This window comes from Budorcas taxicolor, chromosome 12 (genome assembly GCF_023091745.1).
Source record: "Budorcas taxicolor isolate Tak-1 chromosome 12, Takin1.1, whole genome shotgun sequence".
Lineage (NCBI taxonomy): Eukaryota > Metazoa > Chordata > Mammalia > Artiodactyla > Bovidae > Budorcas > Budorcas taxicolor.
In genome coordinates this window covers 86,528,286-86,639,548 of record NC_068921.1, presented here as the reverse complement: position 1 = coordinate 86,639,548, position 111,263 = coordinate 86,528,286, and the positions used below count along the sequence as shown (strand labels likewise).

Sequence of the window (111,263 nt, the reverse complement as noted above, 5' to 3'; positions counted from 1 at the left end):
ACCCGTGGGTCCCACACCTCAGCCTTCCCCCCACGGCCATGGAGCTCTGGTCCCTGTGATTCGAGCCTCAGGCCACCTGCCCCCACCCCAGGACGCACCCCAGGGCCGAGCTCCGCTCCCCAGGCTCAGCTGTGCCCCAGCGGGAGTGCCCAGCGCGAACACACACGGTGGGATGGGAGAGGACGGAGGAGAGGCGCCCCCTACCCTCGCCCCACTCTGTCCCGCTAAAGCCCGTCCGCGTGGCTCTCCTCAGCCTCAGAGCCCTGCATCAGCTCCTGAGCGGCCCCCCGTGCCCCGTGACCACAGCCCCCACCACTGAGTGGGGCTGCCGCCTCCCCCGGAAGCCTGCCAGGCTTTCCTGCTCACAGTGCGGATGGATCTAAGGCCACGGGTCCGGTCCCTGCTTTTCACGACGGCCCAATGCTGTGCTCTCGAGAGGGGGCTGAGCTTGGCATGGGAGGGCGCGCAGGCCAGCTGGGGGCCAAGGGCACACACACTTCCTGCGGCCCCTGGGGACGGCTCAGTAGCTAGCACCCTGCAGACCCTCGAGGATGGGCCTGGGCCGGGGCTGACATGCCACACGGGCACAGCTGAGCGGGAGCCCGGAGCGGCAGCCAGACACCCTGACGCGCGGCTCCAGGCTCTCGAGCTCACCCAGGACCCGGCACGGGGCACCAGGGGAGAGTGTGTCTAAGGCGCGAAGGTTCTCCAAGGTGGGAGGGGGCCGGTGATTTTCCAATCACTCACAATTTTCCGACTGATAAAGAGGGCAGTTTTTTATGGCGCTCTGCCCAGCAGGCCATCAGTACAAGAAGGACAAGAACCACCAGCAGAAGAGGCTGTGGAGGGTTGGGGACAAGGCCAGATGGTGGGAGAGGAGCTGGAGGCTGACCGCAGGCCTAGGGGCTGAGCAGGGGGCAGGGGGCCGGGGTGGGGGGCGCGGGGAGGGCGGCAGCAGGGCGGAACCTCTGTTCCTGAGGGAAAGGGCACCCAGCACCCCGACTGCCCTGCAGGAGCTCCCTTAGCTGGAAGGCGTTGTGGGCAGGGACCTGACTGTGAACAGGGTGTTGTTTGAGAAAACAGCATCTGCGTCAACAGTGCGTGTTCAGCACACGGTGTAGACGAGCCACGCTCTGAGCACGCGGTGTAGACGAGCCACGCTCTGAGCACGCGGTGTAGACGAGCCACGCTCTGAGCACAGTGTAGACGAGCCACCCTCTGAGCACAGTGTAGACGAGCCACGCTCTGAGCACGCGGTGTAGACGAGCCACGCTCTGAGCAGTGTTCGGGCCGCCCTGGTGCACCCACCTCCCGCCGTGGTGCTCCGCATGCAGTCACAGACACTCGGTGTTAATCCTTCCCTGTCCAGGGGCGCAAGACGAACAAAGCAAGGATGGTCTCCCGTGGGCGAGATGGCCCTCCTGGAACCCCACGAGAACACCCGGAGGTGTGACTTTATAGCAGGATCCAGGCCCTGGAGGGTGCGGGGCCCCGAGCGGCCTCAGGCCGCCACCCTCTGCAGCCGCACCCGCTGGTGGCAGATAGGGAGGGGCCATCGCTGACTCACAGCCTCCTGTTTGCTGAGGCCTTGCTACCTGGCCCTGGAGCATCGTCATGGCGACCTGTGCGGCAGGTGTCCCCGCTCTGCAGAGCCTCCCGAGGGCTCCTCATCCTCGCCCAGCCGGGCGGGCCCCTCCCCTCCACATCCACGTCCCCTCCTTCCCCCCGGGCCCTGCTCCTGGCTCCTCCCCCTGGCTCCTCCCCGTCCCTCTGGGGCTCTGTGGTCCTCAAGCCCAGGCTGCCCCCTCTTAGGGGAAGGTCCCCAGCTCTGCTCCGCTTGGCTCAGAGCCAAATGCATGCTCCCAGCCCCAAGCTCATCCACGGCCACAGGATGAGAAGCAGGCTTCCTGGCGTGACGGCAGGCCCTGAGGGGCCAGCCCGAGCGGTGGTCCTCTCCGCTGGCCGTCACAGCCCCTCGCCCCCAGGCTTCCCCGCAAGCTCCCGCCGTGAACTCAGCAGTGAGACCCTGGGGCATGTGCCACCACTGCTCAGGGGACCCGAGCAAGCTCTCAGCTCACACAGGCGCCGCAGTCCGCACACGCACTCAGGAGCCCGGGCCGACACCGTGGGTCGAGGCCAGCGCTCTCGGGGGACACCCCCACCGCCCTTCCCTCGTCTTGGCTCACGGTCTGTCGGGGTCCAGCCTGGCCCCGGCTCCTCGTGGTCCTTCCCCAGGGCTTTCCGATGACTCTGGTTTCGTCTGGAGCCTGGATTCCAGTCTGCCGCCCACCCACCCTCCAGACTCTCTGAAGGGCAGACCCCTCCTCACCCTCCACCCGAGGCAGCTTAGCCCCCTGGCCCCGAGTCCACAGGGAGCCCGAGATGACGGCACGTGGTCCGTGGCTGAGTCACAGGTGGCCACCACGGGGCCGCGCTCCAGGACCCAGGGCCCTTTCGGGGAGCGGGCTCGCTGCTGTTGTGGCCGGAGCCGCCCGGCCAATGGCCACCTCTCCGTGCCGAGTCCCCCCGCTGCCTGCCTCGCCTGCAGCTAGAACGGCCACACCAGATCCCTCGACGGTGATGAGCACACACACCCCAGACACCCGCCTGCTGTGCTGCGGGGATCATGGCCGGAGGGGATGCGCCTGGGGGTGCGGGCTCGGCACATCCGACCTCGGCCTGTGGGGGTCAAGTGCGAGGGTGCGGGGAGGCCTGACTGCCTCGTGGGCAGTGAAGACAGGCCCGTGAAGTCGGAGCGAAGCACATCCCCCCGGCATCCGTGACCAGCTTCGCTCAGAGCCTGCCAGGACGAGCCCCCACGAGCCCCAGGGCAGGCGCTTCTCCCCGCCCTCTGGCACCCCTTACTCTGACTACAGCCTGATTCTGGCGTTCGGTCACCTGCCCGTCCAGCACACACCCAGCCCCGGCGCCCCCAGGGCCTGGACCCCACCAGCCCCGGCACCGTGCTGCCTGTCCTCTGAACGCCGCTGGGTTCTGCAGCTGACTGCCCCTCTGCGTCCTGCGTCCACGCATCTTCCACAAGGACGCCCTCCCTTCCGGACCACAGCCAGGACGGCCAAGCTCGCCCACCGAGGGGCCAGACACGGCCGCGGGAACTGCTCGGCCCTCACTGCCACCCTGGCCTGTGTTTCTCGCGTGCGTGGAGTCACACGGGGGGCGCCTGGCTGCTTGGATGGGAGGCGGAAACAGGCAGCTCGCCCTCCCGAGGGCTGCAGGGCAGACGTGCTGCCCGCGGGGCTGTGGCCAGGGCCAGGCTCCCCCACCCACCTCCCCAAGCTAAGCAGGAAGCCTCTCCCAGCAGATTGGAAAAACAGACACGGAGCGCAGATAGCATCGCGGCCTCGCGGGCGGGGCGGGACAGTGTTTATCTGGCTCCCACCCTCGCGGCTCGGGAACAACGCTCGGCTTGTTCCGCACAAGCTGCGGCCTGGACAGAGCGCAGGGAGGGCCGCCTCCCAGAAGATCAACGCCCTGGCGTCTCACGCACCGCAATTCTGGGCGGCGCAGGGGCAGACGCGGGGCAGACGCAGGGCACAGCAAACACGGCTGGGCCTGGGGTCCGTCAAGCACCGCCCAGTGAGGACACCCGTGGGCCCTGGACACCCCAGGGGCTCAGCCTGTGGGCAGCAGGTGTGGGGACTCAGAGGGCCGCCTGAGCCCCGAAGGAAAGGCTCCCCCCCCACACACACACCTGGAAACACTAAGGGGCTTCTGTTGTGGGATCTGGGGTGGTGCAGAGGCGACTGGACCGTGGCGGCCTTGGGAATTCTGGGCACTAAAGGTGGTCACCGAGCTGGCTTGTTCCCTTAAAGCACAGCAGGACCCCGGGCACGGGCCGGGAGGAAGGCAGCCAGCACCAGGATCCGGGGGTGGGGGGGACACGAAGCCAGGGCTGGGTGTGCCTGCGGGGCTGGCGCAGTTTCGAGGGGGCGGCGGCTCAGAGGCGCGGCAGAAGGTGCTGAGCTGTGGGGACACGCACTCCTGGGCCCCCGGGCAGGGTGCTCCGGAGAACCAGGGGGGGTGGCACCAGGGGAGGGCGCCCGGGGCCCCTCAGACCCGCATGGGGGAGGAGACGACCCTTGAGGAGAAGTCCCTGGAGGGCGGCCTGCACACCATTTGCTTAAAGCTATCCGGCCTTCCCGCCACGGCCTCGGGCAGTCCACAGCTCCCAGCTTCCCCGGGGAGGGGAGGGCTCAGTCCTGGTGGGCGGCCAGAGCCGCTGTTTTTTTTCACTTTCTGGCCGCGTGTGAGGCAGGCAGGATCTTAGTTGGTCAGCCAGAGGTCAACCCCCAGCCCCTGAAGTGGAAGCACAGACTCTTAACCACGGGACCGCCGGGGAAGCCCCCTGGGAACAGCTCTTACCTCTGTGCTAAAAATGTAACTACGGCTGTAACTAAAAATCACTTAGCGGCTTGGGCCAAACCGCTCTGGGCTCAGAAGGGACGCCTGATTCTTTTCGAGGGGGAGGAGGGGGCGAGGTCCTGGATGTGACGTCTCGGTGGGAGGAGACGGGGTCCAGACTCCAGAGAGGATGACCGGGATGTGCTGGACGCTGCCTGGGCACTGGGCCCGGGGGCACCTGGGGCCGGGGGGCTTCCCAGTCCACCTCGGGCCCGAGGGGGATCCCCGCCATCTGCTGCCCCCAACTCACTGGTCCTGCACGCCCCCCCCAGCCCCTGGGGGCCCTCTGCTCTGTCCCCCCAGCTTGGGTGCCCCCAAGCCAGCGGGCAGGACGCGGAGGGCCCCTGCCTGCCCCTGAGCCGCGGAGGCCTAAGCGGAGGTGCCCACGCTGGGCCGGGGGCGCGGACCCTCTTCCCTCCTGGGGCCCCGGGCAGAGACGCGCCTGAGCAGGCGGTCTCACCACTGCTTTTCCCTCTGCCCTGCTGTGCGTGGAGACGCAGGTTTTTAAATCGCAGAACTGCAGGTTCTTAACCTCTTCTGCTCCCGCATCACGCTGTCCATCCGAAAACATGGCAGGTGACGCACAGAAGCAGCCGCGTCCAGCCAGAGGCAGCCACGTCCACGGCAAGCGGCTACGTGTGGCCAAGCGCCCCCACGCCCCGCGGAGCTACACCAAACACAGCAGCGCCTCCGGGGAAGCGTCCCACCGACTCACCCCCTGCGCCCCCGCCCCAGACACAGACCATTCACAGCCTGTCGTCTGCCTGCCGCCCACGGCCCTCAGGCGGGCTGGGGCCGGGCGGGTCCCCCTGACAGCAGTCGCTCCCCCGCCAGGCTGGCCCTGACGTGCCCACGTTTGCTGAGCGACGCCTGCAGCCAGGGTGTGGCCCCAACCCCCGCTCCGGGCCGCCTGCTCTTTGGGGCTGAGGCTGAGCTCTGAGACCCAGGAGGCAAAGCCCATGGCCCCAGGAGGCCGGGTCTCACTTCCCCGTGGCTGCTCTGACTCAGTTTTAACCCACCAGTCGGGTATTTTTGGCCGAACGTGAGACGGGCACCCGTTCCGATGACACTACTGTCATGGGACAGCGGTTCCGACGGGGCCAGAAGGGGAAGCTGGACATTAAACGAAAGAGGAAGGGGAAGGAGAATCGAAACAGAAACCGCACGGCCCAGATTAACCTCGTGCCCGGCGGGCTCGGGGGGCCTGGGCAGTGCCTACCCGCCCGGGGCTGCAGTGTCCGCCCTTCGGTGCCAACAGGACCAGCGTGTCCCCAGGAAGTGCTGGACGGGTGGGTGGAGACTGCATGGCCCCCGCGTGAGACCCGGGCCCCTGGCGCAGGCAGCCCCTGCCGGCCTCGGGGCGACGGCGGGGGGCTGGCGCCCAGAGGGCACCCGGCAAAAGTGACCCACTGAGGTTGGGTCACTCGGGGACCGGACCTGAGCGTCGTGACAAGGACGGTTCTCAGTGCTGGGGCCTCAGGTGTCTCGAGCTCAGGGCCCAGGGGGCCGCTGACCCGAGAAGCTGATCGCACTGTCAATCCTGACAACCGCCCAGGACAGGCAAGGCCGCTTCCAGCGACTGACGCCTGGCCCTCCCCATCTGTGAAATGGGCGAGGTTCCCGCGAGGCAGGGATGCCACGGGTCACACACGCAGAGTTCTGGACCCGCTGGGAGTCAGAGCCACACCTGCCCGAGGCCACGGAAGCACCAGCCTGGGCCTTCACTGCGGACCAGGCCCAGATCACGGCGGCGCCCCCAGTCCCTCACAGCGGTGCCGCGGCCCTCACCGCCTCCCACAGAGGGCACGGTCAGCGCCTGGCCCGGGGGGACTGCCAGCCCCTAGCGGCCACGGGGCAGCTCCGAGACTTTACCGCACTGAGGCGCGAGGCTGCCGCCTTCACCGGCTCGACGGCACCGCGCGGCCGACGGCTTTGCTGCGCCCTGCGCCTGAAGTGCACCTTCCCCACCGGGCGCCCTGGAGGCAGTCCAGCCACTCAGACGGCGGGGCTCAGACGGCGGGGCTCAGACGGCGGGGCTCTGACGGCGGGGCTCTGACGGCGGGGCTCAGACGGTGAGGCATGGGCTTCTGGCCAAAGGGAGGGTCATCTGAGGATGAGTGGACAAAGCGCCCGCACGCCCGCAGCCCCGTCCGCGAGCTGCCCTCCCTCGCCACCACGAGGAGCCCGGGCACCGGGGCTCACCTGCACTCACCCTCGGCCGTGGACTCACCCTCGGCCGTGCGCTCACCCTCGGCCGTGGGCTCACCCTCGGCCGTGCGCTCACCCTCGGCCGTGGGCTCACCCTCGGCCGTGGGCTCACCCTCGGCCGTGGGCTCACCCTCGGCGGTGCGCTCACCCTCGGCGGTGCGCTCACCCTCGGCCGTGCGCTCACCCTCGGCCGTGCGCTCACCCTCGGCCGTGGGCTCACCCTCGGCCGTGCGCTCACCCTCGGCCGTGGGCTCACCCTCGGCCGTGCGCTCACCCTCGGCCGTGCGCTCACCCTCGGCCGTGGACTCACCCTCGGCTGTGGACTCACCCTCGGCCGTGGAGAGCAGCCAGAAGCACCACTCGCAGAAATAGTAGTAGCTCTTCACCTCCCCCACGGAGATCCGGGCAGCCGCGCCGTCCCCCATGCCCAGGGCCTGCTGCGCCCGAGATCCGTCCGCCTCCTCCCGCTAGACTTTGCTCCCAACTGCCTGCCCGGGGCCAGCTGGCTTTTCACTTTCACTTCACCCTGCAACCACGGGGTGACCCAGCAGCGGCCGGCACCTCCTCACCCCGCCCGCAGACTCACACACAGGCCGGCCCGGCAGCCCCACCTGGCCGCGGGGCAAGGCCCGGGCCACCTCCGCGCTTCAGCCGGTGCCTTGAGGTCAGCACAGCACCCAGGGCAAACGGGGGCCGTGCTTGTCCGAGGAGGCGCATCCAAGGCCCCTTGACCCTCCAGACATCGGCCAAGGCCGGCTCCTCTGGCCCCGTGTGGGAGCAGGAGCTGCCCCACCAGAGGCCCCTCAGATCCCCAAGGACACCTGCCCCGCCGCAGAAGGCAGACACTGCGGCCCTGCCCTGCCCAGCATGGGGACCAGGGGACGGCCCCTCACCCGCGGCCCAGGGACCAGGAGGCAGGGCCCCTAGACCCAAGCAGCAGGCGCCCAGTGAGGCTCGGTTACTCACTGGAGCCCAGGCCAAGCCCCCAGGCCATGGGGCCTGTGGGGGCCGCAAGCTCACACAAACCCAGACACCTGACCCCCCAAATACAGACGAAGACACCTGACGCCCCCCCCAGACCCACATACCTGACCCCATACAGACCCACACGCCTGACCCCACACAGACCCACACACCTGACCTCATAGAGACCCACACGCCTGACCCCCCCTAGACCCACACACCTGACCCCACACAGATCCACACACCTGACCCCACACAGACCCATACACCTGACCCCACACAGACCCACACGCCTGACCCCACACACAGAACCACACGCCTGACCCCACACATACCCACACGCCTGACCCCACACAGAACCCACGCCTAACCCCCCCACCACGTCCGCCTCGAGTCTGGGGAAATCGGGGAGTTTAGCTCAGAGGCCAGAGCAGGGACTTCAACCAAGTTGCTTAAAATTCAAAATAACAGAAACAGTAAGGATCACCAGGTTTCCTCCGACTGTGGAGTGTCTCCTCTCTCACAGGTTTGAGTACAGCCCGTACGGAGATCCCTCGAGGTGAGGGTGTCCTTTGAAAAAGTACTTTGACTAAAGCGTGGCCTGTCTGTCTATGGAGCTCCCACAAGCTCCCAGCCTGTTCTCCAAGAGCCAAACCAGCCGTGGCCACCCTCGCGGCCCACTCCGGCCCCCGCCTCCCAGACCCACGCACGGCGGCCCCGTGGCCCTGACCTGGCGCCCGGAGCACGACGACCCTGAGCCTGTCTGGGCCGGGGTCAGACCCCGCGTAACAGGGCTCTCCCGAACAGGCAGAGGGCCCAGGCCGACGCTAGAACCCCGGCCGCGTCTGAAAGGGCCTTCCCCGCAGCCAGTGCCGTATTCAACAACTTCGGGTGCAACGATTTCCCAGAAGAAAGGAAACATCCCAGAGACACCTCCTTGAGGGTTTCGGCGCACCCACCGGTCATCTGCGCTCCTCTAGAATTCCTTCCGGAAGAACCTGTCGTTTTCCTGTGCATGTGACCTTGTGTCCAATCATCTCCCCTTTTCGCATAAACTGCTGGGAAGCTCATAAGGGAAATTCTGGGCTCACTCAGCTCACTCACGTGCCTCACACGTATGTGTGTATGTGGCCAGTCGTGTCCAACTCTGTGTGACCCCATGGACTGTAGCTCACCAGGCTCCTCTGTCTACGGGATTCTCCAGGCGAGAACACTGCCTGGAGGGTTGCCATTCCCTTCTCCAGGGGATCTTCCTGACCCAGGCATGGAACCCATGTCCCTTGCATCTCTTGCACTGGCAGGCAGGTTCTATACCACCTGGAAAACCCCAGACGTGTTCATTGCTTTTTCAGTTCTGGTTCTGTGTAGACAACCTGGAACATCCCTGTGGCGAACTGGCAACTTTGCAGGACACAGCTGGTTTCCCTGCTTATTGGGACTCAGTCCCACCCAAGTGTCCCAGGTGAGTGTCCTGCTCAGCGGTGTCCTGCTTCTGAAAGGTGGTGGCTCCTTGGAGGAACAGAGCAGACACAGCAATCTGTCCCTGACCTCCTCTTTGCGAGCTGCTCGTGTCCACTCTGGCGATCACAGCACACCTCGCCTGTCTCCAGCCACCGTCTCCTGAGCCCTCACTTGCAGCAGGAAGCTGACTTCGACCATCCCCCAACCTGAAGGGGCTTCTTTCCACCACACGCAGAGGAGAGCCCACCAGACACAAGCGTGTAGGGAGCCTGGGCAGACTCACAGGTGGGAGGAAAGCCGAGGGCAGAGCAGGAAAAAGGAGGTCGTGGGCACCCAGGCTCAGCACTATCCCTGCAGGTGGAGGACACTTATTCCAAAGATGCCAGGCTGAGCAGTGCGGGCAGGGGGTAGACAGGGAGGCGAGGAGTGGCAGTGGGGGAAGGGAGGGTGGACAGTGGGGGAGGGTGGACAGTGGGGGAGGGATGGGCAGTGGGGGAGGGATGGGCAGTGGGGGAGGGGTGGGCAGTGGGGGAGGGGTGGGCAGTGGGGGAAGGGGTGGGCATTGGGGGGAGGGGTGGACAGGGGAGGGGGAGGGGTGGACAGTGGGGGAGGGGTGGACAGTAAGGCAGGGATGGGCAGTGGGGATGGCTGGGCAGTGGGGGAGGGGAGGGGTGGGCAGTGGGGAGGGGAGGGGTGGGCAGTGGGTGGGCATGGACAGTGGGGGAGGGGAAGGGGTGGATAGTTGGGGAGGGGAGGGCTGGCCAGTGGGGAGGGGGAGGGGTGGGCATTGGGGGAGGGGTGGCCATTGCTGGAGGCGGGGCTGCATGGAACCACACCGCCTGGGGCCGCACGTGTCAGAGCCCGAAACTGCACGCCTTCCACCCTGGTCCGAGCACCGGCGGGCAGGGCACAGCAGAGGCGTCTCCGGTTGACCAGGAACTGAGCAGCTGCTCCGCCAGCGCCCCCGCCCCGCCCCCGCCCCGCCCCGCCCCGCCCCCGCCCCCGCCCCCGCCCCTGGGCAGCCCTCCACAGCTCACAGCCACCCCTGCTCCGCCCAGACGGGACCCTGGGGCCCCCACTTCTGAGAGAGGTGCCCCGGGGCCTCGCTCCCCCGAAGGGCCCCTAGAGCACCAGGTTGCCTGTCCTGCCCCGCGCCTGGGGGGGTGCAGACTCAGCCGCCAGCCTCCCTTCCCCGCACAAGGGCTCCAAGCATCAAGGCAGTTCAGTCCTTCCAGGACTAGGGGGTCCTGGACACCCCCAGCAGCCGGGGTGCAGATACGCTCAGGCGACTCGGGGCCCCCCCACCGTGAGGTGTGCCTGGCGCACAGCAGACTTGGGAGGAGGACGGAAGAGGCTCGCCACACACACAGAGCCCTGGGGCCAGGCGGGCACACAGGCCCCTGGTGACGACCCCCAGCCCTGAGTCAGCTCAGGAGTCAGCAGACCCCTGGCGAGAAGCCCTGAGTCGTGCGCTCGGATGGAGCCAAGCGCAGAACCACGGCCACGAGCCGTCAGCAAGGAGCTGAGTCCACGGGGTCAGCCCCGCCTGGGCTCCCGGTGTCCTCCCCAGACGTTCCCCACCCGCGCCAGGTGAGGACGGGCCTGCCAGATCGGGAGAGGACGCAGCCCGAGGGGTGGCTCGGACCTTCGCTCTGAAGTCCTGCACACGGCAGACACATGGGCGTCTGGGCACAGACTCCCCCTGATGCCCCGTGGGGCCCTGAGCGCCCCCACGGTCAGCACCACGCTCTGGCTCTCAGCCCCCGGAGGACGCGGGGGCTCCAGGCCGAGGGGCAGGACAGAGGGATTAGCCCTGGGGGCGCCCTGCCCCTGCCGCGGCCAGCGTGAGCCCCGAGACCTCCCCCACACTGTCCGCTCAGCCTTCTTCCCGTGTCCTCCCCAGCGTGCTCCTGGCCAGGGTCCAGGGCCCTGGGACCACAGGGCAGAGTGAACCGAGGCGACCACGCTCCAGCCTCAGTTGGGGCGACCGAAACGGCGTCTCTAGCCTACCTTTCTTAACAGGCTTGTGAGTTGCATACGAGTTTTGGTAAAAGAAACATCCAGAGAGTTGCCACCCACCGAGGGCCCCCCGCATGCCCGTGGATAGGGCCACCGCGTCCCGCCTCACCAGGCTGCGGGCGCCTCGAGGCCGCCCGGCGACGCCTCCAGCGCTGCAGCAGGGGCAGCGGGCGGGGCCAGCGCCGGGGGGGCCCCCGGGCTCCGCGGGACGCTCCCCTCTTGACCATGGTCCCGAAGTCTCCCCACCGAGGAGGAGGCGGCGGTGGCTCCCAGTCTTCAGCCCCAGCTCCCCCGAGGGCCGCCCTGTAGGGCTCCACGGGGGACGCTCGAGGGCCGGGCTGACCCCAGGACACGCTGAGCCGGGCACACGGCGCTGGGGGACCTCGGGGCGACGTGCGCATCCAGGCTGCGGCCCCCAGAACGCCGGTGTCCAAGGGGCAGCGGAGGAACGCGGGGGACACGCCTGTGCTCAGAGAGGGGCTCCCGAGGCGGGCGAGGCTGTCTACGTGCAAGTCCTGGGCGTTTCCTTCCTCCTGCCTCGGGGGTGGGCTTGTGCGCGGAGCTCCCAGCCTCGGGTCCAAGCTCAGGAAGCCTTGCGTCCAAGCAGCAGGAGCAGGAGGGCCTCAGGGGACGTGGCCGGGCTCTGGAAATAAACCGGCAGTTCCGCCGCCCGGCACTACAGCTCGCGGAGAGGAAACCGATCGAGGCTTTGTTTGGCCGAAGACACTTTCCACAGAGAGGCTCCGAGCCTGCCCCTCGACAAGGCCTTGGGGCATCCCCGAACTGTGCCAGGGCGCGTGTGGCATCAGGCACCGTGGGAGCAGCTGGGCCTCCCTTTCTGGGGCTGTGGTTCACCTCCTCGCACGGGCGTTCCCAACAGGACCGACCCCGAGCTGGAGCAGACGCCACCCACGCTTGCATCTTCTCACTGGCTTCCCGAGAGGCCGGCCTGGCTCTCGATCCGAGAAAACAGATGGTGCGTTTGATGAGGCAGGTCCGGGATGCAGGCTACCCCAAGACCAGGGTGCGGGGCCTCGGGGAAATGGTTCCTGCGGTCCACAGGAGCAGCCCCCACAGGCTCTGGGGCCCACAGTGAGCACGACCCTGAGCCATGTCCCTCCCCGTGTGCGTGCTGTTGCCCCCAAAGAACCCTGAATCCCGGGGGTCAGGCCGGTGAGTCAGAATGCGCACCCACCCAGACAGTTCATGACCAGACACAGGGGCCTCCTGCCAAGCCGCTGGGGTTAACCTGCTGTCTCCTAAATACCTGATTATGTTTTAAAAGTGTTGCTAACCAAACTCTAGGACTTCCCTGGAGGCTCAGAGGGTAAAGCGCCTTGCTTACAAGGTGGGAGACCTGGGCTCGATCCAGGAAAGATCCTCTGGAGAAGGAAATGGCAACTCACTCCAGTACTCTTGCCTGGAAAATCCCATGGACAGAGGAGCATGGTGGGCTACAGTCCACTGGGTCGCAAAGAGTTGGACACGACTGAGTGATTCCCCAGAAGTCAGCTCTGCGTGGGATCTCGGTCACAACCGGAGGGTTTCTGTCCTGCACATTCACAGCCTCGAATTCCCGAGCATCTGAGATTTCGCAGGACTTTCCCGGCAGTCGGTGGGCACTTCCTCCCCAAGACCCCGTGAAACATCACAGGCGCCTGGGAGCCAGGGCTTCGCGCAGGACGCTGGCCACCCTCCCGTGTGAGCAGCCAGGGATGCTGCAGGCCGCCTGAGAACCGGCCTCTTGCTGCTGGGCCCAGGGGTGTACGTCACACAACATGGCCTCAAATTAGCAGGAAATGCCTATCAATAAGTGGGAGCAACCTAAGGCTTTTGGCAGTGAAACAGCCAAGCTGCTCCTGCCAGGGGAGCAGAGGGTCACTCGGAGCCGGTCTGATGCCAAGTGAGATGCTGGGGGACTGAAGAGTCAGTCCTTCCAGGGTGCACGCGGGCTGGGAGCAGTGCCATCCGAGTCTTCTCCGGACACGTGTACCCAGCAGGCTCCCCCACGGGGCCGGCGGGTTCCCGGGGGGTCAGAACACAGGGGAGGTGCCCCAGCCCCCCAGCCTGGCAAGGCATGGGCAAGCACCCCTCCCGGGCCTTCCCTCGGGCGGGGGCCCGGCCACACAGGCAGAAGGCCCGCTGTCCTGGCCGCCCGGTCGGCGCTGAGGTCTGCAGGGGCCATCCCGACGGCCGTCCTCTCCTCACACCTCCACCCGCTCGTCCCTGGCTCCACTCTCAGCCACAGCCCGGGCCCCACCCGGTGACGGTTCCCAGGGCCGCCGGGCAGCCAGCCTCCGTATCTAGTAGGGCATCGAGGGGTGATGCTTCCTGTCACTTCCAAGGACATGTCTTCCTTCTGACAAAGGAAGCTCTGGGGCTGGGCGATGGGAGTAACCTCGCTACGGCCCCAACACTCGGAGGCTTCTGTGACCTGGAATAAAGCTGTCCGTGGAGAAACAGGCCTGTAGAGTCTGGAACTGGTTGCCCTTAACAACGAGCTTTTTAAATGATATGCTTACGTTCTTACATAACGGTCACAGCACAACTGACGGACATCTGGAGATGATGCCCAGGTCAGATGACTGCGTGTGTGTGAGGCGCTGTCGTGTCCCACTCTGTGCGACCCCATAGACCGCAGCCCTCCAGGCTCCTCTGTCCATGGGATTCTCCAGGCAAGAACACTGGAGCGGGCTGCCATTCCCTTCTCCAAGGCAGCTTCCCGACCCAGGGATCGAAGCTGGGTCTCTGACATCTCCTGCCTTGGCAGGTGGTCCTTTACCAGCAGTGCCGCCTGGGTCTTAAAACACTGGCAACGATGACAAGGTGATTCAGCTCCTCCCTAAGCATGCTTGCAAAATTCTTTCCAAGACACAGACTGGGACGCGGCCGGGCCAAATTTTACATAAAGGTTTTCCTTTGTTTCCTTGGGAGCAAGCATGAAGCCCGTGAACCGCTCAGTTCTGACGCCAATCACAGTGAGTGAGGTCACGTCCCGAGGACTGCGCCCAGTGAAGCTTCCGGGTCCAGACAGAACCTCGCTGCCCACTCTGCGAGGTGCTGGCCCAGCTTTGGTTCTGCTCCCTAAGCGTCCAGAAGTGACTGAATGAGAGTCCGTAGGAACAAGTGATCCTGTCAACATTAAGGGAGGGTTTCAGATGGGAAGACAGTGAGAACTCCACTCCTCTCAGAACTGATGGAGGCGGACAGTCGTACGACCGATAAAGCAAGGAGCCCCACCGTCTCTGCACATTCAACAGCCTTCACTCAAATAGCAGGGCTTCCCTGTGGCTCAGCTGGTAAAGAATCCGCCTGCAACGCAGGAGACCTAGGTTCAATCCCTGGGTTGGGAAGATCCCTTGGAGAAGGGACAGGCTACCCACCCCAGTATTCTTGGGCTTCCCTGGGGGCTCAGCTGTTAAAGAATCCGCCTGCAACGCAGGAGACCTAGGTTCGATCCCTGGGTTGGGAAGATCCCTTGGAGAAGGGACAGGCTACCCACCCCAGTATTCTTGGGCTTCCCTGGGGGCTCAGCTGTTAAAGAATCCGCCTGCAACGCAGGAGACCTAGGTTCGATCCCTGGGTTGGGAAGATCCCTTGGAGAAGGGAAAGGCTACCCACTCCAGTATTTCGGCCTGGAGAGTTCCATGGCTTGTATAGTCTATGGGGTCCCAAACAATCGGACATGACTGAGTGACTTTCACTTTTCAAATATCAAACAACATGTTACCCTTAAGAAGGATTCAGGAATCAAGAGGCTAAACAATTCTGTTTTTAAAGACAAAGCATTCTCACAAAAGTAAGGTCATATGAAGGGCTCCAGTTCACCACACCTAGTATCTTTCCCCGGAAGTCATCATTTGGTGACATGTTGGTTCCAGGTCGCCCCTTTGGTGAAGGAGTGCCAGGGCCACGCAGGGCGAGGTCGAGGACGAGGAGCCGGCCCTGCTTTGGGGACTGGACTTGCTCCTGTCACACAGTTAATGACGGAATAAAGAAGAAGCCCAGAACGTTCGCTGACTCCATCTAGAGACACAGAAGGCACCTGCTCTCTGGAGCAGAGAAAGAACGGTCGGCCCTTTTTCCAGCTTTACGCTTGCGTGGAGCCTCCTACCCACAGGTGGACTTCCTCGCACACGGGTGCGTCTGCGGGTCTGGGCCGAGCAAAGGCTCCAGGCCGCAGGCTCCTTCCCCAGGCGCGGGGTCTGGACGTGCCGCTGGGCGCCCTCCTTGCACCGGCCCCGCTGCCTGGATTGTGGGTGTGGTCCTGGCTCCCTGAGCGCCTCCCCTTACTTCTCACTCGCTGGGAGAACCCCCGCCTCGCACCCCTGGGAGGTCAGTCGAACAACATTCAATAGCGTGTAATCGCGGCAAGGACTGTGACCCGGGCGCCTGCCCACATGAGCTTCTGTGACGTCAGCCCTGGAGGCAGGGGCTCTCATGACCCACTTCACAGATGGGGAGACTGAGGCCCCACTCCTGTGGGGGGAGGATGCCCACCCTCTCCCCTCCCTTTCTGCCTTTAAATCAGTCACCTGGACGACTTTGCTTCAGCTGAGCTTTTCACAAGCTCAGGGCAACTGCGGTCTTGGTGACAGGATGGGAAGACTGTGGGATTCGGGCAGGATGGGAACATCGTAAACACCAGCTCGGCCGCAGAGCAGCCTGCAACTGAAAGCCTGAATACAGCTTCCGGGGGACATTGCTGTGGGATGCCCGGGTCCTTAAAAGGAATGCGGCAGACGCGTGACTACCACGGACCCAGATGCTGCTGGACGAAGGTCCCAGGACAGCAGCCCAGCCCAAGAGGCCGGCTGAGCAGCTGGGATGGCAGCTGGAATTGGTTTCTTGGATTGTGGTGAAGTTGGTGTAAGAGATGGGAAGACAGACGGTGCCAGACTAGAGGGCAAGTGTCCCTGCTGCACTCGAGCCTGGGGGGTGAGGCGGCCTCGTCACTCATGCCCAGTGACGCATCCCTCCAACACGCAAAGGTCCAGGAGCTGCGAGTCCTCACTGGGGACACGAACACTTGTATTTTCACCCAGAGAAGGAAATGGCAACCCACTCCGGATTCCTGCCTGAGAAACCCCATGGAGAGAGGAGCCTACATTCCATAGGGTCGCAAGAGTCACACATGACTGAGCGACTCTTTTCACCCCTCCATGCCTCCATCCACCCTCATCCATCCATCTGGACACTGAAGCATGTATGTTACCACATGTAAAGTGGACGGCCAGTGCAAGCTCCATGCTTGAAGCATGCATCCATGCACATTGGGAGCTAGTACTGACTGCTCACGGTCTACCCCGGGGAGGGAACACTAGGGACCCTGCCGCTCAGTGGTTCAAGTCAGGTTCCTGGCCCGGCACGGTGAGTATCACCTGTGACCTTAAAAAGGCAGAGCTCATGCCCCTGACTTCCTGGATCAGAGGCTCCAGGGACGCCCGGGGTCCGGGATGACTACCTCCAGAAGGTTCCGACGCTCTGGCCTGAACCACTCTTCCATGTCAGGGAGAGGCGTAATGGGCTCCATCCATCAGCCTTTCTCCCTCAAACGTTCTCACTCTGCCACCACCTACTGCTAACCTAGGGAGAAAACCACAGCAATGGTAACGCTGGGAAAGCAGCCCGACTACCCAGAAGGGGAGCCTCGGCCGCGGGAAGGGCACCTGGCCTCGAGATTCAAGACTGAGAGCGAGCGAGCTCAGAGAATGCAAATTCCCAAGGTCAGCAGCCTCACAGACCACACAGGCAGCAAGCTTCATCCCCCGCTCAGGTGGACTCACCCGATGACGTCCTGAAGTGGGGGGGACAGTAACCCGGGGGCTGAGGTCAGAGAGCAGAGGGGCCCCGTGGCGGATGGAGGGCAAGTCCCGCCGGCCCAGGGAGGGCCACACAGTCCAGCCCCGTGCAGCCCTGGAGGCCCCAGCACCCAAGCCCATCCCCACCCACCCCTGCCCCGAATCTCAACAGCAGCATCCAGGTGACCTCTGGGACCTCCAGTCAGAGCCGTTCTGCTACACAGGGGGGCTTCCTCAGTGCTGGGGACGCAGATCTGAGCTGCTGGGGGGCTCACAGTGGCCCCAGGGGGGCTCGGCGGGTGGCCCCGTCAACACCACAGGACACACAAGTCTCAGCCCTAGCTGGTGGCACCTCCCCCGTCGCGGGAGTGGAAAGTGGGTTTGTGCCAAGGGAGGAGGCAGGTCCTCCTCCAGCCAAGCAGACGGGTGCTCACCAGACCGCGTTTACCTGGGTTTCAGAGTCTTGGCGGGAGGGGAGCCGTCGGCGCACCGGTGTGTCCAAGGACACACAGCAGAGAGCCAGGGGGCAGTCTGCACAGGTCAGGGGGTGCCCAGCACCGCCCTGCTCCTGGAAGGCAGTCTCCTCGCCAGCAGAGTGCACACGCGTCTCCCCGGCTCACCAGGAAGCCTCCGGCCCTGAGACCGAAGGATGACATCACCCCTTGGACCAGTTCCCGCTGCTCCGTGATCCTGACTGCAGCCCAGCGCGGGGGCGCGAGGATGCCTCCCTCCAGGGCGACGGGCACCCGGCCCGCGCCCCTCACCTCAGCCACGCGCCGCACGCCGCACAGCAGGACTCACACGTCAGACCCGGGAGCCACCCTCCTGAGGACGAGGGGCAGACGGCAGAGGGGCTTCCTGTGCTTTGCCCATTTATCACAAGTCCAGTACTTTTAACATCAAAATCACCATTAAACACGGAGCAACCCCCAGGGTCTCAGACCGCCACCTACGGTGTGTCCACACGGACCTCGCCACCACTCTGCTCTCAAATCTGCTGCGTCTCCTGCTTACGATAGAGGGGTGGGAGAGGCGTGTGTGGGGGGAGGGGGGGTGCCACACCTGCACCAAGGGACTGATCCGACCTAACCTCTCGGGAAAGCGCCCCTTAGATGATGAGGCCATAGTCCGTGACGCAGCACAGCAACATCCGGAAAACCTGGCAGCTCACTTTTAACGGTGCACAACCGTCTCCTCCTCGTTTCAAGGAGGGCCAGCCCGGGCTGACGGGGCCCCGCACACGCGCAGGAAAGCTCAGAGGTGACCGAAGGCAGCGCCCAGCCCGGCCAGCACACGGCCCTCCCGAATCCAAGCAAACCGGCGGAACTTCTCAAAGCTAACTGTGAGTCGTCCTTGAGTCAGTGCAGAGAACAGCGCCCATCAGCCACCTCCCTCTGCACACCCAAGCCACGTTCCAGCATCTGCCTCAGGCTCACACCCTATCTAGTGGAGAAAGACCTCCCTGATGGATCGGACCCTCCCTCCTCAAAACGAGCTTTGACACCCTCCCTCTCCAGCCCCACACCAGCTCAGAAAGCCCCGGGCTCACGTTCTTTTCGAGCCACCAACACGTTTGCGGTCTCCACTGCGACTGCAGCACGCGCAGCCCAACGCAGGCTGAATGAGCAGATTTCAGATCACGGCTCCATGTACAAACCTGCGGTCGCCCAGAAAGCCCATCACCAATCTGCCATCCTGGCCACCTTCCTAGGCAGAATAAAGTCGGGCTGACCGGCCAAGGGGCCTGTCAGCTGCCAGATCAGAGCCATCATTCCACTGTCCTGTTACCTCTGCTTGGAAAAAGAGATGCAGCCTGCCACCCAGAAACCCGGCGCGTCTCCCGAGACTCAGCACATGATGTCAAGCTCAAGAACGGGCTTGGGGCCGGCGGCTCCTCCTACCCGTGCGCTTGGAAACCGCTTTCAGCCTCTGCACCATTTCCTCCAGGGCCATCTCTTCGTGTCTCAGCCAGAACCTCATTCTCCGCAGCGCAGAACAGTCCGGCAGCCCGGGCTTCCTCTGCACCAGAGGTGCTTCGGGGGAGGCGAGGCGCTGGGGAGGGGGCCGCCCGCGCCGCCTGCCCGGGATTGGTCCCGAGCCCGGCCGAGGGGGCGCGTGGGGGGGCTGCTCGGCGGAAGCGGAAGCGGTGCGCGCCCCGCGTCTCTCCGCAGCCACCTGGGCACCCAGCGAGTGCACCCCCGCGCGGCGAGCAAGGCGCTCCACGAGTGCACCCCAGCCCCCGCGCGCACCCGCGGATCCCTCGACAGTCCCGCGCGCGCTCCCTCGCGCCGACCTGGGCGCTCGACCAGTGCACCTCGCGGCCACCTGAGAGCCCCGCGGGCCGGCGCACCCCGCCGGGACCTCAGCCCGCAGCCCGGCCCACCCCTCCCGCCCCGGGTCTCTGCGCCCTCCCCGGAGCGGAGCGGGGAGCCGCCGGGCCGCGCGCACGGAGCCTGCCCGCCGTTACCTCCGGCGGCCCCCGGGCAGGTGCAGAGGCCGCAGCAGCCGGGCGCGCCCTCCCCGCGCCGCCGCATGCCGCCCGCGCCGCCCCCCCGCGAGCTGGTCGGTGGGTTCGCGGTGGTCCGGTGGTGGCCGCCGCCTGCCCAAGGACGCGAGGCGTAGGAGGGAAGCGCGCGCCCAGGCTCCGGCCCCGCGATCTCGCCGTGCTTGGCACGAAGCCACCCAGTTCATTCTACACCTGGCGCCCTGCAGAAGCCAGTCATGCGTGTGCCCGGGCCCAGCGCCACTTCCCAGGGAGGCGCGAACCCTGTGTGCGCCGCGGGCCCTGCCGGGCGTCTTCCCACCGAGGGGCCGACCTTACAGATGGAGTGTCTGAGGAGCAGGCGCCTGGGAAATTCACGTGGGCCCTCATGTCAACACACGGTGTGCCCACATCCCAGGTGGGGGGTGGTTTGGAGAGGAAGGTGGCCAGCCCCCAAGGGCTTGTTGACCCCCGACGCCCAGCTGCACTACCAGTGCCCCCCGTTCCCCATGCTTCTCCGGCTGACCACCGTTCCCTTCATCCGAGGTTCCCGCTCGCTCGCTCTCAGCCTCCTTCCTCTCTGTGTCCTGGAGCACCTTGCTCTGGGGCATTTCAGGGACCCAGCAGCCAACACCATGGCTTCACAGCTGAGTCTGCTGGCCCCCGTGCCCGGGTGTTTGCTCAGACGGTCCGGACGTCATTTTGAGGGTGTTCTGTAGCCGAGGCGAATGTGTAGACTAGCAGGCCACCCTCTCTGTTGCAGGTGGGCCCTGTTCAATCAGTTGAAGAGGGAAAGACTGATGTCCTCAAGGCAGAGGGAATTCTGCCTCCAGAAGGGCCAGACTCAGCCCTTCCCGGCTCCCACCCTGTGGCTGCGCTGGACACCTCAGACTTACAGCCTCCACGATCCCCTGACCGTCTCTCCCTCCCTCCTTCCCCCTCTCCCTGAGTCTGTATCAAACTTTTACTCTCTCTTTATATTATAGCATACTTGGCGCTATCTTGCTGCAGGTCATTTACTGTTGACTGAAGTGTAGCCGTGGTAACAATCCCATCAGACGCAATGGAGCACTTCTGTGTTCCATGGACCCTCCTAAGCAGCCCCTTCCTGGTGTGAACTGATTCAATCTTCAGAAGGATCTAGGAGGCAGGCGCTGTCTCTACCCTGTTTAAGAGAATACGGACTGCACAGAGACATCCAGTAACCTGCCCAGGACACACAGAGGTGCCGGAGGCAGGCTTCAAACTCAGAGGTGCATAAACACAAATCTAAAAAGCAGGCTTTGCTTCAGGGAAGCACTATCATGTACCAGTTGGAATGTCATTCCCCAAGTCTCTTGCAGTTCAATAAAGGGCCGTTAGGCAACGGCCCAGACCCCACCCCGCAGAGAGGAGCTTCACCCGAGTGTCCCAAGGGCGCGGCTCATCTGCGCCACGGCTGGGCCTCCCAGAGAGCAGAGGCGGCGTGGCGCCCAGGTGGCAAGGCAGAATGCAAGATGATCCCTGGCTACCAAACACATCCTCTTAGCAACCATTCCGGAAAGTCAGCCTGAAAGGGAGGCGAGAAATAGGAGAGCTGAAGGGTGCAGGCCGGGTCCGAGGTGGGGGCTCTGGGGGAGGCGGAGACACCTGCCAGGCCAGGCAGGGTGCAGCTGCGTCCTGCACCAGAGGCTCCCACGTGAGGCCGGGGCAGCAGGGGAAAGTGGACGCTCTGAAAGAACCCGCGGCCTTGGACAGGCAGCTTCACCTGTGACCGCACCCGTGAGCCAGGGCACGGAGCCGGCGTCCCTCTGAGGAGGGCATCCCGGGGATCTCAGGACACACCCGCCTCTCCCAGGCATCTCCCCCCAGGTCCTGATGAGCAGGCCGTGGTGGGTGGGTGGGGGTCCCTGCCCCCCAGGAGTCCCCAGGATAAGCCCCTGGCAGCTGCCTTTCCTGTAACTCAGGCCCAAAGATGGAGACGGAACACCCAGAAGACAAAAGGCAGGGTTCAGCTGGCCTGCTGGGGCAGAGAGTAGCTGTGGGGCGGCCAGGACAGAGTGTGAGGGCCGCTGGGCGGATGTCAGGGACCAGACCAGACCAGGGGAGGCACCACCTCACAGCTGCCAGAACAACCTCATCAGACAAGTGCTGTGCGGAGGCAGGAAGGGGAGCCCCGTGCCCTGTTGATGGGAGTGTAAATCCAGGCAGCCACCATGGAAACAGCAAGGCGACGCCTCAAAAGACTGCGAACTACCATATGATCCAGGAATGCCGTTTCTGGGCGTTTCCCCCCCTCCAAAAAAGAGCGAGAACGTTAATTCAGGAAAGAAAAAGCGCCCATGTCGCCTGCTGCACTGTATACGGCAGCCGAGGTGCGGGAGGGATCTAAATGTCCGGCCACGGGCGAATGGACACGTAGGGCGTGGTGCACACAGCGGAACCGGACTCAGCGGTCACAGAGTGGAGTGTGGACGGCAGTCCCATGCAGGGGCCCTGGGGGACGGCGCCGAGGTGCCGGGCTCCAGCGCGAGGCAGCAACACTGCCTCACGAGGTTCCACTTCGTCACGAGGCGGGTGGTACCGTTCTCTCCCCAGAAGGGAGACGGCGACTCACTCGCTGCGGTGCCCACTGACACACGTGTGTCTCGTCGTCACCTAAACTCACAGGATGCGGAAGCCGGTTAATTCCGTCTTGTACCTCTGTGGGGGGCCTGCTTATGAGAGAGGCCAGACGGGCTTCCACACGAAAGGGGCAGGGGGTCCCCCGGCCGAGCTGCGGTGCAGAGGCAGCCACCGTCGAATCGGCTCCGAGTGGGGTCACACGTCCCCAAGAGACAGCCCAGCAGGTCACCCACAGGAGCACGCGTGTGTGCCCAGTCCCTGCCCACGCCCTGCCCCAGGGAGATGCCAGAGAAGAGCACCCCGTTCACCGAGAGGGCGGGGGGCAGGTGCAGGGCGGGTGGAGACGGATGTCTCCGATCAGGGCCGAGCCCTGAGACAGGACTGAGGCTGATCTAATGGCAGACGCTAACAGGCAAGTGCTGGACTCAGCAGAGCGTCCCCAGGAGGACCCCCTCTGCAGGGACCGAAGGGCCCGGACCCAGTCCTCAGGCCCGCGGGGTCCCAGCGCAGTTCAGGGGGCCAGCAGACCGCGGCTTGTCTCACGAGGCCCAGACCAGCAGTCACCTCCGCGGGCCTGCGTCTCCAGCTTTGCCTTTCGGGGCTGAGACAGGCCCTACATTCCTGAGGGCAGCAAGGGACCCAGCGGGTGTGCGTTCTAACAGGGAACGCAAAACTCAGGGTGCTTCCCCACTGGTAATCTTCCCCTCTGCAATTTACAGGGCCTTCTAAGGGCAGTTTCACAAGAGCCTCTGGTCCGAGAGATGCTCTTGTCTGGGAGTGGGCAGGTGGGGATGCCCCCCCAGGAAGGGCTACACCCCAGCTCAGCCCTGCTCTGCAGGGCTGCAGGCGCCCCATGTAGGACAGGACCTGGGGGACCCCCAGCGCCTCCCACTCCTGCTCGCAGGGACCCGGAGCACCAGCCTCCTCGGGTTCTGCGTTTATTCTAAGGGTGTCAGCAGACTGGGGTCCAGCCCAGCTGCCTCCCTGCAGGCACCTTCGGTGGGTCTTCCAGGGCGTCAGGCTCTCACGTCTCCTGGGGCCGAACCAGCCGCCAGGTCAGGGAGGCTCCGCCCTTTCAGGCGCAAAGCGATCGGTACGTCTCCCAAGTTCCCCAGGCAGCTCGGAGGCCACAGAGACTTAGCTCCCGCGGTCCCGGAGGCCAGACGTCCAGGACCGAGGGGCCAGGATGGCAGGGTCTGGAGAGGAGCCCCCAGGACTCCTTGCTGCAGCCTCACACAGGAGACGGGGTTGGGGATGCTCTGGGGCCCTTCTCCAGGGCGCTGATCCCGTTCTCGGGGCTCCACCCTCACGACTCCAGAGGCCCCACCTCCTAAGCACCCCCACCACGATTTCAACGTATGAACTTCGGGGGACACAAGCAGTCTGACCCCAGCACACTCCCCCGGCCCCCAAGTCCTTGTCCTCCTCACACGCGCCCTCCCCTGCAGCCCCCCGGCCCCTGCAGGCCTGACTCGTAAACCCCACAAAGTGGGTCTCGCAGCCTTTGTCCCTGGCTATCTGCTTGCATCACTCAGCGTAACGTCCTCCAAGTCCATCCACGCTGTGACAAAAGACAGGATTCCCTATTTTTAAGGGCGGGCGACTTTGGCAGGCGTGGCCTGGGGACGTGGGGTGTCCCCTCTGCAAGGCGGCAGTGGTCTTGGCTGCCTTCCTGCCCCGGACGCAGGGGCTGGAGCAGAGGGTGGGAGACCCAGGGCCAGAGGCCAGGGGAGCCGGGGAGCAGGGGGCAGCGGGGGGGCATCTCCTTCTGTCGCTGAGTTGTGTCGCTGAGCTGTGTCTGAGGTCGAGGCAGTGAACTCTAAGCCCCCCACCAGTGCTCTGGGCACTGACAACCTCACCAGGTGATAAGACAAGCGTAGAAAAAGCTCCAGGGTGGAAGCAGCTCAGAACTTCCTGTCCACCGAGCAAGGCCAGGCGGGTGGCCGAAGGAGACTCAAATGGTCCTGTCGGGAGTGCACTGGGCACAGCCACAGTCCCCCGGGAGGGTGGGCGGCCTCCTCCCCAGCCCTGCCGGTGCCATCCAGGGCGCAGCCCCACTTCCGCCCGTGTCGGCCACTGAACCTTGTGTCTCTGCAGAGGTGAGCCCTCGAGACGAGCTTACAGCCCCCGTCTTAGACTCCCACAGCCCCCGTCTTAGACTCCCACAGCCCCCTGGACCGTCAGCCACTCCGTGCACGTCTGCTGGTGTTCACCTCCACCTGCCAGACCTGGAGGAGATGGACACCAAGGCCAGACCCCCTGAGGACGGGGGTCCAGTGGCCAGCCCTTCACCGCGGCACAGAGGTCAGGGCTGGAAGCGTCCCTTCCACCAAGACCACACGGAGGAAGTACAGATGCCAAGACAGGGCCCTGGCCAGGCGCCGCGCCCCCACCCCAGCAGGGAGCAGGGCCCGGAGAGGGGGCACCTGCTCTCCAGGCGGCCGCGGCAGCCGCCTGCCTCCTAGCCGCCCGTGCCCTGCGGTGGAGCTGAGATCCACAAGAGGAAGCCGCTCACAACATGGTCACGGGGGCAGCGATAAGGCAGGCTTCTGGGCCGGGCTGACGCACTCGATGCTGTTTACACCCCTGCCCCGGGGACTCTGGTCCAAAACAGTAAACCCGGGAGAACATGCCAAGCTGTGATCAGGAAGCCGCTTTATTACTCTGTTTAGAAGATTAGTAGCGACAGCTTTAACTGCATCACACACGTTCAGATTCTCCCCACCCAGCAAGCCACGGAATACGAAAGCCCCAGGCAAGGAGGTGCAGGCCCTGAGGCTCTGCAGGGGCTCGGGGGCCATGACGGGGGCCTCAGTGTCCCCCGAGGATGTGGTCACAGGGTCAGGAGAAAAGACGCAGGGAGCAGGCTCCTTGCTGAGGCTGCAGGGAGCAACCCGGAGACTGGCTGAATCACACGCAGCAACACCATGGCGCCCACTGGGCAGTGGGCGGGGGGGCAGTGGGGAGGGGAGGGGCAGTGGGGAGGGGGACAGTGGGGGAGGGTGGGGACAGTGGGGAGGGGAGGGGCAGTGGGGGAAGGGAGGGGCAGTGGGGAGGGAAGGGAAGAGTGGGGGAGGGGAGGGGCAGTGCGGGAGGGGCAGTGGGGAGGGGAGGGGCAGTGGGGAGGGGGACAGTGGGGAGGGGGACAGTGGGGGAGGGTGGGGACAGTGGGGAGGGGGACAGTGGGGGAGGGTGGGGACAGTGGGGAGGGGAGGGGAGGGGCAGTGGGGGAAGGGAGGGGCAGTGGGGAGGGAAGGGAAGAGTGGGGGAGGGGAGGGGCAGTGGGGAGGGAAGGGAAGAGTGGGGGAGGGGAGGGGCAGTGCGGGAGGGGCAGTGGGGAGGGGAGGGGCAGTGGGGAGGGGGACAGTGGGGAGGGGGACAGTGGGGGAGGGTGGGGACAGTGGGGAGGGGGGGCAGTGGGGGAAGGGAGGGGCAGTGGGGAGGGAAGGGAAGAGTGGGGGAGGGGAGGGGCAGTGGGGGAGGGGCAGTGGGGAGGGGGCAGTGGGGAGGGGCAGTGAGCACTGTGGCTCTCACACAGCCCATGGGGCTCCCGCACAGCAGGAAGCAATCACCTTGGAACTGGGCTGGTGATTTGCCTACACGGAATGTTTAAACACAGCTGATTTAATTTCAGAAATGTCATTTTTTCAAGCCTTAACTTAGAGGCAGTATTTTCCAAGGTTCAACAAACAGCAAGGTCACTGAGATTGAGTTAACCTACCTTGACATCTATTTACACGTGTGGATCTGAACCTATAACTCCGTAGCAAATATTAATGGAATCCAGTCAAGGTCACAGCCATCTAAAAGGAAATCTCTTCCCCGCCCCGATCCCCCCTTCCCACTTCAGGTAAGATTCTACGTCGGGCACAGCGCCTGAAACACGGCGCACACGAGTGGACTTGCTGGCAGTGAGGGGCTGGGCTGCAGGTTATCACCCTCCTTTTCAGAAGCCTACTGCAGATTCACGTGCAGCCGTAAGACACACCCCCAAGGGACCGTTCCCCGCGGTTACAGCCTGCGGAGCTGCACCCCAGCACAACCCAGGGCTCCCCATCCCACACCAGCCGCCTCCCACCCCCTCCTGAGCCCTGGCGAGCTCCGCTGCCCTCCATTTCCAAGGGGACTCAGCCCATAACCCAGTGGGACAAGCTCGCTTCACTCAGCCCAGCTCTCTGCAGCTTCATCTTCTCTGCAGGCCCGGTGCCCCTGTTTTGCCCCTGTTCTTGCTGAGTGCTTGGGCTCCACGGCGTGGAGGGACCACAGCTTTTTCTAGCTGTTTACCTGCTAAAGGGCATTAGTTTGGGGCTACTATGAACAGTAGCGACGGTATGATCACTCACCTAGAGCCAGACATCCTGGAATGTGAAGTCAAGTGGGCTTTAGAAAGCATCACTACGAACAAAGCTAGTGGGGGTGATGGAATTCCAGTTGAGCTATTTCAAATCCTGGAAGATGATGCTGTGAAAGTGCTGCACTCAACATGCCAGCAAATTTGAAAAACTCAGCAGTGGCCACAGGACTGGAAAAGGTCAGTTTTCATTCCAATCCCAAAGAAAGGCAATGCCAACGAATGCTCAAACTATCGCACAATTGAACTCATCTCACACGCTAGTAAAATAATGCTCAAAATTCTCCAAGCCAGGCTTCAGCAATACGTGAACCGTAAACTTCCAGATGTTCAAGCTGGTTTTACAAAAAGCGGAAGAACCAGAGATCAAATCGCCAACATCCGCCAGATCATCGAGAAAGCAAGAGAGTTCCAGAAAAACATCTATTTCTGCTTTATTGACTATGCCAAAGCCTTTGACTGTGTGGATCACAATAAACTGTGGAAAATTCTGAAAGAGATGGGAATACCAGACCACCTGACCTGCCTCTTGAGAAATCTGTATGCAGGTCAGGAAGCAACAGTTAGAACTGGACATGGAACACCAGACTGGTTCCAAATAGGAAAAGGAGTACGTCAAGGCTGTATATGGTCACCCTGCTTATTTAACTTATATGCAGAGTATATCATGAGAAATGCTGGGCTGGAAGAAACACAAGCTGGAATCAAGACTGCCGGGAGAAATATCAATAACCTCAGATATGCAGATGACACCACCCTTATGGCAGAAAGTGAAGAGGAGCTAAAAAGCCTCTTGATGAAAGTGAAAGAGGAGAGTGAAAAAGTTGGCTTAAAGCTCAACATTCAGAAAACTAAGATCATGGCATCTGGTCCCATCACTTCATGGGAAACAGATGGGGAAACAGTGGAAACAGTGTCAGACTTTATTTTTTGGGCTCCAAAATCACTGCAGATGGTGATTGCAGCCATGAAATTAAAAGACGCTTACTCCTTGGAAGGAAAGTTATGACCAACCTAGATAGCATATTCTAAAGCAGAGACATTACTTTGCCAACAAAGGTCCGTCCAGTCAAGGCTATGGTTTTTCCAGTGGTCATGTATGGATGTGAGAGTTGGACTGTGAAGAAGGCTGAGCGCTGCAGAATTGATGCTTTTGAACTGTGGTGTTGGAGAAGACTCTTGAGAGTCCCTTGGACTGCAAGGAGATCCAACCAGTCCATTCTGAAGGAGATCAGCCCTGGGTGTTCATTGGAAGGAATGATGCTAAAGCTGAAACTCCAGTACTTTGGCCACCTCATGTGAAGAGTTAACTCATTGGAAAAGACTCTGACGCTGGGAGGGATTGGGGACAGGAGGAGAAGGGGATGACAGAGGATGAGATGGCTGGATGGCATCGCTGACTTGATGGACATGAGTTTGAGTGAACTCCAGGAGTTGGTGATGGACGGGGAGGCCTGGCGTGCTGCAGTTCATGGGGTCACAAAGAGTTGGCCACGACTGAGCGACTGAACTGAACTGAACTATGAACAGAGCTAATACAAGCTTGCATGTGCGTGAGCCCGTGTGAACGTTTCCTTCCTCTGGGATAGCCGCCCAGGAGTGCACTTTGCTGGGCTGGGTGACAGCCGGGTGTGGTGGTTTCCTGGCAGGCAGTTTTCAGATGGCTGTGCCCCTGAACATTCATCGCCACCGACACAGAGGCCGACACCTGCACCCCAGCTTCCAGAGCCGTCCCTGCTCTTCAGGGCAGCCCGCGTGAGGGCGTGCGGGGTGGCTCGCAGAGGCTGTGCTTTCGTGACCGCCTTTCACCTGCAATCAGCACCTCTTCACTTCTGCTTCCCGCTTTCTGCCGGGACTGTCTGCTTTTATGCTGGTGCGCTTTGAGACTTTGTTTGTGGTCTGCAAGTATTTTCTCCTGCCTGTAGGTCATCCTAGCAGGGGCCTTTGGAGAGCATATGTGTTTCATCTTGACAAAGTCTAATTTACCCATTTCTCCTTTTACCCTGTTTTTGGCATCGGGTCTGGGCACTCTTTGTGTATCCCTAGGTCCTGAATATCTTCTACTATATTTTTCCTGCACTGTTACAGTTTTGTGCTTTGCGTTGGAGTCTGGGGCCCCGCTGACTCAATCTCTGTGTGACGTGTGAAACCGAAAGTCACCGTCTTCTGTTGGGTTGGTTTTCCCTCTGATGTCCGACGGCTCCGGGCCACTTGCTGAAAGGCTGTGTCTCCTCCACGGAGCTGGCTGCCCACCCCCGTTGGGAAGCAGTGGGCTTGCTGTCTGACCCTCAGTTCTCCACTGTCTTCTGTCCCTCGACCGACTCCTCCCGTCCTGATGGCTGTGGCAGAATAATCCCTGGTGTCACAACAGCTTCTCCTCCTTTCTTCTTACTCAAGATGTCTTAGGTATTCTAGCTCCGCTGACTTCCCACAAAAACTTTATGACAGTCTTGTCTATAATTTTTGTTGTTGTTGTTGAGATTTTGATAGGAATTCTGCTCATTGGTTTGGAGAGAATTGACGTCTTTACTATATTAAGATGTCTGATCCGCAAGCGAAATGTGTCTCTCCGTTTATTTAAATCTCTGAGTTCCCTTGTCAGCATTTTCTAGTTTCACGCTCTGTTCATGATGTTTGGAGCTGCATCCAAGCATTTCATTTCGGGAGCATGTGAATGGCATTGTATTTTTAACTTTGCTGTCCAGGTTCACTGCTATCCAGAGGAATACAATAGATTTTTCCAGTGTTTATCTTGCATCCTGCAGCCTTGCTAACCTCACTTATTAGCTCTAGTAGAGTTTCTGTAGAATCCTCGGGATTGCATAGTTAGATAATCGCGGCATCTGTAAACACGGACTGTTTAATTTTTCCTTGCCAATCTCCTTGGCCTTTATTTCCTCTTCCTGACTTGCTGCACCAGCTGAACTTCCAACCCGCTGCTGAGAACACGGCTCCCGACTGTGTGGCGAAGAACACAGCTCTGACCAGTGAGTGCAGCGTCAGCCGCAGGAGTTCTTGGTGAACATTTATTGACAACTTAAGGAAGCTCTTCTGTATTCCTGTTTTTCTAAAAGGGTATTGAATTTTGTCAAACACTTTTTCTACATTGATTGAAATAAGCATGTGATTTTTTCAGTTCATTAAAGGGTGGATTACACTGGTTAATTTTCAAATATTGATTTAGCCTTGCGTTCCTGGATTAAACCCAACTTGGCATGGTAAGTGATCCTTCCTATTCGCCGCTTAGTTCTGTTTGCTAATATTTTGTTATGGGTTCTTGTATATTCATGAGGGGTGTTGGCGCACAGTTCTCGCGTGGTTTTGTCAAGTTTGGGCGTTAATATAACACTTGCCTCATAAGATGACCAGGAAGGCAGTGTGAAGAACTGGCGTGCTTTAATGCCTGGTAGAGTTCCTGAGTGAAACCATCTTGATCTGCATATTCTTTTTTGAGAGTTTTAAAATTATGAATTCAATGGATGTAATAGGTTCAGACTATTCAAATTAACCTGTTTCCTACAGAGTGACTTGTGGCAGTCTGTGCTTTTTAAGAAATGTTTCTTTGCCTCTAGTTTTATGTCTTGGTGTGGCTTGGGGGAAGTTTATTCTAACTGGGGTTCTATCACCTTCTTAAGTATTTGGGTCTGTGTCTTCGGCAGCCTCCTGCCTTTATTTGAGTATTTCCAGCCCGGCCCCCTTCTCTCCTGCAACTCCAAGGACGAGAAGGTCAGGTCACGGAGATGCCCTCGGCTCCCCGGGCTCCTGGTTTTCCCTTCAGCCTCTGTCCTCCGTGGTGTTCAGGGGGTGGTTTATCTTCAGGTTCACAAACTCTTCCTGCTGTCCTCTCCCTTCCGTTCTTGAGCCCACCGACCGGGATTCTTTCTTTCAGTGCTGTATTTTCATTTCCGAAATTTCCATTTTCTTCCATCTTCTATTTCTTTGCTGAGATTTCTCAGTTTTCCCTTTTCCAGCGACGCGTTCTGTGCCGGCGCCTTCGACCTGCCTGTCGGGTGGCCCTGCCGTCTCTTGCGTCGGATGGCCCTGCCTCTGTTGACACCTCTCGCTTTTCTCTTTCCGTTTGAGATTTTCCTGGTTCCTGACGTGACAATCGGTTATTGGAGGAAATGTGGGGCTTTGGTGTACGTTATGAAACTCCTGAGTTTTAGAAAAATCTGTCGTGGCTGACTTCCTCTGGGTGCCGGCAGCCTCTCGTTACTGCTGCGGGTGGGGGGTCCTGGTTCCTGCTGAGGTGGCGGTCCGGGCTCCCCACGAGGCCTCCTCTGAGCCCCAGGGCGGGGGCTTGGGGCTCCGCGCTCTGCTCCCCACGTCCCACTGTCCTGGTGGGGGCGGCCTTGTCCCGGGGCGGCGGGCAAGTCCTGGGCCCACAAGGCCTCCTCTGAGCCCCAGGGCGGGGGCGCGTCCAGGCTCCCATGAGGCCTCCCTGCGTGGTCTGCACCCACCTCGTGTCGGCGTTGGGACGGGACCCGTCATCACTCGTGGGCGCAGGGGGGCCTCGTGCACCCCACCACGGTGCAGGCAGGAGGCTGGGGTCCTCCGCTCCCGGGGCCTGGCGGGCAGAGGGCAGTGTCCCCACGGGGTCTGGCAGGGCGGAGCAGGGCCGTCCAGAGGCTCAGCCCTTCCTGCCCGGGTCCTGGGGGAGACGGCAGGTCTGGCGGGGAGTTTCCAGCTGCAGGTCCCCCGGCGCCAGCCTGGACCACCGTGTCCTTCCCGGCTGGTCTCCTCCATCTCAGAGCCTCTCAACTCCCTCACAGGTGTGGCCCAGGGGTCTGTCCTTAGGGTGGGACCAGGGGGAGGTCCCCCTGGCCCATCTCCCCGCAGTGGGCTTTCGTGGGTTAAGTTTTACAGCGACCTCAGCGCACAGACATCTCTTCTGACCCAACAGCCCTGAACACACACCTCCTCCGGGCCTGGGTGAGTTCATTGAGAAAAACTCCAGACAGCAGAGAGGGCTGCCTCTCAATTCCCACATAAGAGGGGCCCTGCCCTGGGGGGGGGGGGGCTGACCTTGACCAGGGCCCTGACCTCTTGGACCTTAAGGAAGCCTCTGGCCCGCGTCACAGCAAAGTCCCAGGAGCTGGGACAGGCACAGCTCTCTTCCTCTGAGCGTCGGGAGTAAAGCCGTGACCTGCCTTTCTTGTCTGCTTCCGGCCTGTCTTCACAATGTTCCATTTGTTCCGGCAGAACATGGGCGCTCACACAGACTTACAGTCTGCCGACTCGTCTGCTGGCAGGGTCTCCAGCTAGTAATCAGGCTTCTGCGGGCCACAGCCATGACTAGTTTACTTACTTTGAGAGTAACGCTCCTGTCATTTTTATCGGAAGAAGAAGAAAAATGATTTTAGGGACATCTGTTGGAGGATGCTGGCCGGCGTTCATTAGAGACAGTTCACTGCAGAGCAAAATGTGCCTGCTTCCATCCTGACACTTCAGATGAAAAGGGATGAAATTGTGGTGTCAGTCACGAGAAGCTCGGGAATCTCAGCAAACACAGATGGGACGGTATTAACATTTCGAGGAGAAGTCCCCTCAGACCATGATGCCAGGAAGAGAGAAGGTGGCCCCCAGGTGAGCTCAGGTACTCTGCAGGGAACAACTGCAGGTGCCCACCTGGCTGGACCCACCTGGAGCCGCCGGAGGGGTCCTGGGTTTGAAGAATTAAAAACATGGCAGGTACCCGTGTCAGTGAGCCACGGTCCTGCCCACGCACACGCCTGGGCCTCGTCTTCGTACGCCTAAGAAGAAGGTTGGCACCGACCCAGTTACCTCTTTTAGCCACCTCACATACTGTGTGTATACACCTGCCACACGTCTTCCATCGCAGCCCGTGTGCAGGACCAGCCAGCATCACGCCTGCAGACGACCTGCCCACGCAGCGTGGCCCCGGTGGAGACGACAGTGCGGGGGGGAAGGCTGCGGTTCCCGCCTGCAGATGCGTCACCACAGCTTCCAACACACCTCGAAAGAAGAGCCCCCAAAGACAGAGGGCAGAATCACCGCCTCCCACAAGAAGCACTTAGAAGGAAGACTTCAACCTTCAGAGGTTTACAGGAGAGAGGCTACCGGCAGAGCATCCCCACTGCCCCCCACTGGCGTGGCACCCGCGCTGTGACGGACGGACCAATAACGTCGCTGTGTTACTGTCGACCAGGCCTTCAGTTTTCGCCACAGCTCACTCTCCGTGTCGGCAGTTGCTGAGTTTGAACAAACCACGAGGTCACGCACCCACCATTACAGGATCATGGAAGCCGGTTTCACTGGCCTGGAGCCCCGTGGCCCCCAGGCCGCTCTGATGCCACACCCCGTGATGCGGCCCCTCCCAGGGGACACAGCGGGAGGCAGTGACCCACCCTCACATCCCGCTTGCTCGTGCTCCATCCCCTCAGTTCCCTGGTCCTAACCCCATACCCCCGATGCCCACGGAGCCCGCTGCAGCCTGAAAGGAAACACAGCCTTAGAAGCACACCCATCAGGAAGGCACAGGTGCCCTCCAGCTTCCAGAGACAAGTTCTGTTCTGAGACGCTCCCTGGGGGGTGTCATCAGCCCCGGTCACCCAGGGACTGTGCCCACTTGCCCCACAAGCCAGCCCCGCCAGGGCCTCCAGTGTCCTCGGTGGGGTCAGCGACTTAGCGACTAAAAGCATCAGCAGCAACACCTCCTTTTACTGTGCTTTGCAGACACTGCATTTTTTACAAATTGAAGGTTTGTGGCAACCCTGGGTAGTCAGAGGATAATTGCCATTTTTTAGCAATAAAGTATTTTTAAAGTATACTTTTTTTCATTCAGACAGAATACTATCACACACTTAACAGACTGCAGTAGAGCATAAGCGGCATTTACAGACACTGGGAAACCAAAATACGTGACGCTCCTCACCGAGATATGCGCTTTACTGTGGTTGGTCTGGAGCTGAACCCACAATATCTCTGAGGTCTACGTGTATGCAAATTATGCCTAAATAAGCTGGTATGTGCCAAGCTACATTCGCACGCACACTGGCCCCTCCTGGAAGGTGTCCAGCTTGTCACGCGTCACTTTCTCCTACTTGGCCTGCAGCAACCCAGAAGCTGACGGAGAAACTCACAGAGTGCTGGGCTCACCCAGGAGCCACCCGGAGCGGAAGGGGGCTCGGCGTGCAAACTCTCCCGGGTGTGAGCTCGCCTGCGTGTGGACTCACTCGGCCACGTGTGAACTCACTTGCTCGCGGGTGGACTCGCCCGCGTGACTCTCGGGTCGGCGCACAAGCCCGTGTCTCAAGGCCTCCTGGGACCCTCCGTCCCCTTGAGAAGGAGACCCGACTCCCTGCTCGGCCAGACTGAGCGCTCAGGCGTCCGGGCCACCGACCCGCCGCCTCCTGCAGTTTCAGCCCCGCGAGGCGCGGCGGCCCGGCCTCGGCGGCCCGGCTGCGCCACCTGCGGGCCGCAGGGCGGCGGCAGCGGGGCTGGCGTCACGTGACCGCGCGGGCGGCGCCGTGCGGACCCGTCCCTCCCGCGTCCTCGGGACACTTGTCGACGAAGGTCGGGTCCGTGTGTCTGAGCCCAGGAACACGGCGCGGTAGACAGTGAGTGGGGGTGGGGAGCGACTGCCCGCAGGAGGGTCTGCTTGTCACGACGCGGGTGCCGCTGGGGCGAGGGTGCTGCCCGCGGGCCTGTCGCTGCCCCTCCCGCCTGGTTCCCGGGGGCAGCAGTCCTCAGAGCGGAAGACAAGCTCCCTTTCTGCCGTTCAGCGAGGTCCGCGGGCGCACGTGGAAATGCAGGCTCAAAGGTGATGCTTTTCTCCCACTTGCACAACGGGCCTGGGGCGGGCTCCCCGCCCCCGATTGGGGCTCCCACCTTCCGCTCCCGGGGCCGCCCAGGGAGGCCCGCCCCCTCCAGGAAGGCCCCCACAGCCCGCCACCCCTCCTTCTGCACTGCGCCGCGGAGAGAGCAGGTCCGTCTGCGGGACCAGCGGCCAGGCTGCCGCAAAAGCCACACAAAGGTGGACGATCCATACGAAGCAGGATACACCGCGATGACAGGGCTGAGGCCAGGGATGCGTCAAGTTTCAAAGGGGCTGTTTCTGTTTAAACAGAGGCCCTTTCCTCCGAGACACTGGTTTGGGTTCCGGGATCTGTGGCCTCAGCCCTGCCGTGGACCAAAGCTCCTAGATCTACAGAAGCAGTCACACCCGCCACCTCCCGGAGATTTTCCAAAAGGGCGTCTGGAAGACACTTCACTCCTCCCAAAGACGATCCCGACCCGCCCGCAGCTTCCCTTCTGTGTTCCCTCCTCTTGACTCCTCTAGAGCCCTTTAAACAGGAGTTTGAAAGAATTAACTTCAGAGAAACATGACCTCGAACAGTAACCGTTGTCCTGCATGTGGGCTAAGAATTAAATATTTACAGCCTGCATTTTGCAGAAAAACGTGTAAGAAGTGGCCTCCTAGGGCAGCTGAATCACAAACATTTTCTAGCAAAACATTTCAGATTATTTTCAGATTAGGGGAAAGCTTTTTATCAATTTGAGGAAAATGACAAAACGCCCACAAGTTTCCTGCCACCAGGGAATAAACCACATGCCATCCCGTTGCTTTCTTTCCTCTCCCCAAAACACCTTCCAAACAACCAGCATTAAATCGCAGGCTTTCCCCAGCGCCTAGCTGCACTACATGGCGATGACCAGCAGGAAGACCACGGGAGTCCTGGGGCCCGCCTAACAGAGTCCCACGGGCCCAGCAGCTTTGACAACAGCGTCTGTTCTCGCGGAGCCGCCAGCCGGAAATCCGAGATCAAGGAGCCGACAGGCAGCTCGTCTGAGGCCCCAAGAGGGCTGGCTACCTCTCGTCCAGCTCTGGGGAGATGGGGCACGGGGCAGGGGAGGAGCCCACTTACGTCACTGTCTTTGTGACTCCCGTTCACAAACCCCGGGGTCTCCTGGCCCTTGGCTAACAGACGCCCTGCTCCCCAAGTGGCTCGACTCGGCCAGTCCTTCGCCCTCTCACTGACCACACGTTTGTAGTGAGTGAGCGTCTGCATTCTTATGAGGTCCCTGCCCCTCAAGCGTCTTTGTCATCTGCACCCACTGAGGTCCGCACGCTCGTGCTGTGAAGGTCCCTGGGTTTGACAGACATACAGCGTCCCGAGCCCACCGCACAGCCGTGCAGACCGGCTCCGCTGCCCTGGGGTCCTCTCTGCTTGCTTCCTTTCCATTCTGAACAGCATCACCACCCGGACAGACCACGGTTGTTTATCCATCACCTGCGGCAGGGTGGCACCGAGTCTGGCCGCTCAGCATAAAGCTGGCCTAGGCCCCCGGGTGCGGGTTCCGTGCAGCCATGAGTTTTCGGCGCGTCCTGGTGAATACATAGGCTGTGGGTCGTGTGGTGTTTCGTGTTGGAAGAAGCGGCTTTGAAGTGGCCGCAGGGTCTTGCACCCCCAGCTCACTCACCCTGACAGGCTCCCGCAGCTCGGCATCTCGAGGCGGCGTCCAGCGGAGAGGACGTCAGGAAACTGGGCTCCCGAGGAAAGGCAAGCCTGGCAGGAGGAAGCCAGGCAGGCACGGAGGCCGCGTCCCTGCCCTGCTTTCCGGGGGGCGGTGGACACGTCCCCCACAAATCCTGACCGGTGCGTGGCTGAGGCCCTACCTGCTTCCCAGGCTCCCGGGGGTTGAAGAGTTAAGCCGGGCAGGAGCTCTGGCTCGGCCCCCCGCTGTTTCCTGCAGAGATTTTGCTAATGCGCCCAAGAGCAGGCGCACGGTGACTGGCAGGTCCGTGTCCCACTTCCCGGCCTCTGGGTAGGCCTGCAGCACGGCCGGCGGCCTGCTGACGCACGTCAGCCAGGAAGGCGAGCGGCCCAAGGTCGAGGCCAGCACAGCCCCCAGCGGCCCCTGCGTCCAGGAGCCGAGTGCCTCCAGGTGCCGGCAGCCCAGAGTCGCTGCTGCAAGGCCGCTTAGATGGCGCCCTGGAGCTGGAGCGTGGCGGAGAGCGGGGAGCCCAAGCACACTGGCCGGGGGCCGCTCAGGCCAGCAACCCCCTTCCTGAGGCCAACTCGCACCCACCCCCGCCGTGCGGAGGGTCACACCCCTGCCAGGCTCTTTCTAACACCCATCGGCTCCTGGTGCCAAGCGCAAGCCCCGAGGCCTGCGGGTCCTCGTCCCACACAAGCGTCAGGAAAGGCAGGCGGCGCCGCCCCACCTGCCTGCCGCAGCGGCTGAGAGCGGCTGAAGACGCACTCGGAGCACAGTCGCTACAGCTTTTCTGTTAAGAAGGGAAAAAGCCCCAGAGTTCCTGGAAAGGTGAAAACTGTTCCGTTACTTTCGCGTCTGGTAACTGCTGGCCTGGTTGGACGGGAGAACCCTGGTCTCCAAGAGGCCCCAGGGATACGACTGCACCCAGAACTGGCCCCGACTGAGCTGACCAACCGCTGATGACAAGGGTCGGGGTCCCCGCCACGCAAGTGACGTTCCAGGGGGATCTTCCATTCACAGCAGAGGCTTCAGACACAGGAGCGGCGGAACAGTGCAAGGCCTCCATGCGCACCCCGCCCTGCATCTCTCCCCCAATGTGTGGTCTCAGGTGAACCCAGACACCCTGCGTTCATCTAAATGCAAGCACGGGACAGCCAGCAGCTCTGGCTGCGACGCGGCTCACAGCCCTGCATTCAGAGGCCAACTCTGATTCGCGCCGGATCGGCTGGGTGTCCGGATGCTCCCCCGGCCTGGGGACCTCTCTTCTCCACAGAGTCTCTGCGGGTCACGAGCAGCCCCTCGCAGCCTGCAGTGCGCCCCTCTCACACCCCAGGGCCCTGTCCCGCTGCTCCTCGAGGCTATGCCGGGTCTCGGACCCTCAGGCCCCAGGGAAGCCCCCTCTGGGCCTGCTTCACCTCGAGGGCCCTGCTTCCCGGTGAGCCCCTCCGCCCCAGCTCCCAGGTGAGTGCCCAGAGACCCCTGCTCCTGCCCACTGACCTGTTGGAGCTCCCAAGCCAGCACCTGGTGCCACGCCCCCAGCCTGCAGGCGACCCCTCAAAGGCTCAGGCGAGCCCGGCCCTGCCCACACCAGCACGGGGCTGCCCTCGGTTCAGATCTGTGTGCGCTCAGGACGCCCAGTGGACCCCGCCTGCCCGACACCTCAGTCTGTGGACAGCGGGCCCGGCCACCCTCCATGCGGGCTGCAGGGCCCCGCTGTCCTGTCAGCCACTCCCCACAGGTCCCGCTCAGCCCGCGACACACATGCCCATGAGTGCCCGTGACTGACCACACATACGTGCAGGTGCCCCCTCCCCACGAGCGGCTTGTGCAGCTGGTGGCGGGTCAGGCTCACCCGTGTCTTTGCCACACGAGACAGGAGAGGCGGCCCCATCGGCTGACCTCAGACGCGAGTCCTGGAGACCCAGCGCCCACCACCCGCCTCCCGGCACAGAGGCGGGTGAGCCAGGCCTCCTGGGCCTGCTGGCCGCAGCCCCTTCCCCTTAACCGCCCAGCTCTCCAGGGGTCCCGACTGCCTTCCCGTTTCCACCCTCAGAAAACAAAAAAGGTCCCAGCTGCAGGGGGCCAGTCGAGAGGGGGCGAAAGTCACGACAGAGACTTCGGCCACTGGGAGGCACGGCGTTTCCTGCAGGGCACAGGGCTACTGGGCCGGTCTGCTTATTTAAGAAGAGAAGGAACGTGAATGATGAGAGACGCGTGGGTCAGCCAAGCCCTGCTCCCCGAAGGAGCAGAAGTCACACAGACATCACACGGGTTGTTGGGCCCTTCAAGGCGTGGAGACGAGGAACACTGCACCTCAAACCCATTTCACGGTCCACTTAATTTCACAAGCAAACAATTGCATTTCAGAGTTGCAGGTGGTGCTGATGGAATGAATGAATGCTATTTCCCAGAGCGTGACTGAAGATGTCGCCAGGCTGAATGTCCAGATCGGATTTTAAAGCAGGCAAAACAGGACCACAAACAGAGCACAGGGACACCGACGCAGTCACAGCTGCCGCCGAAGCCTGCAGTTTATGCGCCGTTTTTCAAAGCAAAACCACAGCTTCTAAGAGTTTCGCATGAAAATTGCGTTTTAAAATGAACACTGCAAACCCTGACCGGATGGTCACTTTTGGAATACGTAGTTAGGAAGACACAGAAAGACTGAAAGTCCTGCTGTGTGATTCTTACATTCCAGGGAAATCTTATGCAATCAAGCGGTCTCCATGCACATGGAGAGAGAACAAGAGAACGAAACAGCACAGACCCCGAGTCCAGGCCGACGCGGGTCAGACAGAGACCCCAGGGAGGCAGCGGGGCCCGGGGGCCTGCAGGCCGAGGTGTGAGGAGGAGCGGAGGGGGCTCCTCTGGGTAGGGTGGCACCCAGAGCCAGGGGCGTCCAAGGGCCCCGAGGGGCTGGTGCAGGCGCAGGGTGGCCTCGGGGCGTTGGGGGGCTCTGCGGCCCCTCTGGATGCGGCTCCTAGGAGAATGAAGACCCGGGGGCAAGGGGAAGACGGGCGCCGGAGCCACGCGGGAGGGGTACAGGGCAAGGGGGCTCGGGTGGGCTCAGGGGGCACACGCTTGGAAAGTCAGTACAATTACCTAAAAACTGGCTTCTGGAAACAAAATCCACAAAATCGATCTCTGAGCTAATCCAGTGAAGAAAAAGAGAAAGTACAGATACTCAAAATAAGAAATGAGAGGGGAAGCAGTCTTGGAATAAGACGAGTTAAAAACTGTCTTGCAAGCAATTACTTTGTATAACTATGTGATTCAGTTTGAAAACCTGGTAAAGTGGAGCCCTGGGCTCTAAACCCAGATGGCTTCCCGAGAGCTCACCAGAGCCAGCCTCAGCCTCACTGCCAGGAAGGCAAATGGGCAAGCGTGCACACTGACATCTCACCCACAGGCCTGGGCCCAGCTGGCCCACAAGTGCAGGCAGCCCCGGGGAGGGGCCGCCCAGACCCGGGATGCTGGTCCCCCAGGAGGCCCGAGGCCCCATCCGATCCCAAGGAGGCAGCTGGCCCTACCTGCGGTCGGGGGCGGCCCGTCCGGCGGGTCTGAAACAAGCCTGATGACGTCAGGGACATCCACCCGAGGGTCGCTGTCTCCCTCTTCGGCCTCCTGGGACCCTTGCGCGGAAGAAGCATCATCGCTTCCAGTTTTCTTGCAAAGGATGAGCCTCCAACAGTCGAACATGAGTCTGCAGAGTGAAACACAGACCTTAGAAGGAAGACCAGGTCACGCTGCAAAGACATCAGCCATGCTTCCTTGAACAAAACCCAAATCACCAGGTACAGCTTTTGGCAGTGTTTACTCTGAAATGGACGCAGGATATTTAAAATTCATTCTTCTCCAGATTATTTCTACTGTGTCCACGTTCAGGTAAACAAGTGGCCTCCTTTTATAACACTGGAATGGAAAAAAGCATCATACAAACAAAAATGTTATTTACTTCTGCTGCATAAGAGAAATAAAAACCTAGATTTTCCCTTGACATTTGGGCTCTTGTTTCAAGGACAAAAATGCCCCTGGTTTCAATGTCACAGTAAAATTCACTGAACTGGCAAACTTTCAAAACCAATGCCGCCTGGGCCGGAAACATCTCCAATCCCCAGGTAAAGAATGCTGTCCGAGGGCCAGGACAAACACTCGGGTCTTATTCCTCCAGTGGAAGTCTGGCAAAGAAAACTCGAATCAAGTCTTTGGGAGGCAACCCTGGATTTAAACTGGCAGCGAGTGACTACACCTCGACGGAAGCCATAGGACGTCGTCTGCCGGAGATGCCCGCCTCCGGGAGGTAACGCCCCACAGCCCCCTCGCCACTGTCTTCGGGCATATTCGTGGCTCATTATGGTTCCCCAGGTGGCACCAGTGGTGAAGAGCTCGCCTGCCGGTTCGGGAGATGTAAGAGACGTGGGTTCGATCCCTGGGTCAGGAAGGTCCCCCGGAGGAGGGCATGGCAGCCCCCTCCGGCATTCTTTTCATTTTAAACCATTGGTTTCATGTCTATCCTGTGAATGGACACCAAGGATTCCACAATCATGAAAACTGGAGCACACGACTGATCAAAGGAAAGTGAACGCAGCTAGACAGCAAACATACTTACAAACAGTGTGTGTTTACGTACCCCGCCAGGCTCCTCTGTCCATGGGATTTCCCAGGCAAGAATACTGGAGTGGGGTGCCACCCCCTCCTCCCACTCCAGCGCTCTTGCCTGGAGAATCCCGTGGACACAGGAGCCTGGTGGGCTACAGGCCACCAGGTTGCAAAGAGTCGGACACGACTGAAGCGACCTAGCGTGCACACACATGGCCCATCGTTTCCCCTGTTGGCTTATGTCTGGCTGGGCCCCTTCCATAAATTCTGCTTGTGGCCCCACAGCAGCGGCTTAACCTGCTTGGTCGTCGGGGGCGCTCACACCCACCACGCTGTCCAGGGCATCAGGGAGGGAGGCGGGGCTGTCCGGCTGGATTCCGGGGACCGGTGTCCCCCAGGGAGGTCCGGTCTCCACCTCCTCCCCACGCCTGTCCCTCCCCGCCCTTTAGGCCCAGTCTGTGGGACGACACCGGGGCCTTTCCCCCGGGAGTAGCCTGCTCTGTGTCCCGTCGCCAGCCCTAAGCTCTGAGTGAGAAACGGACCAGTGAGGAGGAGAACGGCGTGGAGACGCTCGGCGCTGGTCGGCTACGCTCTTCACTGTCCCCACCTGCACCTTCCTATTTGACTTGTTCCGATGTCGGTGGTTGCTCAACTCGGTAATGTGAACACAGTTCCTCGCTTTTGCAACAGATCAGACTGAACGCCCCCAGCAGTGACCTACACCCACACTGACATGTTACCCACTGGGGCGCAAGCTCTGCAGATGAGCCCTGGGCTGCTCCTGGGTCACCTCCGTGGAGCTGCGTAGTGACTGGTCTTCTGGGCTCCACAGGGACGCTGGGAGGTTCTGGGGGAGGCGTCCGGTTTCCTGGGGACGACGGCGCTGCCTGATGCTGGATGAGGTGCTTCTGGCCACAGAGTCGAGGTCCAGCTCTGGGTTTCCAAGAGTTCCTCGGTAACGGCCACAGGGTGTCCGGGAGACTGTCTCGGGCTTGAAGTCCCCAACGTTTTACTTGGGGAGGCCCAGAGGAAAAGGGCACGGCGTCCCCGAGGGGAAGGTACCGGAGCACAGGCTCCACGGGTGGCTGGGCGGTCCGGCCAGCCACCCCACGCTGACCACACAGCGTGCCTTCTCTGGGAGCGGGCTTGGCCGCCACCCGCCTTCTCCAGGGAAGAGTGGACTGAGCATCCCTTGAGCGGCTCCAGGCCCTCAGGCAGGTCCAGGTTGCGGCTGGCACTCAGCCAGCATCTCCCGCCTGTCAGGGAAGAGCGTCACCCCGGCTCTCCTGGGCTCAGGCAAGGGTGGAATGAGTGGGTCTGAGAACGAGAGGCTGAGCTGAGTGTGAGCAGAGTGATCGTCTCCTCACTGTTCCTCTTCTCCCGGAGCCTCTCGGCAGCAGATCAGCTAAGCTGATGGCCAGGTGCCACCACCAGAGCAGTTTATCCCGTTCACACAAACGCTCCAGTAACCTCTCTCTCAACTTCTGGCTTCACGCCATTTTACGAAAGGTATGTGAGTTCCTAATAGCAGGAAGCTCTTCCGTCCCAGCGACCTTCATCCCGCTTCCAATCACCAAGATGCTGCTTCCCAGGTAAATCTCCCAGTTTCACAGCTGAGCCCCAAACGCAGAAAGAGCCTGAGTGGTGATCCGGACGCCGATTCCAGCAACAGCCCGAGGTCAGGAGGCGCCCGGCAGTGGCAGGGCTGGGAGGGAAGAGGCTCCGACTCGGGAGAAGGACCGGCTTCAGGCTGCATCTGGGGCAGAGATGTCCTCAGAGCGCTGAGCTCCGCAAACAGGTGGCCCCTGCGCCCTCCTCCTGATCCGTGGGTCTCCCAGAGAGAAAGGCGCCCAGAGCTGGGGTCAGTCACAAGGAGAGTGGTGCCCAGGCTTCTGGCGCGGAAGGCCCGCCACTCTCGCCAGCCTTCCCCTGGATCGCTGCCGGGGGGCCGTCACAGGTGGGGGTGCCGAGGCCACAGCTGCGTCCAGGTCCTGGCCAGACGGTGAGCCTGGGGCCTGGGGGGTGCACCCCGCCCTGAGGGACTCAAGTGCTGAAACACAGCCAAGCCCCTCTTCCTGCCCCTCTGGACTGTCTCACCCGGAGCACCTGCCCTCCTGGCCACCCACCGGGGCCCACGGGCAGCATTTGCCTGTCCGTCTCCCCGCCGCAGCGGGTCCAGGAGCTGGGAACAAAGCTCAGAACTCAGGTCCCCGAACCCGCTCTGGGCCGGCCACTGGGTCAGATCTGCACTTTAGGAGACCCTCCACCTCGAGGTCTCCCTCAGGGGGCCACCCCTCACCTACCTGTCCAGTGGGGTCCCCCGTCCCCTGGGAGGGACTCACATTCTCCAGCGCCAGCACCCCCGGACACACATCTATTTTTGTGGCCTGGCCCCTCCCAGTGGTCACACATCCTGGGGCCTCCCACGGCCGCCCCCACACATCCTGCCGAGCCTCAGGGTCACCTTAAACCCCTTCCCTGTCCAGGGCAGGCTGGAGGTCCCTTAGGGGCAGGGTGGGAAGCTTCCAGTAAAGCTAAGAGGCTGCACCTGCTCCAGAAAAGTCTCCTTCCGGCCAACTGGAGCAGGCTCCTGTTTAAGCGGCCAGCGCTGCAGAGAACGGAAGGTGGTTTTTAAAAACCAGCAGGAACGCCGTTTAGAGTTGAAAGAGCAAAGGGCCTTGTTTTTAAACTGCTGAGTCTTACTTTTCCGCTGCCAGTTTGAAAAGCAAAACAGCCAGACAGGGGCGGGGAAGCCCAGGTTCACCCAGCCGCCCTCAGCGGCCCCGCCTGGCCCGGCGCCTGCTGGGGGTCTGGACGCCGGGGTGCGGCCCTGGGAGGGGCCGGGCAGTGACACCTGTCCGCGGGAGGACCCCGGCCCGACAGTGGGGGGCGTCCCGCACGTGGAGCCCGCGCTCCCGCTCTGGCGGCGGCCCCTGGACACCGCGCAGCGGCCCCGCTCCGCCGGTCCCGGGGCTCCCTGGGGTCGCACGCGGGCGGGACGCGACTGGAGCGCGCAGACCGGTCACGGAGGCGATCGGAGCACGCAGACCGGGCACCGGCCTCCGGGACGCTGAGTCCGCGCCCCCACCCTCCTCCGTCGGCCCCTCTCCCGGGCCCTCCCCGCCTCCCCCACCCGCGCCCACCGCCCACGCTTCCCGCCCCCACACACCTGCCGTGGGACGTCCTCCCGGCCCGGTCCTCCACCCGCAGGTGCGCGGACGCCCCTCCTCCCCGGCCTGGGGGAGGGGAGGGGGAGGGCTGCGGGGCGGCGGCGAGGACGGTGGGGGAGGGGACCGCGCGGAGGGAGAGGGCGGAGCGCCAGGGAGGACGGCTGAGGGTCTGCGCCGAGGGAGGGGGCGGGGAGGCGCCCGACCCCGCCCCGCAGCGTGTGTCCCCATCCCCGTCACCCGCTCCGCCTGCACGGAGCAGGCGGTCTGCTGTCTGGGCTCGGGGTGTGCAGGCCCCGGGGCAGGGCCGTGCAGCTGCGGGGGGGCCCCCTTTTTTGCAAGAAAAGGGAAGGGACCGGTCTTCTCCCTTGTGGGTCCCCCTTGCTCAGGGAAACTCAAGTTCCCCAGTAGAACTCGGGACGTTGAGGTGCACAGGCTGACACGTCCCCAGTGTTGCTCTAGGTGTAAACTTTATTTTAGCTGGCGCTTTCAAACGTCTGCATTCTGTGGGCGACACCGGGAAATCGGAGTAAGGCCAGCACAGAGCCCTGTCGGGAGGGCAGTAGGCACAACCCCAAGGCTCCAGGGGGCCCCACGCCAGGAGCCCCATACCCGCCCCAGGGCGCCCCTCCAGGCCTGAGGGGAGGGCGCGCCGGCCTCTGCAGGGCTTTCCTCCTCCAAGTGTGGTCCCCACCACCTGGCATGGCCTCCCCGTCAGCCCCCCCGCTTAGCCAACGCCCCGGAGCCCAGGCGGGGCGGCCGGGCCCCCGGTGGTGGGCACGGCTGAGCCAGGGCTGCCGAGTGGACAGGACCCCGCACATGCTCAGAGGCAGGGCTGCCGCGGGGAGAAGGCTGGCCGGAGTGGACAGTGAAGCGAAGGCAGGACCTTCCTCAGATGGACGGCTTCCTTCCCGGAGCGAGTGGGGATGGGAAGGCCCCAGGACCCTGGCAGAGTCAGGGCGGAGGCGGGGGCCTCTTCTCTGAGGGCCGGGTGGATGTGCGGGCGTGGGGGCCTGACCCGCTCGGTGGGGCCTTTCCCGTGACCGCAGGGACCCGGGGGTGCTCTCCAGGGGCCATGCTGAGTGTCGCTGGAGTCCTCAGGGCCCGAGGGGGGCGCCCGGCCGGCCTGCCCGGAGGACGGGCAGCGCTCAGTGACCCCACGACCCTGGTCAGGTCTGCAGGCCCGGCACTGCCCCCAGGCGGGCGTCCCGCGGAGGGTCCCAAGCCCCACCTCGGCCACAAGCACTGGGACCGGGGAGCCTCTCCCACGGCGGGGAGGCCTCCAGCCTTGGGACATGGTCGCTGGCCCAGGAGGACGCGGAGGACAAAGGCCCAGGACGCCTGTGTGCTCGGAGACGGCTGGTGATGATTCAAGTCTTCCGACTCCGAGGCGAATCCCAGAACAAAAGCCGGGGTGCCCTGCTGGCCAGGGGCCGAGGGCCAGGCCAGGCCTTTGTGCAGCTCTGGAGGCTTGGGGAATCACCATCACAATCAGGGCTCTGGGAGGGCTCTGCGGAGGACCTGCTGCTCCCGCTGGGGTCAACCCCTCCCGAGGGCGTGGGCAGAGGTGGGCAGGCGGCCTGGAGCCCCTCGGGCCTGGGGCTGCGTCTCTGCCTGGTCACCGTCCCCTTGGCCCTTCAGGGAGTTGGGGACTTCGCCGTTTGCGGTGAATTCCTCTGTGGAAAGCCTCTCGCTCCCACAAAGAAGTCTGTGTTACGGGAAGTAATCCCAAGTGGCTCAATGGGTAAAGAATCCGCCTGCAAGGCAGGAGACTTGGGTTCGATCCCTGGGTCGGGAAGATCACCGCCCCCCCCCCCCCCCCCGCATTCTTGCCTGGAGAATCCCATGCACCGAGGAGCCTGGTGGGCTACAGCCCGCGGGGTCGCAGAGGGTTGGATGGACGGAAGCGACGGAGCGCACACGTGACACCCGAGTGGGGGGGCCGCCCCGCTCCCAATAGCCTGGGGTCCCCTGAGCCTCTCAGCGCCTGCCTCTAGCCTCTGGGTCCAGGTCAGGAGGGGCATGCAGGAGGCTGGTGGGGGGGGGGGGGCCTGGTCCTCTGGAGTTCTGAGGTGACCCTGGGGCATGAAAGGGGGTTTCCTCCCACATACCTGGGGCCTCAGAGAGCCAACCTGCTGGGGGAGACACGGGCGCCCCAGGCTCCAGCAGCCATGACCTCCTTGCCCGCCCACCCTAAGCTGCAGCTCCTCGGGGCTCATTTCTTGGCTGCTGGCCGACCCTGCCCCACGGCTTTCCTCTGGGAAGCCAAAGGCAGGGCTACCAGGTGACCCGCCAGTCTCCAAGGAATGCTGCTGGGTGGGCCGGCGGGGCCCTGAGCCTCCAGCCTGGGGTTTATTCAGGCAGCAATAGGGCCCCAGGCCCACGCTGGCCGCTGGGCAGTTCACCTTGTCCAGGCGGGGCCCCGGGGCCCCCGGAGCTCAACCCCAGTGTGGAGTCAGGCTGTGAACACTAATGACACGGGGGAAGGAGGTGCTTAGCACCCGGCCCAGTGTGGGCAGGACCCCCGGACCTGCTGGGCCATGGTGGAGCACGGTGAGTTAGCGCCGTGCAGCCCGGGGCGGGGATGCGGGGCGGGGATGCGGGGCGGGGATGCGGGGCGGGGATGCGGGGCGGGGATGCGGGGCGGGGTGGCCGAGCTCTGTCCCCAGCTCCCCCCCCCCCCCCCCGCTGCTCCCCCTCACATGCGGCACGACGGTTTCTGCTCTGCAGCAGGGCCCCAGGGCAGACCATCGGTTGAATTGTGTCTCCCCAAAAAGATATGTTGAGGTCCTGACCCCGGTACTCTAGAATGTGACCTTTACCGACACAATTTATCTGAAATAAGGTCATCAGGGCGGGGCCCTCACCCAAAGTGACTGACGACCTTGTGGAGAGCAGACACTGAGACAGGCAGAGTGGGCGCTGCCTGAGGATGGAGGCAGAGATGCGTCTCCAGGAGCCCCGAGGCTGGGAGGCTCGAAGCCCCAGGGAGCCAGCTGACCTCCGCCTGCGGTGCCGGCTCGTGCGGCCCAAGGACAGAGCGAGCAGACGGCAGGAGGCGGCTTTACCTGCAGGCGGGAAGCAGCGCTGCGCTGCCTGGCAGTCCTTTCTCTCCGTCCTGTCCACGGGGAGCAACCACCTCTTCCCTGTCCTAAGACAACCTGCAGGGGCCACGGTCACAGCTCGTTGCCAAGTTTTCGCAGGGACAGAATGAAGGGACAAAGTCGGTGATTAAATAGCGAATCTCACTAGGGGATGGTGAGTAGGAAAGTATGGGCGATCCCTGTAAGCTAACGACCTCTTGATAAAGCTCCACCACAAGCCCCCAGCAGAAGCCTGAGGCCCAAAGCAGTGAAGCCGTGGTGCACGAGCCCCACTTCCTGCCCAGCTCGCCAAGTTAGTGGCCCCTGAGCCATGCTCTCTGCACACCCGCAAGGCGGAGATTTGTGGCCCTAGCTCGACCACGGAGGGACAAGAAAATACCCCTTCCCGGCGTCCCGGTCTGGAGGAGGAGCTGATGGCGGCGTGACATCTACTCGGGAGAGACAAGGGGGTCCTCCCCTCCTCCCCACTCCTCCTTTGATTACGAAACTGTAGCCCACTAAGTGCTTGGAGCCTGGCACACTCGCCCACCCATGTGTAAGCCTCACGAACATCCTGTTCTAGTAAATCACGTGTCGACCACGTTGCTCTCACTGAATTCTCCTCGGTGCTGAGACCTAAGGACCGTGGTGCCGGAGCTCTCGCAGGCCCCCTGAAACGACACCGGGCCGTTTCAGCTCACTGCGTTCAGCGCCGATGGCCTGCATTTTAGCCTTCTGTCGTCCCTAGCACACTGTGTAGGCTCGTGCGAAAGTGATCGCTGCTTTACGTCGTTGACATCTGCTGTTTGATATTGGAATACATTCTTAATAAATGTGACTGTGATACGTCATTTTAACACGTATTTCTCAATTTATGCTTTTTGCTATTACCTTATTACTTACTGTTTATTTTGTATTTATTTTAGACTATGGAAATGATGTTAGACAAAAAAGCAAATTCCAGTGATTTTCTTGAGTTCAAAATGGGTCGTAAAGCAGCGGAGACAACTCGTGTTTGGCCCAGGAGCTGCTACCGAACGTACATCATGGCGGAGGGTCAAGGAGTTCTGCAAAGGACGTGGGAGCCTTGGTGAAGAGGAGCTTGGTGGCCATCAAAGCTGACAAGGACAGCTGAGGAAGCCGTCTTTGAAGCGGATTCTCCCACAACCATTAGGACCAAACTGAAGCCAGGACAGGCTCTAGGGGGCAGGCTAGGCCTGAGGTTTGCTCTCTAGAAAAGCTGAGGCACTGGGAACTCCCGCAGGCAGTGTAGCTCGACCAATCAGAAAAAATCCCTGTAGCCCCCCCCCCCCCCCCCCCCCCCCCCCCCCGGCCCGCGCCAGACCTGAGCCAATCCAGATAGGGATGCGAGGTTTAAAAGTCCCGCGCGCGCGCACAGTTTAACCAATCAGCTATGCTGCTACAGAAACAAAGAGCCGTCTGTATAAAAGTAAAGGTGATTCAGAACGCGGGGCCCTTGTTGGATTCCACTGTGCTGGATGAGACTCGGGCCCTGGCTCGAGTTAGCAATAAACCCCTTTATGCTTTTGCATTGCTGTGGACGTCTTATCCTCTGTTTTGGGGACTCGGACTCTGGGCATAACAAACTACACGAGAAGTTGCCCAAGGACTCAACATCCACTATTCTGCAGCCGTTCGGCCTCTGAAGCAGATTGGGGAGGTGAAAAGCCCAGAGAAGGGGTGCCTCATGAGCTGACTGCAACTCAAAAAAATCACTGTTTTAAAGCGCCGTCTTAGTCTACACAGCAACAGCGAACTATTTCTCAATCGTATTGTGACGTGCAAAGAAAAGTGGATTTTATACGACAACCGGGACAACCAGCTCAATGGTTGGACTTAGAAGCTCCAAAGCACTTTCCGTAGCCAAACTTGCACCGGAAAAAGCCACGGTCACTGCTTGGTGGGCGGCTGCTGGTCTGACCCACTACAGCTTTCTGAATTCCGGCTGAACCATGACCTCTGAAAAGTAAGCTCAGCAAATCGAGAGGATACACTGAAAACCGCAACGTCTGCGGCCGCACTGGTTAGCAGAAAAGGTGAGCAGAGGCCACAGATGCAAGCAAGGGATGGGGGCCTGGCAGGGCAAGCTGTGGGCCTTAAGGGCGTCAGCTTCTAAGATCGGCTTAGGCCTGACACTGCCCACTAACTGGGAGGTCTGGTCTTCGTATCTGATTAAAGACGGGTTTCACTGGGGTTCTGTCAGGCTTGATTAGGGCTCATACCTGTGTCTGGATGGTGAGTTAGACACTTGCCGTCTGACTGAATGCTCCTAAATTACTCCGACTGCACGAGATGAACATGTACCAAGATGAGCGTCTTCCCTGCAAGCCGACACGCTGGTGCAGCCTTAGGGGTGAGCTCTTAGTGCGAGAAGGAACTGACAAATTGTGTTTTATGCCCAAGATTTTTCCCTGAAAGAGGAAGCTTAGTAACTGCAGATGTTGATCACACTGGGACACAGCCCAGTGGCATGAAGGACTGTGTTCACACGCACACTGGTGGGAGCTGGCTGTTCACGCCTGCACAGCCTCAGGCCAGGGTGCCCTCGCTCACTTGAACGGCAAGCGTACTTCTCCCGGCTCCCAGGGTCAGTGTGGTCACAGGTCCCTGTCACCCGAGGCAGATGTGGACGCTGGACCCCAGCGGACAGCAGCCCTGGGACCCGACTCACCTGCAGCGTCTATTTCCTGTAGACAGGTGTGCTCGCCACTGTGTGGTGATGCCAAGGCCGCCCACTCGGGGTGAGTTACTTGTCTTTGCTGTGTGGTTTGGGGGCGGGGAAAAAGCCCCCAATTTAGAATTGTGCCCGGTGAAGCCAGAGGCCTTCCAAGGGACCTGTCAGCCTTGGAGGGGCCGCCTTGCCTCGGCCCAGCAAGGCCCTTTCTCAGGGTCCACCCTGATCCCCCAACTGAGTCAGAAGCCCAGGGATGAGACTTTGTGAGCATCTGTGGAGTGTCTGGGGGTCAGTTTTCAGAGATGGGAAGTGCAGGGTGGCAGTGGCTAGCAGAGGAAGGGGGCAGGGCTGGGGGGGGCAGAGCCACCGGGCCCCGTGCTGGCGGGCCTCTCGGGGCCCGCAGGAACCCCCTGGGGCAGCATGGGGCCCTCTCTGCTAACTGCCCAGAAGCCCTGGGGCGTGGGGGCCGGGCTTTGGACAAGAGGCAGAGCAGAGGAGACCCTGGGGGACGAGGTCTGGTGGACAGTCGGGGAGCAGCTGGAGCGGGAAGGACAGCGGCGCTGCGTGTCCTGTTCCGGGCCCTCCGCCCTGGTGCTGCAGCCGTGGGCCCGGGGCCACCCCGTCCCACATGACCCCGAGAGGCTGTGCCCACGGCTTCATCGCAAACAGAGACACCAGCTGGGAGACTGTTTACCCGGCAGCTGGTCGTAGCAGAAACTTAATACCAACTTCTATCATCTTTTTAATTTATGAAGAGACTAAACCAGAACTTTTTCTTCTTTATTGCAAGCAGATTCAGGTCTCCTGCCTAGATATTCTGCAGAAAAGTCCAATCATAACTAATATTATGAAGGTATACTTTTCCGAAATAAAAGGTAAAAACAGTAGCATACAAAATAAATTTTACAGAAATTTAAGATTTGGTTTAATTCACCATTTAATTTTTCAAAGCAGATTAATAAATTATCAATTAAACATTACTGTTCAGAGGTTGATTATCTTAAACACACCTACTATATTCAATAATTTAAAAATAAATTCCAGTATTTATGATGACAATACCCATAGATACCATTTGTGTTAAATATATTTTTGAAGATTCTCTTTATCACATTACATAATGAATGAACATTTTAAACAGCGATGCAGACACACGTAATTTTAAGTCAGAGACAATATATGCATATTAAAGTTCTGTGTATTTTGATAAGGTAAAAAATAAAGCTATATAAACTGATCTTTAGATTTTTTTCTGCAAAAGTAGAATCACACTTTAATACTCTGACACATCTTCATTAAAGCTTTGTTTATAGACATCAAAACGATCCTCACCCCCATTCACCAACCCTCTAACTTACTAAAAAAAAACAGAATGGATGCATTTGCCAGCTGACATTTTTCCTGTTTTTAAAGTTAGAAATGGGAAACTTCCAAAAGAAAGTGCATACCAAGCTGTTACACTGAGTTGTTAAATAAATACCATTAATTTTAAGATAAGCAGAAGTGGTTGCACTAGGTTATTCATAATCAGTGCAAAACAGATGAACTTAGTGGTTTTAAAAAAAAAGGCCGGAAACTTCCCTTAGGTTGCCCTGAACTTTTGGTTGATGCCCGTGAATTTAAGAATAGTTACACTGTGTGCGAGGCATTGCTATAGTTCAAGCTGCAAAGTCTCACAAGGCGTACTAGGCGTCTGCGACCTGTCACTGCGGAAGCTCCGCCCCCAGCGAGCCTTGCGGCCCGAGCCCCTGGGGGTCGTTTGGTCTGTGTCCGCCCGTGGAGTCAAGGGCACAGGAACAGGCTGGGGTTCTAACAGGAGTGGCCGAGGGCGCGTCTCTTCTCCCAGCCGGGATGTGGCTGCAGCTAGGAGGGTCCGGCCCTAGTCCCGAGGGTGGGTCCCCTCCAGTTGGGAGGCTAGCTCTGGGGGATGGCGTGCAGGTCAGGAACCAGACGTCCGGACCAACGCAGGGAGATGTTAATACGTGGTTATTGTGCAGCTGTGAGTAAGATTTTCAAAACTAAGGAAGATGCTTCGATTACTTGCTTTAAGGTCAGTGTAAGGCAAGCAAGCACTGCCCACCGCCAGGTGGGAGTCTCACTGTCCTGTCTGAAATGTCCCTTCCCTGGTTCTCGTCCCTCCCTGGCTTCTGGTCTCATGCCCCTGGTCCATCTCACACTGTCAGGCGCAGTCACTTAGGAACTTCCCAAACAATTTTAAGAAGACATATTGGGGCGTGTAATGGTCAGTAGCTGTCCTAAGGAGACTTGAATTATCCGAGGTAAGTGATAACCGTCTGGATACAGGCAGAAAGAGGACAGCGAACCGTCAAGAAGCTTCTATTTTAAGGCTGAAGGATAGAAAAAAAAAAAAAAAACACTAAACAAAAAGCAGATGAAATTACAATGAACGGTGAAGAAAGAGCAGAGCAAATGACCAGACTCTAAATACGCCTTGTAACTACCCGCTCCTGCCAGAAACACCAAAAAGAAGGCAGGCACAGAGAATGAAGTCGAGTCTGAAAATTCACATTCATCAGATACTGAGACATTCAGCCAAAACATCCACCAGAATTTAAATGTAAAGTGGCCAAAATGTCTTCAACTTAAGAAATAAAAGCTTTAAAAACATACTTTAAAAATTAGATATGGTACATTAACAAATGAACGAATCAAAGAGATATAAACAGCTATGAAAATACTTCAGTGCAAAGGCAATTTTAAGATCTCTAAAAAAATACATTACAAAGAATTTGTTAACTAAAACATACACAGAATCTGCCCCCCACAGGTATGACATTTATACCCATTTTAGGTTCTTAAAAACGGCTGTAAAAACGCACACACCGTTGTTTGCAGGGCCTAGTGCGGGCCTCGCGCAGGACGCGGGCGTGAGTGACAGCGAGGGGGCGGGGCCCGCGGGCGGACGCCCCACCCCAGCCTCGGCCCGGCTGCACCCCTCTTTGGTATGCTTGCCCTTCACCGGCTTTCTCCGCACCACCTGGGTACCCTGTTCTTGCGGTCAACTCCTCCCCTCATTCAAACAAATATCCCACAGGTGAGCATTTCGGCAGCGACCCACGCGCTCTGAGCGCCTCGGGAGCAGACCCAGGGGGGCTCGGCACCGTCCCGCGGTCCACAGGGCATCCAGCGGGGGCGACGTGCAGCTTCCGGGTGACCCTCCCCTAAGACGCCGTCAGCTGTACCTTCTGCAGTGTGAACCTCAAACTGAAATGTTTTCCTTACGGACCATTAAGGCTACGTCGATCGGGTTATTTCTAAAACGGAGATTCCCTTACAGGAGAGCGACAGGATTTACCGCTCGGCTGCCTGCGGGCTGCGGTATTGCTCTTAGGGCTCCGGGCCACCTCGGCGACCCTGGGCCCGGTGCGCATCTGGGGGCCCACGCGCCCGAGGCCGCTCCCCGTGGGGCTCTGAGCACCGCAGCAAAGCCCGGCCCCGGGTACCCAGGCCCCCTCGCGTCCCCGCAAACCCCGAAACACCCTTCCCACAACAGCAAACAGCGCCTGCGCCCTTGGAGCAGGAAGGGGCGCCTCTCGGAACCTGTGCTTTACGGGCCAGGCCCCCCAGAGGCAGCGGGGGACGGGGTGGGGGGGTCCCCGAGCACCGACCCCGGCGGGGCGGGGTTGGGACAGACGCGCCCGCGCCCAGCGCCACCACGCGCAGGTCTGGACGGCAGCCGTGGACGGGGCGGGGGGCCGGTCCCAAAGCAGGGGTGTCGGGCTCGGGAGGGTACAGCAGACCGGGCCCCAGCCCGCGAGGCTCGGCCGTGCTCCCCGGAGGCCCTGGTGGGGCGGCCGAGCCTGGAGCGGACCGAGGCCCTCAAGCAGAGGTCCTCCCGTCGCCACGCGGCCGGGGAGGGTAGCGGGCTCGTGCGTGTCCTTCCCGGCCGCCACTCGGGGACGCCTGTCCCATCTTCCTCCTCTCCGGCCGCAAGAGCAGCTCACGCCACGCAGCCCTTCGCTGCTGGGCCCTTGTGTGTGGCCTCCCCTGGGGCCGCGGGTGGTGCGAAGGCTGAGCAGGAGGGGCCCCGCATTCCCTGCCTTCCAGGGCGCTGCCCGGGGCTGGAGACTACAGGGAAGCAAGTGGGTGACTCCCCAGAGGCAGTCCTGACACGAAGCGCGAGGTCTGCGGAAACAGAAAGGACAGAGTCAGTCCCGGGACCCCGCGCGGACCCCGTCCAGCGCCCGTTGGAACCCAGCGCAGCCGCGGCCCTTGCTACCCCGAGCGTAGCTGGGCTAGACACGGGGCGGCGTGTGGACCGCCGGCCCCTCCTTGCGTCCACCGTCCCGCAGAAAGGTGTGTAAACACGAGGCCCCTCCCCAGGCCCCAGGCTGAGTGCGGCCCCCCCCACAGCGCATCTCACTGGACCGCTCCGACGGAGGCCCCAGCGGTCGGAGGCCCAGGTGGTCAGACTGGACGCGCAGGGAGGGGGCAAGCCGGCCAGGAGATGCCCGCTCTGGATGCTGAAGGCGCAGCTGGACGCCTGCCCCAGCCTGGCTCAGAGCCCTTTGTTTATTCTGAAAGGCGGTCTTTCCTGGAGGACCTTTCAGGTGGAGCCATGCCCACCACTGCGGATGAGAGTGAAGGCTGAGTTCTGGACGCCGAAGGACGCTGTGGGCCTGTGCACCGCACAGATGTGTGTGCATGCACGCTCACACGCACGCCTGGGAGCGCACCGCAGGCAGCCCCAGGCGGCCGGCCTCTCCGGTGGGCCACTTACCGGGGACGGACCCCACGTGTGCGCAAGTCTTTGTCACCGTGAACCTAACAGAAACGGCACACCACGGCAAAGCTCTGGAGGAAACCCGCGCGGTCCGCAAGAGCACAGCACACGGGCTGCCCGCGGGCGGCCGTTACCTATCCTCCGGCTACTCGCGCCTCGGCCGGGGCTCGGGGTCCGTCAGCAGCGGCCGGTCAGGGCTCGGCGCGGCGTCGGCCGGGGCTGGGCGGCTCGGGCTCCTCTGCAAGGCGAGGACAGACACTGAGCCCGCGCCGCACGCCCGGCTCCACGGGTCGGCCGAGGGGGACGCGTGCGGGAGGCCCCGCTCTCGGCGCAGCAGCGCCGATGGTCGGGGTGCGGGACCAGGGGCTGATGGCCCTGCCGCTCACCCCGACCTTCCGGAGACTGCGCTGCTCCTGAGGGCGCACAGGCGCGAGCGAGGGGCTCTGCACCGGCCGCTCTCTGCCTGCCTGTCCGTCTGTTCCTGCCTGTCCCTGCGTCCCCATGGGTTCTGCCTGTCCGCCTGCCTTCCTGACCCTCTGTTCCTGTCTGTCCCTGTCCACCCACCTCGCTTCCTGTCTGTCCCTCAGTCCCACTGTGCCTGCCGGGCCCTGTCCCTTGGCCCCGTCTCCAGTCAAACAAAAGAATCCTGGCCTGAAGCTAGAATCCGGAGGTTTGGGCGTGGCAGGGGCGAAGGCCAGCAAGGTCGCGCTTCTCTAGTCTGAACACTGAGGCTTTCCAGTCAAGCGGTGTGAATTTTCCAGTGGCTCGGAAGAAGGGAGCTGCAGGAGCCAGAGAAGCGCGCAGCTGGAGGTGCAGATGCCCCCTGGGCACGCGCGATGTTGGGCACGCAGATGCCCCCCGGCTAGGCGCGAGGGGCCGAGGGCGAGAGGTGAAGCAGACTAGCGCTCAGGCGGCTGCTCTTCGCGGGAGTGGAAACACTCACAGCTGTGCGCGCCCATGGGTGTGGACAGAATCAATGCACACGTGTATACAGATGCCACACATGTGTGCATACACGCACACGTTTACATGCGAGGCCTGGTGGCCTCTGTGGTTTTCACTTTAATAGGACAAATGAAAAGAAAAAGCCGCCCATCCCAAATGCAGCGTGTTCCATGGAAGCACTAGCCAAGGGTCAGTGCCTCCAAAGTTTGGCCGGAACTGGCTGGTTTTGCAGCAACACCGCATGGACACCACGTGTGCTGGGCACTGGCTGCGAGTGCCGGTGAGGGGCTGGCCGGCCTCGCGGTCAGAGCCGCGGCCACGGACACCCAGAGCTCAGAGCCCTTCACCTAGCAGCAGAGCCCGGCTTCTGCAAAGGCTCGGAAGCAAACCAGCTCTCAGTAAACCCCATCAATCGTCAGAGGATTTATTTTTAGTCCAGAGTTGGTGTGATTTAACTGGTTTCACGAGCACCTCCTGTGACTTATTAAAATGTTCCTAATAATTTCATCCTAAATGTCTTCAAGTGTGGAAACAGTGAGATAAAATTCTGTAGTTTATTCTAACAAATTCTGATGCCCCAGATTAGAAAAATATTGATTGCCAGTAATTACTTGAACTTAAATATGAACAATTATTAAAAGAAAAAAAAAGGCCTTTTTTTTTCTTGAGGCATTTTCCTATTAAGCACGCTGCCTGGTAAAGCAGTAACACCAGGCACAGGCCTTCAAAGTGTGCCCAGTGTGGGGACACACAAGCGGAGGATCGGGACACAGAGGACTGAGGACAGGTGTGTCCTTGAAGCCTTGGCTCCAGGAGAGAAGCCTCCCATCCTGAGCGGCACAGAAAATGGTGTCCTTCTGAGAGAGAACCACAGATGCCTGAGGCACAGGTGGAGTCTTTTTCCAAAAACAATCATCCATTTTAAAAGAGATGAGAGGGACTTTGGTGAGACAGCTGACCCCAAACACGCCTGTCCCGGCTTGTCAGAAGTCTAGGGGCCCCGCCAGAGGCCGCCTCTCCCTGGGCGTGGTCCCGCCAGTCCCTCGGGCCCCACACGAGGACAGGGAGGACCTGCCTCTGGGCCCCAGGGCAAGGCCAACGCTGACCCAGGAGCTGCCCCTGCCGCGCGGGGACCAGGACCGGCTTCACAGCTGCCACCCGGCCAGAGGGGCGCTGAGGCTCCCCAGGGAGGCCCCGCAGCCTTGTGGGTGGAGACAGCCGGGCGCCCGCGGCCCCGGAGGGCCTGTGTGCGCGGCTCCCGAGCTTCACCGTCAGCCCTCCATGGTCCTCCGATCAAGTCCCAAACATGCAGAAAGACAGGAAAGCGTCACCTTGTTCCGTTAGAAAGTCAGACTGCTGGAAGTCTGAGAAAGCATAAAGACGGTAGGCTGCTCGACAGAAAGGCACTGGTTCCTAGTCTGCCGGTCCCAGAGGTCAGAGGTCAGAGGTCAGGAGGCCATGCACATCATTTGCAAACAAGATTTGGGCAAAGAGGCCGGAAAATGAACCAGGAAGGGAAGAGACAAGAAAAGGCAGTGAGTCGGGGGTCGCCCCTGGAGCCCCTGCGGCCCGTGGAACCCTCCCGAGCGCTCCTGCCCCGCCCTGGGATGGCCTGAGGTCACGGAGCCGCTCTCATAAAGTCCGGGCCGGCTCTCCGGCTCTAAGCCCTCTGCGCCCCCTGGCTGGGCACCGCGGGCAGCAGCTGAGATCAGCCCCAGGGGTCCGAGAGCTCACCTGCCTTACTGGTCACCTGCACGCCCCGCCCTCCTGTCACTCAGACCTGCAGCCCCCCCTCCTGTCACTCACACCTGCGCCCCGCCCTCCTGTCACTCACCTGCGCCCCGCCCTCCTGTCACTCACACCTGCGCCCCGCCCTCCTGCCACTCACACCTGCGGCCCGCCCTCCTGTCACTCACCTGCAGCCCGCCCTCTTGTCACTCACACCTGCGCCCCGCCCTCCTGTCACTCACACCTGCGGCCCGCCCTCCTGTCACTCACACCTGCGGCCCGCCCTCCTGTCACTCACACCTGCAGACACCTGGTGCTGCAGGTGGGCAGGGCATCCTGCAGGACGGCCTGCTTTGGCCTCTGCCTCTCAGAGCATCCCTCCTCCTCCCCAAGGGTGCAGGACGGGGGAAGGGGTGCGGGGAAGGAGGGTGTGCAGGGTCACAGTGGGGAGGGGTGCGGGGTCACAGAGGTGTGGGGTCACGGGGGGAGGGTGTACAGGATCACAGGGCTGAGGGTATGCGGGGTCACCGGTGAGGAGTTATGGGGGTGAGGGGTCACAGGGCGAGGGGTGTGGAGTCACAAGAGGAGCGGTGTGCACAGGGGGAGGAGTGCAGGGGTGAGGGAGTGAGGGGTGCGGGGTCATAGGGGTGAGTAGGTGTGGGATCACGGGGTGAGGGGTCACAGGGGTCACTGGGGTACAGAGGTGGGGGACGTCTGGCCCCTGAGAGCTCTCTAGAAACTCCAGGTCACATCTCAGTTTGGACTCGTCTGGGCACCCTTAGCGTCTCACCCATCTCCTGAATCCAGAGTTCAGCTTGTTGGTGTCCCCTCGGGAGCACGGAAAACAACCACCCTACCGACTCATGACCAGAATTTCCCAAAATGAACGCTAAAGTTTGAGCCACATTTCCATCCCTAAAAATGAAGCAATTTTACCTTCGAAATAAGGATTAATCAAAAAAACTTGTTTAGGCTCACACAAAATAATTTGCTTTTTGTATTGGCTTAATCTTTTTCTCTTAATCCTTTCCTTACTTCAGGGACTGCCTGTCCAAGTCTAAGCACTGGACATTTAGTTCAGGTGTAAAATCACGTGTCACCGTGGAATCCGTCAGTAACACTGGACGGACCACCTTTCTTGCTGCATCCCTGGGGCCCCCCACGGTGCCCCCCAGGCTGCAGGCCCCCCCCACGGTGCCCCCAGCTGCGCCCCCTGCCCCAAGGGTACCTGCACTCTCTCGATGGCGCTGGGCCACAGCTGCCTGCACAGCACCTTCTTGAGCACGTCGGGCAGCAGGCTGACAGTGACCAGCAGGACGATGGCCAGCCAGGCGGGGCCGCTGGACAGCATCTGTATGAACACGTAGTACATCCTCTGATAACTGAGGAAGGGCCTGCAGTGTCCAGGGAAAGAAAACCACAGCACGGTGGCCGATGAGGAGCCGGCGGAGACCCCCACGCCCCGCACGCAGGGCCGTCTGCCCTGGCGGGGTCCACGTCCATCTCTGACGGTCACCGTCCACCCTCTGCGCTCGCCGCCGGGTCACCAGGGGGGCCTCTCCCCATAGCGCTGCGTGACTTGGCCCTGAAGGCCGGGTCCGAGCATGAGACGAGGAGGGGAGGTCTACGAGGTCATTCCAAGCGGGGAGCAAGCCCCAGAAGCTCTGCTTCAGAACAGCAGGGAAGACATTTACACATGAGACAGGGGGCTTCGCTCAATACCTATCAGTACAGAGAAGACCGTGTTCCCATCAGCAGAACGGCTAAACACAAGCTTATGCCAAGATAATTTTTAAATTTTCTATAAAAATACAGAGAATGAAATGACTTCCCTGCCAGGCGGGCTAGGAATGCCTTTGGAGGTGGGCAGTGAAGTCAAATAGTCCTGTCTGACCCTGTGTGACCCCACGGCCTGTAACACGCCAGGCTCCTCTGTCCATGGGGTTCTCCAGGCAAGGATACTGGAGCGGGTTGCCATGCCCTTCTCCAGGGGATGTTCCCTACCCAGGAATCAAACCTGGGTCTCCCACATTGCAGGCAGATTCTTTACCATCTGAGCCACCGGGGATACCTTAGAAACAGGCAGTGACCGCACTAAACGTGAGTCTCACAGCTTCATGCTCCAAAGCGTCCAGGCCCAGGAGCTGGCTGGGGGGTTTCTGGGGAGTCTTTCTCATACACAGCCGCTTGGAAAGCTCACTAGAGCTGCGGGATCTCTGGCCAGGAGTCAGGTGGCTGGAAATCCACCAAGAGCAGGTCTGGTTTGGCCCACATGTAATGCGCGGACTGGCCACTGGGGGTCAGCAGTGAAGCGGGCCACCGGGTGGACGTCCACACGGCAGCCTCCACGCGGGGACCGGATGGACTAGGGGCCTCTCCCTGGGGCTGGGGGCCGCCTGCCCTTCCCCTCGAGCCCTGGGCAGCAGTGGGGAGGCCAGGTGGATGGGACACTGCTTCCAGCCTCACATCTGGGCGGACCTGGGCCTGGCTCACCGCCCCCAGCCGCAATCCTGCTCAGGGTGTGCTGCGCCCGAGGAGGGGGGCATCACAGGAGCCCTGCACGTGTGTGAGAGGCAGGAATACGCGCCCAGGCGCCAGGTGGACATGCCCGCCTGGGACGTGACCTGGGGGAAGGGCCGAGGAGCACGGTGGGCCCCGGGGTTCTGAGGGGTGAATAGGAGCCCACCAGGCCGGCCACTTAGACGGGACACCCTGGGCAGAAGGGACAGTGCGTGCAGAGGTGCGCTCATGACAAACGCAGCTGCCGCCTGCCCGTCAGGACCGACCGCTGGGTCAGTCTCTGTCCACCCCCAGGTGGACGTTCAGCTGGCAGCACGCTGACCTTCCGAAAAGTGCAACTGGTCTCTGCGGCTCCTCTGTTTAAAACCTTCCACGGCATCCTAACTGTCTCCGGGGGAGCCTTCCTTCCGGGCCTGCCTTGGGGCACCTGCCTGCGGGGCTCCCTTCCTTAGGAATGACGCTGCCTCAGCCCAGTGCCCCGAGCACTCACAGGATGAGGTTAGCGCTTTTCTCCCAAGTTTCTGTTTAAATAACAGCTTTTCTGGGGAAGCTGTCCTCGACCTTGGATCGGTCCCTTCCGGAGGATTTGGCCTGTTCATCCCCCGTCATGCTCGTGAGGCAGCGTGTCTCCCCTGGGGGAGGGAGCGGAGACCACCCCGCCTCATCCCTGTGGGCCCCAGGCCCTGGCGTGAAGCCTCTCCTGCACACGGCAGGCACGCAACCCAGACCCGCACGCGGGAACAAGGTGGTGTGGATCTGAGCTTTCGGGCCTCGGTGAAAGACGCCGCGGGACTGGTGATGTGGCGGTGCCTGAGAAATCATCAAATCCGTACCAGACGACTCCTCCCCAGAGGAGGGAAAAGACGACGTAGAACAGCAGCGACCCCCAGATGACAAAGTGGTTTATCCAGGTCCAGTAGTGGGTGTCCAGCGCCAGCTGAAGAGAGACCAGGTGGTCAGTAGTGGGGCCACCGGGCCTGTCGGCGTGAGCCCGGGGAAGGAAGCCGGGGCGGGGACAGGAAGCAGAAACAAACCCCTAACTCCAGCCAGAGCATTGGCAGGGGCCTGTGTGGGAGAAACAGCCCAGATTCCAGAGAAGGGCTCCCCAGGCCCACCCTGCCCGCAAGTGCCTGGACCCCGGGGTGGGGCGGCCCCTGCAGGAGGTGCTACTGCCCAGGACACGGCTCTGGGGCTTCCTTCCTCACTCTCCAACCCAGGCTGGCAGGATTTGGGACCTTCATGATGATACTCCACAAAGAGTCTGACTTGACTTTAAAAACGAGCTCAGTTTTCCACAATACCTTTGTTTCAGTTAAAGTGTCCTTTGACTATACTAGGGGTGGGGCTGCTTGCCACGTAAGAGCAGTCTAACTCCAGTCCTCTCACACAGAAAAGGCTGTGGAATTTCCCTCCTCCCCTGCTGTGTAATTCTGAGCTCGCCCCTCGGGGCCGAGGCCACGCCAGTGGTGGGGAGAGGACCCCGGCAGGCCAGGGGCAGTGGCAGGGGCAGGGGCACCGGGTGGCCGACCATGCCTGGAGGAAGCATGTGCACTCAGGGAAGGTACCTTCAGGGTGACTGTGAACACCATCACCGTGAACACCAGGGTCCCGAACGTCCAGTTTCCGAACACCTGCGGAGAGAAAGTCCAGTCACCTCTTATTAATACAGACTGCCTCTTCCACACTCAACACAAGCATCCGAGCATCCCACCCACCCATCGCCTGCTTGTCCAACCCCAGAGACGCAGGGACCTCCTGGTGTCACCGCGATGGGGGGTAGGCCGCACCCAGGCCTCCGGCCCCCGGCTCCAGCAGCATCTGTGGGCACCCAGTTCTTCCTAGGCCGCCCGAGTCTCCCCCTTGGCGCCCCATGAGCCAGATGGGACGCCCTGAGAGCTGGAGTCTCCGTGTGCACAGCACCCACCCTGCTCCTCCAGCCGCGCTTTAAGCAGGCGAGACCTTCAGCCCATTGCCCCACTCGACTTGCTCTGCGTGGCCAAAGTGAGCCTTAGTGGGATGCGTCTGTCCTCTTTCCAACTCAAAACCCTGAGGGCTCAGCCGACAAACCACGGTGGCATTTTCCTGGGGCAGCATCACCGGTCGGGGGGTGGCCCATGGGGCCACAAAAAGGGAGGGGGGAGACAGGACGGAGCTGCACAGAGGCCGGGGCAGGTCCGAGGCCAGAGCCCAGGGCACACGGCGCGGCCCCGGAGAGACGCAGCCCCAGCCAGCGGGAAGGAGACAGCACGCTTTTCACGCAGAGACGCAGACGCAAGCAGAAGGAAGCGCCGGGCACGTGAGAGTCTCTATCCCAGGGACAAACCAGCCTCTTGGACACATTGCCTCTGGAGAGCTGGCGGGCCCAGGTCCCGTTTGTCAGGTCTGTGAGCTGTGCCTCTCAGAAGAGCTCCTGCTCTCCTTTCAGAAGGCACACAGCTGCACGCCACAAAGCGTGAGAAGCTGGGACCAGGGTCCGTTGTCGACCAAGGAGACATCCCTACAGGCGCTCACTCCAGGTGAGCATGTGGGTGTGCGGTTAGTGAAGCAGAATCCACTTACAGAATATTCTAGCAGAAAAACCGAAGCATTAGGACTTTTGTAGGAAACGGACCTGAGGACCCTCACCGCTTGATTCATCATCATGACCAAAACTGGGCTCAGTGGCTCTCGCCAGAGGGGCGTCTATCCCGAGCTGGGGACGCCTGCCATGCCTGGGGACCTGGTGGACAGGGTGGGCACTGGCTTCCAGCAGGCAGGGGCCGGGGGTCTGCACGGCCCCCACGGTGACGTGCCCAGGCTGGGAACCCCCCAAAGATGCGCTCTGCCTTCAGGGCTTACCGCTGGGGTCAGGAAGTGAGGTCGGGTGGGCGGGCCGTGCTGGGCGCGCCCAGCAGGTGCAGGAGGCGCCCGGGTCCTCTCCCCAGAAGCTGCCGTTTTCAGCCGAAAGCAGAGAGTGACGGTGCAGGAGGTGGCAGCTCTGAACCCCCCGGGACCCTCAGCTGGGCAGCAGGAGCCCTGGGTCTGGCCCTCTGCCTCCTTACACCCCAGGCCCAGTGTCTGTCACCCCTGCCGGGTGGGAACCCTGAGATCCCCTAAAACATCAGAGAACGGGCGCATGGGCCTAGGGACGTGGGGGCGGCCGTCCCAGCTCACGGGGACGTGGCCACATAACGCTCCAGGGGCTCGTCCAAGCTCCCTCACCTATGGGAGAGCTCGGGCCGAGACGCTCAAACCATCTGCCCTCATCTCTACGCTCTTTAGCAGGGGCCCCACTGAGGTCCAGCCCCCTCTCTCAAAGGGTCGTCCAGAGGAGGGGACTTTTCCCAAGTGAGGTCAGTTCCCCAGTCCCCAGTGAAGCCCTACGTCTGGTCTGATTTCCTAAGTAACACTGTGTCCCCTGGGGAGGCCACACGGTGACACTGCCATCCACGGGCGTCCCCTCATCCCTGTGGGGGCGCCAGGACCGTCGGGGCCGCGCGGGGAGACGAGGCGGTGCCGCCCTGGCCCCGCCCGCCGGCCCACACCTGGCTCCCAGTGTCATCCCTCCTCTTCACGCTTTTCCCTCGAGACTGAGGACTCGACAGGCAATTTTCCTGCTTGTAGACGTTCTAAGGCCCAGACTGAGTCAGCTTTTATGTGTAAGGCGATTCCACGACAACACATCCTGTGTTTCCTGAAGGTCGCAGTGGCAGGACCCTCTCTCACGCTCGCAGGACGTCTCTCACGCTCGCAGGACGTCCCTCACGCTCGCAGGACGTCCGTCACGCTCGCAGGACCCTCTCTCACGCTCGCAGGACGTCCGTCACGCTCGCAGGACGTCCGTCACGCTCGCAGGACGTCCGTCACGCTCGCAGGACGTCCGTCACGCTCGCAGGACCCTCTCTCACGCTCGCAGGACGTCCCTCACGCTCGCAGGACGTCCGTCACGCTCGCAGGACCCTCTCTCACGCTCGCAGGACGTCCCTCATGCTCGCAGGACGTCCGTCACGCTCGCAGGACCCTCTCTCACGCTCGCAGGACCGTCTCTCACGCTCGCAGGACGTCCGTCACGCTCGCAGGACGTCCGTCACGCTCGCAGGACCCTCTCTCACGCTCGCAGGACGTCCCTCACGCTCGCAGGACGTCCGTCACGCTCGCAGGACCCTCTCTCACGCTCGCAGGACGTCCCTCACGCTCGCAGGACGTCCGTCACGCTCGCAGGACCCTCTCTCACGCTCGCAGGATGTCCCTCACGCTCGCAGGACGTCTGTCACGCTCGCAGGACGTCTGTCACGCTCGCTCTGCGTGCCACCTCGGACCCTCGTGGAGCCCCGGGTGGCCCTGTGCTCAGCCACCAGACAGGGCTCCTGGGCCGGCTCTCGGAACTTCCTGGCTTCTATTACTACGCACCCTGAACTTTCAAGCAGCCACCCGGGAACGTCCTGCTGCTCAACTACAGTAAAATCACTGCCTTCTATTCTCATCTGCGAAACAGCGTGGCTCTTGTCTGTGAGGAAAATACTCCAAACTTGAATTTCTTTTGCAAAGGTCGTCAGAGATTCTATCATCCTTTCGATAGATCCATGAACATTCCTGAGTGGAAAGAGGTCTCAGCGGTCACCTCCTGACCATCCCACCAGCCAGACGCGGCCTCCTTGGAAGGGCAGCTGCCGTCACCGAGCACCAGCCGCGCGAGGTTGCGGCGGACTCACAGCTCTGTTTGCAGCTTAGTTTGAATGACACAGAACCAGCTGACAACATGTTCTCAGTTCTGTGAGTGATCCAACCCTCCCACCCGCTGGACACACAGGAATCATCTAAGAATCAGCAGTCTGGAACAAGAAGCCACCTCTGGGTCCAGACTCCGACCACGGATGCCCTGCGCACTCAGCCGGGCCTCCGCATTCCTGGGGACAAAGGTCCGCCCTGGGCCCCGCGGGCCTCGCGCCACTTAGCACTGGTCTCGCTCTCACACCTCTGAGTCTTTAGGTTGCTCACGGTCCCCTGAGCACCAGCGACCCAAGGCCCAGCAGTGGACAAAGGCCCACGTCCTGCTCCTCCTTTGCAGGACTGTCCTGCCGGTTGCTTGCTCACGCCACTGGGCGTCTCAGGGTCTCCCGTGACAGGCGGTGCGTGACTCACGCAGGTTCTATCCCCCGGGGCCTCAGTGTCATCGTTCCAGGTTCTAACCAACACTTCTGTCCAAGATCAGCCGAGCAAAGGCACTCAGCTGCAGGGTGGAGGGAAAGGTGCTTGAAAATCTCAGGAGAGATCCTCTGGACGCTGGGATTCAGGTCCTGGAGTGGCTCAGCGCACCCTCGTGAGCGAGCGGCAGAGAGGCAGGGGCTAGCAGGAGGCCTGGCTCCCAGGAAGGACCTCAAAGCCAGCCGGGCCGGCACCTCTGACCACAGAGCAGCCGGATGACACGCGGCCCCCGCCCAGGTCTGCGCCCGAGGCTGCCCGGCGACCCTCGTCCACGTCCAGGGAGTGTGCCCTGCCCACACACACACCCGCCGTCTGTGGGCCTGCGGGACAGGGCTGACCGCGCCACCTCCTGACGTGAGAGCTGCGCTCTCGGCGGTCTCATGGACTAAACTCGCGCCCCGGCTTGCTCTACCCCTCCGCCATCTCCCCGCGTCCGCCTGAGCGTCCGTCTGCTCGACTGTAACTCCAGGAAACTGTCCAGCGGGAGGGGCGACTGCAGGGGGCGAGGGTGACGCCCGGAACCGGGACCTCGGTTCTCGGGACACGGAGCCCGAGCTCTGCGAGATGCACACGGGTGCGAGCTCAGCGCTGGCCCCAGGGAGAGCTCTGTGAAGACGCAAAGAACCGGAGACAGCGCGAGCCAGCCCCACCGTCGCTGGCGGCACCCGAGGACCACTCAGCTAAAACCAGGAGGACAAAGGCTCTAACAACGGAAGATTTCAGAAAAGTGCCGAAAGGCTCTGGAAACCCTCAGTTTAGTAAATGCTGGTCTAAGTCACAATGAGAGACAACAGCCCTTTTCAGCCACAAGAAAACAGGAACAGAGAAATCAATGGGCAAACAAGTTGCCCAGGACACACAGCAAGACTCAGAACTTCAGGCCAAACACACAAAGGGAGAGATAGACAGAGAGAGGCGCCCCGTCCAGCAGGACGAGCAGGGGATCCCTGCTCAAAGCCCCCTTCTGTTTCCTTGTTCCCGGGACACTGGACTGGAAGCAGGATGCCCGGGGCCACGGCCTCCCGACTCCAGGCAGCGAGGGGTCGGCCACATTCAGAGCATCCCCCCCACCCCCATCCCGCCCCGGCCGCACCCGCCTGTGTGTCTTCCTACTCATTTAGGGCAAGAGAAGACCACACAGATCCAGAAAACATCGCTGACACGGCGGGCGATCCCGGCTCGGAAATACAGGGAGAAGTGACCCAGGCAGACGCACACGGTCTCTGGGCCGGCCTTGCTCCTACAGACACGGGGGGACTAGCTAAAGGCGTCTCTACTGACAAAGCACACAGAGGGGGTCACGCTGGAAAATATTTTCGAGAAATATTTTATTCGCACTCCAGAAACAGAGAGGACACACCCACAGATGTCTTACCACGTGTGTGTTGCTGGTCATTATCTGAGAGTGGGAAGGGAGCCGTGGCAGAAAAAAAAAGCGAGATACAAATAAAACAACCCCCAGAGATTATGCAAAAACCCAGAGAGCTGTGTCTATCAGAAACAACACCGTAAACTGCCCATCGCTAAGGAAACAGAACTTAAGCTAAGGACGTGAACAAACGCTAAACAGGGTTAAATACCAAATTATTTCCCAAATTAAATAAGCCACGTCTTGATGACTGAGTTGGACCCCTAGATAAATAACTGACCGTGAAACAAGCTATAAAGGCTGGACCCCGCCCACCCCGAGAGGGTGTCCCTACAGTCGGCAGGCCCCCGCCATCGGGTCTGCCCCATCTGCGGCGGACACCCAGAGGCTGACCCCGCAGGCCGTGCCGAGCTTCGCCCCCAGAACCTGCAGCCCCGCCACCGCGGCCCAGCCCCGCACGAACCTGCCCGTTGCTGGTCACCGTCGTGTTTTCAAACATGAAGTAAGCTCCGAAGAAAAACACCAGCGCGTCGAACAAGCCCAAGAGCGTCCAGTAGATAAACGCGCGCCAGCGGAGGAGCGCGTTCTTGGCGATGTCCCTGGGGAAGGAAAGGGTGGGGACCATGAGGCGCCCACCCGGTGCCTCGCCGCGTCCCGGGCCCCCTGACCCACTGAGGGCCTCGGGAAGGCAGAACCAGGGGCCGGGGGGCGCCAGGAGGATGCGGCCCGACCAACACCCCCTCAGCCGAGCTCCAGCGTGGGGCCTGTGAGCCCCTGGGCCTCCCGGTCCCCGCCCGTCTGTCCTGCTCTCGGCAGACCCCGACTCCACCCACCCACTGACCGGCATACGCTGTGAGCCCGCGGAGCCGAGGGGTGCAGGCGGGCCTGAGGTCTGCACACCCCCAGGCCACACGTCACACTCTGCGACTGCTGGACACACCGCCTACCACTGCTCTCAGAACCACACCTGGCCCCGGGAGAGCCTGGGGCAGCTCACAGCATGCAGCTGTCCTGGCTAAAACCACCGTGGTTGGAGTGACTGTGCGGGGTGATGGGAACGTCCCGGCTGAGACGGGAGCAGCCAGCATGAGCACGGAGCAACCACGCGGGGTGACGGGAACGTCCCAGCTGACATGGGGGAGCAGCCAGCATGAGCCTGGAGCAACCGTGCACGGTGACGGCAACGTCCCAGCTGACATGGGGGAGCAGCCAGCATGAGCCTGGAGCAACCGTGCACGGTGACGGCAACATCCCAGCTGACATGGGGGAGCAGCCAGCATGAGCCTGGAGCAACCGTGCATGGTGACGGCAACATCCCAGCTGACATGGGGGAGCAGCCAGCATGAGCCTGGCGTGACCGTGTGGGGTGACGGCAATGTCCCAGCTGACATGGGGGAGCGGTCAGCAGACACTCGCTTGAGCGCCCTGGCAGCAGAGGCTTTTCAGATGTAGCGCTGCGCTACCCAGGGACCTTCCTGGACAATTCCTATTTGAATGTTTTATTCCTCAAAGTGGACTGGAGGCTGCCACGGGCAGAAAGAGGGCGGGGCCCACACGCCTGCTTCCGGAAGTAAGGACACAGGGCGCGAGGCACCCTGGCACCCACTGGTGACGAAGCGCGACGGGCCTCCCCACACCTGTCAGCTCAGCTCAGGAGGAGGCGTGCAGGACCCCCCCCAGCAGTGCGTCTGAAATGGGCTGAGTTCGCCTGTTCCCTACACTTCCTCCCGTATCGCTAGATGTACAGGATCCAGGCTTGCTCTTCTCTCACCTGCAGGGGTGACCGGGACAGCAACACTCCCAGATCTCATTTATGGCTGACCTCTCTGGCGAAGGCCATGGGGCTGGCAAGGTGTCCTGACTGTGTGGGTGGAGGACCACACACGTGACAAGCTTGCACAGAATTAAGTGCACACTCACGTGGGCACACAGGTGCACAGAAACAGGACCAGTGACACCGGGGCAATGCCAGTGTGAGGGGTGGGGTGGGGTGTCGGGACCCAAGCTGCGACCCTGTCCTGTGCTTCCGCAGGTGGCCAGTCAGATGTCCCCACGGGGGACTCCAGATTAAACCTCCAGGGAGTCTCTCTACTCTTTCTTACAACCACGTGCTGAGTCGCTCAGTCGGGTCCAACTCTGTGCGACCCTCTGGACTGCAGCCCATCAGGCTCCTCTGTCCGTGGGACTCTCCAGGCCAGAATACTGAGTGGGTTGCCATGTCCTCCTCCAGGGGAATCTTCCCGACTCAGGGATGGAACCCTGGTCTCCTGCAGGCAGGTTCCTTACCAACTGAGCCACCTGGAAAGCCCCTTACAGCCACACGTGCATCTGAAGCGTTCTGGAAATAACATGTCTAATGTAAAAAGCCACAATAAGAGCAGCACATTGACACAGCCAGAGACTCTGGGGCGCAGCTCTAAAACAGAAGAATCTTTTCCTTGTTATAAGAAATACTTCTCAGCAGAAAAGAGCGCCCTGAGATCAGCCCTGTTAACTTTCTTGCTCCCTGAATGGAACCTACTTGACTCTGCCAGGATCCACCAGGGTCAAGGGGGTAGACACTGTCATCTCAACTTCTTTCACAAGGATCACAGGGGAACACAAACTGGCTTAATGTGTACATTTCAAATGTAGCATGAATCCTCTCTGTCTAAATATGGAGAATATTCACTTAAGCCACACTGCTTCCTGTGTGAAGGGAAGAACCTTCTGAGGAATCGTGTGTGTCGGCTACCTCTGGATGGTCTGGGGTTTTGTTTTTAGGTTTCTGGTCTTAAAGGACTTCAGCCAGGCGCGATCTGCAGGCTGCCCGGTCCTTCTGGCGTCTCCGGCGCGGAGCTCGCGGTACCTGTAGAGGGCAGGGTCCCTCTTGAGCGTGTCCATGGCGACGTGCTGCTCCATCAGGCTGTACAGCAGGATGGGGAGGGAGGTGAAGCTGATGTTGTACAGCGTCAGGTAGGCAGTGTCGTACAGGGTCTGCGGGGCCGGGAAGCGTGTGAGATCAGCGCCCCAGCACCTTGGCGAGGTCTTCAGGGAACTTGTTTAAATATGCACATGTATTTTTCCTCTGGAGAGGCCCACAAACTCGAGAATTCTCAAATGCACACAGAGCCACTCTTTCACAGAGACTGAGGGGCCAGGACGTTTTCCAAAGCATCACGATGCCGACTGGCCAGGGTAAACGACCGACCCCACCCAGTCCTGCCACTGCAAACGTGCAGCAACAAAAAGACGCATGCAGGTCTGCAACTCGGCCTGCATCTTCAAGCTTCCATTTCTTCCGGTCTGGCTGCTTCAGGTGAAAGCAGGTCAGTGGTGGGATGGGGGTCACCTGGCCTGCACGCCCCGCCGTCCACCCTCCGCCCACCATAGCCACACTCGGGGAGAGTGGGTGAGGCTCAGGGGAGCTCGACCTCAGGCCTGACGACTCACCTGCTGTGAAAACCCACAGAAGAACTGGTACAAAAACTGAGGGAAAATGAAGCAGACGTTCTGAAAGACAAGCCACGTGCCTGTTAGTTCAAGGGCGCAGCGTAAGGGGCGTCACCGGGCTCCTAAGAGGCTGACCCGTGACACACTCCACCCCGGGCAGAGCACCCCTCATCCTCCAAGACGGGCGACGACTCTAGAACTCCTCTCTCACTTCAGGGGCCCCCATGGTGCAGCCGGGACCAGGCCGGTCTCCCCGAGATCAGAGCAGAGGGGAGCTCCTAACAGAGAGAAGAGGAGGCACCCTGGGCGTCACTGCGGACAATGAGGAGGAACTCATTCACGGAATGGTGAAAGAATGGCCCTTCCTCAGTCTACTACAGTGCGGCTCTCAGGTGGTTCTACATTCAGCTCTGAGAGAAGAGGGCTGGGCGCCTCCTCCTGGGAATCCTCCCATGGAGCCCTTCCTTCTACTCGGGGACAAGTCACCCCTGCAGCCTCGGGGCATCACGGCTGGCCAGCCTTTCACCCAACCCATCACACACCCAGAGATGGTGAGAGGAGCGGCGATGGGAGAGCCTAAACGGTGGGAGAGCCTTCCTACCTTATAAAAGAAGTATTGCACAAGCTCGGATATCCTAATATAATAAAGATGCCCGTGAACAAGCAGCATCTTCTTTAAATGCTTAAACTTGGGTATCGCGTAGTCGCTGTTCCTTGCAGCCTGACGACCTTCCTTCCCAATGACGCCTGCAAGAAGGGAGCGCACACGCTGCATCAGCCCTCCTCTGCCCCTTGCAGGTGGACACGGGATGGGCAAAGCAGGGTTAGACTGAGCCGTTGCCGTGGGCTTCCAGCCCCGAACGCTCTGCATCACAGGCGTGCCTTAAGTGTGTGTCTGAACCCTACGATCCTGCCTTGTCTGTGTCCCCGCTGGTCCAGCTGAGGGACAAACCCTGGCCACTGTGAGAGGCAGGGGGGCAGAGCCCAGGGGCTCACCGATGCCCACGTGGGCCTCCAGGATCATGCTGACGTCATTCGCGCCGTCGCCAATTGCCAAGGTGATCGGGTGCTCTTTCGAAAACTTGATTAACTTAACGATCTGGAAAAGAAGTCAACGCAGACTTTCTCATCTCTGTTTTATTTGTGCAAAGGTCGACCACTAACTAGGCAGAAATGACAAAGACGCCAAAGTTAGGCAAGGAAGATGAAACAATTAAGTGCTTAAAGTGAATTACTATATTCAGTACATTTTATCCATACAGGATAAAGTCTTTTTCATGTCAAAAGTGAAACATACTTAAGCAGCTAAGAAATGAATGCAGGAAGATGAGAGGAGAAGGCTGAGGGGGAGGCTGAGGACAGAGACAAGAAACCCACGGAGCCATTTTCAGGGGCTGCGCCACTAACTCAGATGTGGGGCAGGCAGACCTAAATTCGGGCAGGGGCAGTGTGTGAACGCTGCACTCGGTTAGAGGATGGTGCTATGCCAAGTTGCCTTGTATCAAGCATCTATTTTTGAAAATAAGGTGTTCTTTCAATTTTCAAATTTGTCATGTGTGCAAAACCAAATCTGATAGCTCAATGAAATGAATAATTTCCAAATTTTCAGTCTGTTTCTTTATAGTCTTTTTTTCCCCTATTTATGTGCATAAGTATAATGTTCCATGATGCAAGACAGAAAAGATGAGGGAAACTGTGGCTTGTCTTCCTGATTCAAGACTGAAGCACTAATTGGTATAAGAGTTTGAGAAGTCACTTAACCCAAAAGGTAACATGTCAAGACAAAACAGCACCCTTTGTTCCATTCCGGACATCACTACACAAGGCTGAAGCCCCGCCCCTAGCACGACTCCTGCAGCCCCGCCCCCAGCACACCTGGGCCTCCTGCAGCCCCGCCCCCAGCACACCTGGGCCTCCTGCAGCCCCGCCCCCAGCACACCTGGGCCTTCTGCAGCGGGGCCATGCGGCAGCAAAGCACAGCGCTGCAGTTCCGGCAGATGTCCAGGAACAGCTCGCGGTAGTTGCTGGAGCTCCCGTCCTCCCGAGGCTTCATGATCAAGGACAGCGCGGCTCCGTCGATGATTAAGCCGTAGTCCTGCATGTCGGCCGAAAGTCTGTCAGGCCACAGAAACCAGAGACGTCTCTCAGTAACCAAGTCCAGAGATTCGAGGAAACCAGCTACTCTAGGGGATGCCTATCCATGCTACAAATTCAGGAACAAGGATTAAGAAAGTGGGTTTTCTTCTTTTGTCAATAATAAGACCGTCTAGGCTCGGGGCTGCAAGACCTTTGACTACATTTTAAAACTGTATGTGAACTTAATGTTCTCATTTCACTAGGGCAAAGCAAACAACAGTTACAACTGTGGATTCTTGGGCAGGTCGCGGTACAACAGCGGGAGAGCGTCTATCCTGCCATCCGGATAGATCGTCCTTTTCTCCCGACCCCCAGGCACCTCAGCCCCACAGTCCTGATGGCCACAGCTGGGAACTCCTTGCTACTCTGCCTGTCTTGGGAAGAACGTGGTCATGATACTTCTCTTTGCTGGGTTTCAAAATTACAAGGAACATCTCTAAGCCCCAAAAGGAATTCTGCAGACCAGGTAACGGGAAATAGCTTTGTACTATTTATGAATGAATAATTTTAAATTCGTGTATGATTAGAGAGCCCCATTTGCTTCTGCTAAGTTAATGAAAATTTAAGTTCAAATAGAGTCTTATCTCAGATCGTGCATTGAAGACCAGCAAGGAGAATGTTGATAAAATGTGCATAAATTGGTGAACATTCTTGGAAAAAACAACTCTTGTGTACTGACTGTTTTGTCTTACTTGACAAACGACCATGTGTCATTGTCCCCCGACCCCAACTCTGGCAGAGGCCCCGAGGAATCCACAGCGTGGCCCCCGCGTGGAGCAGAAATAGGTGGGCATCACCTCACACACGACAGTGTGTAAATCAGTGAATCAAGCCTCTGTGTATCCTCTATCAGCAGTCTGCAAGTGAGCATGGGCGCGCGCACACACACACCCTCTACGCAGAGACACATCACAGTTGCTGAAAAGACAAGGCTCTGGTCAGGATCCCGACCACGGGACGCTGCCAGGGGCCAGAGGACAGACCTGTGTCCGCACAAGGGAGTGCAGGCCACCGCCCTGTCCGTGGAGGCCGCCCCGCCTCTTCGAACGCCCCGGACGCCCGCCTACCCTGAGAAGTTGTCCCGGGTGAGGCTGGCGCTGCAGCGCAGCACTGTCTTGCTCAGCTCAAAGAGCACGTCGTGCAGGCTCTGCTCCTCCAGCCGCTTGGTGGTGACCTCGAGCAGCTGCGTGTTCCTGCGGAAGAGCTTGCAGGCGTAGCAGGTGGCAGCCGCCGTCTCCATCTTGTCGCCCGTGAGCACCCACACCTTGATGCCCGCCTTCTGCAGCGCCTCGATGGTATCAGCCGCCTTCTCCTGCAGCCTGGGGGCGGGGGGCATGACACACCATCATCAGCACGGACCAGCGAACCAAGCTGGAGAAGTCCAAGGACTTGGGGTCTGCTACCCTGTCTTGATTTTCACCCCCAAGTTAAAAAGCACCCTGGTGCTGACCTGTGATTTACTGTGAAGGACCTGGAGCTATTCCCAGGTGGCTCAGATGGTAAAGAATCTAACTGCAACACCCCAGGTTCAACCCCTGGGTCAGGAAGATCCCCTGGAGAAGGAAATGGCTACCCACTCAGGTATTCTTGCCTGGAGAATCCCACGGACAGAGGAGCCTGGCGGGCTAGAGTCCACGGGGTCGCAAAGAATTGGACATGACTGAGCGACTAACACTTTGACTTTCACTTTTGGCATTAGCTTTTTACAACAAAGCGCTTCCTGACCCCAGATAATCCACAGGGCCGAATACTAAGGAGCAAAACGGCATTTGCTGAGCACACACTTTTCTGTCTGGCAGGGCTTGCTGCTCAGAGAAGATCGGGGGCAATTATAATGAGGCCCCGCACAAGCACCAGCCAGGGACAGTCAGAACCAGGGAGAACGGGGCCTGGCGAAGAGGTGGCGTGCGCCCCCTTTTCTCTGCGCGTAAAACGTCCTAATTTTGCCTCCTGTCCAATTGGAGCCCAGGGTCCCCTGAAGACCGTGAAGCGGGAGGATGCCGGCCGGGCCCTGGGGCTGGCGGACTGGCGTCACAGGCTCCCTCAGCGCCAGGCGCTGCAGGAAGCACTTGCCTGAGACGTCCCGCCTTTGCCGAAACCTCCGGGAGGAGGAGCGCGTGATGACCCTGTTCTACACGTGGAGAACACAAAGCCTACAGAGCTCACACCACGTGTACGAGGATGAACGGCCCTCTTGGCCTTGGTCAGGCTGTCCTGCCGTCCACGGCAGTCTGACATCGCAGCCATGCCTGCCTCATGGCGGGGCTGGAGGTGGGGAGGGCAGGCCTGGCGGCTGACAGGCGTGTCTCAGGGCTGTGTCATGCCTCTGTCCAGCGCCGAGAGGAGGAAAGGAAAGGGAAGGATTCTAACTCGGATGATCTGGGTAGAACCCGGTGGAAACTTCCTACTGTTCTAGACACAGAAAAAACATCTGTGATTTCATCACTGTTTTAGGAAAAAGTAAATGAGGTCCAAAGGGATCTGTAAAGGTGCTGGCTAGAGATTTTAAAGAAATAACTTGGGGTCAAAGCCACCCCCTCCTACATCCCGGGGGTCCGCTCTCAACGTCCTGAGGTCCCAGCTCCCCACCGAGGCCAACAGCTCCCACAGCCCTTGAGAGGCCCTCGGCTGGCGAGGGTCCCTCCGCCCATGAGAGCCTCCCCCTCCCCCCTACTTCCTCCAAAGACCAGTCCCCCCTCCCCAGACAAGCAGCCCCCTCCCGAACACCCTCCTCATCCTCACACACGACCCGTCACCAAGCCGTCCGTGACCGCAGCTGCTCTGTGCTGAGTGAGACGTGCTTCCAGGAGCAGAGGGGTCAGGACTTAAGAGCAAAACCAGCCTGTCGGCCAACTGTCTGCTGAGACTGAGGACCCGGGGAATGCCGAGCCCTAGGAAAAACCGAGGTTTTTGAGACCAGGATCTAAATCCTGGACCAATAGAGACCTCCAAGACTTTTAAACTGAGGGGCTTCCTTGGTGGTCCAGGGGTTAAGAATCCGCCTGGCAACGCAGGGGCCGCCAGCTGAATCCCTAGTCTGGGAAGATGCCACATGCCGTGCCGCAACTGAAGCTGTGCGCCACGGCCAAGGCTGTGCTCTGGAGCCCAGGAGCCGCGGCCACTGAAGGCCCTGCGACAAGAGAAGCCCCCGGAGTAAGGGCCACACACCTGTGGCGGATTCACATCAATGTAGGGCAAAATCAATACAGTATTGTAAAGTAAAAAAATTAAAAAAGAACCACACACCACAAAGAGAGGGCAGCCCCCACTCATTGTAACTAGAGAAGGCCCTCGCGCACAGCCACGAGGACCCGACACAACAAAAACAAATAAGTATTAAACAAGCACTTTCAAACTTGATGGGAAACAGAAGCTCAGTAACCTCCTGAAGTTTCTGTCCCATGCCTTTAAGTTGCAGGGTTTCTTTCTTTTCTTCAAAATAAACTATAATCTGTCCCTTTCACTGTGTTCTTCAGACAACAGTGGACAGAGGGCTCTTTCCTGTCCCCCGTGCAGAGCTGGGACAAGTCAGTCCTTCCTGTGCAGAATCTTGAAAATCTGTAGCTGGTAATCTGAGCAGCTATTAGGGTGAGTTTTTGCAATGTTCTACTTAATTATTTTAAATTTCTTCAGTGACTCATGACAAAAACTGTTAAGGTCTAAAATGTTTACACTTGAATTTGGAAAGAGCTAGGGACTCATTTAGGAAGAGAATTAGTTATTGATTCCAATCTAAAGAAGAACTGAAAAACAGCCCTGTATCTTGACTGTTCATAACTAGGTGTGGAAATGCTGGCATTCCTGGTTTCTTCTGGAAAAATGTGACTTACAGGCCTCTTACTGGTGGAAAGTCAGGTATCACCCAGGCCTGACCCCTGCACGCTGTCACCCAGGGCAACTGGAGAGCCTGCCCAGCCTGACGATGCCCCCATCTCCGGCCCTGGCAGCTCCCGCTCCCCCTTTGCACTATCACGGTTTTTGAGGACAAGCGAGGGGCATCTTTACCGGTCCTCCACGGCCGTAGCGCCCAGCAGGACCAGATCTGTCTCTATCTGCTCGTAGGCTTCTGCTAACTTCTTATCTCGGTCCTGAAGCGCCACCTTGGCGGCTTGCAGCAGCTTGCAGATGCCTTCGTACTCTTCCGGGACGAGCCTCTTGTAGGCCACACACAAGGTCCGGAGCCCCTCCTGCCGGACACACAGCAGCACTGACCGTGAGCCCGAGGGTCACTCCCGGAAGCGTTCCCAACGACCGCTCTCCAGCTGAGGCGACAAACCGACGAACCAGACAGCCCCACCCGCAGCGCCAGTCGTCTGCAGCTGAACTACTCAAGCGCACGCTGAATACACACAGTCAGGATCGACCGATCGCCTGGGAAGTGTTCAATCAGACTAGGAAGCATGGGAGCGCGTAACGCAGACCAGGGCCACCGAAAGGCAAGACTTCAGTCATAAAAGATAGGAGGGTAACAACCCAGAGTTGTCCCAGAATGCAGAATTGGAGCGAACAGTCAGCTGGAGCTTTAGAAATAAATAGAACCTCGTTTGTCTAAGCAGATATGGGACTTCCCCACATGGAAACGTGGGGTGGAAATGCTCTTCTCTACTCCTCCTGCTAAGCACGGATACTACTGAAAGCCTAGACACTGTTTATAAAACAACACTGAAACCCAAAGCCAGACAACCATATTACAAGGAGAGAGAGTTAGGCACCATCTCTTACACAGACGCAAAGGTCTTCGACAGAATTTCAGTAAACGGAATCCAACAGCATGTCCAAATGATTCTTTACATGACCAAGTGGGATTTATCCCAGGAATGCAAGGCTGATTCAACACACGAAAATCAGCGTAATAGACAACACAGATGGAAGAAATGAGGAAGATGTCATGTGATGAACTCAACAGACGCAAAAAACAAAAAGCAAAAAAACAAATCCCAGCATCTGACAAAACCCAAGCCCTCTGCCTGATTCCTGTTATTTTTCAGTCACTCAGTCGTGTCCAGCTCTTTGTGACCCCATGGACTGCAGCACGCCAGGCTTCCCTGTCCTTCACTCTCTCCCGAGTTTGCCCAAACTCATGTCCACTGATGACTGGCGATGTCATCCAAACATCTCATCCTCTGTCGCCCCCTTCTCCTGATTAAACCACTCAATAAACAAGCAGGGAAGGAGCTTCCTCAACCTGATAAAAGTCACACACGGAAACTCAGCCAGCATCATACTCAGTTGGGAAAGAGTGAAAGTTATTCCCCCCAAGGTCAGGGACAAGGTAAGGATGGCTGCTTTCCCACTTCTATTCAACATGGTATTGGCAGTCTTAACTAGAGCAAACAGGCAAGGAAAAAAAGGCATCCAAGTTGGAAAGGAGGAAATAAGGTTACCTCTGTTCTCAGGTGATAGGATTTCATATGTAGGAAACTCAAAGGGTTTCACACACAGAAACACTGAACTAGTTACCGACGAATTCCGTAAAGGTGCAGAGTACACAGTCAGCACCAAAACCAGCTGCACATTCCACACACTAACTATCCAAAGAGAAAACAACCTAGGAAGCAAGCTGAGGAAACAATTCCGTTCACAATAGCATCGAAAAGAATAAAATACCTAAAAATGAGCTAAGCCATGGGGGTGGGTGAAGGGCTCGTAGACCTAAAACTGCAATACTTTGCTGGGAGAAGTCACGGAAGACCTGAGCAGGTGGAATTCCAAGACGGTATTCCCACGATGGCAACACCGTCCACGTGGATGGCAGGCTCTGTGCAACCCTGATCAGGAGCCCAGTGGCAGTTTGTGGGAAAGGGAAAACATACCCGAAAATTCACCTGGAATCCCAAGGGACTCAGAACAACCTACAATCCTGTAAAAGAATAACAAGGCTGAAAGATGGACTCACGTTTCCTGGTTTCAAAAGTCATGGGAAAGAGATACGCAACCAAAACAGTGTGGTCTTAGCATCAAGACAGACGGAGACCAGCAGAGCAGGCCAGGGAGCCCAAAAGGGGACGCTTGCACACGTGGCCACGTGACTTTTCACAAGAACGCCAAGGCCATCCAACAGGGAGAGAATAGCCTTGTTCAACCAACGGTCCTGAGACAAACCTCTGATGTCCTAAGAACAGACTGTACTCGCTTCAGGTGAAATGTGGAAGAAAACCGAACAGGTGAGGTCACAACAGCAAGTGCCAGTCCCTAGCGATCCTCGGGACGAAGATCTCCTCTCTCCAACAGCATCACTCTGTGCTTGTCATTCTGGACGCAGTGCTCCCCCCTCCAGCCACCAAACGCCAACGGAAGGCTGCGGGGGGCGGTGCCCCACTGGAGGGGATGCGGCTGGGCCCCCCGCAGTGCACCCTCCTGCCGCCCAGCATGCCCCCCACCCCCCCGCCACGGGAGAAGAGGCACAAGGAATGCCCCAAATCCCCAGCGTCTCACCACCGCGTTGCGCTCCACTCTGGATCGGATCTGGTCCACTTTGCCTTCTATCACTCGGGGAAATATGGAAGAATCTGCTCCTTTGCAAAACAGGTAAATTTCTCCTAGAAAACGAGGTGAGAAGACTTTCATTGACTCACACTATGGGGAAGACGGAGATATCTTTCAAACGATGCTTTTATTAAAAACAAAACCAGGGGCACCAGTGCCAAGGCTGTCGCAGAAATGTCGACGGACCCGTTGACCTGTCAAGTCGGGAGAACGGCGAAGCCTCGGACTCCCGCCCCCGCAAAGCCTCATCTTATCCCAACAACCCCAGCGTCTCAGGGAGGTCGGGAACAAGGACACTGGCTCCGGGCAGCCTTCCTCCCGTCACTTCCACCAGCTCCCTGGCAAGGATGCGAGTGAGGGACGAACCGCCACAGGACCGGGCTGTGGGGTTGCGCGTAAAGACACAAGGGTGCGGCCGACCCCAAATGGGCAGTGAGCTGCTGGGGCACCGGACGTGACCATCGGACCATCCTCTGTGTGCACGAGAGTTACGAGAAGCGTCTATGATACTATCTATGATACTATCCCACTTCACATGTCAGTGCTGGGGGCCCCCACCTGCTGCCCCGGCCACTTCACACGTCAGTGCTGGGGGGCAGGCTCCTCCCCCTTGAGGTGGAAGGCTCTCCCTTAGTCAGGTCGGGATGAAGGGCACACGGCCTCCACGCCGACCCTCAGGCTGCTGGCACCGGGCCTCCTCTTTTACGAGGAACCTCCTGCCTGCAAAGCACACGGCTCTGCTCATGTAAACACCGAGGGGCTTGTCTCTGGGACCTGGGTCTCTTCCGAATTTGCCTTCAGACAGAAATCTCTAACACCGAGAAGCCTGCACACTCTCACCCCTTGACCCAGGACTCCTGGTTGTGCGCCCGCCAGCCTGGCACGGAATCCTTGCGGGCGCCAGCTGTGGTTTCCACGCAATGCGCACACGTCACATGACCCAGAACAAGTTGTGTGCTGCAGCCAACTCTGCGTAGCGATGCAGTCTTTAACAGTAATTCTTTGTCCTAAAAAATCCCAGAGGACTCACGGTAATGGCTCGTGAACGACTGCGATTTCCCACCGTCCTGACCTGTCTTCCCTCTGTACCCGCTGGAGTGTGAGATGCGTTTAGCCTAAAGCTGTGGTCAAGCAGACAGAGCGTCCGGAGTGCACAGCAACACGTAAGGACCGGAGAGACGGCGCTGGGCAGCGGCGTTAGCCCCTGCTGCTCCGGTCTCGTAAACGACTGGGAGGTGACGCCTCCAGAGCAGTGCACACACACGGCTGTGACCGACTGGGCGGGCACTGGGGTCAGGCAGCGCCCGTGGCTGCAGCGGCTTCCGGGGCGGGTTGCTAAGCTCCGGGCCGAAGGGGCTCTGGTCTCCGTCCTGCCCAGGAGGCCGTCACTCTGTGCGGCCGGTCAAAACGCCGGGGAGGAATCACTGCTTAGACAACAACTTCCTTAATTAACACAGGAGGGAATGGCAACCCACTCCAGGACTCTTGCCTGGAGAACTCCACGGACAGAGGAGCTTGGTGGGCTACAGTACACGGGGTGGGAGGGGGTGTCACACAACCGAGTGACTAACACGTTCACTTTCACACTTTCTCTGATTAAACAGTCAGTGTCCCTGTGGAGTAACTGCTGCCGCGGAGGGCTCCAACAGCCCGGCCTCTCCCATGAAGCCCGCAGAGGTGCCCCAGGAAATCTCCTCGAGGAAAGGGCTTTCAGCAGCTCTCGGTTTCTGCACCCCAGCGCCTGCTCCGGGCTCGGCCACGCTGCTCACGGCTGAAGTGGAGCTGTTTGTGCAGATGCTGCGGTGCAGCCCCGAGTGTGAGCACGGTGCTCTGGGCGGCCCAGGAGAGTGCGCCCACAAGGGTGTGAGCAAGCCCCGGGTGTGAGCACGGTGCTCCGGGCGGCCCAGGAGAGTGTGTGCACAGGGGTGTGCGCAGGAGGGCGTCACTCTCCGCCTCAGTGGCCGTGAGGGCCGGCTCACAGACTGTGCCAAGACGGTTCACCTCCTAGACTTCACATCTGTTCAGGGGGAGTCACAGGACAGGAGCGTGACAGCGTGAACCTCAGCAGCCAAACACCTTTGCCCTGGATGAGCCGAGCGCTCCCAGAGGCAGCACAGGCGACCAGGCACTCATCTCCAAACACGATGGGCGGTGCGTTGCCCACATCCCGTCGACCCTGTGGCCACGTGTTACAGGACCGTCGACATAAAGCATTTGAGCTTTCGCGGTGCTCACTGGTGTGAGTCTCGTGGGTGGAGCTGTCACGTCTGACTACCGGTTGGAGGCGAGGGAGCCATGCGGGTCAGAGAACCAGCCCCGAGCTGCCCGTGTCCCCCAGGGCATGGCGCATGGATCCCGGGGTACTGCTGAAGGAAGGGCTTCAGCAGCCGCCCTGACGTCCCCACAGCTCAGGAGACAGAGCAGGCACTTCCAGTGAACACGGTCCCAGGACCCCGTGACGTGGAACCCTCCCACGGGCCCTCGGACCGCCTTCAGGCTGGCTCTGTTTACAGTTTCAGGGCAGCGGCTCCATCTGCCTGCTCGCCGGGCAGGTTTGCAAAGAGAAAAACACAGCCTGGTATGGTCTAGTTTCAAGAAACAAAAGCGAGTAGGACCCCACATCTCTTGGTAAGATGCCACGGGAAATGGAGTTAGCAAGCCGAGCCCAGCAGTATTTGCCGAGCGCCAGACACTGCAGGGGCGGGCACACTGTTGACCAAGTGTAGTCTCCCGCTCAGGACGCCTGCAGCCCAGAAAGGGCGGGAGAGCTGACAGTTTATCAGGCCGAGGAGGCCACGAAGGCCTCCGACAGGCGGCCACGGAGATGTCCTGGGAGAGGGTCTGAGCGGGGAGAGTCCAGACCAGGGGGAGATCTTAGGGGGGAGAGTCCAGACCAGTGGGGAAGAGTCCAGACCAGGGGAGGGTCTGAGCAGGGAGAGTCCAGACCAGGGGAGGGTCTGAGGGGGGAGAGTCCATCCCAGGGAGGAAGAGTCCAGACCAGGAGGGAAGAGTCCAGACCAGGGGAGCGTCTGAGGGGGGAGAGTCCAGACCAGGGGGTGGATCTGAGGGGGGAAGAGTCCAGACCAGGGGAGGGTCTGAGGCGGGAGAGTCCAGAGCAGTGGAGGGTCTGAGGTGGGGGGTCCAGCCCAGGGGAGGGTCTGCAGGCGCGGATGGGGTGGGGGACCCAGGAAGCAGGCTGCTTTGTGTGTTTACTGAGGGGTGGGTGAGGAGCTGCCTCGGGACGGGTCACCGGACTTCCCCTCGAGGGAAAATCCAAGGATGACTCAGCCAGCCTAAGATGCTGGGGCCCAAACAGGGCTGGAGGTGAACAGCTGGTGCAGATTCATGTGTTTAAAGGGCGAACCAATGGTTAAATCCTTCGCGCCTCACAGGCTTCAGGCATCGGAAGAAAGCACAGCCACAATGGACCACTTGACAAAGCGAAGCAAGAGAAATGTCTACCTGTGGCAGACTTGACAATCACACTCATTCGCCTTCTCACTGAGTCGAAACTCAAAATTTCCAGCAACTCGAACCTGAAAGAGATTGGAAACTCGTTTCACGATCATCTCGCTCCGTGAGTCACAGCATCTGGGTGACGGCGAGCCTCCCCTGCGGGTGACACGGCCCCTAAAGGAGCGGGTGGGCGTCAGCCGGGCCCGGCTGTGAGGCTGCCCAGGAACCCCTGGCGGCAGCAAGTGGTGCTGATGGTCTGAGAGCTGGTCTCACCCGCCTGCCCCGCTGGAGACCAGGAGCCGGACAGCAGGGTCATGCCCTCCCAGGGGTCACACCACGGCGCCCGGAGGCCCCCACGTGCTCTGGGGAGGAGCCGCAGCTGACCTTGGCTGGAGAACCCAGAAGCCCCTTCTGGAGTCAAGGGTTCACCACCTCCCCCACACCCTGGCAGTCTACTTTGCCAGAACAGAAATTTAAAGACCCCTTTCTTTGAGATCGTCACCAAAGGTTATATTCCTTACCAACTGCGCCCTCCCCATGACAGCCCACTAATGCCTATTTACCAAGGAGAGACGGACAACCCCATCATCCAAGTCAAAGTCGAGACACACCACGTGTCCCGGGACCAGCACTGTCAGGCTGGACAGTGCTGGAAGGTCGATATGGAAAGTGAACCTCCCCCCCCCCCCCGCCCCCCCGCCGGCCATCCTGCTCAGTGTTTCTACAGGACCCTGCGCTCCACAGCCTGGAACAGGCTCTGAGGACGCAGGGTCCCGGGGCCACTCCTGGGGGAGGGCTCACGTCTTCCCTCCTGTTGGGGTCAGAGCATGGCTTCGAGGTGTCAGAACGGACTAGAAGGTTCCCAAACTCCAGCAGTAAAAAGGACGCAGCATGGCTTCACCCAAGCCTGTCGGACGCTGCACCGCCACCCAACCTCGCCTCTAAGCGTCTGAGTCAGACTCTCCAGGCGTTCTGGCGAGGCTGTTGGGGTCGTTACCGAGAAGAGGGAGGACGAGTCATGGGGTGCACAGAGAACCTGGTATTTTCCCCGGTGAGAAAACGCTGGGAAGACAACGCTATACTCCCTCCCGTCCAGGGGCGTCCTCACCTCTCGACGTCATTGTCCCTGTTCAGCAGCTCCATGTAGTTATCCTTCAGCCTCAGGTACGTGAAGCCAAATCTGCGGGGCAGACAAACCCGGGGGTTAATGTGGCCCTCTTTCCTCCTCACAGATTTTTCTGTTTCATACTTCGGGAAAGCTTTCCTTTCGGAGAAGAAATGCTTCCAGTGAAACGGAGACTGCAAGCTGCACAGCGCAGTCTGTGCTGAGTTCAGTCACTGTCTGAGAAAACTCTCCATGAGCCCAGGGAACTGGACGTGGGAGTGGCCACTCGGCGCTTCGCACGTGATGAGCTGCGTTCTTCTGGTGACGCTGAAGGGCAGCAGGTCTGGGGACCGGGCCCTGTCTCTACTATCAGGGGGGCCCCTCAGGGGTCAGTTACGACGTCAGAATTAGGACTCTGGGAGCCTGTCAATCTCCAGGCGGACACTCGGTCTACTGACAAGGAAACCACAGCCCAGCTCAACATGGGGCCGCAGGGCACTCGGCTCGTGACGTCTGTCCAGCACCGGCCCAGCGACGGGCTGGAGGAAACGGGCCTGGCTCCTGAGGCAAGGCGCTCAGGGAGGCAGATACACACTCGAGCACCGCAGCAGCCTTGACAGGACAAAGACGCTGGAGCCTGTGGGTCAGGGCCCGCTGGCCTGGCGGGAGCTGGCTGCTGAAGGAGAGGCGGCTCGGGCGTGGTCCCTGTGACTGAATGTGCCTTAGTGCCTGAGCGCTCGCTTTCCAAGAAGAGCTAAATCTCACTCGCCTTGAGAAATCTCCCTAGGTACGCAACATACACACTGATATCACTTTCAAATTGCAGGGGAAGATGCAGCGTTTAGTTCACAACAAAAACACGGTTCCAGTTAGACCAGGGGTGTCCGATGCCCATGCTCCGGGGGCAGGGAAGGGGAGGGGGAGTGCCCTCACTGGCTTTCTAACTGAAGGGCAGTTGGCTCACGCTATGGCGTGAGTTTCAGGTGTACAGCGGTGTGACCTGCTCTTTCTGCAGCTCATATTCTGCTACAAGTTATTGTGAGGCTCTGGCTTAGTTCCCTGTGCCGTGCAGCGAATCCCGCACCTTCAGAGTTAAACCAGGGTCATCGGCGATGAGAACGGGAAGACGTGAAATTACGCTCCTGGAGAGAAGTGTCTCCCCAAGTGTCTGCATAGAGCCCCGAGTCGCAAGGCAGCAACAGAAGAGAGTCCTGAAGGGGCTGGCAGGGCGGGACTCACAGGAGCGAGCGGGGAGAGCGCCCCCGCATCCAGCCCAGCCCTTCTCATGCGGGGTGACTCTACGGGAGTTGCTTGACCTCTCTGGACGTCAGTTTTTTAGGATGGACGAGGAAGACTGCATCTTAAAAGTGTCTGTGAGTGTCTGCAATGGCCTCTAGTTTACTGCAGAAGTCAGGAGGAAGACTACTGTCTAAGACAGCAGGAGGAACCCACATCCACCGCCGTGGGGTCAGAGGAAGGCCTGAGCCCAGAGGCAGGGACCGCCTGGCCCCCACCCCAGCAGACGCCCCAGGCCCAGGGGCCTGGTCAGGATGCTCCCAGGACACGTCCACGGTGACGGTGGACAGTGCCCGGAACACCCCGCCTCCAGGACCGGAGTCGCCCGCCACGCACCTCTGGATGCCCTCGACCAGGGCCACCTCGTCGGGTGAGGACGAGATGTACGCGGAGCGCTTCCCCGAGTCCGGTGACTTCTGGGGCCCATCCACCTCCTCGTCGTCCTTCACCTGGATGGTGTGGCAGAGACAGAGGGCCCGGAAAAACAGCTCCTCCCGCTCCTGAAACACAGCACAACCCACAGCTCTAAGCACGTCCGCTTAAGACAGAAGGAGCCCAAACAAGACGGCGACCAACACAGCAGGGCCTGCAGCCGCCGGGGGCGGGGGTGCCAGCGCTGCCTCCGGGGGTGGCAGGAGCCCAGGCCAGACGGCATGGACATGACCTCAGGGAGGCGGCAGGCTCAGGCTTCTGGAAGGGCCTCCTGGGCGACCGCTGACGAGGGCAACGGCCCCCCCGGAGCGGCAGCAGCAGGCTGCGTGTGTGCGTGTCTACGTGCAAGCGTGTGCACAGCTGTACAGCTCGTGTGAGCACACGTGTGCCTGGTGTGCAGGTGTGTCCGTGTCTGTGACTGGGTCCCTGTGAGTGTGTCCGTGCGTGAGCACGCATGGTCTGCAGGACCCCCTGCTCTTAGCCCACAGTGACCCAGCCCAAGTGTGACGTGAGCTGTCTCCAGCCCCGACGTGACGGCCGGATTCACCGGGGACGCCTGCACCCACGTCTTTTCTTCCTACATGTCACGGGAGAGTTGGTTCTGTCCCAGACCCCGGGACAGGAGGTGCCCTTGCTGTGTCCTGAGACATGCCCCTGGGAAGGGAGGGGGCAGGACACGGGCGGGAAGCACGGTCACCTACCCGCCCACTGGCGCCTGGGGAGGCGTCGATCATGTCCATGGTGGAGGCATCGGGGAGTGCCTGCCCGTTGCAGACGGCGTGCGGCACGCACACGTGGCCCTCCACGCAGCACTCCTTGAACTCCATGTTGTTCTCGGTGAGGGTGCCAGTCTTGTCCGTGAACACGTACTCCACCTGCGGGCGCGGCTCCGCTGCCAGTGCTGCCCCCAGGGGCTCGGCCCCCACCCTCCGCGCCCTCCATGGGGCTCCTGCTCGGGGATCCCACCCACATGCCCTCTGCAGGGCAGGTCCTGGCTATCACGCCCACTCAGCAGGTCAAGACAGCGCAGAGCTCAGGCCCCAAGCTGGCAGCCTGGAGCAGCTCCGTGGAGGGGTTTTGAACTCTCTTTACACCAGAGACCAAAGCTCAGGCTCATTCTGCCCACCCTGACAGTGATGACCTCGGGCCCTGAGGCCTGAGAGGACGGCTGGGGGAGCTGAGCGCTCACTGCCGATTCACCCCAATTCAGGCCCTCGAAATGCGGACTCAGAACCGCTTAGAACGGCCACGGGTGAGCCGGTGTCGTGAGTGAACGTCCCGAGTCTGCCTAACTTGTCGACACAGAAGCATCCCCACTGTCACACAAGGCGGGGAAGCCGCTCTGCTGCCGTCTTTCGGGTGTAAGTCATATCTGCTCGAGGATGGCAGCGTCCCCCTCCGAACACCCAGGGCGTCTGCTGCAGGCTGAGAGTCACGTGCCTCTGGAAACCCGAGGAGGCAGGCGTGAGGGCTCCCCTGCCAGCCGGCGAGAGAAGACAGCTCCGGAGACACTGACCTGCCCCAGCTCCTCGTTCAGATCCGAGGTGTTGACCAGCGGCCCTTCCCCCAACTCCTCGTCAAACATCTCGTTGTCCCAGGTGATGAAGTAGGAGCCCAGGAACTTCTGCATCTCCACGGTGACGTACATGGACACGGGGATGATGTAGTTGAAGAGCACCATGAAGGCCAGGAAGTCCGTGAAGGCCCTGAGGAACTGAGGCGGCGCGCGGTCACCGCCAGCGCTGCACAGCCGCAGCTCAGCGCAGCTGGCCCAGCCCAGCGGGTGCCGGACACAGGTGCTTCAGACCCAAAGGTGAAGCCCACCTGGGGCGTCGGGGGCCGCCTGCTCTCCTCTGTCCGCCCACTGCGCCCAGGCCGGGAGCGGCCCCACCCTGCGCTGCTGGTGGGCGGGGTGGGGGTGGGCCACTCGTGAGTCACACCTGGAGGCAGTGGGGGCCTCCCGCCGAGAGCCCGGAGGACCCCGAACAGTGGGATTATTCGGTTTCCTCTGAGATTCCGACAAATGACCAAGCTTAGGTCTGGACAAGCGGCTTCCGTCCAGTTTCATCCTTATTTCTGAGCCATTCAGTCTCCTGGGAGGCTGAACAGAGGAAGGAGGTAGGCGCCCAGGCTGGGAGATGGGGTAGGCCCAGCCAGAAAACTGTACCATTCTAAGCAGAAGTGGAAGTGGAAGGGAAGCCACTCAGTCGTGTCCGACTCTTCGAGACACCATGGACTGTAACCTATCAGGCTCCTACAACCACGGGATTTTCCAGGCAAGAATGCTGGAGCGGGTCGCCATTTCCTACTCCAGGGGATCGTCCTGACCCAGGGATCGAACCCGGGTCTCCTGCATTGCAGGCAGATGCTTTACCATCTGAGCCAGCAGGGAGGCCCCTAAGTAGAGGAGATTTAATTAAATTAACACACTGGGGACTTGCCTGGTGGCCCAGTGGTTAAGACTCCACACTCCCAACGTTTAAGGTTCGTCCTTATGAATTTAGGATGGAAGCTGATACTTTTCCAGACCTGAATATTCAAATACCCAAAGAAGGCAGAGCACCCGGTGCCTATGGGGGGCGGGGGGTGGACGCAGCTGACTCTGTCACTGTCTGCCACCAACAGCTCATCACCCCGTGCCCCCAGGCGTCCACAGCGCCTGCCCGCAGGGTGCCTTGCTGTACCAGGCTCCTCTGCCTCTCGGCCTCCGTCTTCCGGTTGTACCACGGCTCGTCCTGGAACGGCTTGCTCTGCCACACGTACTTCAGGATGGTGTTGACCAGCGCCTTGCTGATGAGGATACACAGGTACACGATGAGGAACGTGTTCATCGACCTGAAACGCAAGACAGTCGTGGAGACTGAGCGCCTGCTCCCCCAGGAACCCCGAGCTGGGCGTCGGATGTCAGAGTGAGCACGACGCAAGCAGACAGGAGCGACACAGCAAAGGGTTTCACAGGGACCCCCCCCACCCCCGACCGACCGTCAAAGCGGAAACGGCGAGCTCGTCTGCATCTGAGGCCGCTCTGGGCGCTGGCCTGAGTTTGGGGCCACGGGGACAGAGCTGGGGGCAGGGAACCCTGGCGGACAGGAGCGCAGGGCACGGCCGCCCTGCTCAGGGGGCTTCTGTGTGGTCTAGGGCTCTTAATTCACACAACCCCCGGGAATCAACGTCCTCTACCACGAAGCATCAACCAGTGTGCTCCCAAGCTGGAGGGAGGCAGGAGGGAGCGAGCAAACGCCTTGAGTAGGAAAACCGCTGAGTCCTTAGCCAGTCCTCAGGAGCCTGTGAAAGAGGTCTGATTTTCCAGTATCTGAGACCTATTTCTCAATCCAGACATCTGGAAACTAAGCATCCTTCCTCAGTAAGAGTCGACGGCCCAACTCCACAGATGAAGCAGCCACAGGTGGGCAGAGACCCAGGACCCCACTTCGAGGTCGACTTCCCAGCAGCAGACAATGGTGCCCCGACCGTCACCCCCAAATCACTAAGGAGCCAGTATCTCTTTAGTTCACAACACGTGGTCACTCAGCCGTCCACCTCAGGTTAGGGACGCACTGTATTTTGTGAGGCAAAGACAACGCCACCTGGGCTGCATTTTCTTACAAACCCAACTCTGTCCTGACTTATTATCAGAAGGACTTTACTGTTTAATGAAGGCTGTTGGCTCTGCTCACACTTTCCTCAGTGAAACCACATCAGAAAAGCAACCTAATTTCAACTTTCTCACAGGAGGACCTGATGGGCATCGGCAGCTGACCTGGACCCAGGTGTCCGCACTCAGGTGGGAGTTACAGAGGTGGCTGGGTGCAAGGCATCTCCAGCCCCACGAAGTAAGGTAGTCGGCCTAGGATCTGAATCACCGGCCCAACCGTCTGTCAGACCTCACGAAAGAGCTGCTGATCAGACCAAGAGAAATCCGATTCCACAGCTGCCGGGGTTTGCGGCAGTCAAGTCTCGGATTTGTGATGATTCCGACGAGGTCGGGTGCATTAGGGTGGTATGGCTGCAGGCGTTTTACGTGATTCAGTCCATGGGATGCACAAGCTTACTTCTCAACAGCAGAGCGCTTCTGGGACTTGGACTGGTAGTTCAGCGCCATCTTGGTCTCCATGCCCGTGTAAACAGCAACGCCTGTAAAGCAGAGAGCGGCTCGTGGAGCGATGGCTCAGCTGTGCGCCTCTGTCTGCACAGCAAGGTTCGTGCAGAGGCCCTAGCGGGTTCTGGGCAAAGCAAATCACACTTTACACTTTTCTAGGCCAGCCAGCTGTTCAGAAAAAGTCACACAGAAAGATTCTTTAGACCAGAGACTTTTTTTCTCCTGCATACATAGAGAGCAATCTATACTTTTTAAAGAAAAAAAAAAGTTCAGATTTTAGTAATTTGGGTTTCCCAACAATAAGACACAAGTGCATTAGTTGTGTATCAGTTAAAACATAAAGTATCACTTGTGTATCAGTTAAAACATAAAAATTAACCCAGTGGAAATGGAAGCTACTAACAAAGAAACAGCCATTAAAGGAACTCCCTGCAGAGCCGCAGTGAGCGGATCCTTTCACAGGCACGACTTCACGTTTGGGTCACAGACTGCAGGCTCTCAGTACGCAGGCAGCGCCCTGACATGTCCCTGTTGTGGCCTGTGGTCGTGCGTGGAGACTGGTTTCCTTAGTGAGGACAATTTTCACCACCATAAATCCACAGAACCTCAAAGAGACACTTTCAGGGTACCTCCACGGATTTTACCTGCTTACGGGCCCGTAGCTTTAGCAGCTATTGTTAATAATTCACTAATTAAAACATTTACCGAAGATTTTCTCAGTGTTCTTTAGCGTGGCTCCTCTAAGAAGCAGGTTTTCCGATCCTAAAGGCCTGCAAAGAGACGGACGATCAGAAACAGGACACTGGAGAAGCAGCTCACCGGCTCGACACTGCATTTCACGAGGAGACCATCTCAGTGTAGGTCCGCCTGTATCTGGACTGCGAACTCTAGCCGAGCCCCAGGAAAGGCAGGCACTCTTTCCCTGGGGACAGTAAGAACCGTCTGCTGGGAGAGTGCCACAGTCAGCTCCATCCGGGCCCTGGCCCCACTGGGCGGCCCCCGAGGCTTTGCCACCGCTCCATTAGGGACAGTGAGGGTCTCACCACCGGCAGCACCAGGGCCCCTCCCAGAAGCGCCACCCCACGGACCAGCCCGGAAGCCCGCCCAGCAGGCTTCACATCTGAGGCCGGCTGCGTGGGGGATGCCAAGCGGTGCCCGCGACTCACTGAGCTGTTTCTAGCCCATCCTGGGGGAGTTCACACACATTACCGCAGTCTGGCTTTCAGAGGGCGCTGACGGCTCAGCGAGGCACCCACAAGCACGCAGCCAGGCCCCAGGCCCTGGACGCAGCTGGCCTGCGCGTCTGCTGTGGCCCGCGCACTGCTGTGCTGGGGCAGCCGAGGAAGTTGGAAACCACCCGTGTGGAAACAAGCACTTGGGACTCAACAGTGAGTCGAGTCACCTGAACAGCCGACAAGCTCTCTGCTTTAGGGGTTCAGGGCCAGTGCCCCGCTCTGTTGACCAAGTAATCCCGTTTTCTCATTTCCCAAGAGCGGAGGGGAGTAAGAAGCAGATTCAGACTGACTGGCGTCGCCACATGCAGTGTTCTCCTGACTTTCTTCGGAGAGTAAAGGGGTTTGGGGCAAAGGGGAAAATCTGCTGGAGTTTGCTTCCCGTTCAGTCGACGTTTGATTTCCTTTCACCAAGGGAGGCTGAGGGCTTACTGAACACTATAAACTTAAACGCACCCCATGTACTCAGCCGACCTGGCTCAGGACCACATCAGGGAGAAGACGAGGAGGAGGGACTGCCCAGCTGGGCACGCTGGCTGGGGCACCCTGACCCCAGTGGTCTGCCCAGGGGTGTCCGTGGCCTCGGGGCATGGCCCCCAGCCGGACAGCCACCTGGGACGGGGCGCCCTGGGGCACACGTGCTGTCCATTTCTGTTTCAAGCACTGTCAGCCTCTGTCGGCAAACACGACAGCTCACGTCCAAGGTGTTTACGGAAACAAACGGCCCTTTATACAGTGTCTCTGTGGAGTCTAAAAATAACTTACTTTTAAAAGTACTTTGCTCTTGGTTTGGACCGGAGGATGAAGAAACATCACTCAGAAAGGATCCAGAACTTGGATATACAATTCATACCTGCCCACACCACAAAGTTATAAACACCTTTAAACATCCAAATATTAAAAGTCTGCGGACTTTAGTACAAACACTAAAAAAAGCGAAACTAGAAAATGTATCAAAATACAGTAACAGTGATTCTCTCTCAAGAGACTCAGCCGTCAACTCTGTATGAATATCAAATAAGGAAAAGCGGCAGTGCTGACTGCTCCAGGTTCACCACTGCTGCTATGCAGCCAGCTGAATCTATCCACCCTCCTTCAAATACAAATTAATCCTCACGAGGCACAGGAATACAGGTTGTTTCTCCTCACTAACCAGTCATTCACTTTGAGAACCATATGTATTTAAGAAAGACCGAGGCAAGGCCTGCATAGGTTCTGGAAAGCACTTGGTAACCTGCTGATGAAGAATGGTGATGAAAACATGCCAAGAGGGTGCCAACTGCTTCCTTAAAACAAGTAACTCCTGGAGCCTCTCAAGGAGAGAAGCCCCACAGCTACTCATCTGACCCTGGTTTCCATTCTCTTTTCTACTTCCGGGCCAGCGTTTTCTTTAATACACACAGTGACACCAGAACATTGGCGATCTGGAGACGTTTGAATTGGAAGAAAAATGATCTCTGGCCAGCAGGGTTTGTGGAAAAGGAGCGACTTCAAAGGCAGTCCCCTCAGTGTAGACCCCGACCCCTCGTGCGGGTGAAATGTCCCCAGGCCTGGGAAGCGGAGGCCGCAGAACCCACGCCCGGGCCGAGCGGGGTCTGAGGCCTCGGGGCTGAGTCAGCTCCCAGCGGCCAGCGGTCTGGCTGTGGATGCCCACCTGGGACCTGGGCTGGTCACGGTGCACCCCCTGCGGCAGGTTCCCCATCCCTGGTGGGCGTGAACCCGGAACGGGCCCTCAGGAGGCACGTCCCCGACGTCCAGGGCAAGAAGGTGCCTGGAGACGACCACGAGCAGATTCATGCAGCCGATCCGACGGCCTCCGAGTCAGAAGCCATTCGGCCTCATAGTCTGTTCAGCTACGGAAGCTGTTTCTAATGGGGAACCACACCCTCCCCATCACCTGCTTGAGGAGGGGGGATCCTGCCCTGCCCGGCTGTGACGAGGCCCTCAGCAGACTCTCGGGAGAACATTCTCCACAGTGTCGTTAGTGTGTTAACACATCCAGACGTATGCACGAGAGAAACCAGCCACGGGACAGAGCCCAGACTCCAGTCAGAAAGGACCCCCTCAAACCAGCCACGGGACAGAGCCCAGACTCCAGTCAGAAAGGACCCCCTCAAACCCCTTAAAGGACAGGGCCCAGACTCTGGTCAGAAAGGAGCCCCTCAAACCAGCCACGGGACAGAGCCCAGACTCCAGTCAGAAAGGAGCCCCTCAAACCCCTTAGAGGACAGGGCCCAGACTCTGTTCAGAAAGGAGCCCCTCAAACCAGCCATGGGACAGAGCCCAGACTCTGGTCAGAAAGTGAAAGTGAAGTCACTCAGTCGTGTCTGACTCTTTGCGACCCCGTGGACTGTAGCCCACCAGGCTCTTCCATCCATGGGATTCTCCAGGCAAGAATACTGGAGTGGGGTGCCATTTCCTTCTCCAGGACCCCCTCAAACCCACTGGACAACCACCACGAACAGCTCTCATCAGGAAAAGAACCACGTTTAACTGAACGATAGACATGAAACCCCCAAGCCTTCATAAGAAGCAGAGGACTCACCTCACCACAGGGTCATTCTGATCGTTGTAAACATTTATGCGGCCGACGAACCTGGGGGCAGGAGGGTCAGGTCACTGCCCTGGTGGTGGGCGGGCGGGGGGGGGACAGGACCTGAGACCCTGGCTCCTGGACCGCCCCCACCCGGTACCTCCCTCTCTAAGAAGGGCTGAGGTCCTCCCGGGAACACAAGGCTGAGGGGCTCAACCATGCTTCTTCCCCGCCCCGCTTTTACTTGCCCTAATTAGCCCACAGCTGCAATGACTTAAATGACATTCCTTAAAATCACTTCCTCAAAGCACAGAAAATTCATTTTTCTTCGACACATTTATTCCATGAAGCCTTTTCAAGCATCTGTACAGAGAGCTACAGATTGGAAGGGGGCTAGACTTCGCGGTGATGCACACACACCCCCAACCAGCTGGTCTTCCGCGGTGATGCACACACACTCACCCCCAACCAGCCAGGAGCCAGGCCCTGGGGGACGGGGGCGGGGGCCCCCGGGCGGAGGCTGTCTTACTTGTAGAGGTCGGGCTGGGGCTGCTCGCACTCAACGGTTGCGTGGAGACTGTCGATGTCTTCCTCCGAATGGAACCCCTTTGTGTCCTGAACTGCATAATGGGTCTGCAGACAGACAGGACATGGGAGTCACAGGCCAAACAAGCAACATAATCTCCCCGCAGTGGGAGCCCCGTCCTGGGGCAGTCCGTACCCCCATCCTGGGCAGCCCCGGTGTCTAAGTGCTTATGCACATAAATAAGCCTGAGTACAAAGCCTGGCTACATATGAGACAGTGTCTGCAGAGGTAAAACGGTTACACAACTATAGGTACCACCGTGCGTGATTCCTGCATCTGAGAGGCGCAAGCCAAGTGTCCTTAGCCAATGTCCTCAACTAACCCAATTCTCCTCCAGAAGCAGACATCTGGGTTCATCTGTCCAGACTAGAGGCCACGGCCCCAGCCCTGCCCCAGAGTCTCTGAGGCCGACGGTCTGGGTGGCGCCCGAGAACCACATTTCTAACCGGATCCCAGGGCTGCTGGTGCTGCTGGTCTGGGACCCCATTTTGCGAAGATGGGCCCTTAGGGCACCAAGAACGGTGGACAGGCGGGCTGGCTTGGGAGGATGCCACCTCCTCCGCAACCCTGACGAGTTAGCTCGGGCAAGCGGGTGAGGAATCAGAATGACGGGGGCGTGATCACAGCCTCCGGCTAGCGTGAGGGCCCCGGTGCGTCCTGCGCTGGGGAGCTTCTAAACTGTCCTCACGAGAGCTCTGTCCATATCTGATGGACAGGAAAGCTCGGCAGGTGAGCAGTGCAGGGCCCCTCCTCTGCTCGAGGAGACGACTCTGGTGCCCTAAGCCCAGGAGCCCAAACACAGACGTCTGCCACAGGCCACGTGTGGACGGGCGTGGCTTCACCCTGACCTCAGTGATGCACCGGACGCTCACAGCATCCGCTCCTGGGAAAGGTGGCCACGTCTGGGCAGGGACGTCCCGCTGTGGGTGGGGGTGCGGACGGCTCACCTGGGCTGGGGAAGAGCGGACACGGCCCCTCAAGCTCCGGCAGCCACTAAACACCAAGCACCTCCACCCAAAACTGCTCTCCGTACAGACGACTGTGCCACAAGGCTCCCTCCCCTGGGATTCGGGATGTAGAAAACGCAAGAGCGTGTGGAAACCCCACGGGCTTCATGTGATGAGACTGTGGTCATCCACAGGGGAGGAGCAGGGTGCCCTTCAGGGCTTGTCCCTCGGGGAAGCTCCTGTGTCCACGGGAGCCAGAGCCTCAGAAATGCTGGACCCACGGGCCAGGCTCACTTTCATAAACTCCCTGCAAGCATCCGTGTTTTCAAAACAGTGAAAACCTTAAAATTAATAGCGATGTGCTTTTCGTTTGTGATCATTAATTAAAATTGTTCAGTACCAGCTGCCAGTACAGAACTCCACACTGAGTGTAAGAAATGAATCATAATTTCTGAAAATCCTTACTAAGATACTTTAACAAAAAGATGCTCATTGAAGAAGTAGTAAGCGGGCAAAATCGAGACTCACTTTTCATACAGTTCCAGTCTAGTGAAGTCACTGACTTTGACAGGTAAAATGAAAACCTCCGAATTCTAACAATTTCTTCCTTACACCCTTAACTGGGTGCCCTTGCTAAGCAGCAGCTAAAAAGGAACATGGACTTGCTTCTGTTACCTGGAGAGGCTGAGGGTTAGGGCACTGGCGCGGGAAGAAGAAAGTGGGGATCGAGGAGACACAAAGAGGAAACAGTCCTTGGTCTCCCGGAACGCGGAGCCTCACGCCCCGCGCAGCTTCCGGCCACAGGAGCATAGCTCCCGGGGGAAGGGGGGTGTCCCTGAACGCAGAGCCTCATGCCCCATGTAGCTTCCGGCCACAGGAACACAGATCCCGGGGGAAGGAGGGGGTCCCATGGGCAGAGAGCAGGCGCGTTACTTTGTGGCTGGACTCCCCATCCAGGCTGGCGGTGGTCACGTGGCAGGTCCCGTCCGCACGGCTGCTGGACAGGAAGATCAGGTCACAGGGGAAGGTCTCGTCCTCCTTGACCAGGACAATGTCCCCGACCTGCAGAACAGACGACAGACAGCGCTGCGGACCGGGGCGGGCAGAACAGACGACAGGCAGCGCTGCGGACCGGGGCGGGCCCCGGGCGGGGGCTCCCACGGACGCCGCACAGCATCACCGGCAGGAAAGCGTGTAGATGACGCGGCTGAGAAGAGCTGCTTCCGGGGCGTGTGGCCCGAACCCAGGCGAGACCAGGGAGGTTGACGCACCACTGGACGCTCAGACCCTGGACGCTCAGACCCTGGACCCTCACGCTCAGACCCTGGACGCTCACGCTCAGACCCTGGACGCTCAGACCCTGGACACTCAAGACCCTGGACACTCCACAGGGCATGCTGACAGAATGTTCTGCAACATTCTATTTTGCTAAGATAGAAATATTTTGCAATGTTTGAACTCCATCCAGGAGGATGAGGTCAGTGGTCAGCCCGTGGATGTGAGGCCGGGGACGTGGCCACAGTGAAGAGGACTGTGTGGTTCCAGCAGAAGACCGGCACAGACCATCGCGACAGAATGGGCTTAACGGGCTTTAGACAAAGGTGGAGGAGGGACTCGATGGAGGAGGGACAGCCTTCCTCACAGACAAGGCTGGAGTGCTCGGGCAGTTCTGGGCAAAGAGGACTTCCACGAAAAAGTAACACAAAATCGACAAGGAACGTAATCTAAAACTATAAAAACTTTAAGAAAAAAAAAAACAGGAGAAAGTGTTTGGCCACCAGGCCTTGGCCAAGAGTTCTTAACTCGACGCTAAAAACACCATCCATACAAGGAAAAGCCAGTGAGATGGAGTCAGCTCTTCATCAAAATGAAGAGCTTCTGCTCAGTGAGAGGCCCCGCTAAGGTGTTTCTGGCAGACGACGAGCATCCGGAATATGTGAACTCTCAACATTCCACAGTGAAAGCCCTCAATGAACCAAGCAGGACGCGGGCAAGGGCCACAAATCCTGAACCAGGCCATCCTAGAGGAAATCAACCCTGAATATTCACTGGAAGGACCGATGCTGAAGCTGAAGCTCCAATCCTTGGGCCCCCTGACGCGAAGAGCTGACTCACTGGAAAAGACCCTGCTGCTGGGGAAGATTGAGGGCAGGAGGAGAAGGGGACGACAGAGGATGAGGTGGCTGGATGGCATCACCGACTCAGTGGACATGGGTTTGGGTGGACTCCGGGAGTTGGTGATGGACAGGGAGGCCCTGGCGTGCTGCAATTCATGGGGTCGCAAAGAGTCGGACACGCCTGAGCGACTGAACTGAAGTGACTGACACCCCAGAGAAAAAGAAGTTCTGGGCAGAAGGAACATCTGCTGGGATAGTGAAGGACAGGGGAGCTTGGTGCGCTGCAGCCCATGGGACCACGAAGAGCTGGACCTGACTGACGGAATGAACAGAGGCAACAGCCGCAGGAAGAGGTGTCTCAGGAAGAAGATGCCCTGAAGGCAGGCAGGCAGCCCTGAGCCGCTCGCCGGCCACCAGGGAGGCGCACACTTAAACCACACGGAGGTCAGGGCCACGGAGGCAAGAAGCAGCGACAGCGCCAAGCGCGGCTGGGGATGCTGAGACAGAGCTGGCGGGGGCACACAGGCAGGGCAGGCTCCCCGGGGCGCGGCTGGGGATGCTGAGACACAGAGATGGCGGGGGCACACAGGCAGGGCAGGCTCCCCGGGGCGCGGCTGGGGATGCTGAGACAGAGCTGGCGGGGGCACACAGGCAGGGCAGGCTCCCCGGGGCGCGGCTGGGGATGCTGAGACACAGAGCTGGTGGGGACGGACAGGCAGGGCAGGCTCTCCGGGGCGCAGCTGGGCTGCTCCTGCTCAACTAAGAAGGGGTTTCCCATGACGACCCAGAGAAATGGAAACTATATTCACATAAAAAACCTCTACACAGATGCTCACAGCAGCTTTATTTGTCACGGCCCCGCCCCGGTCCACCCCCATGGACTCTCCAAGGAAAGAAAGGTGTCCAGATGCCCACCCTCGGCGCGCCCCAAGGGAGTTCGACTGTGAGAGGAAAGCCAGCCCGGCGGGTACAGGCTATGTAACTCCATCTACGTAAAGACATGTCCTGGAGGTGGACCCACCTACCGCCCAGGACGCTGAGACCCTAAACCTGCTCTATAGTCGATTACAGCGTTAAAAATTGACCCACAGGACAAAGAGGTTGGAAACGGTGGTAGGAGCGTGCCCGAAGGGAGCAGCGCTTGGGGAAGGGGCGGTCTGCACCCAGCGACTAAAGCAACCTCCGACAGAAGCTTTGCCAAAGGGACGATGGCCGCGGGCCTGGGGCACTCACCCGGAGCTTCCGGCTCTGCTTCCGCACCAGCCGGCCGTGCTGCACGAAGTGCACGGGGCACTGGTTCATGGCGTTGTCCGCCTTGTGGCGCAGCCAGTCCTCGTAGCCCTGCGGGACCCAGGAGAGACGCCCGTGAGCCCTTGCCTGCTCCGGCTGGGCGGCCACGCTCAAGGCCTGCTCCGCGCCCGGGGGAGGCCGGGCGGCGGTCCCCGGGGAAGGGGCTCTCCACGTGGAGCGGGGCCAGGACGCCCAGCAGGGCTGAGGGGGACGCGGGCGGGCGGCAGGCGGCCCCGGAGCCGGGACTCAGCCCGGAGGACTGCAGGGAGACATGCAGGCGGGGGGCTGGCATGCCGCTGAGGGCCAGGTGGTCCCGGAAGGGCCCAGCCCCCAATCCTCCACCTCCTCAAGCCCTTCGGGGCTGCCGGCCGGTTGCCGCGGGTGGAGCCAGGGCAGACCCCGGCTGCAGAGGGCAGCGCCCCCACCCGCCTGGCACCACGTCCTGGCCGAGGTGTCAGGAAGGTCTCACCCCCGGGAGCCGCGGCCACTGCCCTCTGCTGGGCACCTGCACGGCCCCCCACCCCCAGGAGCATGGCCACAGGGCAGGACGCTCCAGGGCTCCCCCTTAGGGATGGGGACGCCCCCTGCGCTACGGTCTTTCGGCTTCGATGGCACCACGCCTCAGGGCAGAGCCCGCTCAGGTCAGGACTGGGGTCTCCAGCCCCCGGCCTGGCCCTCAGGGGCTCACAGAGGGTGTGTCGAGTGCACAGACCAGGCTCCACTCGTGACACGGGTCCCTGCAGGCTCGTCTCAGGCTCATCAGATCCCCCACACGGTCCCCGAGATGGCCCGACACGCCCCTTCAGTGTGCGTGGACGCCTGCTCGGCCACATTCTCATTCCATCTGCTTTTCAGACTTCCACATTCAAAGCCAGTTTCATGGGCAACAGGTCACATCATATCGCCGTCCAAATCTGTACGTGCCGATCACTGGCGAGTGGAAAGCAAAACCCAGACGGTCCCAAGGGAAGCCTTCGATGCCGCTCCCGTTCTGGATCAAACGCTGACCAGTCCAGACGCGCTCACCGTGGAGGCCGGCAGGGCACTGGCCTCACACTCACGAAGGTGGCCCTGAGACTCGGCTCTTCACGTTCTCTTGGTCGGGGGGAGTCGCTCTGCCGTGAACGCCCACCGCTCAGGGCAGCGCGCGCACCACGCCTCCTGTGACGCGCCTCCAGTGCTTATTCAGAGACTAACACAGAGAGCACGGCTTTGTCAGCAACGTGACCACCAAGAATTCAGATGCTGCCTTTCAGGAATTATTTCAGGGCAGACATCATCGTGCTCAAAGTATGCAGGAGATACCTGCATCTCAGGGACCTGTGTCTGGAATGCACAAACTGTCTCAGGGATAAGACACAATCCAGTTAGAAACGGGCCAGTGACTTGAAGGTATTTCTCGAAAGAAAATTTACCAAAGCCCAATAAGCTCATGAAAAGATGCCCAGCATCGTTATTTACGAAGGAAATGCAAAACCACAGTGGCTACCACTTCACGTCCACTAGGATGAGCGTAAACCAGGCAGATGGGCAACAAGCCTCAGCAGGACCGTGGAGAAGCTGCAAACTCAGGCATAGCTGGTGGGAAGGTCAAACGCTGCGGCCACTTTGGAAAATGCTTTCAACATTAGGGTAACTCTCTTCCTCTGCATGCACGCAGGGGAACAGAAAAGCTATGTCCACACAAAGCTTCCACGTGACTGCTCGGGGCAGTGTTCTCCAGAAGAGCCGGAATAGCAGAAGCACCCAGATATCCATCAGCGGGTGCTGGATAAATAAAACGGGGTCTGTCTGCACAGCGGAGCATTGTTCATCTACGAGTGAATCACTGACACACGTTACAAGTGGATAAACCTTGAGAACATGCTCAGTGAATAAGCCAGGCGCAAAAGGCCACCAAGGTAAGATTCTGTTAGTACAGAACGCCCAGGGTAGGCCGAGAGTGGACTGGCGGTTGCCAGGAGCCGGGGCTGGAGGAGGGGGCTGGACAGTGAGGCTCGCAGCTTTCTTCCAAATGGTGGGAACCGAACAGCGCTGATGGTTAAGCACTAACCACCAGTGAACAGATCACGGGAATAGCAGGCAAACTGCTCTCCCATCAGTCACTGGCTCATCAGTCAGGGCTGCAGAGGATGGCAGGCTCCACACTGAGTGAGGAGTCATGCGGCTGAGCGACGTGTGGGGCCACGTTCAGACCCTCTACAGGAGCGACTCCTCGCGGCTGAGCGACGTGTGGGGCCACGTTCAGACCCTCTGCAGGAGCGACTCCTCGGGGTCTGGGCAGCAGGGGACGCAGCGGGCAGGCAACTCAGGGGCCACCTGCACGCGGCTCAACGTGAGGACGACAGATTCCTCCTCGAACTCTCAGGGCAGCAAATGAGCACTGAATTACACAACCTGCCTCGTTTTAACTCAAGAATCCATCTAAACCAATTACAGACGTGAACTTTCAGAGGTGAGCCGAGCGTCCCGTGAACTGGCTGAAACAAGTCAGCAGACTCTGCTTTGGACGACACGCAGCCCCCGTAGCAGAGCCTCTGTGGGACCCTCCTCCTCTCCATCCACTTGCGTCTGCAAAGCTCACCTGCTTGATGGCCGTGACCGTGATGACGAAGAATAGCGGGAGACCGCTCGTCACCGGACTCGTGGGCGTGTCGATAATCAGCTGCGGGGAACAGAGGCTGGGTGAGTCGGCTTCGGAAACCCTTCTGACGGGCTTTAGATGGACTGCTTGGCCCTGGACACCTCCCAGCATCCACTCTGACTGATGCTAACTCACTTGGGTGTCACCCCATTCTATCCCACCACTGGAGATAAACGATACGAGGTGAACCGTCCTACTTTATTAGAAAACCGAGGGACGCTCTCCTTGTTACACGGAATGTCAGCAGCAGCAAAGACACTGGCTAATGCCAGCGCACGTGTCATTTCAATTCACCCTCTGCTTCTGGGGCCACACTTTAACTGCACTATTTACACAAATCACTGTGGGGGAAACTTTTTAAAGTCCTTCCACTGTATTTTGTCTGACTGAGACAAGTCAGGCTGCCGATCTGAAAGCACACCGGGCCTGTTTCCTTATCCACATCTCACCGAGTTTTCCACTTTCTTTCTTTTAACTCGCTTCCTTTCCATGTTTTTTTTAGGAGCATCCACGTGATTTAGGGAGATAGTGAAGGACAGGGAAGCCTCACGTGCTACAGTTTTCGGGGTCGCAAAGAGTCGGACACGACCTGGTGACTGAACAACAAGGTCGTGATGTGGGGAGTGGATACGTGGGATAACGTGGAGCTTAGCGAGTACGTCCCCCTAAAGGTTAGGAAGCTCCTGGCCTCCCACCAGGACTGGAGGATGAGGGCAGAAGGCAGCCGGACCGGCTCACACACACAGGGCTCACACCCATGTTCTAGTGAACAGGTCTCTCTGAACCAACACGCTTGCTCTTGAAGAAAGAAGGTGACGGGTCTGTAGATAAAGGGGCACCAAGCCCATGCTCCTCTTTATCAGCAAACCAGTCAATCATCCAAGAATAAATGTCACTTATTCATATTTACATTTGGGGCAACAGGAAGAGGTGGCCAGCCTTACCTGTACCAGAAATATGATAAGAAAATAAAAGTTGGCTATTCTTCTGAATTGTTCAAATAAGTTCTTGGGTATGAAGTTCCAGAAAGTGTACTGCAGAAAAGAAAACCAGAACGGGGTCATTCGGGTCACACTTTACTCTGCACAGTATTATTCTGCCACATGACAGGCCACCCTGGATTTAAAGGGAAAGATGACTAGTTTTTGATACAAAACAAAGCTGAGAGTGTTTGTAGACTTTTTATCAACTTGTTGACTGTACAGAGAAACTGCCAACACAGAACACGGACTCCGAAGCAGCGTATTTGAATTACCCAGTCCCAGATAATTCAAGGTAACGCAAGGTAGCTCAAGAAGAGTTTCACTGCTAAAATGCCTGAGTTCTACCCTTTCTGTCTGTAACATGATTAAAAGAGCAGCGTGTGTCAAGGACTACTCTGACGGTCCAGTGGTTAGGACTTGGAGCTCTCACTGCAGGGGGCGTGGGTTCAATCCCTGGCTGGAGATCAAAGATCCCACATGCCGCACAGCGAGACCAAAAGAAAAATAAAAGAATAGCCTGTGCCTTAAAGGAATGTGGTGAGGACTGAAGTTCGAGCCCAAACTGGTCTCAGAAATGACAGGGTCGTTGAGATTCTATAACTTGAGAAAAAGCACAAACAAATCAGTCTTTAAAAGTGTTTGAGAGAGATGTATTTTGTCTTAAGTGGGCCGTAAGGAGGGCTTCCCAGGCAGCTCAGCTGGTAAAGAATCCGCCTGCAATGCAGGAGACCCTGGTTTCATTCCTGGGTCAGGAAGATCCCCTGGAGAAGGGAAAGGCTACCCAGTCCAGCGTTCTTGGGCATAAGGAAATTATTTTCCCTAACTTTGAAAAGGACCTATTAAAAGAAACATAAGACATGCCACACCACAGAATCTGTATCTCGTTTTTGTGATTCTGTGACCAACCTAGAATGATCTTTCAGTCTTTATATGCTCCCTTCCAAGAGATCCCGATCCCAAAGTGGGACTGCCCTCCAGGCTCCATCCGGTGAAGCCCACCCTGTCTCCAGGACCCAGACCAGCACACTTACCACCCAGGAAGTCAGAACACGTTCCCACCTCTAACAAACTACTCAGTGCAAAGTCACATTAGCGGGAAGAGTTCCTACTCAAAACCCCATCTTTTATCTGCTGAAATATTTATAGACGGAAGTTGTACATCGTTTAGGATTTGCTTCAAAATGGTCTCAAGGTAGAAAAGAGATTCACAGACGACACAGTGGGCCGCCTGCTGGTGCGTGCAGACAGCGGGCGGTCGGGCGCAGACGCCCGCGGCCCTCCTCCCCCGCTTCTCCTGCGTGTTCGCAAGTTTCCACACTAGAAAGCGCCATGTATTTATTGCAGAGGGCCATCTTCTACCACCTTCCAAACGTGCAGATCAGTATTAATCTATCTCAATGTTGCTGTTTCAGGATGCCCTTTCCGTTTCCTAAACCCTAGTCTACCAGGGAACCACACAGATCTGGAACTTAAAACCACCTAAATGATTACTTTATTCCTCCCGGGTGTAGGAGGCCTGTACTGCAGCTTAGATGTTATGTTGTGTGATCCACATATTTTACGGAATAAATGACCATCATAAGTTATTACTGCTGACTATCAGTAATATGGTGGGAAAAGGGTTGTTAACCTCTGACAACGTACAGCATGAAAACTGAAAATCCAGTGAGACAGTTTAAACAGCCAGGACTGCACGGATCGTCAGTACCGTGTGGATAAAATGTTGCACACATGAGAGCTGGCAAATAGACAACAGCGGGCCAGTCGTACGCTTTCGATCTCTGCTAAGTCGTAACGGTCTAAATACTTGCTCTGACACTTGGGCCACAATATAAGGTAATACTTTGCATAAAAGGTACAGTGATGCACTCTGACCCACATCCGTCTGTCAGGTCCTGCCTTCCGCCGATACCATCGTGGGACAGAACCTAACACCAGAGCCCTCGGTACTGAATCCCAGAGCAGGACAGCACGGAACAACGTGGGTGCTTTCTTGCTGCGCTGGAGCTGAGACGTCTGAGGCGGGTGGAGCATCGCTTTCCCGTCAGACAACTCGGGGAGTTGTGAGTCCAGACCACAATCCCCGCCTCCTGTCCGGTTCACACCACAGCCCATGGGGGCGTCTGCTCGGGCGTGAGTCGTCAGCCGCGAGCTGGCCCGGGGACTCCCCTCTGGGTTCTGTCCTCACTGTGGGCTTCTCCTCTGGGTTCCATCCTCACCGTGGGCTCCCCTCCCGGGTTCTTTCGTCACCATGGGCTTCCCTCCCGGTTTTCGTCCTCACCGGGGACTCCCCTCCCGGGTTCTGTCCTCACCGGGAGCTCCCCTCTGGGTTCTGTCCTCACCGGGAGCTCCCCTCTGGGTTCTGTCCTTGCCTGGCTGCCCCCTCCTCACGTGGTGCCGGGGAGACAGGGGCGGCCCAGTGCGACTCTGCTTTGTGGGCCGCAGAGAGGAAACCCAGAGCATCCGGAGACCGGCGAGGCGTGGCCGTTTGCGCCTCACAGGGCTCCGGTGCAGGTGTGCTCGGGTGCCCTAAAAGCGCACAATCTCCCGGAAGGCAAGCCCGGAGGCCCCAAGGAGTTCAGGCTTCTGTATGGGCGGAGAGACCGCACAGCCTGAGCTGCGTGTCTAATGCTGCGGCGCCCGAGGGCAGAGCTGGGGCCACACGCCTTGTGTGCCCAGGCACCGCGTTGTGAACTGGTGGCGGCCCGTCGTCCTCTGAGTCTGGGGCAGGGGGTGCGCGGCTGAGGTTCCTGCAGGCCCTGGCTGGGGGGCTCGGTGTGAGGTCAGAATCAAAGGGAAGGGATCACACATCTGAGGTCGTTTCTTGCTTTTCCTTCTCCAAAGGGAGCAGAACACGGATCAAACACTGATCGCCAACAACGGATCAGGCTGGAAACCTAACTGAGCTCCGGCGTTTGTGCACTTCAGGAATCACTGCTGGCAGTCTTTTAAGGTAGAAATGAACATTTTCTTTCCAGGAAGACACAGACGCACCAACATATTCTCCAAACCTGTTTGTAAATTTATTTCTTACAAGCTAAGCTGTATTTTCCGCAACCTGAGCTGTTTTTAAATGAAAATGATCGTGTGTCTAGCCTTCAGCGTCACCCCGGTCTGAATCCACAGAGGTCCAGCACTCCGAACTCAGGTCCCAGGTCCCCGTCCGAGGGCCTCCTCTGGACCACGACCAATCAGCACAGCAAACTGAGGAGGACGTGCTGTGACACCCTAACAATGTTCTGGGGGGGTGACCAGGGGGTGGGGCGATGAGCGTGCAGCCTGGCCACTCGGGGTGGGGGGGTGGTCCCAGCATCAGGGAGTTCTGAGTGCCCGAGGAGCCAGGGGGGGAGTGCCGGGTGGACACTCACCTTGGAGGAGACGATCCTGTTGTCTGGGTACCTCTGGGGGATGTAGGCCTCGGTGCCCGGCGGGGGCTCCCGGTGGCCCACGTAGACCGTCCGGCTGTCCACCCAGTCCTCCTCCCCGGCACACTGCGGGTGGGAAACAGAGCCGTCAGTGTGGGCGGGGCCCAGGGGCAGGGTCTTCCCAGGGTTGGCTTCCATGCTGGTCTGTGTGGGGGCCAGAGGGGGGCAGCTGGACCCACTTGCAAGGTCGATCCCTACTCCCCACCTCCACCCCTGCCCCACCCATTCAGGAACCTGTGCTTCCCCCCCACCTCCCAGCTCTTCAAGGAAGAGCCCCCTGCACCCCCACTGGGCGCAGAGTGTCAGTGGAAATGACGCAGCAGGCCCATTTAAACATACAAAGCGACAGCAAAGCCCTAAGGCTTCCAAAGAGAAACGATAGTGAGCGATCCTAGGACTTGGGGAAAGGTCTCTAAAGAGAGAACGTAAAACTGTGAGCTCAGACCAGAGCGTCTCTCGGCCCCCACACAGTCGCATGAACGAGACCTCCTGGAACGCAGACGACCTGCGTCTGACCCATCTCTGCGCTATTCTGAGTGCTGTGCCCCGGACGTTCAGGGAACACTGCCGCCCAGGAGAGCCTTCTAGAACACTCAGCTGGGCTAAGTGCTGTCAGCCCTGAGAGCCCAGGACACCGCAGCCGTGGACGAGAGACTACAGCGCAGCCTCGGGTGGCAGGGCGGGGCCTGGGCCCCCAGACAGGCAGCCCCGGCTCAGGGCTCTGCCCCCTACCCCCACACAGGCAGCCCTGGCTCAGAAGGAGGTTTCTCAAGGCCGGTTCCCTCCCTGGGCACAGGCCGGTTTTAGTGTGATCACCGGACGCCTCGAATACAACTCCTTGGTGCTGCCCTAACCGTACAGGCCGGGGCACAATTCCTGCTCCTGGAACGAGGTCAGGAATCTAGCCCAGTCCCTCCAGCAGGACTCGCCCCCTGCAACACAAGCTCCTCTGGGAGGAGCCTCGTACCAATTGACTCAGCCCCAAAGGAGAGAGCGAGCGTTGGTGCTGGCCCCTGAGGAGAGACACAGGGGCGACAGCCCGCAGGGGCCCTGGCAGCTCCCTGAGTCCCTGAACAGGTCACAGAGCAAGGGACAGAGCGACGTTGGGGGCCTCGTGCTCGCCGATCAGGCCGCAGCGGCGCCCATGGAGGGTGCCCCCTGAGGTCACGGCGGCCAAAGAGCCTCCAGGCAAGACAGACAGTTTCGGATCAGCCACTGGGGAGCCCACGGCGGGCAGAGGCAGACCCTGAGTGGGCTGGACTCAGCTCAGAAGGCAGAGGGAAGACAGCAGACGGGACACCGGGAGCGCCTGTCTGCCACGGTGCTGATGCGGACAGCTGCGCGCCTGACAGGCCACGCAGCATCTGCGTGTCCAGCCCGCCGGAAGTAATACGAAGGGAGTCTGGGTCTCTGCAGGCTCAGCAATGAAAACAGACTTGGCCTCTTAAGCAATTTCTTAACCCCGCCTACTGTAAACCAAACAGCAACCGCAGCGTCCGGGCGACGCACACCAGAGGAAGTCAGGCCACACGAAGCTCTAAGATGAGTCACGGCTGGTCACGGAATCTCCCGGGGCAGGGCGACAGAGAGGTCTGCGGCAGGAGGGAGCGGGGGCCCTGATTCTAAGACGCCCAACATCTAGTTTCACAACAGGCAGCCTAAGGAGCAGGCAGCTCTCGGCAGTTTCTGAAAGTAGACCCCTAGGACTAGACCTAGGTGAAATTAGCTTCCGCGGAAGCTGTGTTCACACGTGGGTCGCAGCAGGATCGCTCGGCCCGCGCCCTGGGCCCGCAGCCCTGGCCTGTCAGCTGGCCGAGAACATACACCCTTCCCTCTGGAGGAGGTTGGGAGGCGGGTGGGATCTGGCCTCACAGATTCCCACGTTCCCGGGGAATCACAAGACGTCCTGCCAAGACGCAGGTGAACTGGAGGCCAAGGCTTCGCCTGCACGGCCCCCAGGGATGCCCCACAAGGTACTTGCGAGTCATGCTTGCCGAGGGATTGTTACCTGGGATAGACCAGCCACCACAACCAATAATAAAAAGGCAAGTAAGGCGGGGGGATCTGACTGGACATTTCTCCAAGAGATGCAATGGCCAACGGGCACATGGATAGATATTCAAAGTCAACAGCCCTCAGGGAACTGGAGGGGCTAGACACGGAGGACCAAACACTGGGCGATTCGTGTACACGGGAAGTTTGCAACGGGCAGATCCGTGGAGACGGAAACGGCACCGTGGCTGCCTGGGGCCAGGGAGGCTGCCGCTTGAGTACTGGGTTTATTCCGTGAAACGAAGATGTTTTAATATTCGATCATGGTGGTGCTCCATGAGTTGGTTAATGCACTAAGAACCACTTCTTGAACAGGAAGATTTTAGGGTCTAGCAATCTTGTTTCAGTAAAGCAGTGCCTCAGGGCCCCCACGGGTTTGCCCGTCGCATGCCTGAGTTGCTGCGCAGACTCCGTTCAGAGTCAGTGCAGGGAACCTCACGTCTCTGAAGCCGCTTCCACCCCGTCTTCTCACTGCTGCGTCACCAGAACGCAAGACGCTTCCCATTTTAGGGAAAACAGGGAACATCCTTAAGGCTGGTTTTCCAATAAACAGCAATTCCTAGTGGATAAAACTGAGCTCGATAGACTTCCCAAGGAGAACAGCTAAGACTGGAGAAACTCGAAAAGAAGCGATCACAGCGAGGCAGGATGGGATGAACACAGCCGCAGAGCACCCCAGCTCTCTGCGCCCAGGCCGAGGAAACACCCCACTTCCTGGGCCCTCGCGGGCGCCGGAACCTCAGGTGCGGTGGCCAGGCTCTGGCCTGGGAAGTGGGACCCAGCAGTGAGGTGCAAGGGATTCGCAGACATGCCCCGTGTAGATGCTGCCCACCACCTGTGCCAACACGCTGCTTCTGGACTCGGAACCCACCCCCTCCCCGGCCTCCAAAGTGCCTAAAGAACCAGCGGGCCACGTGTGGGCAGCGGCCTTGCCCTCGGTGACCTCGCCATCGGCCGTGTCGGGATCTGGGCAGGGCAGTCTGAGCGCTCAAGTCAGAAAGCTCATGAGGATGGAAGAGTCTGAAATACGCTGAAAATCAATCTCGGCCAGCGGCAGGCACTAATGGAAGTTTAGAATTTCAGCTGAAACAAACACAACCTATCAGCCGAATTACACGGCCAGCCCGGAACGAAAGCATGTAGCCTAGCCTCAGTTCACCAGATCAGCCTTTGCAGAGGTGGTTCCCCCCAACAGCCATTTTCAGGACAAAGCAATCGCTTGTTCCGTGGTTCGTTCCCAGCTTTAAAAGCCAACAATTCTTGTTTGATGGGTAAGGAGGCGTTTCTGAACACCGGCATCTCCCACTCACGTCCCCGGCACTCCGGCTTCTCGTGGCGAGTGTGGTGTGGCTCCGTCTCCAGCACCCACACCCCCCACCACAGGGTGTCTGTCCACCCAGGGAGCTTTCACTGTCCTCTGCAGACCTCCTTGAGTGCAGTGATTAAGACCACGCTCCACGAGCTGATCAGATCAGAGTCCTCGGCGTGAATCACCAGCCTTCCCGGGGCCTGCGAGCAGAGTCGAACCTCTGGGAGGCAGGGACCAGGTGCCACCATCACTGAACCTGCGCCCTTGGCCCCTGCGGGAGTGGGAAAGACAGGCCCTTCCTCCCCAGGAAGACGGCATCCCGCTGCAGTATTCTGGCCTGGGGAACCCCACGGACAGAGGAGCCGGGCGGGTTACGGCTTATGGGGTTGCCAAGAGTCGGACACAACTGAGCGACGGAGATTTTCCTCCTCAGGCAAATTCTCAGCCTCCGCGGGGTGCTCACTGGCATTTTTCTGCCGTGAACATATTATTAAACACAGAATCACCTGGGTCACAGAAGCACCAGTGACGGTCCACCTCACTTGGTAACACTGACCATCTGGAAAACTGTAAACGCTGCCAACCTAAACTGTCGTTTAGTGGGTCCAGAACCAAAATTAAAATAAAACTTCTAGCCACACATGACTGGGCTGCCCTAGGCTCGCCCAGCTTCACAGTCACAGGTGGCAGAGCCCCGTGCTGGGGTGCCCAGCGGGAGGGGGGCAGTGGGGTGGATGGACAGAGCACTGGCCACCGCTGCCTGGCCCCGGTGAGACGCACGGCAGCAGAGACAGCAGCGAAGCCCGCAACAACGGCGCTTCCAGACGAGGCTGCGTGTGAAGCCGCTGACATCACTCCCTGGGCGTCAGCGTGAGACGGCAGGGGTGATCCCAGGGGCCCTCTGTCCCGTCTCCTGTAGAGACCCCTCGCAACGCGCGTCCTCAGTGCCCGTGCAGAGATGGAGCCTCGTCCCCCACCCCAGTCCTGGGGGGGGTCAGCCCTCCCCACAAGGGACGCAGCTTCTAGCTGAACTCACGAACCTGTGGGTCACCTGTTGCCACCTGTCCCACGGGGCCCACACAGGCCTGGCTCCCTGGAAAGCAGGCCGAGGTGGGTCCCCTGGATACTGGCTGGGGAGGCGGGTCACCCCTGCCTGTTGGGGGGTGGCCTCTGTGCCGGGTGCGGGGGCTGTATCCCCACATCAAAGTCAGGAAATGGCCCTACAAGAAGCAACAAGTCCAGTCTAGGCTGGGGGCGAGGGGGGGACAAGATGGGCCAAGTGACCAGGCGGTGAAACAGAGTTCTAAGACAGGGACGAGGCTTACGCCCGCTGGAGAAGACCCTCAGCCTTCCGTCTCAGCGGAGAGCCCGCTCCCCCGCCTGGCCATCTGAGGGGACCCAGCTTGGCGTAGGCCCATCGGGGAGACTGTGATGGCTGGCTCCAGCTCCCCCGCCCGGCCGCCGGCCACTGCTGCCCAAGCCCTCAGCTCCTACCCCGGCGAGAAAGGGCAGGGAGTCCTGAGCCCCCACAACCAGGAGCACAGCACAGTGAACCCGGGTACCCTCGAGCTTGTGCGGGAGGGGGGCAGGTCAGGGGCTGGACGGGCCCCGCGCTGGAGGGCGATGCTGGTGCTGGCAGGGAGCGTTTGTGAAGAAGGGGCCGAAAAGGGCACCAGGTCCCCAGGAGGCAGGGAGCTGCCAGCAGCCTGGCGGAGTCCCGTCCGGTTCCCACCCTTGCCCCTGCCCGGCCAGGCTCAGCAGGAGCTGTGGGCTCCTCTCCAGACTCGCCCCCTGGAAACCGCCCCTCTTCGTGATGGAAACCCATCCTGGTGGGCCGCCAGCCGGTCACGAGACGACGCACCGTCAGCAGCCTGTGCAGTGTAAACGTGGCTGAAGAAGCCAGAACAATCGCAGAGAGGAACCGGCCGAGCACTCGGGCAGCAGGAACCAGGGCTCGAGGCGGGTGGGAACCGGCCCGCAGGAGAGACGCTGAAACGCCACGCAAGCAACCCCCGCGCCTCAAACAGCGCCCGAGACCCTCGCCTGGAGGCCGGCAGGAGGACCGCAGTCTCTGCACACTCTTCCCACCGCAGACTGTCTCCTTGCAGAGATGGATGACAAGCAGGAAGCCAGCAACCCCCCAGTCCCCACACAGAACGTGCTGGGGGCCACGGAGGCTTTCTGCCGCTGGAGCCACACACCTTCCACTACACGGGAGGCTACTTTCTATACCCTGAATATAACCGAGGGAAGGCCCCGCAGGCTGATCGGGAGTCACGGCAGCGGTGCCGTGGAAACACCACCTGATTGGATCATGGCATCTGCAGAAAGCGCCCCTCAGCTGCCTGGGACCCACACGAGGCCCCGAAACCCCGAGGCAAAGGCTCTGTCTGTGGGGAGAGGCCTGCCTCGGAGCCTGGGGCTGAGGCCACGCCACGTGGTCTGCGCGTCAGGACAGTGACTGCCGGGGGCCACTAACACATCCTGAGATGCAGGCCCAGCGGCAGGGGCAGGAGCCAGAGGGGAGAGTGGGGGGTGCACACCGCCCCCACCCGATGCGCCTACCCGGGATCAGGAGGCCCGTCCCCCGCTCCCCGATGGAGGGTCAGGCCTGTGTGACCGACCTCACCCTGCCTCCATCCGGCCCCGCTTCCCGACAAGCGTGCAGGTCAAGGGCCTTCAGCGTCTGAGACTCACTCCCCAAACCTGAAAACAGCCCTAAGTGTGTCTTCCTGTGCGGGAAGCCCACTTGAGAAACGTCGGGGTTTTCTGTCGACTCTCGAGGCTGTTTCTCAACCTCAGCTGTGTCACCGAGCACTCTCAGAGGAGAGGATGTTTAGGTGAAGGACGGCTTTCCGGGGCCAGGCCTGCCGAGGAGGCTGGAGGGCTGGAGAGAAGCTTCCAGAACAGGACGCTCCTCCACAGGCCTGAAGGGCACCTGGAGATCCCCCAGGGAGGGCGGTCGATATGGCCAGCTGCAGCCACAGGGTGCCGGGATCGCCCTGGGTATCGGGGCAACCGTTCCAGACCCCAGCCAGTCCTCACCTGACAAGCGCCCCACTTCCTGCAGCCCCGATCCTGATTCTTGACAAAGGACTTCCCTAACTCGGTGGGTTTTGCCTTTATAAGCCTCAAATCCTTGACTCAGAATCTCCCGCGCTGTAATCCTCAGTCTGGCTCAATCAGAACTTTTCTATTCCTATTACAGGTTGTTTGTTGACTATTTCCATTGACACGATGGAAACAGACAGCACCCGCTGAACCGAACAATGATGACAGGTTACAGGGCCCAGGGCAGGAAGGGGTATCACACAGCTCCTGGGGTGATACCATGAGCTGGACTCCCTCCAGCATCCCTGTCTACAAGAGACGGAGACCCTGTCTGGATCAGTCAGCTGGCGGGAGCAGGGAAAGCCAGCCCAGTGGGGCCAGAGCCTCCCTGCCTCCTGCTGCCCCACCCTGGAGGGCTTCCCCCATCAGAGCCGGGGGCCCTCCTCTCAAACACCTCCCCAAGTCCCCTCACTGGGAAACGCCAGCAGCACGCAAGCTGATTCCCTCCGACCCGCTGTCCCACAGGGTCACGATGACAGCAACTGAGCCAAGGCTCACCCACGGGGCGAGCACAGACGGGGCCAGCCTCTGAGCCCGCGAGGCCCGGAGCCGCACGTACGGGGGACCCGCGTAGCTGAGATGCTGTCCCCAGGTTTTTTACGCGGAGGCAGACGTCCTTGCGCGGGCGTCAGCCTCTCTCGGGTCACCCTGGAAGAGGAGGAGGGGCCACGGGCCAGCACGTTTGGGGGAGCCGACGTGTTCCGAAGCCCACCCCAGGGCGCAGTCCTCCGGCAGGCCGCCCGGGGCCCCACCTCCCACGGGCGGTCGAGGGCGTGCTGACGCGG

The 111,263-nt window shown here is 59.9% G+C and overlaps 1 protein-coding gene across 1 annotated transcript; it reads right to left on the bottom strand.

The window, feature by feature from the left end:
* Positions 1 to 54,206: 54,206 nt before the first annotated feature.
* ATP11A (ATPase phospholipid transporting 11A) lies at positions 54,207 to 104,144 on the bottom strand. The gene is made up of 28 exons (XM_052650056.1): positions 103,950 to 104,144; positions 100,543 to 100,632; positions 99,539 to 99,619; positions 96,898 to 97,005; positions 94,481 to 94,609; positions 92,544 to 92,647; positions 92,027 to 92,077; positions 88,955 to 89,019; positions 88,203 to 88,284; positions 86,835 to 86,985; positions 85,667 to 85,864; positions 84,852 to 85,025; positions 84,055 to 84,218; positions 82,426 to 82,497; positions 81,324 to 81,397; positions 77,811 to 77,914; positions 75,381 to 75,562; positions 72,443 to 72,694; positions 71,179 to 71,353; positions 70,236 to 70,338; positions 69,841 to 69,986; positions 69,240 to 69,299; positions 68,656 to 68,783; positions 66,271 to 66,406; positions 60,820 to 60,885; positions 60,088 to 60,191; positions 57,963 to 58,128; positions 54,207 to 54,299 (listed from the first exon to the last, which is right to left on the bottom strand). Exons 1-28 carry the CDS (start codon positions 104,142 to 104,144, stop codon positions 54,207 to 54,209), a joined length of 3,453 nt encoding a protein of 1,150 aa, XP_052506016.1.
* Between the last annotated feature and the right edge of the window lie 7,119 nt (positions 104,145 to 111,263).

What these genes read in the sequence shown, in the direction of transcription:
- ATP11A (XM_052650056.1), bottom strand. Translation starts at nt 104,144, where the DNA reads ATGGAAGCCAACCCTGGGAAGACCCTGCCCCTGGGCCCCGCCCACACT. An exon ending in TGTTCACAGTCACCCTGAAG is followed by an intron (nt 60,192 to 60,819) that starts GTACCTTCCCTG and finishes GTCTCTCTTCAG; the next exon opens with CTGGCGCTGGACACCCACTA. An exon ending in CTCTGGGGAGGAGTCGTCTG is followed by an intron (nt 58,129 to 60,087) that starts GTACGGATTTGA and finishes TGGACACTGCAG; the next exon opens with GCCCTTCCTCAGTTATCAGA.